This window comes from Macaca fascicularis, chromosome 1, assembly GCF_037993035.2.
Source record: "Macaca fascicularis isolate 582-1 chromosome 1, T2T-MFA8v1.1".
Taxonomy (NCBI): domain Eukaryota; kingdom Metazoa; phylum Chordata; class Mammalia; order Primates; family Cercopithecidae; genus Macaca; species Macaca fascicularis.
This window is the reverse complement of record NC_088375.1, coordinates 12,374,058-12,500,478: the sequence shown is the minus strand read 5'-3', so window position 1 is coordinate 12,500,478 and position 126,421 is coordinate 12,374,058. Positions and strand designations below refer to the sequence as shown.

Here is a 126,421-nt window from a genome sequence, read left to right as displayed (position 1 = left end):
ACACCTGTAGTCCCAGATATTCAGGAGGTTGAGGTAGGAGCTTAGCTTGAGCCCGGGAAGTCAAGGCTGCAGTGAGCTGTGATCATGCCACTGCACTCCAGGCTGGACAAAAGAGCAAGACTCTGTCTCCAAAAAAAAAAAAAAAAAAAAAAAATGTGTATAAGGAAACCAAAAACAAGCCAGTGTTTTAAAAACTGCTGGTGATTTTCTGTTTGGTAAGCCATGAAGAATTGCACATGCATAACTGTGGGGAAGACAGTTTCCTAGTTCTGAAACTAACTCTCAGATTGGACATTTAGTTATGAAATTAAAAGGGAAATCCCAAAATGGGAAACGGGGACCTGTGTGGCAGACATTCTTGGATGGCTTCCCAACAAAGGGTCTTATTACACTCCAGGAGGTCTCAAAGTGGTCCTGAGGCCTTTTAGGCGGTCTCCAAGGTCAGAACCACTTTTCTAATAATACTAAGACACTCTTTGCCTTTAACCCTCTCAGCCTGCCCTGAGTCTACAGTTAAGTGTTCCTCACGCTACCTGACATTCAGTAATAAAACAGATTGCAGGAGCAGATGGGAGAATCCAGGTGTCTTCCATTAAGACAGACAATGAACAGATGTGCAAAAATGTAAAACAATGCTATGGTACCACTAATGTCTTTGGAAAATAGAGTTAAGTTTCATAAAAATGCATTCTTTATATGAGATGTATGTTCACATGTCATGGGTTTGCTGTTCATTTCAAATTAGTATACTAGCTTTTAAATGCTCCAGTTTTAATTTCTAACATGGTAAATATTGATAGATATAATGCACATTTTTTAAAAAAGCTTTTTATATCTGAGTGCGGTGACTCATGCCTGTAATCCCAGCACTCTGGGAGGCTGAGATGGGTGGAAAACCTGAGGTCAGGGGTTCAAGACCGGCCTGGCCAACATGGTGAAACCCTGTCTTTGCTAAATATAAAAAAATTAGGCCAGGTATGGTGGCTCATCCTGTAATCCCAGCATTTTGGGAGGCCATGGTGGGCGGATCACCTGAGATCAAGAGTTTGAGACCAGCCTGGCCAACATGGTGAAACCCCATGTCTACTAAATTAACTGGGCTTGGTGGAGGGCGCCTGTAGTCCCAGCTGCATGGGAGGCTGAGGCAGAAGAATCGCTTGAACATGGGAGGTGGAGGCTGCAGTGAGCTGAGATCGCACCACTGCATTCCAGACAGAGTGGGACTCCATCGCAAAACAAAACAAAACAAAAAAACAAAAATTAGCTGGGCGTGGTGGTGGGCACCTGTAATCCCAGCTACTCAGGAGGTTGAGGCATAAGAATCACTTGAACCTGGGAGGTGGAGGTTACGGTGAACCAAGATCACGCCATTGCACTCCAGCCTGGGCAACAAGAGTGAAACTCTGTCTCAAAAAAAAAAAAAAAAATTAAGAAAAAAGAAAAACTCTTTATGGTTCTGCAACTTTTAAGAGTATAAAGGGGTCCCAAGAGCAAATTTTGAGCATAGCTGCTATAGTGAATGTCTGAGGCAGATTGAGGTAAACAGAAGATGAGCTCGAGGCCAGGAGCTACCAGCCAGAGGCTCCACTCAGTGGCCCGGAGGGGTCTTTATTTCTGTGCAGTAACCTGTGCCTTGGCACCCCTAGAGGGAAGCCATAGAACCCAGCAGCCATTCCCAATCACCTTTTTCTTTGCCTGCCTCCCACCAAAGAACCTGGGGAAAAAAAAATAAATTAACAAATAATTGTTTTCCTGGCCTACTTTGCAGTCTGCAGTGGCCAAGTGTCTCTATCCTCACCGAGGAGACATAAAGAGAAGTGGATTGTTTCCTTCTTTCTTTCTTTCTTTCTTTTTTTTTTTTTGTTTGTTTGAAATGGAGTCTCACTCTGTCACCCAGGCTGGAGTGCAGTGGTGCTAGCTCAGCTCCTCCGCCTCCTGGGTTCAAGTGATTGTCCTGCCTCAGCCTCCCACGTAGCTAGAATTGCTAGGTGTGCCTGGCTAATTTTTGTATTTTTGGTAGAGAGGGGGCTTTGCCATGTTGGCCAGGCTGGTCTCGAACTCCTGACCTCAGGTGATCCGCCCGCCTCAGCCTCCCGAAGGGCTGGGATTACAGGTGTGAGCCACCGTGCCTGGCAGTTTCTGAGAAAGATTGTGCTTTCTCACAAAAGCTACAGGTGAGAGAAAAGAACATGCCGGCACTTCCCCTCTCTCTTGCCTTAAATGCCTGGAGCTGAGGCAGCCATGCTGCAACTGTGAGGGGCCAAGCACACGGCCTTTGGGACGGTGGAATGGGAAAACTGACTTAGACAGCGCCAGGGTGCAGCCTCCATGCTCCTTTTGTCACGTCGGAAAAGTAAACCCCATTCGCGTAAGCTGCTCTGGTTCAATTTTCTGTGTTTAGCATCTAAAACCATGGCTCAGGGATACAGTTGGCTACGGAGTTGTGGTGCCAGGATGCTAACCTGCTCTGTGCAGCGCAGTGAAGAATTGTCTCTGTGGCTGGGGGAGTGCAGTGCAGATTTAGGTTGCCTTGAGAAAAAATGTTTTATTGTGCATTTTGTCTTAAGTGTACTGAGAGACTGCTCTGGGCTTAAAAAAACAGACAACATGGCCTAGCACAGTGGCTCACGCCTGTAATCCCAGCCCTCTGAGAGGAGTTACAGTGGTTGCCTTGAGCTGTGATTGTGCCACTGCACTCCAGTCTGAGTGACAGAGACTCCATCTCAAACAACAGCAACAAAAAACAACATGTCCCCTAAAATGTGTGCTTACGGAATGTGTTTTGCCTGAAAGTTGCTGAAAGCTGTTGCTGGGCTGAAAGTTGAAGGAGGTGTCCCAGGCTCTGGCAAGAGCAGCACTGTTTGGGCAGCAGAGACAGACTGTGGGACAGAGGAGGGAAAGGGGCTACACCCTTCCCCACACACCCAGCCAAATTTCACACCTAGCTCCTGGGAATGTGACCGTCCCATGCAGTGCCACCCACAGAGCCAAACCTCCAAGACAAGCAAGTGGAGGTGGTCATTCAAGTCAGCCTCTCCTTTGTTTGAGCCCCAGTTGCTTTTGCTGGAACTCATGACTCTGACTCTGGTCTCTGATCTCTGATTCTGGTCTCTATAGTTTGATGTTTGCCTCAGTGTGTGGCATTCAAAAGTCCTTTGCCCTCTCCGTTCCCTGCACCTCCCACCAACTTAGATGAAACTCTTGTGCTTGCTCCCGGTCCTTTTATCTGTCAGTATTTGCCATATTACAAATAAAAACTAAGACACTTAAAATATGATGTTACTTCTCACTTATTAAGTTAGGACATGCGGTATTTGGTTTTCTGTTCCTGTGTTGGTTTGCTAAGGATAATGGCCTCTAGCTCCATCCATGTCCCTGCAAAGACATGATCTCATTCTTTCTTATGGCTGCACAGTATTCCATGGTGTATATGTGCCACATTTTCTTTATCCAGTATGCCATTGATGGGAATTTGGGTTGATTCCATGTCTTTGCTATTGTGAATAGTGCTGCAATGATGACGGATGTGTGTAGGTCTTTAGAGTAGAATGATTTCTATTCCTTTGGGGACATATCCAGTAATGGGATTGCGGGTCAGATGGTATTTCTGTCTTGAGGTCTTTCAGGAATCGTCACACTATCTTTCCCAATGGTTGAACTAATTTACACTCCCACCAACAGTGTATATGAGAACACATGGACACATGGAGGGGAACAACACACACTGGGGCCTGTTGGAGAATGAAGGGTGGGAGGAGGGAAAGGATCAGGAAAAATAACTAATGAGTTAATTCATACTAGGCTTAATACCTGGGTGATGAACTAATCCGTACAACAACCCCCACATGATACAAGTTTACCTGTGTAAACCAAACCCACAATTACTTTTGCATCAACCTAATAACAAACCTAATAATGTACCCCTGAACTTAAACTGTTAAAAAATTATATTAATTCATTGAAAAATAACAAGTTATTACAGATGAACATAAATGTAACATACGATCCCCAAGGTTGTTGTCTGATCAAGCCAGCCCTGGCTTACCTGGCAACAGGAAGAGGAGGGACTATGGCCTCTTCTGAAGTGAGGCAATCATTCTGATGAAATAATGTGTGTAAAGATAATATTCAAGAGCAGGCCAGGTGCAGTGGTTCATGCCTGTAATCCTAGTGCTTTGAAAGGCCAAGGCAGGAGGATTACTTGAGGACCACAGTTTGAGACCAGCCTGGGCAACATAGTGGGACCTCCCGTCTCTATTAAAATTTGAAAAATTAGCTGGGTATAGTGGCGTGCACCTGTAGTCCCAGCTACTAGGGAGGCTGAGGCCGAAGGATTGCTTGAGTCCAGGCGTTCAAGGATGCAATGAACTATGATCTCACCACCGCACTCCAGCCTGGGTGATAGAGTGACACGCTGTCTCACAAAAACAAAACAAAACAAAACCCCCAAACCCAGAGGCATCCCATCCAGTCATCAGTCATTATTACTAAAGTTGCAAGTTCTGACCTTCAGTGTGTGTCTTGGGGTGCAGCAGGTGGCTGGTGATTCTTCATCCCCCACCCCCTTTCTTTTTTTTTTTTTTTTGAGACAGCGTCTCGCTCTGTCGCCAGGCTGGAGTGCAGTGGCGCGATCTCGACTCACTGCAAGCTCCACCTCCCGGGTTCACGCCATTCTCCTGCCTCAGCCTCCTGAGTAGCCAGGACTACAGGCGCCCGCCACCATGCCCGGCTAATTTTGTGTATTTTTAGTAGAGCCTGGGTTTCACCGTGTTAGCCAGGATGGTCTCCATCTCCTGAGCTTGTGATTTGCCCGCCTTGGGCTCCCAAAGTGCTGGGATTACAAGCGGGAGCCACTGTGCCCAGCCACCGCCCCACCTACCCCCTTTCACATCCCACTCACATTCCTCACACTGCACACTTCCCTGGTGCCTTATTTTTTCCTTATGATTACCCTTGTTTCACCAGTGTAAAGTACGTGTGTGTGAATGTGAAGGAGAAGGTGGGTATATGTGTGAGGGATGGGGTGGGCATCTGGCATGCACAGTGTGACTTTCCCCACACCCCATTCTCCTGGTGGTTAGAGACCTCCTTTAAGACCCAGGACAGAAACACTGCATGGGGAAGAGGGGGTGACAGATTGTATGGAATCTTTCTGAATCTTCCTTCAAACAACTTCTAATTACCTGGTCCTTTCCTTCATATATAATCTATGTAACAGCCAATCATGACCTTCCATTTATTTTCTAAAAACCTTAGTTCTGGCTTTTATTCCTAAACTTATCTGCATGGTGAGCAGCCAGGCTGGGCAGCCACACCTAGGATTCCCTTCCCAGACCAGGGGAATTTAGATAATGAAGTCACAAACACACTGTAATTAAGACCTCCTGCCCCCCACCCCCCACCCTCTCTCTTTCTTTGCTTCTCAGGAGCTTCTCTTGTACTGCAGCAGCATAGCCAAGGAGGGGCATAGGGGTCTACAGAGCCCGTCTAGGTACCCGGTCTCAAAGACCTTATTATTGCCAACTCCAGCGAGGCATCTGAGTGAAGAGAGCTGTGCTCCGCTGCCTCTACCCTGCTGTAGGAAGAGAAAAATTGGCCATACTAACTCCATTTTAAAATACACCTCTATCTGGCCGGGCGCAGTGGCTCACACCTGTAATTCCAGCACTTTGGGTGGTCGAGGCAGGCAGATCACCTGAGGTCAGGAGTTCGAGACCCACCTGGCCAACATGGTGAAACTCTGTCTCTACTAAAAATACAGAAATTAGCTGGGCATGGTGGTGCGCGCCTGTTTCACACCTACTTGGGAGGTTGAGGCAGGAGAATCGCTTGAACCCAGGAGGCAGAGGTTGCAGTGAGCTGAGACCGCACCACCGCACTCCAGCCTGGGCAACAAGAGCGAAACTCTGTCTAAAAATAATAATAATAAACCAAATAAAATATGCCTCCATCTGTAGGGGAGGTAAAGACACCTAAGGTGAAAAGGTAAACACCTTGTGTAAAATTTGGTGAAAAGCCCAGAAATTAACTCAAGTCCTGAAACGCGACCTGGGACGCTGCTCCCAGAACCATTGCTTCAGTGTTGCTTGCTCGGGAAGGGCCCTCCCCAGCAAACAACAGAGGATGTCCAAAGTAACAACTGCACTTAATAAAAGGAGCTTACACGAAGGAAGATTGAAGGTTGCTGCTGTCGTATGCTGGGGGATGCTCCGACTCTGACTGCAGGATCCAGGGCGTCCGTCTTCTGACTCCAGTGATGACTCTTCTGTGGTCTGGTGAGCTTTGGTTACATTTTGTCTTCTTTTTTGGGTTCTTTTATACCTACTTAAGGCGGATTTGCTGTGATATTTGCTTACACTAATAAAGTTTTAGTTTTCCCCTCCCCGCTACTACAGTGCTCGGCTTGTCCTTCCGACACCGTCTTGAAACACCTGCCTTCATTTAGTGGGCTGATCCCCTCAGCTCTCGCTCTTGCTTTCCTCTATATGCGTGCTGGGGAGAAGGCGGGTCAGGATTAGGGCACAGGAGTTAATGAAGCCGACTGACTTACATGGGAATCTAAGGTAGGATACCGGTCTTATCACCTCCGTGGCCCAACCCATAAAGCAATTGGTGATGAGGCCAGGCGTAGTAGCTCACGTCTGTAATCCCAGCGCTTTGGCAGGCCAACGCAGACAGATTGCCTGAACCCAGGAGTTCAAGACTAATCTGGGCAACATGGTAAAACCCCGCTTCTGCAAAAAATTAGCTGGGTGTGGTGACGCGCATCTGTAGTCCCAGCTACCCGGAAGGCTGAGGTGGGGGGAACCTCTGAGCCCTGGAGGTCAGGGATGCAGTGAACCATGATTGCACCACTGCACTCCAGCCTGGGGAACCAAGCGAGACCCCTGACTCAAAAAAAAAAAAAAAAAAAAAAAGAAAGAAAGAAAAGAAATTGGTAATGAGGGAGGATTGGTGGGAATCTACTGAATTTCAGGCCACTACAGAAGCAGCTTTCAATGTCCTTCAGTGCCCTCCCAAATTCAAGTCTGAGATTTAGCTGGACACCGGGTAGAACCGTGTTTTACATGTGACTTGGTATTGGTAAAAGGCAACATTATAGAGAGAGGAAAAAATCACTCGACAAAGAACGAATTAAAGGGTTTCTTTTAGGTTAATGTAAAAGAGACAGACTAAAAATGAATTTCCAAACCAAGAAAGTATTCTTTTATCTACAAGGACTACCATAAGTAATGGGAATCATGGAACTTGAATAATTAATTTATTTTTGTTAAAGAAAGCAATGCACAACAGAAAGACAAAGTGGGAGGAGAAGAAGGGAGGAGACAAGAAGAAGAAGAATAAGAGCAAAAAGAACAAGAACAAGAAGAAAAAGAGTCAGATGAAGCAAGAGCAACACCAGAAATGATGCATCCCATGTGCAGTAAAGTTATATTTGAAATGTAATTAGTAATATATGGTGATGTGTTATAAATATGCATTCACAATTAGTATGCAATAAATGTAATTTACTAGATTATTAGGCATCTTTGTTTAATTAGCAAGTAAATTATTATAGACATATAATTATATGTATTAAATTAGCAACAGTTTTCCTGTGTTTATGGAATCAGTAAAATGCAATTATGCAGAGATATCCTTTTAGTGTACTATTAGAATAGAATGAGCCAGTAAGCATGTTGAATATTTTCTCTTTCCAACCTGCTTTCCATTATTTGATTAAATGAAGTCATGTAAGCGAGCACTCTGCACTGTGCCAGCACATAGCATTTGCTCATAAATGATGCTCATTATTCCTGGAATTAATCAATCAATATATATTTCCTGAATGGCTCAACTACTATGTACAGTTCAGACTGGAGGAAAAAAAAAACAAATTTTTTTTTTTTTTTGAGACGGAGTCTCGCTCTGTTACCAGGCTGGAGTGCAGTCGCGCGATCTCAGCTCACTGCAACCTCTGCCTCCCGGGTTCAAGCAATTCTCCTGCCTCAGCCTCCCAAGTAGTTGAGACTACAGATGCGCACCACCACACCCAGCTAATTTTTGTATTTTTAGTAGAGACAGGGTTTCACCATGTTGGCTAGGATGGTCTCGATCTCTTGACCTCATGATCCACCCGCCTCGGCCTCCCAAAGTGCTAGGTTGTTTACAATCTACTTACTGCACTTAGAATTGATTCCTTCATCCTTTAGCATTTTGTATATATCTCTAGTGTAAGTTTTTATCTTTATTTTTTCTGTTTTGTTGTATGTGTATTTCCTCTTCTTGACTCTAAATTCCTTGAGGTCAAGCCTACAGCACCATTACCTGAGATTTGGACATAGAAATTATGTTCTTTGAGTGGAACATTTTGATTTACTGAGTCAAACTCTGTAAATGTCTAACGATATGCTGTTTTCACGCCAAATGTACCGTAACCTAGAAGAATATAATTACCAGATTACATGGTTTCCTCTGAAATTTATTTATAAGCCAAGGATGCACAAGTACAAGATTTTTATTTATAATTTTTGTTTGTTTGTTTTTTGCGGCCGGGCGCGGTGGCTCAAGCCTGTAATCCCAGCACTTTGGGAGGCCGAGGCGGGCGGATCACAAGGTCAGGAGATCGAGACCACAGTGAAACCCCGTCTCTACTAAAAATACAAAAAATTAGCCGGGCGCGGTGGCGGGCGCCTGTAGTCCCAGCTACTCAGGAGGCTGAGGCAGGAGAATGGCGGGAACCCGGGAGGCGGAGCTTGCAGTGAGCCGAGATCGCGCCACTGCACTCCAGCCTGGGCAACAGCGTGAGACTCCGTCTCAAAAAAAAAAAAAAATGCAATTATACAGCAACACCTCCGTGATGTATCCCTTCTTTCTGAATATCTTCTCTCCCCAACTAAATTTTAGCATTGTATGGAGGAAATGATGTTTCTGGCCATTTTGTATGTTCAGTCCGTAACACAGTCCCTGGATCTAAGTAGCACGTGATCAATAGGGAAGTCGTCCTCAACGTCACCATTAACAGCCTCCCTTTTCACTTACAGATGACGTATCCCAATTAGGACAATAAGTTCTCTGGTCACCCGATTAATAAATGACTGTGTCCTAGCTACTCAGGAGGCTAAGGCTGGAGGATCACCTGAGCTCAAAAGTTCAAGGTTACAGTGAGCCATGATCCCGCTGTGGAACTCCAGCCTGGGCCACAGAAGAAGACTCTGTCTCTAAAAAATAATAATACTGAATAAATAAATAAACGACTGTGGATAAGAATGATGGTAAAGAAGCATGCTTCATGCAGTGTTTTCTCCGCCTTCTTTTCTTTCACTCTCTTCCTTTCTTGATGCTACAGCCAGATTTTGGATGTTTGTTTTTGAAAACAAAACCATTCATTAGCCGTTCTTTCACATGGAAATATAGAATTGAAATTTTCATTTCAAGTACGGCCATATGTTAGGATGAAATAATCATCTCCTGAAAAGCTGTATGCAAAATATTGCTCTTCTGTTTTTGGCCTAGCTGATAGAGACAAGGGCAGAAGATGGCTGGTACAGAGATGACACGGTGGAATGGACTTGACATTCTCCAAGTAGCCTGGACTAACCCTCTGGGTCTGTAAGAGCAGCATAAAATCAGCAGGTGAGACATGAGATTACAATTTGGTTCCCTGGTATTTTAAAACATCATTATAATAAGCTACGTAGGAAGAAAGGTGTTATCAGATATCAATTATCATTACTGTCAAAGAGATTAAAAAATTAAATTTTTATTTAATCCCCAAGCAGCCAATGAAGACGTGACCCACCAAAGCAATGTGATTTCAGGGTTTAGATTCTTCTTTCAATTATTTTGAAAATAGCAGTTATCACCTTTATTTGAATCTGGCATGGACATCGTGGCCATAGGTAGAGTTTGTGAGAATTCTCATGGTGGCAGCGACACATGACATCTCGTCCTCTGGGTGCAGAGGCCTGACCTTGAGTTTGGCACCTTTGAGCATGAGCACCTTCGGGGAAGACACCGTGGCTGTCCTCTCACACAGAACACTTTTGTGACCAAAGGTGGTGGAGGGGGGTTCCCCCACACCAAGCAATTTTCCAATTCTCTGCACACATCAACTGGGTGCCCTACAATTCAGTTCTGTTCAGACACTAACCAGAGTTAGGAGGGATCCCATAGATTAAGAGTTCAGTCCCACAAGACTCCCTGACTCTCCACTTCAGATGCCAATCACCAGTCTCAAATCATGGCACACGTTTCTAACCTATTGGCTATAAATTAAGGGTTTCCATGATCCCTTCCTGGGTTTGATCACTTGCTAGCGTGCCTCACAGAACTCAGGAAAACAGTTTACTTAACTAAAGTACCAGTTTATTACAAAGGATACAGATCAGGTACAGCCAGACGAAAAAGATGCACAGGCAAGGTACAAGGTCCATGGCCTCTCCAGGTGTGCCAACCCCCCCGGCTCCTCCGTGTTCACCCACCCCATAGTTCAGGGATTTTCATAGAGGCTTCATCACATAGGCGTGATTGGGGCTGAAAGTTCAAATCTTCTAATCAATCATGGCTTGTCTTTCTGGTGACCAGCCCCCATCCAGGAACCCACCAAGAGTCACTTAATTAAAGCAAAAGATGCTTGTGTTACCTGGAACATTCCAAGGGATTAGGAGCTCTGTGTCATGAAACAGAGTCAAAGATCAAATATTAAAGCAAAAGATTCTCCTAGCACCCCTATTGCTCAGGAAATTAGAAGGGTTTTTGCAGCTGTGTGACAGGAACCAGGGAAAAAATATTAAAATATATATCCTTCCCTCCCTCCCATCCTCCCTCCCTCCCTCCCATCCTCTCTCCCTCCCTCCCATCCTCCCTCGCTCCCTCCCTTCCTCCCTCCCTCCCTTCCTCCCTCCCTCCTTTTCTCCCTCCCTCCTTTTCTCCCTCCCTCCCTGCCTTCCTGCCTTCCTGCCTTCCTTCTTTCCTGCCTTCCTGCCTTCCTTCTTTCCTGCCTTCCTGCCTTCCTTCTTTCCTGCCTTCCTGCCTTCCTTCTTTCCTGCCTTCCTGCCTTCCTTCTTTCCTGCCTTCCTTTTCTTTCTTCTTTTTGCTACTTGAGACAGGGTCTTGCTGTGTTGTCCGGGCTGGAGTGCAGAGATGTGATCATAGCTCACTGCAGCCTAGAACTCCTGGGCTCAAGTGATCCTTCCACCCCAGCCTCCCGAGTAGCTGGGACTACAGCTGCATGCCACCATGCTTGGCTATTTTTTCTATTTTTTATAGAGATGGCGTTTTGCCATGTTGCCCAGCTGGTCTTACATTTCTTGTTATAAATCACAATATCCCAGCGCCCTTAGTGTGAGACACGCAGTAAATTCTAAGTTGGAGGAGACAAAACATACAGGACAGGAATGTTCAAAAGTGATGCTTATGGCTGGATTTCCCCACCTAGAGGACAGACAACTTTGGTACAAGTGATGCTGCGTTAGGGTTCAGTATGCTTAGGGACGTTGCGGAAGGCAAAAAGTTTCAGAGATGAGTGGAGTGTTCAATTATCCCTGTGCTGTAGGATAAATGTCAACATCCTGGTGGAACCTAAGTAATACCTTGTTGGTTTGGATGCTAAATATCACCCCAAGTGCAGGCATACATATCAGCATATTTAAAATATATATTTTAACATATCCTATATTTTAATCCTCTTGTGATTTGACTGAATCTTGATTCTGCTTTCTATTTTTGGTCACCTTCTTCTGGAAAGTGTCTCATATGCACCACAAATATCAGGCAGGATCCACATTCTGAAGTGGTTTCTATGCTATGCTTTTACATAAACTCTGTAGCTCCGCGTGGTTAACTATAGGTGTTCTGCTCATAAATTCAAAGAAAAAAGATTGTTTCTTAATAGTCAGGAAATAATCATTTAATGGGTGGGGTTTACTCAAATCAAATTTTAACTATTTTTTCCATCATTTTCTTTATGCATTTGCAAACTTGAGTTGGCCTTAGACAAAATGAGTAAAAGTTTAGCAAATCAATAAAAACAAGAGGCCGGGCGTGGTGGCTCATGCCTGTAATCTCATCACTTTGGGAGGCTGAGGCAGGATGATTACTTGGGGCCAGGAGTTCAAGACCACCCTGGCCAACATAGTGAGACCCATCTCTTCAAAATGAGTAAATAATAAAAACAAGAAACTCGGCCGGGAACGGTGGCTCACGCCTGTAATCCCAGTACTTTGGGAGGCCCAGGCGTTGAATCACCTGAGATCAGGAGTTCAAGACCAGCCTGGCCAACATAGTGAAACCCTGTCTCTACTAAAAATACAAAAATGAGCCAGGTAGTGGTGGTGGATGCCAGTAATCCCAGCTACTTGGGAGGCTGAGGCAGGAGAATCACTTGAACCTGGGAGGTGGAGGTTGCAGAGAGCTGAGGTCGTGCCATTGCACTCCACCCTGGGCAACAAGAGTGAAACTCCGTCCAAAACACAAAAAACAAAACCCAAGAAACTCATGCTTTGACAGGTTTTCTGTTTGCTTTTTTGGTTTCTATTTATAGTTGTCATTTTGTATAGCATCTGTTAAATACAGTTATCCTTTTAGTCAAACTGTCTTGGTTTTCATGAGGGAATTGAATGCAAATGATGTGGCTGGAGCTGCTCCTTGGGAAAGTACAGTCTGTACGGGATGAATTCGATCCCCACGGGAAGCAGGTAGGATCCCACAACCATCCAGAGATGCAGTGATTAGCAGCAATTCTTCACTCTTTTGAGTCCTTACTCCACAGCCACACCACGGTAAACAGGCAGTCAGTATTAGTTCTTGACACTGATTTGTAGCTGCTACTCCCCAAGGAGGTAGTAGCCAATAGACAGATGTGCCTAACATCTCTCTCACCTTGGATCCAACGGGCAGGGTAAGTTGTGCTGGCACGACTCCAGGGAACACCACTCACTTCAGGGGCATCAGAAATGTATATGGAGGCTGGGGATGGTGGCTCATGCTAGTAATCCCAGCACTTTGGGAGGCCGAGGCAGGAGGATCTCTTGAGCCCAGGAGCTTGAGACCAGCCAGGGTGACATAGTGAGACTTCTTCTCTATTAAAAAAAAAAAAAAAAAAAAAAGCCAAGAACAAAAAGAAATTTATATGGAGATGATGACAATTTTCTGGTTTATGGCTTCAAAGTGTCCTGAGGAAGGGGATCTCCTTTGTAATTTGCACAAAGTCTCCTTTTATGCAAACAGTGAGGCTGGGGGGATATGACCCTTGAGAGGAAAGAGGGTTACATTTCTTGGTGTTTTTAGGGTGGTATTAGCTAACTAGTTCCCTCCATCTCCAGTCTGCTAACGTTGCATCATTCCACGCAATCCTTACAAGACTGGCATCCTAAACACTAGTGGAATCATGCCATCCTTATTAAGTACGTCCTTGTGAGCCCTAGCTACCATTTCCAGACCAAGAGAATCTTTCTTCATCAATACGATAAAATCTTAATTTTGGCAATGGCTCTTTCAATCTCTCATTCCTCATGTCCTCTTGGCAAAGCTTGTCTACCCCAGGGAAGCAAAAGAAATGGATTTTAGCTTTGTAATTCCCCATGCTGTTGACACTGACAACTACAGGGCTATATAAAACCCAAGTGCTATTATCAGCTCTGACCAAAAGGAAAACAAGTCCAAGAGGTGTGCCAGGGTAGGAATTCCCATCCTAAAAAAAGATATGGATGTCTTCATTTTGCTGGTGAGTAGCCTTAGCCTCGACTATGTGCAGTCAGCTTGGCCGTGTAGTTGGAACCTTGCTTGGGTGTGCTTTCAGGTTAGGCACCTAAAAGATCTCTCCTAATTTTTTTTTTTTTTTTTGATGGAGCCTTCCTTGGTTGCCCAGGCTGGAGTGCAGTGGTACGATCTTGGCACACTGCAACCTCTGCCTTTCGGGTTCAAGCAATTCTCCTGCCTTAGCCTCCCAAGTAGCTGGGATTACAGGTGCCTGCCACCACACCCAGGTGATTTTTGTATTTTCAGTAGAGACAGGGTTTCACCATGTTGACCAGGCTGGTCTCAAACTCATGACCTTCAGTGATCTGCCCGTCTCAGCCTCCAAAAGTACTGGGATTACGGGCGTAAGCCACCGTGCCCAGCCTCTCCTCTTAAGGGTAAGATTACGTAGCAGCCCAGTCTGAGAGACAGGCCAGGCAGACAATTCTGTGCACACTATGATTCAAACGGTGAAGTCCTCCATCCTCAAAAAATCATGTATATTTATACAACAAGATTGCGTTCTCCCTAGAGATATTCTTCTTTTGAAAAGCAGATGTTCCTGCTAGCCATCCTGGAGAGGCTCATGCCTGTGATCCCAGCACTTTGGGAAGCCAGGATGGGAGGATCGCTTGAGGGTAGGAGTTCAAGACCAGGCTGGGAAATGTAGCAAGATCCTGTCTCAACAAAAAAAAATTAATAATTAGCCAGGCATGGTGGTGCACACTTTACAGCCCTGCCTACTAGAGAGGCTGAGGCGGGAGGATCGGTTGAGCCCAGGAGTTCAAGGTTATAGTGAGCTCTGATTGCACCACTCACACTCCAGCCTGGGCAATGTCAGACACAAAATCAGCCGGCATCTTGGACTTCCCAGTCTCCACAACTGAGAGAAATACATTTCTGTTGTTTAAGCCATCCAGACTATGGTGATTTGTTAAAGCTGACTAAGACAGTATTTGCTATCAAGAAGGGGGGTGCTCCTGTAAGAATTCCTAGAAATGTGAAAGTGGCTTTGGAACTTTGAAAGAAGGCAAAAGATGGAGGAGAGGTTCTCAGAGAGGACAGATGAGACCAGACCTCACTCTGCCCTGTGTTGGCCTAGGGTTTGGCCACATGGGCACACCAGCCTCTTCTGGGTAGATCAGCAGGCTGGCAAGACGCCGGTAACCAAAACAACGATTTCTATGTAAATCTGTTTCTTTGGATGTAGAAGTAGCTTGAAGGTTTTTAGGAGTTTTTCAGGTGCCTTTCTAAAATGACCTTTGTGCATTTGAAAAACCAAAACCATGAATGGAATCCGCTACATAATTTAGAGGGCCCAGTGCAAAATGAAAATGTGGGGCATCCTGTTCAAACATTAAGAATTTCAGCTTGTTGGTAACAGCCGAGCACTAAATCAAGCACAGGACCCTTGAGGGTGAGGTCTGAGACTGTAGGACTACACAGGCTATGCACCCATGTAACAGCCATGAATAGGGTTTGTTCACTCTCTCTTTTGGCCAGAGTTTTTCTTTTCTTTTCTTTTCTTTTTTTTTTTTTTCTGAGTCAGGGTCTTGATATGTTGCCCAGACTGGAGTGCAGTGGTATGATCTCAGCTCACCTCAACCTCCACCTCCTGGGCTCAAGCCATCCTCCCACCTCAGCCTCCCAAGTAGCTAGGACTACACCTGTGCACCACCACACCAGGCTAATTTTTTTCCGTTTTTGTAGAGACTGGATTTCACCAGGTTGCCTAGGCTCTCTCGAACTCCTGAGCTCCACCTTGGCCTCCCAAGTGCTGGGATTATAGGCGTGAGCCAACACATCTGGCCATGGCAAGAGTTTTCTTACCTGCCATAAATTAGTGGTTCTTAGGCTGTGGTCCCCTGGAGAGGACCATCAGCACTGAGATGGTCTGAGAACTTGTTAGAAATGCCAAACCTTGAGCCCCAATCTGTGTTTTAACGAGATCACCTCCAGGTGATTCTGTCTCATGCCCAAGTTTGAGAGCCACTAACACAGGCGATGACTAGAATGATAGATTTTGGAATAGAAGCGATCTTTGCGATCATGTGGGCTACCCACATGAGGATTTCCTTATTATGAGGAAATTAGGGCAGGGTGAGGCAGAGTGAGGTCTACGATTTATGTTTGGTTCCCTATTCCTCCACTGAATAGATAGCGTCAAATGATCTATTTCACTAGTTAATTACTCATAGTCAGCTTTCCGGTGAAGACAGCTCATATCCCAATTTTAAAGATGAGGAAATCAAAATGCCATAAGTGTTCAATGACTCGACAAGTGGAGCTGAGGTTAAAACCCAGAGCTCCTAAATCCCCTGTCTGTGGCCCTCTCCCCAGCCTGCAGGTAATATGATACAGCCAGCAGGTGGGCTAAGCCACTTTCCACTCTGCAATAGCATCAGAACCCAAGAGGAACCAGCACAGCCCGATCAACCCAGGAAAAGTGCAGTTCAAAGTGCCTCCACCATGTGGTACAATGACAAGGACTTCAGGGGTGTTCTGTTGCTTTTGAGAAGTTAGTATTCATCAGACACACTGTATGGACACGTGGATCTCAGCACCCCCACAGACTGACGTCATGGAGTTTACTATTCTAAGTCTAAGCAGGGCCAGCATGAGGGTGGCATGTAGCCCAACCCTCTGCACTCGCAGGTTCTTTGGGAGGCCTGTAATTCACTATTCTGTATTCTCAGGTCTGCCCCTTGCATTCCTGCCATTAAGTCACTTTGAAAGCCTTGGCCCCGGCTTATCATTTTTTCCATTCTTAGGCCAAGGCTATTTGTAGTTTCTCCACCTGTCACCCTATGTGTTAGGCTGCAAAGGCCGAGTGCAGTTTCATTAATAGCATAATACAAGCTCAAGCTTATTTAGAACACTGTGCTTTCTTTGAATGTTCCATTTTCGAGTCCCTTTATGAGTCTTCACAGCTTTTTAGCTGTGAGATTTCACTTGGGTTGGGTAATACATATTGAGTTAGCTATTCAGTGAATGAGTTCCTTTTCAGGCCTGAGTTATTGCCATTCGTAAAGAAGGAATTTTTAATAACTTACTAATTTCATAACATGCTCATGATTAAAGAAGTTTCTGCATGTGTCCAAGCAATACAGATGTTATAAATGAACTGCTATAGAAGAAATGCCTATGGAAAAGAAACAGGAAAACATAGTGGGATAGAAAACAAGATGATTGGCCGGGTGCAGTGGCTCACGCTCTAATCCCAGCACTTTGGGAGGCCGAGGCAGGTGGATCACCTGAGGTCAGGAGTTCAAGACCAGCCTGGCCAACATGGTGAAACTCCATTTTTACTAAAAATACAAAATTTAACTAGGCATGGTGGTACGTGCCTGTAATCCCAGCTACTTGGGAGGCTGAGGCAGGAGAATCCCTTGAACCTGGGAGGCGGAGGTCACAGTGAACCAAGATTGCGCCACTGCACTCCAGCCTGGGCAGCAGAGCGAGACTCCATCTCAAAAAAAAAAAAAAAAGAAAGAAAGAAAGAAAAGAAAAGAAGAGGATAGCCTAATTTTCAGAGTGCAATTTATAGTGCAAAATAGGAAATATCACAATGCTGTGATCTTTTAATTCGATAGTTAAATTGGGGAATTATGGAGAGTATTAGCCAAAAAAGAAAAGGAAATGTATCATAGGCCTAATGTAAAACCCAAAACTATATAACTCGTAGATGATAACATGGAAAAAAAGCTAGGTGACCTTGGGATTCGTGTTCACTTCCTAAATACAACACCAAAAGTACAATCCATGAAAGAAAAAAATAATTTTGGACCTCATTAAAATTTAAAACGTTTGTTCTTCAAAAGACACTGTTAAGAGAATGAAAAGATGAACCCATAGACTCGAAGAGAATATTTGCAAAATGTATATCTCATAAAGGATTGGCATCCAAAATATACAAAGAATTCTTCAACAGTGAGAAAACAACTCAATTAAAAAATGAGCAAAAGAGCTGAACAGACACCTCAAGAAAGAAGATAATTGGTAGTAAATATGCATATGAAAAGAGGCTCATTATATGTAATTCAAGATTGAACACTTAAAAAACGAGATATCACTACACTACCCAGTTACTAGAGTGGCTAAAATCTAAGACACTGACAGCACCGAATGCTGGTGAGGATGAGGAGCAACAGGAACTTTTGTTTATTGCTGGTGGGAATGCAAAATGGTCCAGCCACTTTGGAAGACAGTTTGGCAGTTTTTAAAAAACTACACATCATCTTCCACATGATTCAGCAATAGTGATCCTTGGTATTTACCCAAACGAGCTTAAAACTTATGTACTTACAAAAACCGGTCCATGAATGTTTATAACAACTTTATTCATCGTTGCCAAAACTTGGGGTCAATTAAGATGCCACTTACTGAAGTAAGTGAATGAATAAACAAATTGTGGTACATCTGGAAAATGAAATACATTATTATTTATCACAAAAAAGGAAGGAACGAGTTATCAAGCCATGAAAAGACATGTCGGAAACCGGAATGTATATTACTAAGTGAAAGAAGCTAATCTGAAAAGGCTGCATACTATGTAATCCTGATTATACAAGTTTCTAGAAAAGGTAAAACCATGGAGACAGTAAAAAGATCCATGGTTGCCAGGGGGTTGTGGGAAGGGAGAAACGATAGGGAGTGCACAGGGAATTTTAGAACATTGAAACTATTCAGTATGATACTGTAATGGTGAATACATGTCACTATGCATTTTCCAAAACCAGCTGGGTGCAGGGGCTCACGCTTGTAATCCTAGCACTTTGGGAGGCCGAGGCGTGTGGATCGCTTGAGGTCAGGAGTTTGAGACCAGCCTGGCCAATATGGTGAAACATCGTCTCTACTAAAAATATAAAAATTAGCCCAGCGTGGTAGCATGTACCTGTAATCCCAACTGCTCCAGAGGCTGAGGCAGGAGAATTGCTTGAATCTGGGAGGTGGAGGTTGCAGTGAGCTGAGACTGTGCCGTTGCACTCCAGCCTGGGGGACAGAGTGAGACTCTGTCTCCAAAAAAAAAAAAAGAAACCATACAACATGAAGAGTGAACTCTAATGTAAATTATGGACTTCAGTTAGCAATAATATGTCAAGAATGGCTCATCAATTGTAATAAATGTCCTTCTTGGGTAAGGGATGTTGATAATAGAGGAAACTGTTGGGGAGGACATAGGTGAGAGTGTGTATAGGAGCTCTCTGTACTTTCTGTTCAATTTTTCTGTAAATCTAAAATTGCTCAAAAATAAGCATGAAATTTAGAATTATGTAAAATTATACTTCTTTTTTGAGACAGAGTCTTGTTCTGTCACTCAGGCTGGAGTGCAGTGGCACAATGTCGGCTCACTGCAACCTCCGCCTCCGAGTTTCAAGCGATTCTCTTGCCTCAGCCTCCTGAGTAGCTGGAATTAACAGGCACACGCCACCACACTCTGCTAATTTTGTGTGTGTGTGTGTGTGTGTGTGTGTTTTTAGTAGAGACGGGATTTCACCATGTTGGCCAGGTTGGTCTCAAACTCCTGATCTCAGGTGATCCACCTGCCTCGACTTCCCAAAATGCTAGGATTATAGGCATGAGTCACTACCACGGTCTAAAATCGTACTATCAAAATTTTTACATACAATATATTTATGTGTGTGCATTTCTCTAAGTTATCCAAAAATAACCGTAGGATACTTTGAAGGGGCCCAAGACCCTGCTATTATGCACACGAGGCCTACTGAGCCAGTCAATGTTAGGTTAAGAATGAAATCCTGTTTAATGGGTGCGGACTTTCAGTTTGGGAAAATGAAAACTTCCAGAGACGGATAGTGACAATGGTTATACAACAATATAAATGTACTTAATGCCACAGAACTGTGCACACCTAAAAATGGTTAAAATGATCAACTTTATGTTAAGTGTATTTTGCCACAGCAATTTTTTTTAAAAAGGGCCCGGCACAGTGGCTCATGCCTGCAATCCCAGCACTTTGGGAGGCTAAGGCAGGAGGATAGTTTGAGCCCAAAAGTTCCAGATTAGTTTGAGCAACATGGTGAAACCCTGTATCTACAAAAAGTACAAACATTAGCTGGGCATGGTGGTGCACGCCTGTAGTTGCAGCTACTTGGGAGGCTGAGGTGGGAGGATTGCTTGAGCCTGGGAGGTTGAGGCTGATCATGCCACTGCACTCCAGCCTGGGCAACAGAGCAAGACCCTGTCTCAAAGAATAAATAAGTGAAATGAATGAAATCCTGCAGAAATGCTAACTGCTAATCATCTAGTGCTACCACAGTGTTCTTTTCAAATAAAAGTAATAAAGCAGGGGTCTGGAGAAGAAAAACTGGATTAATATTTCTGGGACTTTCCCATCTGTAAAAATGATCTCCAAGCTCGAAGATATTAAGCTTCCATAATTCTGTGACTTGATTTCACAGGGATATTTGCAAAATGGAGAGGTTGGATGGCTCATGGAGCAAAAAATGAAAGGAAAGGTTTCAGTTTCCATTCTGTCGTTTCAAATCAGTCTCAGCTATATTTCTGCATGGTCCTACCATCTGGGAAGAGGCTTCTAGGAAACCAGGCACAATTGCGAAGGGGTGAGTTTGCCTCTCTTGCCATTTGTGGTATTTTCCATGCTTCCTGAGCAGGCAGAACTTCTCAGCTCCTCATACCTCCCCACCCTTTTTCTCTGGTACCCTCAGCAGATGCCCTTTCCTCCCTGGTGGCTCTAAAAGCCATCAAACATGAGCGTCTCATCTACCTGAGACCAAACTCCCAAGCCTCCTTGCACACATCTCCATCTTCCTTCCTCCCTCAGTGAGTCCCTGTCTGTCCCTTTCTCGTGCTCTCTAATCCCATTCCTTTCTTCCTTTCACAGAGACCTTGATACGTATCTCCCATTTCTCCCTCGGATCATTACTTCCTCCCTCTTTTCTGGATTCTTTCCCTCAACATTCACATTTGCTCTAATATGCTCCAATTTTCTGTTTTCCTCATTTCTTTCTTGTCTTTTTATAGATGAAGGAAGTGTTTTTTTCCTCAATCCAATTTTTTCCCCACTTCTACTTTGAAAGCTATACATTCTATTTCTATTCTTTTGGTAGTTAACGTGGGAATTTTAACATGACATGTAAGGTATCAACTTCTAAAGTCATAGACATCTTTATCCTCCTCCAGGACAATACAAGGACCTTAAGGCCACTGCAACACTGAGCACCTGTTCCTGACTTATGCTATTATTGTCATGGATTTTCAGATTGTTCATTGATGGTACTTTTTTTTTTTTTTTTTTTTTGAGACACAGTCTTACTCTGCCGCCCAGGTTGGAATGCAGTGGCATGATCATAGCCCATTGCAGCTTTGAACTTCTAGGCTCAAGTGATCCTCTTCGCTCAGCCTCCTAAGTACCTAGGACTACAGGTACACGCCACCAAACCTGGCTGATTTTTAAAAATTTTTGTACAGATGGGGCCTCACTATGTTACACAGGCTAGTCTTGAACTCCTGGCCTCAAGCAGTCCTCCCTTCTTGGTCTCCCAGTTTCAGGACTGCAGGTATGAGCCGCCATACCTGGCCTAGATTTCTGTACATCAATCTTGCATCTTGAAACTTTATAAAAGTCATTTATTAGTTTTAGCTGCTTTTTTGTTGGTTCCATCAGATTCTCTACACAATCAAGTCATTTTTATACAAAGACACTTTTACCTCTTCCTTTCCAATGTGGATGACTTTTTACTTATTTTTCTTACCTTTTTACGCTGGGTACATCCTCCAGTACAATGCTGAATAGAACCGATAACCATGAAATCCTTGTCTTTTTCCTGATCGTAGTTAACAGAAGGATTCAATGTGTCACCATTGAGTATGATGTTTTCTGTTTTATTCTCTAGCAGGTTGAAGAAGTTCCTCTATATTCCTAGCTCACAAAGACTTTTTTTTTTAAAAATAAGGAATGGATTTTGGATTGTCTTTTTTACAACTATCGAGATAAATATATTGTTCTCTTCTTCTTCTTTTTTTTGTTTTTGAGATGGAGTCTTACTGTCGTCACCTAGGCTGGAGTGTAGTGGCACGATCTCGGTTCACTGCAACCTCTGCCTCCTGGATTCAAGCGATTCTCTTGCCTTAGCCTCCTGAGCAACTGGGATTATAGGCACCCGCGACGGCGCTTGGCTAATTTTTGTATTTTTAGTAGAGAGAAGGTTTCACCATATTGGCCAGGCTGGTCTCGAACTCCCGACCTTAAGTGATCTGCCCGCCTCGGCCTCCCAAAGTGTTGGGATTACAGGCGTGAGCCACCACGCCTGGCCTATGGTTGTTCTTTATTAGCTTTTTGATATGGTGAATTATGTGATTGTTTTAGAACATCAAGTCAGCCTTGTATACTTGAATAAACCCCACTTGGTCATGATGTATTCTTCTTTTTATATATTACTGTATTTGATTTACATAATTTATTTTAGAATATTTTGCATCTAAGTTCATAAAAGATAATTTCTTATAGTTTTTGTTCTTGTAATGACTTTGTCTGATGTTGGTATGAGTTATGCTGGCCCTACTAGATGAATTAAGAAGCACTCTTTCTTCTACAACTTCTGGAAGATTATGTAGAAATGATGTCAGACGGGCATGGTGGCTCACGCCCGTAATCCCAAAACTTTGGGAGGCCAAGGCAGTGGATAACCTGAGGTTGGGAGTTTGAGCAGCCTGACCAACATGGAGAAACCCTATCTCTACTAAAAATATAAAATTATCTGGATGTAGTGGCACATGCCTGTAATCCCAGCTACTTGGGAGGCTGAGGCAGGAAAATCGCTTGAACCCGGGAAACAGAGGTTGCAGTGAGCTGAGATCACGCCATTGCACTCCAGCCTAGGCAACAAGAGCGAAACGCTGTCTCAAAAAAAAAAAGAAAAAGAAAAAGAAAATGATGTCTCTGGTATAATTAATCAGTTAAGCCATCTGAGTCTAGAGTTTTCTTTGTGGTAAGGTTTTAAACTGCACTTTCAATTTCCTCAATCAGGCTATTTAGAGTGTCTGTTCTTGAGTAAAATTCAGTAATTTATGACTTTCAAGGAATTTGCCCATTTTATCTAAGTCGTTCAAATTTTTTGACATACAGTTTTTTAAACATATTCCTTGATTATAATTCTAATATTCATAGAATCTCGCATTTGAAACTCAGGAAAGCAGTGCAAAAATGTTGATACTCAGGCTACTGCTATTGGTGTGAGTAATAAAATCCTTTGCCTCTGACCCAGGAGTCTCATGTCTTTTACCAGCATCCATGAAACTGGAGCGGTGTAGATTATTAACTTGCAAGTGGGGTAAAAATCTTATGTACTTTAGTTCTTGATATACTTTACTTTGAACTTTTTTTTAACTTTGTATATAAAGTGTATTTGCATAGGCAGCATACAGTTGGGTCTTACTTCTTTGTCCAGTCTGATAATCTGTTTTGTAAATGGGGAGTTTAGACCATTTATATCTAATGTGATTATTAACACGGTTAGGTTTAAGTCAATCATCTTCCAAATGTTCCCTCTTTGTTTCATCTATTCTTTTTCCCATTTTTTTCTGCCTTCTTTTGGATCATTTGAATATTTTTAATGATTTTACCTCCTTTGTTGGTGTTTTAGCTCTAACTCCTTGATTTGTTATCTTAATAATTGTTTTAGGGCTAGTAATATATATCTTTAACTTATCAGAGGTCTATGTTGAAATTGTCTTTTATTACTTCACATGCCATATACAAGCCTTACAATAATATACTTTAATTTCTCTTTTTCTGAATTCTATGCTAGTGCTGCCATTCATGTTACTTTTATACGTTATAAATCTCATACTACATTGTTATTAATTTTCTAAACTGTTCATCCATTTTAAGAGATATCAACAATACATTTTAAGAGATATCAACAATAAAAAAAATTATGTTCACCCATGTTATTACTATTTCTAACACTCTTCTTTCTTTTGGAGAGATCCCTATTTCGATGGCATATCATCTTCCTTCAACTCGAAGGACGTTAACATTTCTTTCTAGTGATGAGTTCTTTCAGCTTTTGTATGTCTGAAAAAGTATTTACCTTATTTTGAAAGACACTTTCACTCAGTATATGATTCCCAGTTTGCAATGTTCTTTTAGTACTTTAAGATGTTATTTCACTGCCTTTTGGCTTGTACTGTTTCTGATGAGAACTCTGTTATAATTCTTATCTGTTCATAACCTGCCTTTCTTCTCTGTGTATGACACATATTTTTTCCCCTGGCTACCTTGAGTAGCTTTGAGACCCTGTCTCACTTTGCCACCCAGGCTGGAGTGCAATGGCACGATCTCAGCTCACTGCAATCTCTGCCTCGCAAGCTCAAGTGATTCTCCTGCCTCAACCTCCCAAGTAGCTGGGATTACAGATGTGAGTCACCGCGCCCCACCCCTCAGCTGATTTTTGTGTTTTTAGTAGAGACGGGGTTTCACCATGTTGGCCAGGCTGGCCTTGAACTCCTGACCTCAAGTGATCTACCTGCCTCGGCCTCCCAAAGTGCTGGTGTTACAGGTGTGAGCCACCATGCCCGGCACGCCTTGGCTATTTTTAAGGTTTTTTTTCTTTGTCCCAAATTTTGAGCAATTTGATGTTGTTTTCTTCTTGTTTCTTCTGCTTCATCTTCACAGAATATATTCACTCTATGGGTCTTCAAAAAATTTGGGGAAATTTTGGCCACTATTTCTTCAAATTTTTTTCTGTGCTTTCCTCTAACTCTTTTTTCTCAGAGATTCCAGTTACTTGGGTTATTAGGCTGCTTACCATTCCACCATTCACCAATGTTCTGTTTTTGTTTTTTAATTCTCTTTTCTCTCTTTTAAAAATTTGTAATAATTTCTCTTGCTAAGTATTCAAATTCACTAATCTTTCTGATGACTATTTAAAGCTAAACTGTTGGGCCGTGCACAGTGGCTCAAGCCTGTAATCCCAGCACTTTGGGAGGCCGAGACGGGTGGATCACAAGGTCGGGAGATCGAGACCATTCTGGCTAACACAGTGAAACCCTGTCTCTACTAAGAAATACAAAAAAAAAACACTAGCCGGGTGAGGTGGCGGGTGCCTGTAGTCCCAGCTACTCAGGAGGCTGAGGCAGGAGAATGGCGTGAACCCGGGCGGCGGAGCTTGCAGTGAGCCGAGATCGCGCCACTGCACTCCAGCCTGGGCGACACAGCGAGACTCTGTCTCAAAAAAAAAAAATAAATAAATAAAATAAATAAATAAATAAAATAAAAAATAAAGTTAAACTGTTGGCTTGAGATTTTTGGAAATATGATTTTAGACTGTAAGTCCAAACAAATGTGAGGGCCAGCTTACATTTACAAACTCTTAGAGGAGGATTTTTTTGCCTTCCACTCAGTATCATGATTTAAGATGGTGCCTCTTTCTTTCTTTCTTTCTTTCTTTCTTTCTTTCTTTCTTTCTTTCTTTCTTTCTTTCTTTCTTTCTTTCTTTTTCTTTCTTTCTTTCTTTCTTTCTTTTATTTCTGAGACAGAGCCTTGCTCCATCACCCAGGCTGGAGTGCAGTGGTGTGATCTCAGCTCACTGCAATCTCCGCCTCCCGGGTTCAAGCGATTCTCCTGCCTCAGCCTCCTGAGTAGCTGGGATTACAGGAACACGCCACCATGCCTGACACATTTTTGTATTTTTAGTAGAGACAGGGTTTCACCATATTGGCCAGGCTGGTCTCAAACTCCTGACCTCAGGTGATCCTCCCGCCTCGGTCTCCCAAAGTGCTGGGATTACAGGTGTGAGCCACCTCACCTGGCTGAGTCTTTTTATTTATTTATTTTATTGAACTTTTAAAAATCTCAGCTCCCACTAGAAAAGTTTTAACATTACTCAGGTGATAGAATGAATGAAGGAGGATGGAAGATACCTTCCCATTATTTCATAGACCTCACTATGCAGGCAATTACCTCTCTCTATAAACAAAATCCATCCTATCAACTTCTCAAAGGCATTTTGTTCTATTATCAGTAGAGTCAGGACTATTCCCTTTCTTAAAAGTTGCTTCTCAGCCGGGCGCGGTGGCTCACGCCTGTAATCCCAGCACTTTGGGTGGCCGAGGCGGGCGGATCACAAGGTCAAGAGATCGAGACCATCCTGGCTAACACGGTGAAACCCCATCTCTACTAAAAAAAATACAAAAAAATTTAGCCGGGCGTGGTGGCGGGCGCCTGTAGTCCCAGCTACTCCAGAGGCTGAGGCAGGAGAATGGTGTGAACCCGGGAGGCGGAGCTTGCAGTGAGCTGAGATCACGCCACTGCACTCCAGCCTGGGCGACAGAGCGAGACTCCGTCTCAAAAAAAAAAAAAAGTTGCTTCTCTATGGTATTAAGCATTTACAATGTTATTTTGCATCATTAGTTTATTCATTCTTCATAACACCTCTGGTGAAGTGTGCAAAGCAAGAATTATTCACATTTTACAGCTGGGGAAACTGAAGCTTGAAGAATAATTTGTCCAGCATCACACTGGTAATAAGTGATAATGCCGAATTTTGAATATAAATTCTGAAGGCCTGCCAATGTGAGACGTGAGTTTGATCCTTACAGTAAATAGTTTGCTTATATATGCCTCCAATGTATATTTTTAAGCTTAAACACATTAGCTGTTTAATCTAGTTAAAAGTGTTATGATCAATACTATAGCACAGACTGTTTGAACACAGTACTTCTCAAACTTTAATGTACATACAAGCCAGTGATGATCTTGTTAAAATGCAGGTTCTGATTTGTGGGGTCTCAAGGCTCTGCTGTGTAAAGCTCCCAGGTGAGGCTGCAGGTCTGCAGACAGAAGCATTTGAAATTGCAAGGACTTAGCAGATTTTTGCCAAACAAACAATGACTTATAATGTGAGGGGGAGTAAAGTGTGATTTAAAATGTCCTGGACTAGGGATCAGGTTATGTTGGCTCTAATCTTAAGAAAACACTTGGCCGGGCGCGGTGGCTCAAGCCTGTAATCCCAGCACTTTGGGAGGCCGAGATGGGCGGATCACGAGGTCGGGAGATCGAGACCATCCTGGCTAACACGGTGAAACCCCGTCTCTACTAAAAAAAAAACTAGCCGGGCGAGGTGGCGGGCGCCTGTAGTCCCAGCTACTCGGGAGGCTGAGGCAGGAGAATGGCGTGAACCCGGGAGGCGGAGCTTGCAGTGAGCTGAGATCCGGCCACTGCACTCCAGCCTGGGTGACAGAGTGAGACTCCGTCTCAAAAAAAAAAAAAAAAAAAAAGAAAACACTTGCAGATGCTAGAACTTGGAGTGACGTTAGCAGTTTTCTAACCCAAGTTTTTCATTTTCTGCATGTATAGAAATCAAGCTTGGTCGGACGTGGTGGCTCACGCCAGTAATCCCAGCACTTTGGGAGGCTGAGGTGGGTGGATCACCTGATTTCAGTTCGAGACCAGCCTGGCTAACATAGCGAAATCCCTGTCTCCGCTAAAAATACAAAAACTTAGCTGGGCATGGTGGCGGGCACCTGTAATCCTAGCTACTTGGGAGGCTGAGACAGGAGAATCGCTTGAACCTGGGAGGCGGAGGTTGTAGTAAGCCAAGATCGTGCCACTGCACTCCAGCCTGGGCAACATGAGTGAAATTCCATCTCAAAAAAAAAAGAGGAAATCAAGCTCAGAGTGATAAGGAAGGTTGCCTGGGGTCACATAACTAGGGAACTAGAACCTGGGTCAAGCTGGCTCTAACATCAGTTCTTTTTCACGAAGCACACCGCCTCTCCAGACAGTCGTGATAATTAGAGCCGGGGCAGACTCCTTAATCTCTTAGCTTCAATATCCTTATCTTTAAAATGAGAGGCCTGGATATGAACACTAAGATTCCCCTATCGCTAATACTCGCTAGTAGTTAATCTCCTTTATTTCTCACATGGGAGAAGAGTAGAGGGAGACAAAAATGAATCTCTCTGCTGCTGTAGAACTTTAGACCAAAGACAATTAACCCAAGCACAAAGCAGTGTTTAAAATAAAATGTCAAGTGCAAAATGTACCCTGTCCATAGTTAGAAGAGAGTCCTCTGGTTCTCAGACTCTCATCAAGTGAGAAAATTGTATTGCCTTTTGCCTCATAACACTTGTATTATTTTCAGGTAAGTTGCCTTAAGGACTAAATTACCAGGGAAGACTTGGAACTTGGCTTACTTTCTGTGACTGAGACACAACAAAACTCATCATCAAATCCCTTAATCATTGCCAAGTCTTGCCGAAGGAACCTTTAGTAACTCTTCAGTGGTGGACTTTCTACACTTCCTCCACCATCTGACTGTTTTCTGTTTAGATCTTCAGGGTCCATTAAGAAGCACTAGAAAAGAGATGCTCATAGTGTAATTGACCTTTGAAAGATGTGCTTGGAGATTTCTCTTGGATAAAGAAAATGAAAGTTTCTAACAATTTTATGATTTTTCAGAGAGCAAGTACATTTGTATGAATGTTCAGACAAAGATAATGAAAGCACATGACTCAATAGAATGGACAAAATTAAGAAAAAGAAGATTAAAATAGAAAGGCAAAATTTCAGGCTTTCTGCCAAAATAAAACAAAACTAGCCTTTTGGTACATTCGGTAGATCCATACATCCTGATTACAATTTGAATAAACAAGGACTATTTCTTCTTTCTAGAAGTGGGATCTTGCTAAGTTGACCAGGCTGGACTCAAACCCAGCAATAATAACCATTTTAAATCTCCATTTAAATCTTGATGAAGGTTTGTTCTACCAATAGGCTTTGCCCCAAGCATAGAACGTTATCTATATAACATATCTTTATACCTATATAACCACATATATATATAAAATATACCTGAGTAGCAGATTCTCAAAAGGCAATCTCATCTATGCCAGGGCTGATGCTCTCCAAATCTCTCCTCCAATCAGATCACTCTCCCTGCCCTAGATCCACAAGTTGAGTCTGACTATTGAACCTGTCCCCAAACTGAATTCACCATCTTCCCTATGACTTCTGCATACGCCTATACCTGTTCCTTTCTCTCTATTGTCTCAAAGAGTGGTACATCCACCCACTGGCCAAGTCAGGAACCTAAGAGGAAACCTAGATTCCTTTCTCTACCTTCTTCTACCTCCATCAAATCAATTAAAATATTCTCTTCTGGCTGGGGATAGTGGCTCACTTTTGTAATTCCAGTACTTTGGGAAGCCAAGGCAGAAGGATCACTTGAGTCCGGGAGTTGGGGACCAGCCTGGACAACATGATGAAACCCTGTCTTTACAAAAAAATAAAAAAATTAACCAAGTGTGGTGGTGCACACCTGTGGTCCCAGCTACTTGGGAGACTGAGGCGGGAGGACAGCTTCAGCCCAGGAGTTCGAGCCTGCAGTAAGCTATGATCATACCACTGCACTCCAGCCTGGTGACAGGGTGAGACTCCATAATAATAATAATAATAATAATAATAATACAATAAAATATCCCCTTCTTTCACCTTCCAGATGTCTCTCGTGCCCATTTCCTTGACTCCATCCTCCTTGCCATTGTTCCAGCTCCCTCTTATCCTCTGCCACTGGAATGATCTTTCTAACACAGTAATCCAACCGTGTGTACCTGAGCGAATTCTCCAGTAGTTCCCCCTGACATATAGAACCAATGTTTACAGTACAGTGTGGCATATAAGGCCCCTTCTCATGGTTTGCACCAGCCCACGTGCCCATGTGTCGTTTTATTTCCTGCCATGCCCCATTGTGCCACCATTCAGGCTCAGGGTTGTAAAAGGGCTCCATGCCTTTGCACGTGTTGTTCTTTCTTTCTAAATACCAACCCCGGTTTACCAACACGGGAAACTCCTGCTTGTCTTTCACATCTCAGCTTAAATCCCACTTCCTCTGCAAAGCCTGTCTTGTCCCATTGAGTCAGACCTGATTCCAGTCTTCCTATACAACCTCACATTTGCACACACTCCCATTAATGCTCTTAAATTATTGCACTAGAGCTCTTCATGTGTGTGATTCTCTCCTCATTAGCTCATAAGCTCCTTGAAGGTGAGAACACTTTACTTTCTTCTTGGTATCACCAGCACCTACCATGGTGCTTGGTACTTAGAATAGGCACAAAAATATTTGCTGAATAGAGACATGAATGAATAATATTGATATATATCACTCATCACTGCTTTTTGACCTGCCTTATCCAAATTGCTTGGCTGAGCCAGAACTGATTAGGAGAAAATTCTAAAAATTCCACCTTTGTTACATGGGAATATTCCTAAATTGGAGTGGCCCAAGGAGGTGGGTCATTTGAAAACAAAAGTTGAAACTACTTTTCCCCAAGCATGTGTTTGGAAAATTATTTTGCTTTATGTTTCCTTATGGTCTCTTGGAGAGAATCATTAGACTAAATACAAGAGTTGCATCAGAGGAGATTTGAATACCTTGGATCAGAATCAACTAGCTAAAATGAGATAGACTGAGAATACTGCTTTAAGAAACAGTATTATAGTGACTCAGAAGTCTGAAATCAGATGGATCTATGTTTGAATCCTGATTGCAACATTTACCAGTTGTAGGCTGATTTGCTTATTGATGCCACAGTGATTTTTTTTTTAATGGCCTATTATGTGCCAGGCATAGTTCCAGATTCTGGGGACAGAGAAAGCTAACATTAGTGAAGCATTTAGCACACACTTGGCAAATATCATGCTCTTAACATGTGGTAGATATTATTATTACTAAATCCATACCAGTACAGACATCCAAAATTCAAACAGTGATGCTCCAAGAAACCATAAATATACCAGTGGCATTAAAGATGTTCTTAAGGAATTATTCGAGCTACCACCCGAGTCCCAGTCAAAATTAAAGTCTTTGCCCACCTCTCTCACTTCCTCATTCTCTTCTAGCACTGTGTCCTAGTCTTCATCGTCTAATATCCTACATCCTAACCACTCAAGCCTTTCCATTTTTCAAAAGTCTGAATTTCATCTCCCTACTCAGAACCCAAACTCAGATTCATCAAGTCTATCTCAGACATTGCCCGAATCAAACAATTGGCACAAATGAATATTCATGAATGGGTGAACTTAACCCTGCATGCCCTCCAGCCTCCCAATCCCCACTGGAATGTGAGAGTGTGCTCCTGGGGCACACTCTTAGCTTGAATGGATCCCGAAGGGCATGTCTGGCTGCGTCCCTAGAGATTCCAATTTATCAAAATGGAACAGAAGAAAGTCAGGTGGGAGACATTGCTAGAAAACGAGAGAATAACTGAGGGTGACATTAGGAGATAGAGTAAAAAACCAAGGAATGCAGGAACCAGGGAAATGGGACTGGACCCTGGGTGGACTGAGCAAATGGCAGGAGACTTCTGGGAAAGCCTGGGGTTCCCAGACGTTCAGGGTTGCTGCTGTCTAAGTGTTTACCGGACTGTGATACACAGGTAGCCTGTAGAATCATCTACACTCTCAATGAAGAACTTAGCCATCTAAACAGCTCTCCAGCTAGTGGAATGTTTGGAACACAGTTTTTGAGCTGATAAACTTCTGACACTCCTTGCCATCTGAAATTTCAAAAGGACCTATCTCCTTCCCCCTCTCTTTCCCTCCTTGCTGCCCCTTCACCCCAATCTCTCTAAAATACATGCAAAGGTGGATGGTAAAAAAAGTTCAGGCCGGGCACAGTGGCTCACATCTGTAATCTCAGCACTTTCGGAGGCAGAGGTGGGTGGATCACTTGAGGTCAGGAGTTCAAGACCAGCCTGGCCAACAGGGTGAAACCCCGTCTCTACTAAAAATACAAAAAAATTAGCTGAGCATGGTGGTGTGCACCTGTAATCCCAGCTACTTGGTAGGCTGAGGCAAAAGAATTGCTTGAACCTGGGAGGGGGAGGTTGCAGTGAGCCAAGATTGTGCCACTGCACTCCAGCCTGGGCAACAGAGCGAGACTGTCTCAAAAAAAAAAAAAAAAAAAAAAAAAAGTCAATCAACATTACTGAGACAACACCGCATTTAGGAATGAGGATCTCCATGCAGTGATATAGAAAGATATCCAAGATGCAGCGTTACATTAAAAAAGGAAGTTGTACCATAGTCGTATAGTTTAATCCTATTTAAGTTTTTAAAAAATAATAGTTATGAGTGAATATGCATAGAAAAATTCTGAAACGATCACAAGAATCTGTTCACATTGGTTGTATGGCTAGGAAAAAGCATTACATTTATAAATGCACACTTATAAAAAACAAATGACTGGCCGGGCGCGGTGGCTCAAGCCTGTAATCCCAGCACTTTGGGAGGCCGAGACGGGTGGATCACGAGGTCAGGAGATTGAGAACATCCTGGCTAACACGGTAAAACCCCGTCTCTACTAAAAAATACAAAAAACTAGCCGGGCGAGGTGGTGGGCGCCTGTAGTCCCAGCTACTCGGGAGGCTGAGGCAGGAGAATGGCGTGAACCCGGGAGGCAGAGCTTGCAGTGAGCCGAGATCTGGCCACTGCACTCCAGCCTGGGTGACAGAGTGAGACTCCATCTCAAAAAAAAAAAAACAAAAAAACCCCCAAATGATTAAGCACTATTGAACAGCAGCATTTGCATTAGATCAAGCATTACTGAACAGCTGCATTTGCACACCACCCACCTGCACTTTCTTCACTTTTTAAAGGGGCTCTGCACTTCATGGCAACGCAAGAGAATGGTAAACATCATCAACAGGAAAGAGAATGTGGGTTGGTGCAGGAATCAGTGCTGAAAATGCCAAGGATGTCTTGTTGTGTTAAGTCTGTTCTTAACAATAAGTAACAATTATTGGATTGAATTTTATCTTTTGTTATTTTACCTACACTGCCTTCGGGCTCTGTGGAAAAGACCTAGGTGTCTTAAGTGATGGCAAGTTCAATAGAAGCTTCTGTAGGCGGAAAAAAAATCAAATGCAAAGTTAAATTGCATTAATAGATGTGACGTTCAGTTGTTGATAATGTAGTATTCTTTGAGCTGGCCAGAACGCAGCTAGTAATAAAGGCTATCATTTATTATAAATGTAACATGTACTCATTGTACAAAGAAAAACAAATAGTACAAAATTGTATGAAATAAACACAACTTAGTTCCCCCATCTTTCCACCCCTCCTATTCCCCACAGTTCTCTGATAGGAACAGTTTGGGATGTTTTCTTCCAGATGCAAACATTTCATAGACATATAATTTTCTTACATCTTGCTATCATTCTTGCAATTTGCTTTTCATTTCTAAGTCACAAACATCAAAATTGAGAGGTGTTCGATAATCATTAATCAGTCCCCTACACATGGACATTTGTCTGGATCTGTACAGTAGATTCAAAAAGCAGAATTTCTGAGTCAAAGGGTACAATTACAATTTTTGATAAGTAGTAACAAATCCTTTCCAAATAGGTTGCATCAAAATCACCTTTTGGAAACAGTATGAAGTTTCATACTTCATACTGCATGTTTATGTCTGAAGCAAGTATAATCACCCCCCATTACACATGAGGAAACTGTGGTTTACAGAGATTAAATAACATACTGCATACATCTGCATGTTTCAGAAACATGCAGAAGTTTGTCCAGAAAAAAATTAAGAAGGCAATATGACATAGCTGTTGAATGTGTAGGTTTTGTAATAATAAATAATTCTTAATAGATGCTATTATGGTGAAGAACCCTCCCACCTCGGCCCCTGAGTCGGTAGGACCACAGGTGCTTAGACATCTTCTCTGGAGCTCCAGAAGAAAGGTGGAGCTACTAATGGGTAGAAGTTACATCACTTCTTCCAAAACTAAGATGAATTCGGGGGACCATGGATTGTTCAATCTGGTGAACTTTAAGAACAAAGGATACCAAATTATGACTCCTAAACTTGACACTGAGTCATGAAGGGGCCATGCAAGGGAGAGTCTCTAAAGTTTAAGCTTCAGTAAATCCACCTTCAGATGAGTCACTGTGAGACACTGAACTTCCTAGGACTGAAAAATTATATTCTGGGTCACAGCAGCTATGCCAGAGGTCTAGAAATAATGCAAGTAAGCAAGGTATTTATTTTTTTGTGTGTTTTTTGTTTTTTGTCTTTAATAGTGTTCTTTAGTTGACTTCTATACTGGGTGGGAGTTCAGACTAGATAACATTTACCAGCTCTTAAATGTCTCTGTCTCGTGAATCTGAAAGTTGTTGGTATACATCAAAATACCCTAAATCTATGTATCATGAAGGAGAAGAAAGAACAGGTAATTTACACGAGTCATTCTTCCTTAAATGATTAATAGTACCTAAAATTAAAGTTTCTTTTAGGAACAAGGACTGCACGATGATGTGGTACAGTGGAGAACTGGAAAGAAGACTGATAGGGTCTCGGGCAAGGTGAGAGGGGGGTTTGAAGATTAATACCGTGGAAGGAAGAAGGCAGCGGAGAAGCAGACAAACAAGGTGTGAGTATCCCTGGCAGGGAGTGGGATTCTTAAGCAAGTCAAGAACATTTCAGAGATTCTGATTCTGATTCTTGGGTCTCCTGGAATTTTTTATAACCTTGAGGTGAAGAAATGGCTGGGTGAGAGTTGACCTGAAACAAAGGCCTGAAGAGGAGCCTGTGGAAATGGAATTGTGACCCCTAACTGTGGCTCTGTCACTAACTAGTAGATCTCAACTAAGTCCCATAATCCCTTAGCAGTGGTTAGCAACAGCCCTGGGGTCAAGTTCTAGGTTTTACCATCTATGAGTTATCTGAGTTTGGGCAAGTTATTTAATCTCTGTAAACCACAGTTTCCGCATGTGTAATGGGGGGTGATTATACTTGCTTCAGACATAAACTTGCTGTGAGATTTAATTAGCTAGCATTCAAAGCATTCCCAGAGTTCCTTACAGAAAGTGTCCAATAAGTGTTAGCTATATTTGTTAGTTTTTTTTTTTTAAGTATGGACATCTATATACACTGTTTTTGTTTTTGTTTTTTTTGCTATCAGGTGTAATGAAAATTCAAACTGTACAAAGGAAGGTCCTTGCTTTCCAGGAGTGTGTAATCTTCTAAGGGAAATAACATGTAATTATTTATGATTCAAGGCAGTATTTGTTAGTTAAACATAACTGGCATTCGAAAGGTTTTTGAAATACAGAGGTGAGTCACTTCGGGCTAAAATTATCAGGAGGTGTTTTAGAGAAGGCATTTCAGATGGGCCTCTAAAGACAGGCAGAATTTTAAAAAATTGAAATTTGTGAGATATACTGAAAGAATCACGATCCAGTCCAAATTGTTAGGGCAACAGAGAAACACACAGTTCATTTTTAAACAGCTTTGTTGAGATATAGTTGGCATAAAATGAACTGTGCATATTTAAAATGTACAATTTGATATGTACATATATCCCTGCAAAACCATAACTGCAATCAAGATAATGAACATATCACCCAAAAGTTTTCTTATGCCACTTTGAAATCCTTCCTTCCCACCCACACCCAGGCCTTCCCAATTTCCAGGCAACGACCAATCTGTGCTGTCAGTGTAAATTTGCTTGCATTTTCTGGAATTTTATGTAAGTGTAATCATACGATATGAACTTTTTTATGTGTGCCTTATTACACTCCACATAATGATGTTGAGATAGTTCATTCCTTTTTATTGTTGAATAGTACTCTATTCATGAATTTACAATTGTTCTTCCATTTTTTCCATTGATGAAGATTCAGGCTGTTTCCAGTTTTTGGTTATTGCAAATAAAGCTGTTATGAACACTGATGTCCAAATGCTGGTATGGACACACACTTTTCTCCTGGATAAACACCTTGAGTGGAATGGCTAAATCATATAGCATATGTCTAACTGTTTAAGAAACTGTCAAACTGTTTTCCTAAGTAGTTCTACCATTTTACATTCCCACCGACAATGTATGGGAATTCCAGTTTCTCCATAACCTTCCCAACACTTGATATGTTCAGACTTTTAGAGTTTAGATGTTTTTATTGGTGGGTAGTTGTAGCTCATCGTGGTTTTAATTTGCATTTTTCTAACGACTAATAATGTTGACCATCTTTTCATATGCTTATTTTCCATTAGTGTGTGCTCTGATCTATCTTTTAAAGTCTTTTGCCAACCTTTTATTCAGATTGATTATTTTCTTATTGTTGCATTTAGAGAGTTCTTTATGTATTGTGGATGTAAGTCCATTGTTGGATATGTGATTTGAAAATATTTTTATTATTTTTACACATTGCTGTGTTCAATTTGCTAATATTTTGTTGTGGGTTTTTGCATCTGTGTTAATGAGGAAAATTGGTCTGTAGTTTTCTTTTTTTCTTTTTTTTTTTGCATTATCTTTGTCTGGTTTTGGTGCCAATGTAATGCTGGCCTCTTGAAATGAGCTGGGAAGTGTTCCTTCTATTTCTGTTTTCTGGAAGAGATTGTGCAGGACTAGAGTTATTTCTTTCAATATTTGGTAGATTTTGCCACTAAAGCCATCTGAACCAGGAGATTTCTTAGTAAAACTGATTTTTGTACATCTATCTTATATTCAACCTACAGCTTTGATAAGCCAACTTACTAGTTCTAGTAGCTTTTTTGAAGTTTCCATCATATTTTCTACATAGATGATTATGTCTATAAATAAACACATTTTTACTTCTTCTTTTTCAATCTGGCTATTTCTTTGCCTTGCCTGTTTCTTTCCATTTCTTTTTCAATACCAGTACAACATTGAATATAAGTTGTGAGAGCAGACATATGGTTTTGTTCCTGATTGTAGGGGAAAGGCATTCAGATTTTCAACATTAAGAACGGTGTTGGTTGAAGGTTTTTTCATAGATACCCTTTATCAGGCTCCCTTCTATTCTAGTTCGCTGAGAATTTTATCTGTAATGGATGTTAGATTTTGTTAAATGCTTTTTCGTATCTATTGAGATGATCATATGGTATTTCTCTTTTAGTCCACTAATATGATAAATTAAATTAATTGATTTTTGGATATTAAACCAATCCTGCATTTCTGGAATAAACCATTTGATCATCATGAAACCAATTTACTAAAATTTTGTTAAGAATTTTTGCAACTATTTTCATGAAGGATATTGATCTATAGTTTGTGTTGTGAAAGAGAGCTGTCTATTTCATCTAAGTTGTTGAATTTATTGTCATACAGTATAGATATGAAAGTATAATACAGATATAAAAGAATAAGTGAATATTAAAATATTCACATATTAAGAATGTTCTTAATAGTAATATTCACATATTATTCTTTTAATATCTATAAAAACTGCAGTAATATCACCTCATTCATTTCTGATATGTATAATTGGTGTCTTCTTTCTTTTTTCAGTGTAGTTTGAAGCATATCAATTTTATTGGTTTCCTCAAAGAACTAGCTTTGAGCTTATTGGTTTTCTCTCTTGAGTTTATGAATTTCAATGATTTCTACTTTGATCTTTATTATGCCTTTTCTTTTGCATACTTTACTTTGCCCCTTTTTTCTAGTTTATTAAGGTGGCAGCTGAGGTCACTGATATAAAATCCTTCTTTTCTAATATGAGCATTTAGTGCTATAAATTTCCTCCTAAGTCCTGCTTTACTGGTATCCTGCAAATTCTTTACTTTTCATGCAGTTAAAAATCACTTTCTAAAATTCTTTTAAATTTTTTTCTTCGATCCATGGGTTAACTAAAAATGTATTATTGAATTTGAAGTATCCAAGGAATTTTCAGAGATCTTTCTGTTACTGATTACTAACTTAATTCCATTGTTATCTGAGAACACTCACTTTAAGATTGAATTCTTTTACATTTACTGAGAGTTGTTTTACAGCCCTGAAAATGACCTGTCTTGATTTTCATGTGGGTTCCCCATAACCTCCAAGTCCCATTGAGGTGACCCCAAAGGGCTCATAATGAAAGCCTGCACACACAGTGAGTCTCATTATAGAAGAGGAACACTGAGCTTGCGCCGCAGGACTTTTATAGCAACCAAAAGCAAGACTTTTTTGCTTGGGAGTAGGTATCACTGCCTTTGTCAAGGCTGTACATTGCAAACACAACCCTGAGAAATGGGCGGGGTAAAGAGCTGTCAGGGTCCTATCATTTCTGGCAGACCAGGAAGAATGTGCAGGCATATTCAGGACAGATGGTGAATTGTTCTTTCAGCAAACTCACTGAAGCTCTTTTCATTCTTTTGGATTATTTTTTCTTTCTGTGTTTCATTTTGGGTTGTTTCTATTGCTACGCTTTCGAAGTTCACTGATCTCTTCTCCAGTGTCTAATCTTCCCTGAATACCATTCAGTGTATTCTTCTTCTTAGACATTTTAGTTTTCATCTCTGTAAGTTTTATTTGAGTCTTTTAAAATGTATCTTTCATATCTGTATTTAAGTTTTCGAACATATGGAATATAGTCATAGAAACTGTTTTAATGTCCTTATCTGCTAACTTTAACATCTGTCAGTCCTAAGTCAATTTCAATTGATTTATAGTCTCATTATTATGGGTGTGTTTTCCTGTCTCTTGGTATGTCTGGTAATCTTTTAATTTTAATTTTTTTTATTTTTTGAGACGGAGTCTTACTGTATCACCAGGCTGGAGTGCAGTGGCGCGCTCTTGGCTCACTGCAGCCTCCGCTTCCTGGGTTCAAGTGATTCTCCTGCCTCATCCTCCCAAGTAGCTGGGATTACAGGCACCCACCACCATGCCCAGCTAATTTTTGTGTTTTTAGTAGAGACAGGGTTTCACCATGTTGGTCAGGCTGGTCTCAAACTCCTGACCTCAGGTGATCCACCCACCTCGGCCCCCTACAGTGCTGGGATTACAGGTGTGAGTTACCACGCCCCGCCATACCTGGTAATCTTGTATTGAATGTCAGGTATTATGATGTTTTATCTTGTTGGGTACTGGATATTTTGTATGCTATAAATATTCTTGAGCTATGTTTTGTGATGCAGAAACTTGGAAATGGTTTTAATCTTTTGGGTCTTGTTTTTATGATTTGGTTAACCAGCTTAGAACAATGCTCTGTTTAGGAGTAATCATTCTGCCCTGCTGAGGCAAGACCTTCCTAAGTATTCTACTCAGTGCTCTGTGAATGATCCGTTTTTTCCAGTCTCGTGGTGGGAGGCAGTGTTTGTTTTAGGAAGAATTATCTCAGTTCACCATACTCCACCTTGGCCAGAAGTGGAAGTCCCCTTACTAATTTCTTGACTTTGTTACTTCTTCAAGTCCTTTTGTTTTTTCCTGTTCTCCTTCAGATACTCCAGTTACTTGGATACTAAACTGCTTGAAGACTTCTCACAACTCAGAGATCCTTCCTCCCTCCCTCCCTTCCTTCCTTCCTTTTTTTTGAGGCAGAGTCTCACTTTGTCGCCCAGATTAGAGGGCAGTGGTGCGATCTTGGCTCACTGCAACTTCACCTCCCAGTTCAAGCGATTCTTCTGCCTCAGTCTCCCGAGTAGCTGGGATTACAGGTGCCACCACCATGCCCGGCTATTTTTGTATTTTTAGTAGAGACAGGGTTTCACCTTGTTGGCCAGGCTGGTCTTGAACTCCTGCCTTCAGGTGATCTGCCTACCTTGGCCTCTCAAAGTGCTGGGATTACAGGCGTGAGCCACTGCGCCTGGCCGTGCTCATTTCTTAAGCCTGTACTCTTTCTGTGCGTTTCATATTGGATTTTTTCTATTGCTATGCCTTCAATTTCACTCATCGTTTTCAATGTAGTGTCTATAGGCAAACGCGCTTAGTGTATTTTAAAATTTCAGATGTAGTTTTCATCTCCAGATATTAAATTTTTTATATCTCCTCTGTCTCTTCTTGTCATGTTCAATCTCTCCTCTAGCTTCTTAAATATATGGAATATAGCAATAATCACTCTTCTAACGTTCCTTTCTACTAATTCTATAATCTGTGTCAATTCTAGGTCAGTTTTGATTGATGGATTGTTCTCATTATGGCTGATACGTGTCAGTTGCTTTGCACACCTGTGAAAAATTTGGTAACATTTCACAGGTGGCAGAAATTGCAAATTTTACGTTTGGGTAAAATTTGATTGTTGAATGTTTTCATATTCTTATAGATAAAATTTTTGAGCTTTGATCTGGGACATGGTTAAGTTACTTGGAAACTATTATTTTCAGGTCATGTTTCTCAGGTTTTGCAGGCAGGACCAGTACAACATTTAATCAAGAGCTAATTTCCCTCCAGGTCGGAGTACTCTGATGCTTTGTGGATTATAAGGTTTTCCACCCTGGCTGATGGAAACAGGAACTATTCCTGGCCCTTTATGAATTCAAGAATCATTCCTTCTATTCCTTTCAGTACCTTCTTTCCTTGGCCTCAGACAGTTTCCTCTCATGTATTCACTGATCAGATTCCAGGGGATAGCAAATCTCCAGCATTTTCTCTCTTTGCAGCTCTATTTTCTCCTGTAATTGGCCTTGCAAATTCTGATGTTTGGTCTCTCTGAACTCCCAGTTTACGGAGACCAGTAAGCTGTGCCTGGGTACCCCTCTATTGCATTGCATCTGGAAATTTTTCTCTAGGCTGTAAGCTGGGGCAATTGCAGTACTCACATTTATTTTCTGCCTCTGAGAGTTCATTGTCCCTCTTTGCCTGATGACTAATGTCTTGAAAACCGTTGTTTTATGTGTTTTTCCCCCCAGGCTTTAGTTGTTTCAGGCAGGATGGTAAATCTGGTGCTGTTTTTTCCATCTTATCTAGAACTTTAAGTCCCCACAGTTAATTTTTGAAAACTAAGTTGAACAACGTAGCACTTTTTGTAATTGTAGATCCAGTTTCTTTTCTTTTCTTTCTTTCTTTTTTCTTTCTTTTTTTCTTTTCTTTTCTTTCTTTTTTTTTTTTTTTTTGAGATGGAATTTTGCTCTTGTCGCCCAGGCTGGAGTGCAGTGGTGCGATTTCTGCTCACTGCAACCTCTGCCTCCTGGGTTCAAGCGATTCTCCTGCCTCAGCCTCCCAAGTAGCTGGGATTACAGATGCATGCCACCACAGCCAACTTTTTTTTTTTTTTTTTTAAGTTTCATCATATTGGCCAGGCTGGTCTTGAACTCCTGACCTCAGGTGATCCACCCACCTCGGCCTCCCAAAGTGCTGGGATAACAGGCATGAGCCACCGCGCCCAGCCCCAGTTTCTAATAGTTAAAGTTTATTGATCAACTTGTTTCAAGAGTATGATTTTAATCCAATATATAAACTCTAAATTTTATATTTAAATCCAAGTAAATTAGCTCAGTCACTATTTCCAGGGATATTACTTCTTTCAACAAATGTTTGAGCACCACTATGCGGTGGACACGCCTGTAGTTACTGGGGTCTACTACTGTGGACCAGACAAAAATCCCTGTGTTTGAGGAATTTACATCCCAGTGAGAAGGTTTTTGAAAATGTTAATGCGGCCGGGCACGGTGGCTCACACCTGTAATCCCCACTTTTGAAGGCCGAGGCGGGCAGATCACCTGAGGTCGGGAGTTCAAGACCAGCCTCACCAACATGGAGAAACCCCGTTTCTACTAAAAATACAAAATTAGCCGGGCATGGTGGCACATGCCTGTAGTCCCAGCTACTCGGGAGGCTGAGGCAGGAGAATAGCTTGAACCCGAGAGGTGGAGGTTGCAGTGAGCTGAGACCGTGCCCTTGCACTCCAGCCTGGGCAACAAGAGCAAAGCTCCGTCACCGGAAAAAAAAAAAAAAAAAAAAAAAGTGAATGCAATCTATTTGCTAATTGTTAGTCTTTCTGCAAAAAGCCCCAAACAGTAACGGAGAGTGATGTCAAAATTCTAAGGAACAATGATAAATCCAGACAAACTAAACTTGAAACATGCCCACAAATTAGTAGCCCTGAATCACAAAAAATTCTGTAGCATCTGTGGGCAACGTTTATTCAGTTGAGATATAAACTGAATTAGAGGTAGGCATCCTATCAGCTCATTTGGTGCCTAAGGCAACCTCTGGTTTACAGTAGTTGCTCAATACATTTTTGATTAAAAAATTTCAGCCTACTGATCCCAAGGGTCCTCATTTTGCTTCCTCTGGCGGCATAACTGATAGGGAACAGCTAGCCAGCACTAATGGGATGAAAAGGCGTTAAGTGCAACCCACAGGGCGACATGGAAATACAACACGAAGCTGGCCGCTTGCCCTTCATTGTCAGCTCTCTTAAATTTATGCCCGGCAGGTGAGAGCTGACACTTTCTGCCTTTGGTTTGGTTCCTGACATTTTAATAGATGGATCCAAATCCTGTGCCTTGATTTCCCCAGGTGAGGGTGGGGAGGAGAGAAGGAAGAGGGGATTCTGTAGCTTTTAAACTTTACTCCATGGGGGGCTGTATGTATGTATATGTGTGAGAGAGCCAGAGGAAGAGAAACGGGGCGGCGGGTGGGGGGGAGAGAGACAGAGATGAGAGAGGTATGAGAGACACAGGAGACAGATACAGATGAGCGAGAGAAAGAGAGACACGAGAGAGAGACAGATGAGAGAGAGAGACAGAGGAGAGGAGAGAGACAGACGAGAGACAGTGAGACACAAGAGACAGAGATGAGAGGAGAGAGAGACACGTGAGAGAGAGACACGTGAGAGGGAGAGACACGGGAAAGAGACAGAGATGAGAGAGATATATGAGAGAGACACGGGAGAAAGAGGGACAGAGATGAGAGAGAGACACGGGAGAGAGGGACAGATGAGCGGAGAGAGAGGCACGAGAGAGAGATGAGAGAGAGAAGAGAGATCTCCAATGAATATGTGGGAATATATGGAAAACGCGAATTCCGAATATTTGGAAAATCTGGCTGTGCTGGGGTGGTCAGGGACCCAGCCTCTCGGGTGGCCCTCCCCTGGCCCGCGATCATCCACCCGGGACACCGACGGACCCCGCGCGGCTAACCAGCCGCTCTCAGAGCGTGGGTGGCAGGCGTGGTTCTGCTCGGGCCCGGCCGCACCCCACGCGTTCCCGGAGGCCTCGGCGGAAGGCGTGCAGGCGGCGTCAGGGCGGCGGCTGCAGGGGAAACCGTGTAGGGGCCCGGCGCCCCGTCAGCCCGCACGTGCTCGGGGCGGGGCTGGCTGCGCCTCTATGGGTGGGGCTGGGGGCGGTGGCGGCGGGGGCGCGGCCGGGCGGCCACGTGACGGGCGGCGCGGCTATTAAGCCGCGCGGCAGCTGCTCGCAGCCGGAGCTGGTGCTTCGCCCGAGACCCAGCGCCCAGGCGTGCAGCCCCGAGAGGAGTCGCGCGAAGGTCACCCCGCGCCCGCCGCCCACCGCCCGCCACCCGCCACCTCCGTGGGTCCATTTGCCCGTCAGCCCGTGCGTCCGAGCTCCTCGCGCCCCGCCGCAGCCCAGGCCAACCGAGCGCCATGAACCAGATAGAGCCCGGCGTGCAGTACAACTACGTGTACGACGAGGATGAGTACATGATCCAGGAGGAGGAGTGGGACCGCGACCTGCTCCTGGACCCTGCCTGGGAGAAGCAGCAGAGGAAGGTCAGCAGGGGCCCGCGGGCCGCGCGCGCGTGGTGGGTCCGGGTCCCCCGCGGGGCTCCCGTGCGCGTGGCCGCGTGGCCTGGCGACTGGCGAGAGGGCGCTTTGTGGAGGTGCTGTGCTGTCCTGTGCCCTCGCAGCCCCGGGGGCCCCTTAGGAAAGAGGACACGTCTGGGGACAGGCAGGACACTGGGCGTCGTGTGTGTGCGCGCGCGTGTGTTAGCAGCATCGGAGCCACAGATGTGGTTCTGTTCCTCACACCAGCCCGCGTTAGACCAGGATCTGAAGGGGTCTCTGGTCTGCTCCTGACCCCTTGAGTCTGTGACCGAGTTACTCTCCTGGCCCGTTTATGTCCTTTTACCCTAGCCTCTCTCTTCCCCATTGAAAGAAGCAAAAGAACATCAGCTTCATTGCAGTTTCCACCGGGCAGCCTCTAGAGTCATGGAAAGTCATTTATTCAATCTTTTGGGTTCCTTGGAGAGGGATGTTGTATGAACACTAGACATTTACCGATAGTCACAATTATTTCACACTCTATTTATAGTTCATTGAGGTAAGCACACAGGGACGAAGGAGTCAGCCAGCTTCTGAAAGCTCCCTCCCCGTTTTGATTGGCGCTCTCTGGGGGCCCAGTGGAACATTCCACTATTTCAAGGTTTCCTCTTGATCCTCTTGGCTAGAATAAATAGGGAATGCTCACCAGGAGGCTTAATCCCGCCTCTTACTTGACTAGGCAGGGAGCCTGCTTGGGTCAGGCATGACAACAGAGACCTGGTAACCCAACCTTAAGATAAGAGGGTTATGGTAAAAGCCAAACGCTCTGAGCTTTTTTCCCCCTATTTTTCTGGGCGTGGGGCAAGATAGATTTCCCTTCTAAGGGCCTGCTTTAAGTGGATAGCCTGTGGTGACCATAGCGTGTATGGGAATCTCTGTATAATTGGCTCTGTAGTTGATTGTGCAATAGTATTTGGTGAATAGGAGTGTGATGGTGAACACACATCCCAAACTCCTCTCGCAGCAAACAGCGTTAGCTGGAAGGAGAGATAATTATCAAATAACCAAGCACTATTTTTATATCAGAATGTCTCTTGTCTACCCTCTCTCCTAAAATACCATTTACTATTATTATTTTAAAGCTCTAATTTAGCTACATTTCAGTCTCTCCCCGAGTTTCTTAAGGCTTTTACCATCCCTACCTTTTTTAGAAAATGGGAGTAATAAATAGAAACAACAAAACTTCAAGCCGTCTACCGTTGTTTAAAGTACTGATTGTGAAGGAAGCACATAGCTTGAGGATTCCTAATGTGCCATCTGGACCAGCTGATGCATCATCCATCAGCACGAAGTTAAAAAGTGACCTTAATTTTTGGGCAGTGAGTGTTTTTTTAAAAGAATTTCCCCAAATTTTGATTACTGCACTTTTCGTGGATTAAAAAAACGTAACTCCCTAACTCCCGGTCTTTGTTTTAAAAAATTGCTTTCTTATGAGGAACTGTAAAATAGCTAAGGAATTGGACAGGTAGTCTGCCCATCATTTTTGAAAGTGATCGTCTAATCACAATGCTTTCTGTTGCCTTTTTTTTTTTTTTTTTTTTAAGTACAGTACAATAGCAGGATAGAAGTAATGACAGTTTCTGGAGGCCACATTGACATCCCTTTGACCATATTTAATCTTTTAATATATTTGCAGTATTTTTTTGATATATGGCTTTTAATTATTTTAGGTTTGGGATTCCCATGTTGACTGTATTATTATAATTGCATAGCACTTGAAGTAAAGTTGATTTACTTCAAGTAAATTTACTCAAGTAAAGTTGAAGTAAAAATGACATACTTCCAGATCCCAGTCCAAAATAATGTTAAAAAGTTTAACATGATAATTTTTTTTTTCTTAAGATAATTTGAATGTTGCACATGCATGGGGGGAGTAAAAACTACATTAGGACAGATCTCGAAGATTCTCTATTTCTACTCTTGATTCTGTATTTCTACTTTTGGTATAGACCCTGCTCAAGTCAGTAAAATAATATGGAACTGTGAGCTCAGTGCAGCCAGAGCAGTGGTCTCTATTTATGTCCTATGAGACAAACTGCTGGAACCGGACGAGGCTAAAATGCCATTGTTTCTATTGTGGGCTACCTTCTCCACACTTGCCATTTCGGTGATATGCTGGGTATGAGATCTGTCAACAGATGCTGGTAGCACATGATGACGTCTGTGGTGTCATAATGGATGTGATGCCTAATTATATCTACAATTCAGAGAGTCTCATGGGCTATGGTAATCCTTGCTCTGTGGTGTGGAATGAAAGCCTTGCTGTAGAAGGACTTTATAAAGTGTGATGTGTTTTATAAGAGAAGGGAATCCAGAAGATAGTGGGTTTAGCATGAGTGCGAATAGGTGTTTGAAGCTGTCTACCTTCTCTTTCAAGAGTGTGTTAGGAAGAGTGTTACACACAAGAGTATGTAAATAGGGTTAGGAGTATTTATTTCTATAAAGAAGTATTTTGCTTCATACAACTCATGGGTAGAAGAAAATTGCCTGCAGTCTTACAGATATGATATATATATACACACACACACATATGTATATTGTATATATAATATATAATGTTTAGAGTTGGGATTTTGCTCTGTTGCCCAGGCTGGAGTGCAGTGGCATAATAATAGCTCACTGCAGCCTCGACCTCCTGGGGTCAAGTGACCTCCATGATGTTGAGGCATGCACCACCACACATGGCTAATTTTTTAATTTTAAAAACTTTTTTGTAGAGACAGGGTCTCACTGTGTTGCCCAGGCAGGTCTTGAACTCCTGGCCATTCTCCCACCTTGGCCTCCTAAAGCGCTGATACTAAGGATATTGAGCCACCATGCTCAGCCCCAGATACAATATTTTAAGACACTGAAATGCTGAGGCACACTCTTGGAGTGAGAATGTTTTACCATATAGAACACAGTTTAGGGATATCAATTTCTAAGTAAATTGGGACCTCTTCAGTGGACTGTTGAAACTTTCAGAGTGTTGGCGTCTAGAAGTAAACGTCTCCTGGAACCAAGGAACACATTGAGCTTGTACCTCAACTGAAGCCTATTTGGGAGGTGACTTGTCAGAGCAGCAATGCTGAATATGTTTGCTATCTTCACAAGCTCAGGGCGCTGTCCTTAACTGTACTGGGAGGCTAGAGCAGACCTTTTAAGGAAACGAAATATGTTTCGATACGTAAAGGATCCTTATGTCCGTAATCGGTACACAGCTTGATAATCGATAAACTTTTCTAAGTGTTCTGATTGTTTTTAATAGTCCCTAAAGAAATTCAGATTCTTCTGCACTCTTCACAGTTGAGATGGCTGGATTCACCTTGGAGCACCTCCTGTCAGTCTGGCATTTAGGCGAACGTGTTGCCATGTTGGGTCAGGCAGCCTGGCAGGATGCGTGTGCAGAGAGGCAGCCGCCCACGGGGTCCGGATTAAACGAGCCTGGGAGCCTTCGAGTTGCCCCTGCCCTTGTTCTGTGGGCAGCAGCTGCTGATTTAGAGCACAAGGTGAAGGCTCTTCCTGCCTAATGACACATACTCTTGCATGAATTTTTCCTAGGAGAAAAGACACTAATTGTTTGTTCCAACGATCAACAAAAAGCTTGTGACATTTCTCAGATTCATGAGACCCAGATGAGTCGAAGCTCTGCCTGGTACCCGACTACAGTTGAATCACTAAATGTTTCAAGTCTCAATTTCTTCACCTAGAAAATGAAGATAAATACCTGTCTTTCTTAATTCACAGGGTTTTTTGTCTGGATCAAACGGTTAAACTATTTTATGGTGAAGGGGCTTTATACATTGTAAAGCGATCTGTAAATGTTCAGGTATTATTATCCTTGTGCACCGAATATTTGTTAATCAGCACTGTGCTTAGACTTGTGAGGGATAATGGAGCATGAGATTTGGCCCTTGGTGACCTTGATATACTTTGAAAATTGTGGGGAAGTACACATAACAGAAAATTTACTATTTTAATCGTAAGTGTACAATTCAGTGGCTTTACGTCTATTCACATTATTGTGCAACCATCACCACTGTATGCCTCCAGAACTTTTCCATCATCCCACGCTCAAACTCTGTACCCATTAAAAACTAGCTTCCCATTCCCCCCTCCTCTGGTGTACTTTTTTTGTTTTGTTTTGTTTTGTTTTGAGACAGAGTCTTGCTCTGTGTTGCTCAGGCGGGAGTGCAGTGGTGCGATCTCAGCTCACTGCAATCTCCTCCTCCTGGGTTCAAGCAGTTCTCCTGCCTCAGCCTTATAGTAGCTGGGATTGCAGGCGCTGGGAAGCTGGGATTACAGGTGTATACCACCATGCCTGGCTAATTTTTTTTATTTTTAGTAGAGATGGGGTTTCACTGTTTTAGCCAGGATGGTCTCAATCTCCTGACCTTGTGATCTGCCCGCCTCGGCCTCCCAAAGTGCTGGGATTACAGGCGTGAGCCACTGCACCCAGCCTGGTGTACTTTTAAAGATAAGATTTATACCCTGGAACACTTGGAACCTAAGAAATTATTTAATAATAAGTGCATATTAAACAAAAAATTGTTTAATAATAAGTGCAAGAATAAAAGTTAGCCGGGTGCAGTGGCTCATGTCTATAATCCCAGCACTTTGAGAGGCCAAGATAGGAAGATTGCTTGAGCCCAGGAGTTTGAGACCAGCCTGGGCAACACAGCAAGACCCCGTCTCTGCAAAAAGATAAAAAATTTAGCCAGGTGTGGTGGTGCACAGCTGTAATCCTACCTACTTGGGAGGGTGAGGCCTGAGGATCATTTGAGCCCAGGAGTTTGAGGTTGCAGTGAGCTGTGATGGTGCCACTGCACTCCAGCCTGGGCAACAGAGCAAGTCCCCATCTCAAAAAATAGAAAATAATAAATGTAATACAATAAGTGTTTACCTTTGGCACTATCAAAGCACCCTGGCATCCCCGCTCTCACCCTCTCATCAAGAGATGGGAGAAGTTCAAAGGTAAGAGTACAGAAGGAGAAAGTAACCAAGGTGGCCAGACCAGGACTCAGGTCTCCCAAAGCCTAGCTCTGTATTGGATGTGTCTGTATATTGGATATGTCTGTGGCTTAGCTCTGTATTGGATATGTCTGTGTTTGTGTACGTGTGATAAGGAGATAATACCTGACGCTAAAGATGCATATTCAAACTTAGAAAGTTGGATCCATGGAAAAGGGCCAGGTTATAGAGGGCCTGGGATGCTAAGGTGAGTGCAGACTTTGTTCTCCAAACCATGCAGAGCTCCAGAGGTCTTTTGAGCTGGGGAGACCCATGCTTACAGAACTAGTGTTGTTGGCAGGATAAATCTGAGTGGACAAGGACCTGAGGCTGGAGGACCCAGGCAAAAGCCTGTTATGGGACCATACAGATAAAGTGGTGGGGATTAGAACAAGGGGGCTGTTAGAAGCAATGGTGAGGAAGGCATCAATTTGAGAGTGATCAGGAGGGATTATACGAAGTATTAAATAACCACATGTTGTTCCACAGTAGGCTGTGGTATAAATCCAATTAAGTAGATATGATCCTCACCATTAGAGCGCCTGGATTTTAATGTCAAGACAGTGGTATTGACAAGTAACAGCCAAACTAATGAGGAGAGTCTGTTTATCCACTGGGAGATTGCGTCTGGATAAGAAGTTAAGTATTTACAGGATGTGTCATTATTCCATGCAGGGAAAGGAGCCACCGTGCTGAGGTGGCAAGTCCGGTGTACATGTGGCCATTGCTGGGAGGGACAGGTGGAGTTGTAGATAGTCTTTGAGAGCCAGAGGAAGTTCTTAATGGGCAGAAGTGTCAAGGAAGAGGTTAAAGGCAGAGTCTTGTGTGTGCTCTAAGAAACCTCTGTACCCAGAGGGACTGTAATAAACATACATGTGGTTTGCTACGGAGAATCACAGGTGCAGGAGTTCTGAGGCACAAAAAACACTCTTTGCCTTTACATCCTATTTGGGACACCGTGATGTGTCCTGGGGTTGCCCTAGGCCTTCAGCCACATTCACCAGGTAAGAAACTTAAGCCCATAAGATTTTCCAGGAGTGTGGGAGGGGGAATATAACTCTTAGCGGGGAAACTTAATTAACGCAGCCTCGGAAAACTGTCAGAAAGCACCGCAGTCGGTTACTGCAGCTGGGAGACACCTACAGAAAAGGCGCAGTTCTGAAGTGGGTGAGGGCGCTACCATGCTGAGCAGAGGAGTTCACACGGAACGCGTTGGAGGACAGTCAGAATCCTACCGCCGTTTCCCTGGGAACGGCACTAAGTCTTCCAGAAAGAACAGAAAGCAAAGATTGGGGGAGAAGCTTGCAAACTACTATGCTAGACACATTTCAAAGGAAGGAAAATCTTAAGTGCAAGAATGTGGCCTTTCTGAAGAAGACTGAGGACAATTTTTGGTACAAACATATCTGAACACAGGCACACACACACGCGCACACACACCACTTCCCATCTCCACAGCTTTCTAGTTTGAAAACTAGAAGGTGTTTTTACCTGCAACCCTAGTGAGGAGCAAAATATGAATGGAACGCAAGCATGATTGTTCATTCTTTCATTCATTTGGCAAACATTTTTGTGGTCCTTCTAGGGACCAGCAGAGAGAGTTGATGACACCACCATGGCCCTTAAGGAGCTTACAGCCTGGTTCAAGAGACAGGAGTGGTCTGTGAGAAGCGCAGAGGAGGGCATCCGCTTCAGCCAGGCTGGTGTAAGGAAGGTGTTTTCAAAGCCAAAGGTGTTTCAAAACCCTCCTGCTTGGTTCTCCTTCGTGGTGAATGGAAATGTCTTTCTCCCAGGTGCCCAAAACAGAAACCTGGGTGTTACACTTGCCGCCTCCTTCTCTCCCACACCACAGACGTGGGGTCACCACCTCCCATGGAGTCCTCTGGAGCCTGCCTCTTCCTTTCCCTGTGTGCTCCAAGGCCTTCAGGCTTTCTGCCTTCCCTGTGGAGATGAGGGTGGTGGCCTCCCTTTTTGTCACCCTTCCAAGGGTCATGCTCGTCTGCTGGCTTCTCTCCAAGACGCTGCCAAGAATGATCTTAATGAGACACAAGCCTGGTTGTGATATTTTCCAGATTCAGGTGTCTCTATGGTTCTTCGTTGCCTTCAGGAGAGAGTTCAAGCCTCTTACGGTGGTTTGTGAGGCCAGACCTGAACTAGCCCTGTCGTCTGTTCGTTCACCACCCCAGCATCCCTGCTGCGGGTTTTTCAAGATCTCATATCCCTGATTGCTTGTCACAGTGTCTGACTTGAGTCCTTGTCTCTTCCAGAGACCCTCCCTCCTCCACCTATCTTGGTAGTACCTCCTTCTGCAGCTGCTTCGCTAGAAGGCCTGCGTGCTAGGGCAGGGGTCACGTGATGTTCTCTTTGTCTCCCCAACAAGGGCTGTGAGCAGTAGCTCTTCTCTGTAGGTCCCTGTGCCTCAATGGGCTCACACAGAGTCTGCACTTTGATTTTTTTTTTTCTTTTTTTCTTCTTTTTTTTTGAGACGGGATTTCAGTCTTGTTGCCCAGGCTGGAGTGCAATGGCACAATCTCGGCTCACCGCAATCTCCGCCTACTGGTTTCAAGTGATTCTCTTGCCTCAGCCTCCTGAGTAGCTGGGATTACAGGCATGTGCCACCACGCCCGGCTAATTTTTTATATTTTTAGTAGAGATGGGGTGTCTCCATGTTGGTCAGGCTGGTCTTGAACTCGTGACCTCTGGTCATCCACCTGTCTTGGCCTCCCAGAGTCCTGGGATTACAGGTGTGAGCCACTGTGCCTGGCCTTTTTTTTTTTTTTTTTTTTTTTTTTGAGGCAAAGTCTTGCTCTGTTTCTTAGGCTGGCATGAAATGGCATGATCTTGGCTCACTGCAACCTCTGCCTTCTGGGTTCAAGCGATTCTCCTTTCTCAGCCTCCCGAGTAGCTGGGGTTACAAGCATATGCCACCGTGCCTGGCTAATTTTTTGTACTTTCATTAGAGATGGGGTTTCACCATGTTGGCCAGGCTGGTCTCGAACTCCAGACCTCAAGTGATCCGCCCGCCTTGACCTCACAAAGTGCTGGGATTACAGGTGTGAGCCACTACGCCCGGCCCACACTGACATTTATTGAATGAAGAAACTACGAATCATTTCTAAAAAACGTTTAGTACAATTACTTTTTTAATTTAAAATCTTTCATTTTAACAATTAAAAGCTTTTTGACAGTCGTTATGATTTTTTGAACTCTAAATATGTTAACTCCCAACTCATACTCATTTAATGTTTTTAAAAAATGTTCTCTTGAAGTATTTTCTCAAGTCTCCAAAAAGAGTTCCCTGACTTGATTTTTGTTGTAAGTCTGAGCTGTCGAGGCCCGGCGTGGTGGCTCATGTCTGTATTCCCAGCACTTTGGGAAGCTGAGGCAGACTGTCTCTTGAGGCTAGGAGTTAAAGACTGGCCTGGGCAACATAGAAAGACCTTGTCTCTATAAAAAATTTAAAAATTAGTGAGTGTGGTGGTGTGTGCTTGTAGTTCTAGCTGCTTGGGAGGCTGAAGTGAGAGGATCGCTTGAGCTCAGAAGTTGGAGGCTGCAGTGAGCTATCATGGCACCACTGCATTCAGCTCTGGGTGACAGAGTGAGGAATAAGCTTTTCATTAAAAAATATTCAGGCTGGGCACAGTGTCTCATGCCTGTAATCCTGGCCCTTTGGGAGGCTGAGGCAGGTGGATCACATGAGGCCAGGAGTTTGAGACCAGCCTGGCCAACACGGCAAAACCCAGTCTATACTAAAAATACAAAAAAAAAAAAAAAAAAATTGGCTGGGTGTGGTGATGCTCACCCGTAATCTCAGGTACTTGGGTGGCTGAGGCATGAGAATCGCTTGAATCCGGGAGGCGGAGGCTGCAGTGAGCCAATATCATGCCACTGTACCCCAGCCTGGGAGACAGAGTGAGACTGTCTCAAAAAAAAAAAAAAAGTTAAGAGATGGGCTATGTCTAAAAAAAAAAAGAAAAGAAAAGAAAAGAAAAAACGTAAATAATTGGAATTTAGAGCTTTTGGAATTGAAAAAATAATTATACAGATTTATGTATATCATAATAAAATTTGTCACCATACTTATGAGAAAAAGTTCTGGTAATCTGAATTTGACTTGAAATGAGTTTTTTTTCCCCCCAGATTGAAAACCTTTACCCACTTAATAAAGAAAATTCCAAGTTCATTTATGATTCAGACAAGTATAAATTTAAATTTGTTTTTGTATAGAAAACATGGGGGAAAATTTTTTTGAAGGTGCAGTGTGTTTCACAGTGGCGGAATTGGAAAATGGAGACAAGATTGCAAGTGATTCTGTGGTCCTGGGAAAAAACTGGCATATGCAGTCTTCATACATGCCAAGTTCTAGTCCAAGAAGTTGGCATAACTTTGATCTGTCTTATTTGTTTTTGCTAGGGGGTAAATGGGTTGGTCATAGTCTTTAGAAATTACTATACACGGAAAATAAATTCTTACTAGTATCTATTACAACCTTCTCATAAAAAGGCATGCTATCTTAGAAAAGACCTATATTTTATTAGTGATTATGAGAACCAAATGTACAAATAGGTGAATATGAGATTGTTTTGGGGCCGGGCACAGTGGCTTAAGCCTGTAATCCCAGCGCTTTGGGAGGCCGAGGCAGGTGGATCACCTGAGGTCAGGAATTCGAGACCAGCCTGATCAACGTGTAAAACCTCATCTCTACTGAAAATACAAAAATTAGCAGGGTGTGGTGGTGTGTGCCTGTAATCCCAGCTACTCGGGAGGCTGAGACAGGAGACTCACTGGAACTGGAGTGAGTGAGCTGCGCTAACAGCTGGAGTGCAGTGAGATCATGCCACCGCACTCCAGCTTGAGTGACAGAGCAAGACTGTCTCAAAAAAAAAAAAAAAAAAAAAAAAGGTTGTTTTGGGGGAATGGGAGCAGTATTTAATATGAAGCTATGATTGCGTTTTGCACAGGTAGTTATAATTGAGATTGCAAAGACAAATCAAGAAATCCTATCTTCTAAAGTCATGTAGAGTCTTTATTTTGTTATAGTCAAACAAGATGTGAAGATGACAATTACTTTTAGAAGGTAGGTAATCTCATTGCTGTTTATGAGGATTTTAAGATAATTTATATGTGAGATAGAACCATATGAAATACTTGATGCTGACCATTTTACCTCCAAAAATTACAGTCTCTTTGTTTCAACTCTTAACAACTTGACTGCTATTGTCCCACTATTTTTTTTTTTTTTTTTTAAAGATGGAGTCTTGCTCTGTCGCCAGGCTGGAGTGCAGTGGTACGATCTCAGCTCATTGTGACCTCCGCCTCCTGGGTTCAAGCGATTCTCCTGCCTCAGCCTCCCAAGTAGCTGGGACTACAGGCGTGCACCACCATGCCCAGCTGATTTTTGTATTTTTAGTAGAGACGGGGTTTCACCGTGTTGGCCAGGATGGTCTCGATCTTGACCTTGTGATCTGCCTGCCCTGGCCTCCCAAAGTGCTGGGATTACAGGCATGAGCCACCGTGCCCGGCCATTGTTGTCCCACTATATTTGAGGCCCTTGACCAATACTACAAAATAGCCAGGCTGTAAAACTGAATTCTAATCATTTCTAGCCTTATCTCCAATGTCTCTGATGTTCATTTGTAAAAGTAAAGGGGCTCTTGAGTTGTGTAGAAGTTAAAAATGTGGGATTTGAAGCCAGGTACAGCAACCTGGTGAAACCCTGTCTCTACAAAAATACAAAATCAGCCAGGTGTGTTGGTGTGTGCCTGTATGCCCAGTTACTCAGGAGGCTGAGGCAGGAGGATGGCTTGAGCCGGGGGGGTTGAGGCTGCAGTGAGCCATGGATTACATCATTGTACTCCAGCCTGGGCAACAGAGCAAGACCCCTGTCTTGAGAAAAAAGAAATGGGGAATTTGGATTCAGGGCTTGATATCCAATGAATAAAAGGAGAAAAGGCTGGAGATTTAGGTGTGGAAGTTATCTACATACAGCAATGGGTGTAACTCTAGGGGGTAAGTGGAAGGGGATCTACCCAAATGGCACTAAGGTGAGCTAAGAATAGAGGACTCCTAGAGGAAGTGGTGATGGGAACTGAACGTGGAAGTCTTGCTTTTCTGGATGAAAACATCGTGTATTAGACAACTTGGAACCACTTCAGCTATCAAGATGTCTTTGATTTTCTTTCTGGAGAAATCTCACCTTGGTATTCTATTGGAACTTTGCCAGTCAGCCCTGAATCTGGCATTTAAGTTTGTTTAGTTACTGGAACAGAAACCAGCACTTTGTTGCTGCGGAATGCAGTATCTTTTAGCTCGTGAAACGAGTTCGTTCTTTTTTTTTTTTTTTTTTTTTGAGACAGAGTCTTGCTCTGTCACCGAGGCTGGAGTGCAATGGCGCGATCTTGGCTCAATGCAACCTTCACCTCCCAGGTTCAAGCGATTCTCCTGCCTCAGCTTTCCGAGTAGCTGGGACACCATGCCCGGCTGATTTTTTTTTTTTTTTAGTAGAGACGGGGTTTCACCATGTTGGTCAGGCTGGTCTTGAGCTCCTGACCTCAGGTGATCCACCCACCGTGGCCTTCCAAAGTGCTGGGATTACAGGCGTGAGCTGCCACACCCGGCCCAGACAAGTTATATTTTCAAAGGAAGCAAAAAACTGTATGAACGTACTTATGGTGGTGTGCTCAAGTCTGTGACATAAAATTCTTCTGCACTCAGAATGGTCAGTGATAGGCTTTGCTAAAGAAGACTTTATTGAACATTTGTAAGATGCCTGAAAAAAAAAATAACATAATGTAGAATTTAACTCCAAGATAGGACTTCCTTTTTCAGTTGTATCATTTATAGAATTAAGAAAATGAATTATTGTTCTCATTTAGATGTTTTGTTTTAAGGTTTTAAAACATATTATAGATGTTTTGGGTATCAGAGAAGAACAGTCATGAAAATAGTAAAAGATGTATAGAAAACTGTAATCCACTTAGAGATTATGCATAGACGGTGATATTTTTCTGTTTTGAAACAAACACATTTTTGAGGGGAGGCAGGTATTCAGGTGATCAGATTAGAAAAATACAAACCATGTGTTTTGTGTTTTATAGACTGTAATATTTCTATTCTGTTATTGTAATTTTATGTAATATGAAGTGGCTGATTATTTCATTGCATACTTTGGTCTTTCATGTTAGAATTTGGAGCAGAGGATGTTGTAATTTTTTTCAGTCTAACACTAAAACCAAAAAATACTGCAGTCAGACAGTAAAAGTGATAATATACGGATTTTTACCAGTGAATTAAAAAATGAGAGATTTTCACATATTATTCCTAGTATCCCAAATGATTTGCTGAATAAGACAGAGAAACAGCTATTATTGAGAAATTCTAGGCACTGTTTTAACCTTATATGTGATTTTACTGGATCTTCACAACGATCTTGAAAGGTGAATATTATCTTCATTATTTTAGCTAAGCAAGTTAAGTGAGTTGCCCAGCAGTGGCTGAGGGTGGGGAAGTGGTAGCTGGAAAATGTACACAGAATTTTGTCTAATTTATGTAGAAATAGTTCTCTCTTATAATTGAAATTTTATAAATATGGAGATACTCATTATTTTATTGCATGTTTTTGGTCTGCAAGTGGTAGAGCTGGATTTCAGATCCAGGCTGCTTAACTGTAAGGGTCTTGATTTTTATCACTAAACTTTATCTGTTTTTGTTGCTTTCTGCTCGGATTCGTAACCAACCCAGAGCAGAAGCCTGGGATTCAGTATTTCTGATTTTCCACTTACAAACCTCCTGTCTTTGTGGACGGGCATGTGTGTGTGTGATTTTTTAAATTTCTAAACTGGTACAACTGGGACTGTCTGATAACTGTGAGAAAACGGAATTTTGAGGCATGGTCCATATTGTCATTCCAAGATTTTCCCCAAGTCAATCTTTAGGAGTTGCATTGTCCAACAGAAATACCAAAATAGGAGAGAAGGGGCCACAGGAGAATCAGCTAAACCTCTCAAGAGTTTTAGGGGCCATGCCGTGAAGGGCACATTATCAGAGTGAATGCTGGTATGTCTGACGCACTTCCAAAAGAAGCCAGAGTTCAGGATGACTGAGATACTGAGTCAACTCCCTTTTGGAACTAGAAAATGAGACTTTCAGAGGTAGGAGCATAGATTAGAGTTATCCTCCTGTGGGTGCCGTGTCTTTATCTACAGGAATGCCCTCTCAGATCAGAGCTCCACAGGGACTGAGCCTAGCACGTTTTGAAATGGCAGTACTGAGAACTCACTTTACATTTTAAAAAATCCTGTTTATTTATTTAATGTTTTATTATGGGAAATTTTAAACACACCCCAAAGCAGAGAGAATATAATGAATCTCTCTGTATCCAATAGGCCAAGGAAAAACCAAGCTTCATGAATAGGTGATGACTAAAAGGAAAATAAGTTTGAATGGTTAATAAGTACTTTACTATGAAAGAAACTGGCATGAAGTAAAACTGTGAAGTAGGCTGATGAGTACCTGCTTGTTGCTTTACCATGTTTCAAAATCCTCTTTCCCGAGGCCCCCTACTTCCTGCCGCTGCCTCTGGCCACCTAGGCCTGCTCCACCTGCACACCACCCGCAGACCCCACATTCTCCTTGTGGTTTTTCATGCACTTAACTGTCATCATTGTCTATGCCTAAAAATGAAAGATTCCCAAGACCTGCCTTTCTAGGGATCACTGATATTTTTATTTTATTATTTTATTTATTTTATTTTTGAGACGGAGTCTCTCTCTATAGCCCAGACTGAAGTGCAGTGGCACCATCTTGGCTCACTGCAACTTCCGCCTCCCGGATTCAAGCCATTCTCCTGCCTCAGCCTCCCGAGTCACTGGGATTACAGGCGTGCACCACCACACCCGGCTCATTGTCACTGATATTTTTAAAGGCGACTTTTCTGAGACAATAACCCTGTTGTCTAATTCCAGTGAATTTCAGGCTCAGCGGAAGATGGGGAGGCCTGTATATGTGGGTGGCTCTCCACAGTGCCCAGGTGTGAAGTCAGTACTGGTAGGGTATTTACTGTGTGTGAGGCATGCCCCTCTCCTCGTACTGCACCTGATCTTATAAACTGACCCTCATCCCCATCAGGTTTATTGAGACGAGTCCTGTCTTCGCTCCACTGACCATTGCTGTTACTGCTTCGAGTGATAAGCCTGACTTTGAGACAGGAGGTGGGAACAATGTCTGAGGATGCTGAGTTTGATACCTCTGCATCTGCATTTCCTCCACCTCCCCCGGAGTACAGCCAGAGGAAGGAGCACAACAGACATTGCAAAGGTTCTTTGGCAAAGGTTATTTTTAGGGGCCGTCTTGCCAAGATTGCTTCCGGGGAATTTATTTAGACACAGCAGGCCCCTGCCCTGTTAGAGATGTGAATTCCCACATACCTGGGAATGTTCTGGGTAGCCCCAGAAAAGTGCTGGAGGGATTTCATTTTAACCCTGAAAGATGAGAGATGGTCTGAGGAGCAGCACGATAGCCGGTGACCTTGGGCGAGTCACTTCATCTCTCAGGACCTTTGTTCCTTATGAAATGAACAGACCACGGTGGTTGGAGTAATTTCAGAGGTAGGGTGACCCTACCTCCAGGTTTGTCCAGGACAATCCCAGTTTGTGGCTTTTGTCCCAGAGGAATTATAAATAGCACCTCCTTTGCCTCTCAGAAGTGGCCCAGTTTAGACTACAAACTTGGGTCACCCTGTTCTGAGGATATACACAGGCAGCCTCATGGAAGGTTAAAATCACGTTGACACCCGAGTGATTTTTTTTTCCCCAAGTAATTTATACATCGGGTAGTAATGCCTTTTCTGAAAGTGCTGGCCTATTTCTGGAACTTTAGAAATGTAAACATTGGTGAAGTGAGATTTTTAATACTTTGAGATATATGTATATATATCTCATACATAATCTAGTAATTCTGAATCTTTTAATTCATAAATCTTATAGAAGACCAAGCTTTGTAGAACACCGTGAGAGTGAGCCCTGTGACTGGAGGGCTGTGGGGCCACCAGCCCGGCTGAGTCCTTCTGTGGGCCAGGTTGCCCTCTGAAACGGGGGTTGCTGTTACACTTTTGGTTTTGTATTTTGTATATACATATGCTATGTATATGGTTTTATAAATATCATATATACTTACACTTTAGACAATTTGATATTAATATGGGCCAGGCATTAATGACTTTTATTTTATACATCTGCAAAACTAAGAGCTAAACCTTATTTAAAGATCTGAACCAGTTACTAAAGTCCTGTCTGTAGATTTGTTCTTCTGACCGTATGTCTTTTCTGAAAATTATAAGAATTTATTTCCGTGTTTACGCACTTGAAAATCTAGCCATGAAATGGTGACAAATGTATTTACTGTGTGACAAATCATGTTGAATAGAACTTGTTCCCTCATTTCTATAATGAGACACAGGTAGGGCTGTCACCCTGAGGGGCCTTTAAGGACTTGGTAGGGAAGCAGGAAAAATCGTGTCAGAAATGCCTGATGTGTGACGGTGAGTTCTATTGCTGTAACTGCTATCGGGGTAACTGGATATTAAGGACTTTAAAGGATTTCTATTCTGCAGTCCTAGGATTGGGCAGTGTGTACCCTTTCCAGTAGGATTTTAAAATGTGATGTCAAAATAGGGATTTGAATGTGAAGCTGTAAAAAAGTCTTGAAGTAGCACTTCATTGAGCAATTAACATCAGAACTCTCGGATTGCTGGATTGGATCCAGTTACGTAGTTTTCGTCCCCCTCCGTTAGGAATGTGGAGGATTAGTGAAGTAAAGCTAGCCAGCATCGTTACAGACAACTAGGGAAAGGCAAAGAAAATAACTTACAAATCTAGGCTAATGAATGTTTATGCTCTCCTAAACTATTGTTTAAAGATATGTATTTAATAATCGCATAAGAAATACCTGTTTATTGTAGCATATTTAGGAAATACTACATTTTTAAATTAGAAATTTTTAAATATTAAAAAAGTTACAACCTGGAGAAAACAAGTGTGTGCATTTTGCCAAGTGCCTACTAGCTCATTTTATGCTGTAGTCTAGAAGCATCTGTTTATGTATTTTATACTTTAATGTGCTATGGTCTGAAATGGTTCCGGATGTCCAGTCTTTATTACCCATTTTCCTGAATGCCAGTCAGCAGGAGCCCTGGGGAGGAACTCTTGGTGGAGGAAATCCCAGCTTGGTTCCCTCCGGTGTGGAGTTGGCAGGAACGTTGGAAATGCCCAGCTTCTCTGTTTTTGTTGCTTATGTTAATCAGAGTTTTCCCCATATGTAGGGGAAAGCTATAGATGTACCTGACTGTGGGCTGTTCCTTACTTAGAATTGTTCTCTGGTCTGGGACAGCGATGCAGAGAATAGGGTGTATTACAGAGAGCTGTTTCATTCTAAATGAATGCTTGCATCTCTGTGTGTAGGCAGCCATTTATTTGGGTCCCTGAAAATAGTAGCAGTATGGTGAACTTAAATTAAAGAATATTTATTTTGCTGTCTGTGTAGTACAAGCTGCTTCCCCAGTTGCCGGATGGGTTGAGGGCAGAATCATCAGTGTGCTTTTCTTTTGGCTTGAATTCATCCTTAAGAAGAGAATGAGAAAAGTACAATAAATGCTGCTGCTGCTGCCTAAAACTGAGCAACAGTTGGGTCTGCCCTGTCACAGAGCCACATCTTGCACATAATTACCCAGGCTCCAAGGGAACAAGTTATTTTGAGAAGCATAGCTCAGGATCAATCAGATGTAAGGCTGTTTGTTGGGAGCCTTAATATGGTTACTTACCGGAAAGTCCTCAAAGGAATTCTCCACGTAGTTTGTGCCAGCCTGGGGGAGGCAGGTGTGACCCCACACAACATTGAGCTAGTGGCTAAGTCAGGCTCCTGGCTTAGAAAATCTTGAAGCTCAGATGACCAGGCACCAATAGCTTTCATGTGGTCCTTTGGGCCTACTAGTTTTTGTTTTTTTTTTTTCTGCCTTTTAGAGCAAACATAACTTAGACTTTGATTCTAAAGATAATTTGATTTGGTTGGTTTAACATATGCTTCCAGCCCTAAAATAGTTTGGGAAGAATCTTCATATTTCTAGTCTTAACTCTTGAATTTAACAGTTAAAAGATGGGGGGAGGGTTTCATCAGGATCATTTGCTAACCCTCATTTAGGAGAGAGGATGCTCTTTTTTTTTTTTTTTAAATAATTAAAATCTTGTTTCAAGAATTTTAAAAGATCCCTTGGAATTAACGTAGAGCTAGATTGAATTGCAGACTAGCTTCGGGAATCCACAGCTCCAAATGTTTGGTGACCTTGTTAGGTTGCTTCAGTCTGATTTGAGGATTAAAGAGAAGTAGAGATAAGTAATTGCAGCTGAAAAATCAGAATTAGGAGACTGAGTATTAAGGACTCCTGCAAATGGTAATCAAATGTAGGAAATTCTCTTAAGCAGGAAGGAAATTAACAGATGGAAATACTTTAGCTTCTTGATAAATGTAAGATCTTTATGAAACAGAAAAAATGCTAAATAATTCAACCCAAATTTAGTATTATTTATGGTGATCAGGATAAGAGGGAACATGAGGACACATACGGAGTTTTAAATGTAGAATTTGATGTGGAAAGGGAACGTATAAGCTTCAACTTAAGACAGACGTTAGTTTCACAGGCCAAGGGAAGCATACTGTAATTTGAGATCAGCATATGAGGGACTTCAGTTCTGTGCATCATTCTTGTGTATTAATCACTCTTTGTCTTCATGGAAGTTGAGTGTGGAAAAAACTCAACTGTTTTTTCTCTTCTCACACCACAACAGTCAACCCAGAAGAATTCTGTGACCAAATGTCTGTGGTCTTCTCCCGCTTTCCACGACCCTGTGCACCAGGCAGGCAATCCGTTCACCAGCTGGGTGTCCTCCAGTGTATTTGATTCTGACTCTGTCGGTTTGGTGATAGCATCAGATCCCACAGGTTGAGGGCTCAGTCCCACAAGGCTGCCCCCCTTCAGACACCATCTCAAGTCCAAGCCTCTAGAATAATGACCAATCAACTTAAAATTGGGGTTGTCATGCCTCTTTGGGTTTGATCAGTTTGCTAGAGCAGCTCACAGAACTCAAGGAAACAGGTACTTATATTTACTGGCTTATGATAAAGGAGATTTAAAAGGATACTGATGAGGAGAAGCATAGGGTGAGGTATGGGGGAAGGGGTGCAGAGCTTTTATGCCCTCCCCAGCAGGTCACCCTCCAGGAACCTCTACCTGTTCAGTTACCTGGAAGCTCTCCAAACTCCATCCTCTTGGGCTTTTGAAGGAGACCTCATTGGATAGGCATAATTGAAGCTTGGACAACCATGGAGGAATGTGACTGGACAAAAAGGCTGTGATCTAATACTAATAGGCTGAGTGGGAAAACCCAGCAAAGCCTGTCTGTTTAGACTCTTCTTAGCCTCTCTGTGCAGCCTTCCTTTCTCTCAGGTTTGTGGCAGGACTCCTTCTGAAATGAGGGTCTTATGACCTACAGTTAGATAAGGTAGGTCAGATCATTTCTTTACGGGCTCCAAGCCAGAAAGGCAAGGGAAAATTGGAGTCCCTCCAGGGAAAGCCTGCTCCTGAGGCCGGAGCCACCCTAGCATGACAGCAAAGACTGTAACTATGAGAGTTATGAGCCAGGAACAATAGATAAAACATATATATATATTTTTTATGGTGTATATATATATAATATACACCATATATATACACACACACCATATATATACACCCGTTTGTATAAATATATATATATATCACAGAAGCCAATAAAATTTATATCAGAAAAATGAATATTTTAGCTTATTGGAATGTTGGACTCTTCTTAGAAGAAAGACCCAAAAGGTATTAAAATACAATTCTCAAATAAAAGTAGAGTCATGACTCTCATACAGATATAAAGATGAATATTTAAAGATGTTCTTTAACTCATTAGTGAGAAAACTGGTAAGCCATTACAGCCAGTCCAAAAGAGCATCCAAAGAATAAGACACATTTGTGGAGCGGGAATGAAATGAATGTGTACATGGAGGGGCTCTACTTTCTGTGGGAGGAGGAGGAGTGCTCCTCTGATTTATTTGAATGTCTGTAGACAGAATTATTTTGCATTGCTGTCAGTTATCTGTGACCTATAGATTTGTAGAAAAGCCTAGAAGGGCTGCTTATGGACAATGCACAAGTTTCCCATTGGAGCATAGATTTTTCCCTGTATAAAGCAGCCTTGTCAGGCATTTCACCTTTCCAAATTCCGTAGTTTCCATCCTTTCTGGAAGTTACAGGGGTGATTCCATACATCGGAGAGGTCATTCCTCAAACCAGTATTAGTCGGGGCTAGTTTGGCTTTGTCGAAAACCCTGAAAAGAGTGTTACCTGTTACACAGTCTCAGAGCTTAGTGCCTTTCTTTCTGTGTTTTGAACAGCCCATGGACTAAATGGAAATCAGTCTTGTGAGCCTGGTGGTGGAAGCCTGAAATTTGCGGTGCAGAATTTGATTAAAACCAGAGCTGGATAAGACAGTCTTTTCAAGTGCTGGGAGAACCATCTTTAACCTCTCCACTTAAAGTGTCATCCATTAGCCTGGTTCTATTTTTAGATACCCTCAGCTGTGAGGTTGCCTGTTATTTTTGCAAGGTATTTTCTTTTTCTTTTTTTTTCTTGGCAAGATTATAGAATCTTTCTTAACATTTAAGGATTCTGTAGTTAAGTTTGACATGATAATAACAAATGTTAAAAACCTGGAACTTGAGCAGATACACATTTTTAGCTTCTCAGGTTTCTTTTTATTAAAAAAGAAAAATTGACTTTTATCCTCTTTGATTGATTCCAGAAAGTCTGACAAATGAGATCTTATTCAACCAATAGTTATTGAATGCCACTGTGTTCTAGGCACTGTCCAGAGCACAAAACAAAGATTCCTGCTTCTCTGTGTGTCACTTTCACCAGCATTTCTTAGAATGTTCAAATGGTGGTGGTCACGGTACCTTGGAAAATGCTGGAGTTGTTTGTGAGCTTTCCTACCCTTTAATTTGAGATCATTAGATATACAACGGCATTGGGTAGAAAGAGACTCTGAATCATGCATACAGGCAGAGTTTGTCGGGGAGAATCAACAGAACAAAAGGCTGCCCCTCTGTCTTTCTCTTACCTTGTCTTTGGGTGTATGTCAGTGTCTATATCAGTGTACCTAGAACTCAAGCTATTATTTTACTCACTACTTTTGACGGTAAAAACTGCAATTACTTTTGCACCAACCTAATAAAAGCAGCCTTTTCATACTGTTGAAGTTCCACTTTATTTATAACTGAGATCATCACAGTTTAAACTTGGAAGTATTGAAACTTTAACAGGTACAAGCTCTGTGTGCGCGAATGCAGGTGCACCTGCTGGGTGCTGGGTTTTCTGAGTGATGACAGAGGTGAATAAGGCAGGATTAGGGACTACCTTGTGTTGAGTTTTTTGATTAGTAATATGTATGCATACAGACATGTAACAGCTTGGGAAACCAGCTGTGGGTCTTCCTTTTGCAGTGGAAAGAAACGGATTTTGCCTTTTTACAAGAGTTAATGTTAAGGCTCTTTGGACCTGGTGTATTATGAACCAAATCGTGATTCAAATGTCACCCAATATTTTAATTGTCCCTTAATAATAAGTTTATTTCAATTACATGGGCAATATTTTTGCCCCCTATAGGTAAAAACGGATGTTCTGAACACTTTCTAACCAGAGGAAATGAAGATATGTTAATGATGCTCTTTGTTCTCCAGCAGGAGTATGAATACTTGTGATGAATCTGGAAAAGATGAAGAATTGGCAGGGTTCTGGATTCTTAGATCACAGACCTTCTTGCACCCCTTTTCTGTCTGTAACAACATGCTATGAATTGTGCTAAGCAACAGCATGATTCTCCTTAGCTGTTGGAGGCGGAATATCTCCTGTGTTCAAGTAGGAATAAATCGTGACTATAGGCTGTCTTTATTTTTCTGAGCAATCTCACCCTACCTGAGTAAGATTTTAGAATGATTTAATTCTCTTTCAGTTTAAACCCCTCAGCACCGCCCAAGTTTCTTGGAATTGCCGTCACTGATTGCTCTTCTTTTGTATTTCTAGTCTCTTTTATATTTCCTAGTCTCTTATAATCCATCATACCTCACAGCAAACTAGTTGAGTTAGATTCATAGTGCATTTCTTTTTTTTTCTTTTTGAGACGGAGTCTCACTCTGTCACCCAGGCTGGAGTGCAGTGGCGCCATCTCGGCTCACTGCAACCTCAGCTTCCTGGGTTCAAGCAGTTCTTCTGCCTCAGCCTCCCGAGTAGCTGGGACTACAGGTGGGAACCACCACACTCGGCTAATTTTTGTATTTTTAGTAGAGACGGGGTGTCACCATGTTAGCCAGGCTGGTCTCAAACTCCTAGACCTCGTGATCCGCCTGCCTCGGCCTCCCAAAGTACTGGGATTACAGGCGTGAGCCACCGCGCCCAGCCATCATAGTGCATTTCTTGGAGGAGGGAACTAGCCGCAGAGAGACGAGCCGACTTGCCCACACTAGACAGTAAGCTGGTCACGAAGCCAGGGTTCAGATTTAAGGGCTGTGTTTTTTAGGGATTGCTGAACTGAGCTGTTGCATACCATGTTATCTAACAGGACCTTGGAGACCAAGCAGAGATTCGTGGGCAGAGAATAAATGGGCTGCTGCGTAGTTAGATGCCTAGTTATATAAGTTATGAGAACATTAAGGCCCCAAATGGACTTCTAGGACATCCTGATAATTGATTGTAGCACAAGCAAAATCCTTGGGATTAACACATTCATTTACATAATCCTTACTTTGATTAAATTTTTAAAATTTCGTGTAGATGGTTGAAAGATGTATCTGAGTACTTGGCAACGTTGAAGATTTGGAGGAATATTTTCAAAGTCATGATTATTCAGTTTTGGTTATGCGGAATGGCTGGTCACCACTGTGAGTGGCTTCTGGATCTAGAGAGCTTCCTTGGTGTTAGCGCAGACTTTCTTGATTTTAGTGTAGATGCCAACACTCTCTAAATGTTTTTCAGGACGGTTGAGTGACTGAACATTTAAATGTGAGGTTGCTGCTGGTGATTCTGGGACAGCTCGTTGGTTGAGATGTTACTGCATCCGGTGCGGTTTGTGTGATGTGTGGACTTTTTGGGCCTGGCTGGCCGGCGGATTGAGACGCCCTGTAGTGAAGCGGTTTGTTCTGCTCTGCGCAGACTGCAGGACTTTTTGCCGTCACAGACGGTTAGGCCACCTACTCTTTATGAGGGCAGAGCCTCCTTTCTTAAGGGTAAAGCTGAAATTGCATTTACTTCGGAGAGACGATTTTGACCTTCCTCTTCCACTTCAGTCGGTGATTTTTACAACATATGCAGCTTTCTAGAGCCTCCTTACTTTTCTAATATTTAAAAAGAACCAGGAAACCGATTAGAGGTAATCTTGGCAAATTGGGAATTTGTGAAGTAGAAAAGAGCACTATTAAAGTGATTGCTGTAAATAGAAAAATGAATGGACCGTTTTTTAGAACAGCAGTTTAATAGAGCTGTGGCTTCCAGTGGTTTCCAGTAGTTTCACAGGAGAGGGTGTTCCGAACCATCGTGACACAGGTCGTGTTGGCCGGCCTCTTTCTTCTCCTTGCAGTAATCTTTTGAACTATTTCATAAAGCTGATCATGACAGTGACTGTCCATGTGTATATGTATAGCTGAGAAAGCATCAGGATGTGAAGGACAAATAATTGCATGGTTTCAGAGTCAGAAATACAATTCGAGTTCTGAGCCATGACTGCAGGCTGGAACGGACTCGGCCTGTCCTCTGTGCCCCGTCTCGGGGACCACTGCCACTGTGGCTGGGGCTTGATTGTCCTACCCCACAGGATGCAGGTCGTGATGAGTGTTGGGGGAGGCTTGGAATTGACCGAGTAGACCTCTTGATGTCTCAGCTCCCTGAGGAGAGTAAATGATATGCAACTTCAACATAGAACACTCAGCAGCACCCCAGACCGTTTTTCACCTGACAGACAATGCTGTCTTATGATTGGTAGGTTTAAAAGCTACATGTTCTTTAGACTTGCTGACCCCTGAGTTTTCTGCTGTGCCTGGATATCCCAGTCCTCAGCAGATTCTCGTTCATTTCATTCAGAAAACTCTACATCTGGGATGAGTTTCCATTTTAGGAAATGGGATCTGAAATGATTATTTTGTGTAATTATTATTAAAGAAAAAGGTGGTTAAAGAAGTATAAAGGAAATGGATAGATATGTTGCCAAAACTTTTGTTTGGAGAAAATGGAATGATGAAGATTGAACACGTAGTTTTACAGAAGCCAGCCCAGGCTTAGAACCGTATTGCTAAAAGAATTAATAATTCACTGAAAAGTGAAATGAACTGATATTCAGGGAACCATGTCAGACTCATGATTGATTTTTCAGGTCCCCGTCTGTGTACCTAGGTAATAATCTCTTCTAGGTAAAATTGTGCACATGTATAGTCAAAGAGGATGATGTAAACAGTCACATTTTTCACTCATTTTGATTAAAAGACTTTTCCTGCCTTTACCCTAGAGAATGTAGGTTGATGTGACTGTAGGCTTCGTCAACTTAAAAAGAAATCAAATACAAATGCATAGCGATTGAATAACACTGGTTTGTCTCAACAATTCAGTAAGGACATGCACATTTTCTTTTTGCCGTTAAGCACATTGTGCTGATTGCCCTGTTATATAATTTAGCTTTGAGAAAGGCAGTACTCTTGTAGTTCCCATGGATTAGGGACTTTGCTAGCAAGTCCTCCAAGAAAGATGCAATAGCGTCTTCCACCAGTGAATGGGAGTGACAATTGTAGCTAGCAAATGCTCCCGGAAAACCCCTTCAACTGATATTTACTCAACCACCATGTTTTGGAGGTTGAGGAACATCCTCTGGGTCTCCAGATCAGGGGCTCCCAACCTCCGGACTGTGGACTGGCACTGGTTTGTGACCTGTTAGGAACCAGGCTGCACAGCAGGAGTTAAGCAACGGATGAGCAAGTGAGCAGAAGCTTCATCGGTATTTACAGCTGTTCCCCATGGCCCACATTACCACCTGAGCTCTGCCTCCTGTCAGATCAGCGGCGGCATCAGATTCTCATAGGAGTTCAAACCCTACTGTGAACTGTGCGTGCCAGAAATCTAGGTTGTGCACTCCTTATGAGAATGGAATGCCTGATGATCGGAGGTGGAACAGTTTCAGCCTGAAACCATCCCCCTTCCCTACCCCAACATCCGTGGAAAAACTGTCTTCCACGAAACTGGTCCCTGGTGCCAAAAAAGGTTGGGGACCGCTGTTCTAAATCATGTTCAGGAATATAATGGAGGCAGAGACTGCTGATCATTTGAGAATCCTTCAGTCCTTACACATGAAAGCATCCGTACGACTCCAAGGCACAGGAACACGGTGTACAGGAGAGTTTCCATGTGCATCCAGGGAGGGCCTGTATAGCCAGTAGAGAGCATCTGCACCCACAGACTGCCCACCCTGGCCAGGGACTCACTGGTTACAATTCTTTGTGTTTAGGAAAGAGATCCTAATATTTGTTCCAGCTGTCTAAGGAATATACATAGTGAGACTGTCTTCCACCGCATTTCCATCTATAGAACACTGTTGAACATTGTTTCCCTTAGCTTTGTCTTAACTTCTGTGGTGGGTGGTAAGGACTAGAAACATGTCTTTTTATTTTTTTGAGACAGAGGCTCACTCTGTTGCCTAAGCTGGAGTGCAGTGGCACCATCTTGGCTCACTGCAACCTCTGCCTCCCGGGTTCAAGAGATTCTTGCCTCAGTCTCCTGAGTAGCTGAGATTACAGGCATGCACCACCATGCCAGGCTAAGTTTTTATATTTTTAGTAGAGATGAGGTTTCACCATGTTGGTCAGGCTGGTCTTGAACAACTGACCTCAAGTGATCCACCCTGCCTCGGCCTCCCAAAATGCTGGAATTACAGGTGTGAGCCTCTGTACCCGGCCAGGACTAGAAACATCTGTCTTGTCTTTCTGGGGATAGATGGTTTTATGGTTTCCCATCTCGGTCTTCTTTTTTGTGGCTCTAAAACTTTTTATGTGCCTACTTTTGGGATGCTGGAAGTGTTTATATTTATGGCTAGGTGCAGAGAAACAGGGAATAAGCTGTTGGTTCAGGAGGGAGGTAGAGGAGGGTTTGAGTTGAAAACAGGAGAGGAGGTTGGAGGAATCTGCATGTGCCAGGGCAGCTTCTGGATTGAGCTACAAGTTGGGGAGACACTGGCTTCTTTCCTCGATGGTCTGTGTCTGATTGAATAAAGCACCATTTCCCTTAAGAAAGGACATACGGCTTGGTAATCTTTTTTAAACCGAGGAGCCTGCCTCCAGAATGGTGTGGAGCCACTTTCATTCCCACTTGAGTTCTCCAAAGTTTAGTTTTCAAGAACCCTAAAGATGCATGTTGCAATACAAACAACAAGAAAGTTCACACAGAAGTCTTCGGGTCAAATGTGTGGGGTTTTGTTGCTACTGTTGTTTTTATCTTCTCCATGATTAACAGACTTTTCACAGAAACAGGGGTGATAGGCGGTTCATAGGAACAGTCTCCCTAGGCATTGGTAATTAAAACAGGAAATACAATACAAATTCAACATTCTAATAAAGCTTAAAATTCCTTTTCAGAGGCACTGGCCTCTTTTTAAGCTATTACCACAGAACAGCTGGAGTCTTTTTTCTGCATTTAAGTTACTCACCACCTTTCTTGGCTCTTATGAGAAGATAGGGAAACTTCATTAGGCTTAACTCAACTAAATAAATGGACCTTCTCTGGATTTGTACAAGTGGATAATTACCTATGGCAAATTACCTTCTTTGTATGTATAGCTATAAAAAGGTAGTATCACCTCGGGAGGCTGAGGTGGGGGATCGCTGAGCCCAGGAGTTCAAAGCTGCAGTGATCTGTGATTGCACCACTGCACTCCAGCCTGGGTGACAGAGCGAGACCTTCTTATCTCTTTACAGAAACAAACAAACAAACAATCAAACAAACAAAGCAGGTAGTTTCAAACGACTTCCTGCGGTGTGGGGTCAGGAAGCTTGGGATTTTGTGAGCAGCTTTTAGGGATATATCCAGAAGTGCTTCTGATACCTGTATTATGAAGACACTTAAATAACAGACAAGGTATGATGACGTGCACCAGCAATATTTGCCCACTTTTAAGTAGAATTTAAATTTTTAAAACTTTATAAATGTTTATATCATTATATGTTCTCTCCATCAGTTGCTTTTTTTTTTTTTTAACAACCTACTATTCTTTTGTGCCTTTCCCAAAAACTCTGGTATATGAGTAGTCTTAATATTATCAGTTTTAAAAATTGTTTTAAAGTAATTGTACTTGCTGAAGATAGGGCCTGGGGTGTATTTTACTGTAATAACTTAATTGTCTGGAAACAACCCAAATGTTCATTCATAGGGAGCTAGTTACATAAAATATGGTTTATACACTACAGTGGAATACTATACAGCCATAAAAACAAATAACTTATACTGATATGGAATGATCTCTGGGTTATATATATTGTTTGTTTGCTTGTTTTTGTTTTTTTTTTTTTCCTTTGAGATGGAGCTTCACTCTTGTTTCCCTGGCTGGAGTGCAATGGTGTGATCTCGGCTCACTGCAACCTCCACCTCCCGGGTTCAAGCAGTTCTTCTGCCTCAACCTCCCAAGTAGCTGAGATTACAGGTGTGCGACACCATGTCCAGCTAATTTTGTATTTTTAGGAGAGACAGGGTTTCACCATGTTGGTCAGGCCGGTCTCGCAGTCCTGATCTCAAGTGATCCACCCACTTTGGCCTCCCAAAGTGCTGGGATTACAGGCGTGAGCCATTGTGCCAAGCAAAGTATAGAACAATGTATATCCTATGGTGTGTGTTAAAGGGACCAAAGGAAAAACAAGACATGTATGTCTGTGTGTTTATGTAAACACAGATACCACTGAAGGAATATACAAGAGACTGATAGCTCCATTCTTTATGGGGTAGGGCATTGGGTAGCCAGGGAACAAAGGTGAGAGAATGGATTTTTTTTTGAAAACCATTTGTACCACTTGACTTTTGAACCAAGGAAATGTATTACTCACTCAAAAAGTAAATACATAAAATTAATATGTTAAAAAATAAGTAATGAATTTTTATCATAATCTTACCTTCAAAAAACAAAACTTAATTATCTATAGTGTTGTCCAATAGAATTTTCTGTGATGATAGGAATGTTGTATATTTGCACCATCCAATACTACTAGCCACATGTGGCTTCTGATCACTTAAAAGATGACCTGTGCAACTGAGGAGCTAATTTTTAAATTTGATTTTCATTAGTCTAAGTTTAAGTGGCTACTTGTGGCTAGGAGCTACCACATTGATTGGGTATAGATCTAATGTACATGACTTAAGACTGGGCGTGGTGGCTCACGCCTGTAATCCCAGCACTTTGAGAGGCCAAGGCAGGCGGATCACCTGAAGTCAGGAGTTCAAGACCAGTCTGGCCAACATGGCAAAACCCCATCTCTACTAAAAATACAAAAATTAGCTAGGTGTGGTGGCAGACACCTGTATTCCTAGCTACTAGGGTGGTTGAGGCAGGAGAATCACTTGAACCTGGGAGGCAGAGGTTGCAGTGAGCCAAGATCACGCCACTGTACTCCAGCCTGGGAGATAAGCAAGACTCCATCTCAATAAATAAATAAATAAAAATAGAGTGTATGGCTTAGAGTATCTTTTCTGTTTAGATCTGACTAAAACTTAGAAAGAATTGTTAGTTTAGGCTCTCAGGGTAAAATTTATTACTGTAAATCCAAAAAATCCCTTTTTTTTTTTTTTTTTTTGTCCTTGAATTAAATGCTGTCACCTCCTTCTTGAAAGGAGGGACTATTAGTCAGATTTGAAAATCCTCTTTATTACCCAGGAAAATCATTTTTATGGACACTTGGTCTTTCTGTATCTGGCTTGGAAGCAGTCTGTTTTTGATAGGTTGACTTTTTCATCTTGAACACAAACCCTGTTTGTGTGTCCCCTACTCCCCAGTTTGATGTGCCAGGCACTTTGTTCTCAAGCCCAGCAGCTGTTGTGGGACGAGGGGACAGTTTGCATGCTTAGCCAGCAGCTGCCAGAAACATTTCTAATCTGGTTTTGGCAGGAAATAGGGCACAAGTGGAAGCCAAGTTAAAAGAAGCTGGAAAAATAAACAGAATGACTTTGGATGTCACTTCATATGTGGTCCATTTTCAGCTGAAGATTTGCCCCAGTAATTTGCTAATATGACTGGACTGTGATCCCTTCCAAAGGCAGGGTTGAATATAGTCACCTTTGAGATCCAGGATCTAGTCCAGTGCTTGGAACATGCTTGTAGGAGGTTATTGTTATTATTTTTTCAATGATTGACTACACTGCAAATTTGTTTAATTGGTTTAATTAGTAGCTTAAAACTGTTGTTCACCCAAGATAAACTAGTTGTAGGCTATTATTGGTTATGGGTTCCTTCTCTCTTCTTTCTGCTATACAATATCACCCACCGTCTCCTCTAAAGCAAGACATTTTGAACATTTTTTTTTTTTTTTTTTTTTGAGACAGAGTTTCACTCTGTCACCCAGGCTGGAGTGCAGTGGTATGATCTTGGCTCACTGCAGCCTCAGCCTCCTGAGTAGCTGGGACTATAGGCACATGCTACCACACCCAGCTAATTTTTGTATTTTTAGTAGAGACGGGGTTTTACCATGTTGGCCAGGTTGGTCTCAAACTCCTGACCTCAACTGATCTGCCTGCCTCAGCCTCCCAAAGTGCTGGGATTACAGGTGTGAGTCACCACGCCTGGCCTTTGAACTTTCTGTAAACATTATTTAGACTGGGCACGGTGGCTCATGCCTGTAATCCCAGCACTTTGGGAGGCTGAGGCAAGAGGATTGCTTGAGTCTAGGAGTTTGAGACCAGCCTGGGCAACATAGCAAGACCTCATCTCTAAAAAAAAAAAAATTAGCTGGGTGTAGTGGTGCATGCCTATAGTCCCAGCTACTTAGGGGACTGAGGCAGGAGGATCAATTGAGCCTGGGAGGTCGAGGCTGCAGTGAGCCGTGATCATACCATTATACTCCAAACTGGGTGACAGAGCTGGATGACCCTGTCTCCAAAACAAAACACTGTTATTCATCTATTCTGCTGCAAGCAAGCGTATTTTGCATTTGTGAGCAAAAAATAAGCACATCTTAATTTAATCTATCTTTTCTACAAAGTAAAAGGTTTTCAAAAGGTGAAGATACAGGTATAAATGTGGTGTCTTTTTAAATGGAAGGCAAAAATTCTTCAGGTTGGAATATCCATTAAGAGACTTTTTGTCTCTAAAGTGGAAAATTTACTAAAATCGTTCTTTTGGGTTTCCAGTTCTTTCCATCAAATTCTCCATCCTCTAGAAGCCCAAGCAGCCCCAGCCTTGTAGATTCCCAAGAACGCGTAAGGTGTGAAGTGTTGTCTGTGAGGAAGGGATCTGAAATCCGATGGGCTTGCGCTAAATCGTGTTTGGTTTTCTTTGCAGACCTTCACTGCCTGGTGTAACTCCCACTTAAGGAAAGCCGGCACCCAAATTGAGAACATTGAAGAAGACTTCAGGAATGGCCTTAAGCTCATGCTGCTTTTGGAAGTCATCTCAGGTTGGTGTTATATATCCCAATCCTATGCTTTCATGTGTTATCAGTAGGTAAGCAACTATTTAGAGATGATTACATCAGAAGTTCACTTTGAACTTGGCGGGGCAAGAACATGGTATTATTGCCAAAGAAAACCTTTCCAAAGAACAATCTGCCTGGAGTTATTTTTGTGTTCTAAAAAAGGAGTGAATTCTCTTTAAAAATGACTTATTAAAATAATGTTTATACCACCAAGCTTGAAACAAAATAAGAGAAGAAAAAATGACTTCACATGACTCCCTCCATGCTGCCCTCTCTACTCTTCGTCCAGCTAGAGCATATTCCAGAAATCATCTTGTATCCAAAAATCTCCATGTTGTAGATGTTGGCAGAACTCTGAACATATAAGCTAAAATCCCAGGGGGGCTTTGATTTGTCCTGAATTTCAGTTGGGCGATTTAGACTTTGGACTAGAGAATGGATCACCTTTGGAGAAGTGTGACTGGGAAGGATTATGGCAGATCTGCCCTGATCCATATATCTTCATAATCAGGTGTCGAACGAACCCTGGCAGCCACCTCTGTGATTTTAACTAGGCCATCCTGACTTCCTCTAACAGTTAGCCAGCAACTCTGAATACTCCAGGGACTCTAACCAGCTTCTCTTTTTACTCATTTGTAAGTTGGATCATGGGCCAAACCAGACTCTCCCTGCAGATCTGAAAAGCATATGTCCTTCATAGTATGGCTGCCTGCTGGTCCACTTGATCCTGAAAACCTTTTGGTTACCGTTCCCTCATTGCTGTGATTTAGAGAGACCAGGCACACATCAGAAATAGTCGTGTAACCATTTGTTTTTAAGGAAAAAATGGATTCTGAGGTTTGGCATCTTGATTCCGCATCAAGAGGTCACTGTCTCCATGTCTGCATGATTCTCTTTTCATCCAACAGGGGAAAGGCTGCCCAAACCTGACCGAGGAAAAATGCGGTTCCACAAAATCGCTAACGTCAACAAAGCTTTGGATTACATAGCCAGCAAAGGGGTGAAACTGGTGTCCATCGGGGCTGAAGGTGAGAGGTGTGGCGGGGTGGCCCTCTCTGCCACACTGACCTTATAGCACAGGTGTGGGCTGCTACTTGAATTCTCTTCTTCCCTCCCTTTCACCATTTACTGTACCTGCCTTGTATCAGGCTCTCCCCTAGGGCGCTGAGTGCACAGAGATAAGAACAAATGGTACCCTGAGTGGGAGACCAAGCTCTAGGTTCTTTGTAAAGCATAGAATTAAATATAATGCTGTCATCTTCAGAACACTCACAGGACTGAGAAAGAACTTACACATCCCACTGACTCTTAATAAGAACTAATAGGAAGGAAATGGTCTCTTTGTTCTCTATGGGAGACTGGGAATTTGGCGAGGTCAGCAGGAGTTGAGATTACCACCATATGTACAACTGAGTCCTGCTACTTGTCAGCTGCGGAATGCCGGAAGAAGGGTCAGGGTAAAGATGAGACTGCGTTCTCTTTATTTGATTATTTAAAACCTTAGTTCATGGCTGGGCACAGTGGCTCATGCTCATCCCAGCACTTTGGGAGGCCGAGGCGGGTAGATCACCTGAGGTTAGGAGTTCAAGACCAGCCTGGCCAACGTGGTGAAATCCCCGTCTCTACTAAATTTACAGAAAATTAGCTGGGTGTGGTGGCGCATGCCTGTAGTCTTTGTAGTCCCAGCTACTCAGGAGGCTGAGGCAGGAGAATTGCTTGATCCCCGGAGGCGGAGGTTGCAGTGAGCCAAGGTTGTGTCACTGCACTCCAGCCTGGGTGACAGAGTGAGACTCATCTCAAAAAAAAAAAAAAAAAAAAAAAAACCACCTTAGCTCATTGCATGTTAAAACTTTGGAGATTCCTGGGTGGTTTTCAGTGATAATACATAATGCAAGATTTGTGCTTATTATTAACTCAGAATTTATTTAAACTAGAGACATTTGGTTATGAATACCGTATTTATAACCAGACATACTGCGATACTTTTAAAAACATAAACCGGTCTTTCCATATGCACATTTTCCAATAGCTCTGAAGTCAAAATTTATATATAGGAAAAAAGTTATGTACTGACTATGTTATCTTTACATTAATTGGTTGTTTTCTTACCTGCAGAAATTGTTGATGGTAACGTGAAAATGACCCTGGGCATGATCTGGACCATCATCCTTCGCTTTGCTATTCAGGATATTTCAGTTGAAGGTAAAAGACATGGTTAAAAGTGTAATTGTATAATCTGTAAGTTGAGCTTATGAATTAAAATTTGAACAAGATATTTGAAAGTCCAACAGTCACTTACATGATTGAATGAGAGACATGTAAGTGGGTTCTTCTACATTTGGTATGTGTGTAAGAAAAGACCCCAGCAGCACTGTTTCATTCATGGAGGCTGGAATCGGTTTGCACAAGATGAGCACATGTTCAGAACAGAAGTTGCTTTTTCAAATGAGCATTTATTGAGCTTCTTGATTGCTTATTATGCTAGTAAATTTAGAGCTATGGCAGAGTTCTGTAGTCTTACAACTGAAACACTCTTTATACCCCAGGTATAAAAACAGAATCTGTTGTAATCCACGTTCATTTGTTATTTTCTTTACGTTCTTCCTCCTTACCTCTCTCCCTTTTTCTTTTTTCTTCTTTTCCTTTTTAAACAAGACCTTTATGGTCACTGTATCTTTTGGCCTAACTACTGTTCCATCATTATCATAGAATCTTAATCCTTGGCACTGCCACTGAAGATAAAAATCTTTAGTCTTTTACACTAACTATACTCCCAAATATTTTGATGAATTCAGCACTGTTGAAAAGTGTCAAATTGGCATTCTTAAAATTAGAACTTTGCCTGTTTGGCCCTCAAATCACAAAGTGTATAACTGCAGAATGTGTTTCAGGGCTGTCTGCATTGTCCAACGATTTAGCTCCCCCGACTCTGTAATCTAGTAGGTAACCAAGTACCTGAGTGGTAAGGGGTGGAGACGTTATTTATAATTCTGCGCAGGCCAGAGTAGCTTCTGACTCTGATTTTTTTGTTTGTTTGTTTGTTTTTTGAGATGGAGATTTGCTCTGTCGCCCAGGGTGGAGTACAGTGGCGTGATCTTGGCTCACTGCAAGCTCCGCCTCCCGGGTTCACGCCATTCTCCTGCCTCAGCCTCCTGAGTAGTTGGGACTACAGGCACCCACCACCATGCGGGCTAATTTTTTATATTTTTAGTAGAGACAGAGTTTCACCGTGTTAGCCAGGATGGTCTCGATCTCCAGGCCTCGTGATCTGCCCACCTCAGCCTCCCAAGGTGCTGGGATTACAGGCGTGAGACTCTGGTCTTTTTAAGTGATTTTAGGTACTCATCAACCAGCAAACATTAAGAAAGAACACTTTGCCTACTCGTACCAGCTGACATGAAGCCTGCAGTACTTGCCCTTACGGACCTTCAAATTCACTTCAATTATTCCCTTCTGGCACCGGAGACCCACTTATGTCATCTAAAAATCAAACTAAAATCTAATGGCATTAACACCTCAACAATTCAGGCTCAGGAATGACAGCCAGCTTGAATTAATACATAGTCTGACTTTGAAAACTTTTGCACAATATAGTTCTATTATAGTACCTTCCTTTATGCTAATGTAAGAAACAAGAGGCTTCCTAAAATTCCTGCTTTATTTAAAAATTGTAAGTTATAATTATCAGTTTTTATATACTTCTAAATTTAAATATTTAAACTGTTGAACCCACTTTAAATAAATACCACTTTTAGAAATCTTGTTCACACTGTTGCTGGTCTAGCAAATCCTTTTTCCACAAATATTGCAGAGGTGAAGTTGACTAGAAATTGTTTCTGATTGGTTACAAATTTTACATTAGTTATAATAGGAATTTAAAACTTAATTATATTTCAAGTGTAGGTATGAATGGTATTATCCATTAGAGTTTTCCCCAAAGTTGTTATTAACATGCCCAAAGCAAGATAGCTAAATCACAATATTTTGTAAAATTTTGCAATAAAAAGCTATACTAATCTGCTCTTCACAAGACTAAGAAACTAAGCATTAAAAAATTATAATTTTATTAACAAAGTACCTAAATCTCTTCAAGCAGATGGTTCTGTAGTGTCCAACACAGTAGATAATTAGTTTGCTAATTTATATTTTTATTTGCTTAATAACCTCATTTAATTTCTGTAAGTCTACAGAAAAATCATCTTTATTTGTTTTAATGATACATAGTATGTTGAAAAAGTCATTATTATTAGAAACAAATTCTTTGAGGAGTGAGTTTCTTTCAACAAAACGATGGGCCTCTTCCAAGAAGGAAAATGAGAGATTAGGCCGGGCGCGGTGGCTCACGCCTGTAATCCCAGCACTTTGGGAGGCCAAGGCAGGTGGATCATGAGGTCAGCAGTTCGAGACTAGCCTGGTCAACATATGGTGAAACCCCGTCTCTACTAAAAATACAAAAATTAGCTGGGCATGGTGGCGGGCACCTGTAATCTCAGCTCCTCAGGAGGCTGAGGCTGGAAAATTGCTTGAACCTGGGAGGCGGAGCTTGCAGTGAGCCGAGATCACGCCACTGTACTCCAGCCTGGGTGACAGAGCAAGACTCTGTCTCAAAAAAAAAAAAAGAAAAGAAAAGAAAATGAGAGATTAATACATGTGTTGATGAAAGCAGTCCAGATGTAAGTGGATGATGGAGCTCCTCGGGGTGTCATTCAGTGTTTCGTGATGCAATGACAGATAGCACTGCCAATCCATAACATGCTTTTTACACCCATGATGAGGGTTTTGTGTGTGGACCTGTTTGTGCCAAATGGCCGCATTTCCACTTTCCCATATACCTTTCGGGAGTAGGCTTTCCAGTAATGTACATAATTCACACAAGCTTGTTAACCTTTTGCTGAAAGCCTGAAAATGGATTTGGGGTTGGAGGAGGGTCAGCTTTGATTGTAGTAACCAATTAAATAAGGAAAAAGCCTTGTTTGACCTTCATGGCCCGAGAGTGTTCACACATATTCAGACAGAAATTAAGTGAAACTCTGTGACTTGTAAATCTAAACTTCAGTAACAATATTAAGATGTTGTAACAATATTAAGATGTATTAATGTAACAATATTAAGATGTACCTTTGTTTGCTTTTCTAACCTGTTAAGTTTTATTTAAACTCTGTTAAATACATCCCATTATTTCTTCCTGATGTACCTTTTCTTATTAATTATGTTGGTCAGGACTGCAATGACAGGCAGAATAATTGGCTGTGGAGTTCCGAATTTCAACATCCATATCAATTCACATTTTAATTAAGTCTTAACAGTTTCAGTTTATTTTCCCTTAACTAGCACTTGCTAGTTAAGAGACATGAACAGGAGTCATTCAAGTTATAGCACATGGAACTTTAGGGGTGTGTGTACTTTATCTGGGTTATGGGTCCGAGAAAATGTGAACTAAAACAGACAGTTTTTTTTGTTTGTTTGTTTGTTGTTTTTTTGAGACAGAGTCTCACTCTGTCGCCCAGGCTGGAGTGTAGTGGCACAATCTTGGCTCACTGTAACCTCCGTCTCCTGGGCTCAAGCAATTCTCCTGCCTCAGCCTCCCAAGTAGCTGGGATTACAAGCGCCCACCACCGTGCCTGGCTACTTTCTGTATTTTTAGTAGAGACGGGATTCACCGTCTTGGCCAGGCTGGTCTTGAACTCCTGACCTCAGGTGATCTGCTGGCCTCAGCCTCCCAAAGTGCTGGGATTACAGGTGTGAGCCACCGTGCCCAGCCTAAAATGGACAATTTAGGTAAATAATTACAGAATTATTTTGATTTGAAAAAATCAACTTCAATCCCTTCCTAAGATAGAAGAGGCCCCATGTTAGTTATGAGTCCACATGCTTTAGGGAATTTCTAAACCGTTAGCATTTAAATATGGGCATAATCCTAAGTTATATAAGTGGCTTTGAGGAGCTGTTTAGATGTGTGTTGGTTTGGCTCCTCCAGGAAGCAAGTGCCAAGACTAACTAGAAATTGTTGTAGTCTTTCCAGGCCTTTGTGAAAACATACCATAGCATGGGTGGCTTAAATAGCAGACCTTTGTTTTCTCGCAGTTCTTGAGGCTGGAAGTCCAAAATCAGAGTATCATCATGGTCTGATTCTGTGAGGACCCTCTTCTTGGCTAGCAGTTGGCTGCTGCCGTGCCGTGCCTCAGTGCCACACATGGTGGGTGGGGTGGGGTAGAACCTGCCAGTGAGCAGGCTTCCTGGTGTCTCTTATGAGGGCACTAATCCGATCATGAGGGCCCCACCCTCATGACCTCATCTAACCCTAAGCACCTCCCAAAGGCCCCATCTCCAAATATAGGTACATTAGGGTCTAGGGCTTCAACATATGAATCTGGTGATGGGCGGGAAGACACCAACATTCAGGCCATCCCAGAAATGCAAGAGATTTTTTGGGGAAAATGCCTATGCAGGATGAAGGGGAGGGAGCAGGAGATTCCTGAGGAGCCTTCAGACCAGAGCTCCTGGCTGACACCTGGGCTGAGAAGAGGAAGGGAGGAGGCTTGGGGAAGAAGGTCTCGGACTGCAGTGCAGTTCTGAGGTTAATTTCGCAAGGCTGATGGAGTCTTTAATCCTACACTGCCCTGAGAGGAGTCTCACATCGCATAGGGATGTCTCAGCTCTGCTGCTCACCCCCCCAGTCTTTGTCTGGAGCAGCCCTGGGGAATGTGGCCTCAGTGGGAATGCAGGGGGTGTGGTGCATTCAGGGGGCTGCAGCTGGCACGTCAGTTGCCTGCCCTGTGCTCCCAGCTGCAGCCGTGGGATGTCTGAGCAGCACATTTTTATGGTCATCACAGATGGTACTGGGTTTTTCTTTTGGTCAGAAGTCAATTGGCCAAACTTGAAATTTACCAATGAAACCCTTTAAGTGTTACAAAATCAGTGGGTAAAGGAGTACATTTGAGATGTGGTAGCATCTGTGAATTCCATTTACCTAGGAGTACGAATTATAAACCAGACGAATGACAGATTAGTTGTCATCAACTACACACATTTTATTTTTTCATTTGAGTTGCATTGTAGACTATTTATGTTTGCATGTTTTTCAGGATTGTGTACAGTAAGCACTAAGTGAACACAAAGGATCCGATTGTCCTGTAACACTCACTTCAATTACAGATTGTGCTCAGCATTAAGCTTTGCTAGTCCTTTAAGGATACAGTCAATCAAGAGGCAGGGAAAGGTCTGTCAGCATCCACAGCCTCCTTTTCAAATTGGACACTTAGTCTCTGATCCTGAATAATAGGTGCCCCCAGTGTCACCTCACACAATGAGGTACACACAGTTTTTAAACATTTATTTTCAGCCGGGCACAGTGGCTCACGCCTGTAATCCCAGCACTTTGAGAGGCCAAGGTGGGTAGATCACCTGAGGTCAGGAGTTTGAGACCAGCCTGGCCAACATGGTGAAATCCTGTCTCCACTAAAAATACAAAAATTAGCCGGGCATGGTGGTGGCACCTGTAGTCCCAGCTACTCGGGAGGCTGAGGCAGGAGAATCTCTTGAACCCGGGAGGCGGAGGTTGCAGTGAGCCAAGATCCCACCACTGCATGCCAGCCTGGGTGACAGAGTGAGACTGTGCCTCAAAAAAAAAAAAAAAAAAAATTATTTTCATTTAAAAAGGGGTAAGTCACCAACCACCCTGAAGTCTGGTTTTAGTATCTTTTTATGTTGGAGCTTGTGATTGCTCCTGCATTGTCCTTTTGAAGTCCCTAAGTGTCATCAGAAGTTACTCACCAAGATCAGCGTTCTGGCTCCTATGCCTTGCAGAGGCTGTAAGAAGAGATGAGGCATTTGGTGATCGACCCCCTGGGAGGTCTGTTTTGAAAGTGACTAGGAGCTAAGTGAACTAAGCGGCATTTCCCTGGGGCCACTTTTTCTTGGCTGTCATTACAGAAACATCTGCCAAAGAAGGTCTGCTGCTTTGGTGTCAGAGGAAAACCGCTCCTTATAGAAATGTAAACATTCAGAACTTCCATACTAGGTGAGCACCGAGGGCCCCTGGTCCTTGTATTGTCAGTGGAATCTGGGGGTAGCATGGGGAACAGTGTTTGTGTGCACCTGTGTTTTCTCCTGCCTGAGAAACCTTTTATGTACGGAGGAGAACTCAGGCTGTAGAATTCTTGATGCTTAAAGTCTCCCAAAGGAAAACGTTGGAGTAAGCCTTAGCATGCTGGTAAAACAGCACTGTGTTTGTAAGTGAATGGTGTTGCAGTGCCAGAAGGATTCTACTGAGTTTGGGGGTATAAGCATGCATCTTACTTTAGTCTTCACCTTGGTATTGGGAAAAGGCAGCAGGAATGGCTGTTGTTTCTCAGGGATGAGGGGGACCCTGGCAGAGTCTGCGTACCCCCTACTAGCAACTAGCGACTCTTCAGCCCTCAGCCCTGTAGGAAATAGAACGATCCTTCATCCATCAGTTTTGCTCTGCTGAAATTCAAAAGAGGTAGAAAAATTATGTTTGAAAAATTGTGGGAAATGAGATGAATGAAATCTTGACATAAGGGGAGAGAGCATGATTCTGTCACTTGCTTCAGTCTTTCTCATGTAGATTGATCGTTATTACGTTGAAGTGAAAGAGTTGGTTATATTTTCGCCTTTGGATGCTAGGTTACCCATGAATGCAAAGAGGCCCACCACTGGCCACTGATCATCAGAAAGATAAGGATGAACTGCGGTGAAAAACTGGGGAGGTTCTTCTAGTTAAACAACTATTCTCAGAATGTCTGCCAAGTGTCAGGCACTGAGCCAGGCCTTGGGAGGATAAAGGGGAAGAGAATCCTTCTTTGTCCCTACAATGTGCTATTTGGCAGATGAGAGAAGCTATCAAGGGCTGGGACTTTCTGCAGGTATCAAAAGTTGGAGTGCCCAGACCTGCGTCCACTCATCTTGCTTTTCTTTTTCTGACTCCCAGTTGGCCCCAATACTTCAGCATTGTAGCACTGATAACTCTCACGGAGGTCTCCTACCCCAGACCCTTTGAGGAACAGAACTCCCACACTCTGCTCTCACTGAACCCGCCGTCACCAGCAAGCTCTGGCCTGCCCTTGTCTATGGGGCATTTAGAGCTGGTGTCTATGGGGGAAAAGGACCAGAAATAAACATCTGCCCTGCTTGTCGCATGTCCTCCCTCACCTACATGACTTTGCCTTAAAAGAAAAAGAAAAGAACTTTATAAAGAAAGACAAAGGAGTATCTGGGAGCTAACGGAGGCTTTTGAAGCATCCTAAGAACTTTTAGAGGAAGCGTGTTCTGGACATTTGCGGGGTAGACGTCCTTGTGTATATCTATTGGGTAGACTCAGGGGTAAGGGCCAGAATGGATACTTGGAGAAGAGAGAGGAAACCTGGGACTGGCTGGGCAGGGACAGCAGTAGAGGCATCTCCCTTCCTGTCACTGCCTGTGCCAGCACGGACCAGACCGGGGCAGGAGACACAGCAAGTCTCAGGAGAGGAAGTCTCAGGAGAGGAGTACAGCGGACCCTGGGAAGAAGTTGAGTGTTCAGGCTCACTGGGTGGGATAAAGAGGAAGCTACCTGGGGTTTTCGATGCATTAAGTCAGACAGAAGGAAGGCCAACATCTGACTGAGTGCAGACGCTGGCTGCTGCTTTCTCTCCACTAACACGTGTTCCTGTTCTTCTCGACGGTTGTGAAGCTGGAAAGATGGCCTTGGACTCTGTGCCCTCATCCACCGACACCGGCCTGACCTCATTGACTACTCAAAGCTTAACAAGGTTATTCTTGTTTATACAGCATGCAGTGTCCCCAGCCACGCATCTCAGCATGTCCTGCAAATGAGCACATCAGCACTGGCCTAGCACAAACCCCAGGGCCACCTGCAGAAATGGCCACCAGGAAAAAGTACATTCTCCCAGCTAGCCTTTCCCATGATCCAAATATGAAGGGTAGCCAGGAAAACACTTACCTCTTAAAATCAGGGAAAACAAGACCCAAAGCTAAGTCCCTTTTTGCCCATATCAAGATCTGTTTGTTGATTTGGCTTGATTTACTATGAAGGCTTTCTATATGTTCTTTAGAGATTTTACATTCCTGGATTCTAAATATGAGAAGTGAAGCCTATATTTTTGCGGAGAAGAAAGGCTCAAATAGTCCAAGCCTCTTTTTTTTTTTTTGAAGTGGAGTCTCGCTTTGTTGCCCAGGCTGGAGTGCAGTGGTGTGATCTGAGCTCACTGCAATCTCCGCCTCCCAGGTTCATGCCATTCTCCTGCCTCAGCCTCCCGAGTAGCTGGGTTTACAGGCGCCTGCCACCATGCCTGGCTAAATTTTTTAATTTTTATTTTTAGTAGAGACAGGGTTTTACCATGTTGACCAGGATGGTCTCTATCTCCTGACCTCGTGATCCGCCCACCTCAACCTCCCAAAGGTGCTGGGATTACAGGTGTGAGCCACTGTGCCCAGCCCGTCTAAGCCTTTTTAAAGTCAAATTCCGTTGACTTTCTCTGGAGGATTTAGTTGTAGACATATTTATTCAGAATTGATTAACTCATCTGTCACACAAGGTCTACTTCATAACTATCTTGTTATTGATAGAAAATATCATCATTTGTAGCCTTGCAAAAGAAGTTTTTGGGGCAGGCTTTTTTTTTTTTTTTTTGAGTTTTGCTTTTTTTCCAGAAAATTTAACTTGGAAAACTGCAATTTTCCCTTTAAGGTAAAGGTTTAGTGTGTTTAAGTCTCAGATTGGTATTCAAATTCTTTCTTTAAAAGTAGTTTTAAGGCCGGGTGTGGTGGCTCACACCTGTAGTTCCAGCACTTTGGGAAGTCGAGGCAGGAGGCTCACTTGAGCCCAGGAGTTTGAGGCTGCAGTGGACTGTGATCACACCACTGCCCTCCAGCCTGGACCACAGAGTGACACACCAACTCCCAAACAAAAACTTAGTTTTAAAATGTAACCCATGATGGAGAAAGAAATCAAGGTCCCTTCTGAATCTTGTGGATGCTCTGTGCTGCCTTAGAGATAATGGTGCGTAAGGCAGCACAGAGAAGCCACAAGATTCACTAAGGCAGCACAGGGTGGTGAAACCCTGTCTCTTCTAAAAATACAAAAATTAGCTGGGCGTGGTGGCAGGCACCTGTAATCCCAGCTACTCAGGAGGCTGAGGCAGGAGAATGGCTTGAACCCGGGAGACGGAGGTTGCCGTGAGCTGAGATGGCACCACTGCACTCCAGCCTGGGCGACAGAGTGAGACTCAGTCTCAAAAACAAAAAAGAAAAGAAGAATGGTGTGTAAAGACTTAAGGGTAAAAGCAAGGCCCACCCTTACTACACATTTCTGCAGTAGCCTCTACACATTTCCTGCTGGGTGCTGGTGTGCCGAGCTCGCCGTTCACGTGCTGTTGCTGTGTTTGGGCGTGGACTCCAGCCCTGTTGCATGCTGACCTCACTCGTGTGGCATGGATGGTCGTAAGAAGAGTGTCCTGGCTTCCACCACCTTTTTAGTTATCCACTGCTTGCCTCCTGCCCCCAGCCTGCCTCCATGGCATACAGGGTAGCATGTGAAGAGTTTACTGGCATCCTAAAGGTTGAGAATGAAATATTTTAAGGTAGCCCTTGAAAATGGAACTTTTTCCCAGCTTTTCAATGGATGTATTTTCTTACCCCTGAATTACTTTGAAATGATCCAAGCATATAGACAGTGTACATTTCTTTTCAATTAATCTTAATCTCATTTGCAAAATGAGGGGATTGTACTGCATAGACCCAGTTTCATTAGCAGTTTATTATGGTCAGTTTGTATTACAAAATGTCAGTAGATCTGTAGTTATTGGTCATCTAAGAAAGTAGAAAAATACTTACATAATACAATAGCAACTAATACTTCTATAGCACCAGGGCAGGCACTGTTATAAACAAATAAACATACATGTATATTCACACATGCATATATGCATATATATGAAATCCCACATACACATTTAATCTTCACAACGCACAGTAACCCTATAAAGTAGGTACTACTATTATCCTAGTTTTACAGATGAAGAAAGTGGGAAGTCAGTAATCTACCAGAGGTCACGTGGCCAATAGCTGAGGTAGGAAATAAATACTTAATTGGCACATTTTATCATTTAAATTTACACTCTAAATGAGATAGCTTTCACAAAGTCTCAGGTGATAAGCTTTGTTAAAACAACCTTTAGTTAAAAACTTTTTTTTTTTTTAACTGAATTCGCTGTATACTCTGTGAGGCCAGAAAGCTGTCTTTGGTTTCTTCATTGAGCACTGTGAATATGTTTGAAACCTGCACTTTTTCAGTGTTTCGCTGTAAAAAATAATAGTGCTCGTTGGAAAACATTGTGGTTTCTAAAATATTGAAATGACTTTGTTATTAAAATTCATTAAAGTCATCCGCAGACTAGCACTACATTTCATTTTGATTTTTCTATCTTACCTCCATCTCTTTTGAAATTCTTAATGGTTAATTTCTCTAGTGGATCAAAATAAGAAATGTTGCATCTTCTTTGTTTTCACTATTTTAGTTATATACTCTGGTTCAGTTTATTTTGCTATGTTACATATATTTAACTAGTTTTTACGGTGGAAGGTAAATGTAATCTTAAGAACAAAATTTTTTTCATGAATTCACTTAATGATTTTAAAGTTTTGTCATTTCTTCTTGCTTTAACATGAGTTTTGCCCTTTGTAACACTAGTAACACTCTTGAGCCAGCTAAAAGTTTTAGCTAGCAATGTTTTTCTTTCATCTCTTTACCCCTCAGGTTTCCAATATTTAAAATCATGGTGTTGGTTCTCCGAGATCCCTTTCCAAGTCTGGAAAATGCATGTTTCATGATTTAGAATGATTTAAATGTTATTTCTAGGCATGAAGATCAGTGCTGATGGATTCAGTGTGTCCTTTCTTGTCAAGGCATTTGTTCTCTTAAACCCTTTGTTTACACTTTATGATTGAAGCATGCATGGATTTTGCGGTTTCTGTCATTTTCGATGTTTCTCTAAATGTTTGAAGTAATTGGGAAAAGATGAAAAAGCAAGTTATACTATTGCGATTGTGTGCGGGTGGGAAGGTGTCCGTCCTAAAGTGAGGTATGTAAAAAACATTCTTCATAAGTCCTGTTTCAAAATACATTTTAAAAATCTCATTGTCTTGGTTTTCCTGCAGGATGACCCCATAGGAAATATTAACCTGGCCATGGAAATTGCTGAGAAGCACCTGGATATTCCTAAAATGCTGGATGCTGAAGGTGAGATGAAAACTGTGTTTGCTGAGTTAGAGAAAATTTGAAGGCTACAAATGTTATGGCTACACATTGGGACCTTACAAAATTTCGTAGCTAAGTTACATCCTAAGTGCTTTGGATTCCTAACAAGTTTCTGTCACTGGCCACATGAGTAGTAGAGATTTTCATGTGTAGCCTGTTCATAAATTTTTTTTTTTTAATTGTATCCTCCAACAAGCCAGCAACATTACAGCAAAAGGATTTGGTAAAAAGTTCAGCTTTGGCTAAGAAACAAGATGCTTTTATTTATAATTAAAACATTTCCTGTATTTTTTTTTCAACATCATAATGTTTTCTCCCTAACCACGTAGAGACAAGTGTAGCAAATAAATCCCTTTGTGACATACTTAAGAGAAAAAAATTCCTTCCAGCCAGAAGTTAGAGAATTGAAATGTAGAATATGGAGCATTCAGCCATCAGTGTGCCATCCAAACCTTCACATATTGTTTTTAATTCATCTAAATTTAATTTATTTAGAGCTGAAATAATTTCCACGTATTTTGCACTTCAGTATCACTCATTCCGGGGACTTGCTTCAAATACTTTTTTGCCCCTTTTATATGGTGAATTTGTGTGAGCTGTACCGACAGCAGACCATTGAAAGCACAGATCTGTGGACACCATTCATTCATTTTATTTATTCATGATTCATTTACTACTCAACAGACATTTACTGAGCACTTACCATGAACAGGACCCTCGGCTGGGTACTGCAGGAGCTGATGAGATGTATAAGATATATACCCTGCCCTCAAGAAACTTATATTCATTTATTACTTTGTTATTATAAATATTATTATTCCCTAATGGTCTGTTACTTCCACTAATTAGCGATGTTGGGGAAAACTAAGGAAATTGATTACAGTCAGTTGTCAAGCTTCCATTCCTCCTTGCTTTTGGTAATTGTATTATGGCCTTTGTAACAAATTACTGCAAAGTGGGCAGCCTAAACAGCAGAAATTTCTCTCACAGCTCTGGAGGCTGTGTCTGAAATCAGGGAGTAGGCAGCACCCTAAGCCTCTAGGGGAGGATTCTTCCTTGCCTCTTCCAGCTTCTAGAAGCCCCAGACATTCTTTGGAGTGTGGCAGCATCAGTCCAATCCCTGCCTCTGTCTTCACACGGCCTTTTCCCCTCTGTGAATGTTTTCTTTTCTTTTTTTTTTTTTTTTTTTTTTTTTTTTTGAGACAGAGTCTCACTCTCACCCGGGCTGGAGTGCAGTAGTGGGGATCTCGGCTCACTGCAGCCTCTGTCTCCCAGGTTCAGGAGATTCTCCTGCCTCAGCCTCCTAAGTAGCTGGGATTACAGGCATGCGCCACCATGCCCAGCTCATTTTTGTTTTTTTTAGTAGAGACAGGGTTTCACCGTGTTGGCCAGGCTGGTCTCAAACTCCTGACCTCAGGTGATCCACCTGCTTCGGCCTCCCAAAGTGCACGGATTACAGGCGTGAACCACCATGCCTGACCTGTGAATATTTTCTTACAAGCATATCAGTCATATTGCATTAAGGGCCCATCCTACTCCAGCATGACCACATCCTCACTTGATGATATCTGCAAATATCTAACTTCCAAATAAGCTTACCTTCACAGGGGTGCTGGAAGTTAAGACTTCAGTGTATCTTTTTGGGAAATGCAGTTCAACCCAAAACAGCAATCTTTCAATTAGAACTCTGATTTTGCTCATTAATTAATCATTTTAATCAAACATCTGTATTATCGGGTATGGTTTCTCTAAAAGTCTTTAGAGGGACAAAGTCTATAAAACACTGAAGTAGAAACATAGGAAATTTCCTTTCCTCTTTTTCCATCTGTCCTAAGCTTAGTTCGTATTTGTATCGTCTTTCTTTTGACCTTTTCATACGATAAATAACTATCTTGAGTTTTCCCACTTGGGTTAATAGCCAGGGTACTAAAGACAGGAGAAAACACACAACGCTTAGTAAATTTTCCAGTGTATTCATGCTTCCCTAATATCCTAGGCTGGAGGTGAGTTTCCTGTTCAAACACTCTTGTAGAATTATTGGCAGGATCATCATCGATGTTACTCTGGCGCTGCTAATATTCTCTTCTCAGTTCTTTGGTTTTTCCTTAGTCTCTGAGTCCTGGTCTGGGCAGATGTCCATTCTGCTCATCCTTCCAGGCAGATGGGGTGTGTGAGCACTGTGTTCATTTCCTCCTCCTAATCTTCCATACGTTTCTTCATCTTTCCCTTTAAATGGTTCAGAAGAATGCTCACACACTGTTTTATTATCTTTGCAGAATAATTGCTCAAAAGAATCTTCCGGCAAACAGTTCTGAACTTGGTCACCTTGCGTGTAGAGCGTGCGTTGGCATCACTGCCTAACAGATTTAGCCACGCATTCCCTGTTGTACGTTTGCAGCCTGCATTTGGACTTCCCATCACCACAGCATTCTATCAGCAGTTTAAAATTTCTGCTGCTCTTTGATGGGAATGTCAGGTCCAGGTCCCCTCAGATCATGAGTGCCTTTTGGTAAATCCTTGCCTTCCCGCCTGCTGCCATGGACCTTAATTCCTGTCATTCGTGTTGGTCTCTGAACCCAAGTGGGGATTTTAAAGTGGCTCATTGGCCCACTCACCCATGAACTGTTACTTGTAGCAAAAACTGGTGAAACTCTTCCTAAACGTATCTACTGTGCTTTTAAAAGGTTGTAAAAATTGTTGATTTCCCTCCACAAATCTTTGTGTGAGGTGCAGACTAGGTTTAGATCTGTGGGTACATTTGTTCCGTGAGAACCTGCAGAAGGGATCTTGTGGACCCCTGGGCCCTCCGTGTGTAGTAATAGGAAGTCCTGGTGAGTGTGCTGGTGTGTGCGCTCTGTTCAGTTCCAAGGGCCTAATTCTGTCCATGGATGTGCCTTTCTTGCTAGGTTAGGGCTCTTCTGGGTTAGCCTTGCCGTTCTGTTTGGCAATTCCTTTATTTCCCTTGACTATTCTCAAAAGTACACAGAGAGTAATCACTTCGCAGGTGTGACTTCTTTGATTTCAGCCAAAATTTTAACAACATAAGTGTATGGGGGCGAGGAGGGAGATTCCTGATTCCAGCACCTCTGAGGAAGCGCTTAACAGAAGCCTGCTGGTATTAGAACATCCACGCAGTTAACCTTCTTTTCTCCACACAGATTTAGTATACACTGCCAGACCTGATGAAAGAGCCATAATGACTTATGTTTCCTGTTACTATCATGCTTTTGCTGGTGCACAGAAGGTGAGGATGTAAACCATGAGTCACTGCTCACCCTTCACCTTCTGTGTCGTAATTTTTTTTCAATTGTTTTCCTCTTTTTCCCCCGCCCTCTCCTCAGAGTAAGGAGACTGTCTGGTTCTGAGGAGGCAGTTGTTTGTCTTTTTTAGTCTAGCTTTCTTTGAAACTTACTTTCTGTTCATGCAGTGGTATGCCGTTCATGTTTGTTTTCTGGAAGATTCCATAGTTACACAACCCCACATCCTTTCTGTTCATAGTCTCTGCGAACCCAATGACTAGGTTTCACCATAGGGAATTATCAGGTATCTTTTTAACTTCACTCTGACCCATTGACTGACCCAAGTTCATGAACAAGTTTAAAAAGCAGCTTACCAAAAAATGGTGTTGCCAAGATGGAGGAAGAAAGGATGTAGGTTTTCATGGTTCTGTTTTCTGTCTTCCTTTTGGCTGTTTCAGCAACTAGTAGAAATAGTAGTGAGTCATAATAAGGACAAGCCATGTAGACCCTTCTCTTTAGATATTTTGTTATTCTTGGTGATTTCTATAAGCGGTATGGTAAGTATGTATAGAAGTTATTAAAAGAGCTGCCCTCTCTAGTGAATTTCATCCTCACGCAAGGCACTTTACAGAGTAGAAATCCCCCACAGTTGTTTGGGTGGGGAAGGGGAAGTGGGAAGACAGCCCAGTGCAGCGCTGTGAATATTCCCCACATCTTGCAAAGTGACTTGCGTTCCCCAGAGCAGACGGGCCAGGTGCCCTGATGTGGTTGGAGGCCCAGAGTCACAAGAAAGGGGTAACAAGTTCTGATCTGCAACGGACCAGGTTTCCACGTGAAACCATTGAATCCACCTTTAAAAGCCCATCAAGGGGTGGGGGAGAAAACAAGCCCTCAGTTTGATCCTTGAAAAACATGCTGGCTCAAACCATCCTGTTCACAAATCATTTCGATACAATACGGCCTTCCTGAGGTTCAGGACCACGGGCCGCAAAACACAGAAAATTGGTCAGTGTAAACCAATTTGTTCTTCCCTCTGTTCTCCCTGGTTTCTCTCCTTCGTCTGTGTGTGTGTGTGTGTGTGTGTGTGTGTGCGCGCGTCCTGTGTTATTTTCTCCCCCTTCAGACATCGTGAACACCCCTAAACCCGATGAAAGAGCCATCATGACGTACGTCTCTTGCTTCTACCACGCTTTTGCGGGCGCGGAGCAGGTACTCAACACTTGTCCGTCCGGGCTATTGTGTTACTCTCTGTTGGTTTTAGTTGTGTGTGCATACTTGAGTGTGTGTTTGTGCGCTTCACATCTTACCTTGGAATCTTTCTGAGTGTTTTCTAATAACCTCATATGGCAAGTTCTAAACTGTGAAAACTTTTTTTTTAACAGCTTTAACTTTAGACAGTTCCTGAAATGTTTTTATGTGTTTTACTTTTAATATATTTCCTTTATTTCATTAGTAAGTTGTGGAAAGTATTTGTGCTTTAGAAAAAAAAAAAAGCCATGAAAATTGAGCCACATGCATTGGTTGGTAAAAGGGAAATGTGACAAGGAGAAATGAATGCCGTTCCAACCCAGCCTTGTTCTCTGCTTAGAAATTGCCTTCACAGTTCCATGATTTGGTCTAACATCCTTCAAGACTAATCTTATTTTAAGTGAAGTAGTGGAAGGGATAACAGAGTTGGAACCTCAAAAAGTTTTACATTTCTCAAGACAAATAGCCCAAGGGACCTTGAGGAAGAATGGCCCTCAGCTTTCTGCATATTCACCTGTTTCTGTTTCTGTTCCTCTCCTTGGAGGATCTTGATAGACTGCAGTGGGCGGAGTATGCATTATTTCAGTGACGGCTTGTGAAACCCATCACTGGGAAAGGATGCTAACAGGCTGGTGAGGGCTTTAGGGGAAAGGCCTGGGGACAGACTGTGGACCCAGAAGCCGGATAGGCAAGTTTCTCTTGTTCCATCAGACAATTATGGTTCAAGGCACTTTGCCACTCCTGCCCCAAGTTCCTTTCCAGGAAAGATGATAGAGAATTGTGTATTACCTCAATGACTTCTCATCTAGGTTAGACAAAGTCTTAAAGCACACTCAGCTCTGTGGAAGGATCCCCTCCAGAAAGTTCTGCATATTCATATCAGGAGATGAGGAGGTCTTCAGTGCATTCAAGTGCAATGGTATATCTGGATTTTCCTGACCCAGTTATTTTTTTGCCTTGATTTCCAAAGGCTAATGTTATTCAGGGAGTCTCCATCCCATCGTCATGAGATCAGTGGAGAGTTCAGGTGGACATTCAGGGACCCAAGATCTTGGTTTCCTGGACCCAAATATTTCTGTGACTAACTTGCTGGATGTTTACCGAGTTTGTGTTTTAGACTAATGCTCTCTCCCTGTTATTCCCTACAGTCTAATCAGCCTGCCGTGTAAGTCTGTGTGAAAACTGTAACAAAGGTGTGAAATGATTCATAGTACACAAAAGCCATGCCTTCAGTCTGACCGCACCCTAACCTAGATTCTGCACCATCTACAGCACGCCACCCGCCTTGTCCCCTCTCATCACCCCCCTCGTTCCATGCTGTGTGTGCACATTCCCGTCCACAGAGCCGTCCTGTTTACCTATTGTGTTTTACAGGCTGAGACAGCGGCTAACAGGATATGTAAGGTTCTTGCTGTGAATCAAGAGAATGAGAGGCTGATGGAAGAATATGAGAGGCTAGCGAGTGAGGTAAAGGAAACTGGTGACCTGCAGTTCTGTCCATCCTCACGCAGGGGCTGAGGCACAGAGGGTGAAAACAGAGGGTGAAAAAATACTCCGTGGGGGTGTATATATATATATATATATATATTTTTTTTTTTTTTTTTTGCATTTTTCATCTCAGATAGGGCGATAGCTGGAAAAATACACCTGATGTCTGAGGTTGTTCCTATTGTCGTAACCTAACTTTTGGCAAAAACATAATCCCCAATGGTCTTTCCAACGATCCCAAAGCAGAAAGGTGTAGTTTGCATGTCTGAAGATAGGAGAATGCCATTCTCTGCTCAGCTCTGCACCCCCGGGGTTGGACACCCCTAGACGACCTTGCGTTACTTGTTTTGTTTTTTTTTTTCCTGTTCACTGGCTACCAACGTCACGTAGGATGCACTCCATCTGCAAAAGCCTCACTCCATACACGGACCGAGTGTCAAAGGAACTGTGCCAGCCTGGTGTGCGGAGCTGGCTCGGGCTTGTGTGTCTGTGTAAATATCCAGAGGAAATCTGGGGAAGACACAATTCTCCCTGCAGGATATTTGAGCATGAGTTTCTGTGGTGCCTTTCCAGAGCTCTTCAGCCAGACTCTTGGTTAGGACAGCACTTTCCAGGTTGTTTTTCTTTGTGTTCTTGTTATAGCATACGTAGCAACTACACAGTGGCCTCTCTGCATCTGCACTGTTTCCCCAAATACAAGCATGGGCTGCGTGAGGCCCCCAGCCGTCTCCTCTCTAAATTGGACTCAAGTACAGTGACACATACTTGAGACCAAACAATTTTTGCCCTGCCTTGTTTTTTGTTTTTCGTTTTTTTCTGAGACAGAGTCTTGCTTTCTGGCCCAGGCTGGAGTGCAGTGGGGCAATCCTGGCTCACTGCAAACTCCACCTTCCCGGGTTCAAGCAATTGTCCTGCCTCAGCCTCCCAAGTAGCTGGGATTACAGGCGTGCACCACCACCCCCAGCTAATTTTGTATTTTTAGTAGAGACGGGGTTTCATCATGTTAGCCAGGCTGGTCTCGAACTCCTGACCTCAGGTGATCTGCCCGCCTTGGCCTCCCAAAGTGCTGGGATTATAGGCATGAGCCACTGTACCCGGCCTGCTTTTTAATTTAGCTGATATTTGGTCTTTATTGGTAAAAGCATCAGGACACTTAGAATAAATCTTCCAATAAATAGTAGTGTAACTTAATGATACTGAGTTCATATTTTCATACTGCTGCTGTAGAAAAATTCAACTTGATGGCATTGTTGAATGGCAGTGACAGGGTTGCCAGACATGAAGCATGGCCAGTACTGAAGGCCAGAGGATCCTTAGGAATTCAGTCCTCCCTTTTCTTACTGGGTCCTTCATTTATCCTCCTAAAACCCTTCGACTCTAGGTATATCACCATTTAAACTATGTTTCATTCTAATCTGCTGTCATTTTCCAAGTGCTCAGTGGGCATAGGTGTAAATAATGGAGTTTTCAGCAAGTCATTTCTAAGGCCTAGGTAGTAATTCAGGAGGTACGTGCATATTTTGTCCTTAGGAATTCACTACCACGTTCACTTCTATCATGCAGATTTACTTAAAAGCTAGACGTTAAAATACGCTTTGGCATTGAGTTAGACACAGCCTTACAATACCATTGTGTAGTAAGTAAGCTAATTAGATTTCAGCTGACTTTTTAAAAACACATTTTAAGTGAAATCCAGTTCTTTGCTGAATTTATTACACTACAATTCTGCCATGTCAAGTATTTTGGGGTTGTTTGGTTTTGTTTTTTTTTTTTTTAATTTGAAAGCTCCATCCAGCATTTGTCTGCTAATGTCTGGTCCCTGAGTTTCTTGTAAACGTCACATTCTTGTAAGACACGACTTGACGTGCTCACTTTAAGTTTTCGACCTGTGTTTGATATCGTTGGGGTGATCAGTAGTGGCCGTGGGTGGACACTGAACATTTCATTCATGCCTCTGTGCATAGAGGTACCACATTTCAGTGATTTTAGGAACATTAGATTCATCCATTACAATTATTGGATGCCTCATTTTTTTTTTTAACTGGGGAAGGGGGTTTGCTGGTGTCTTCAGCAGTATTTTTGTGTTTGGGGAGCAGCTTTTGGAATGGATTCGTCGCACGATCCCCTGGCTGGAGAACCGGACTCCTGAGAAGACGATGCAGGCCATGCAGAAGAAGCTGGAGGACTTCCGGGATTACCGCCGGAAGCACAAACCGCCCAAGGTGCAGGAGAAATGCCAGCTGGAGATCAATTTCAACACATTGCAGACCAAGCTGCGGATCAGCAACCGGCCTGCTTTCATGCCCTCCGAGGGCAAGATGGTGTCGGTGAGTAGCGAGCCTCCCAAAGTGCTGGGGTGACAGGCGTGAGCCACTGCGCCCCGCCCTCACTCACTCACTTCTTTTACCCTTTGACGTGCACTCAGCTGGCTTCTGTCCCTGCTTCCACCAAGAAGGTTCTTGTCAAAGTCAATGGCATTCGTGTTGTCAAAGCAAGTTGTTTTTATTTTTATATTTTTGAGACAGTCTTACTTTGTTGCCCAGGCTGGAGTGCAGTGGCGCGATCTCAGCTTACTGCAACCTCTGCCTCCCAAGTTCAAGCAATTCTCCTGCCTCAGCCTCCCAAGTAGCTGGGATAACTGGCGCCCACCACCACGGCTGGCTAATTTTTGTATTTTTAGTAGAGATGGGGTTTCACCATATGGGCCAGGCTGGTCTCGAACTCCTGACCTTGTGATCTGCCCACCTCGGCCTCCCAAAGTGCTGGGATCATTTGTATTTTTATATTCTCAGTTTCTTTGACCCAGCTGCCCATTTCCCCTTTCTTGAAGTTCTTTCCACTTTGGTCCTCCTGTTTCTTCCTCCTTCACCAGCGAGGCCTTCTCCATCTCTGCTCAAGGCCTTGCCTCCTCCCTCTGCCTGTAGATGCTAGTGATTCTCAGGCTTGGTGCTGAGCCATCTTCATCTTTATACCCTCCAGGTGATCTCATCCAGGCCCATGGCTTGTTTTTTCTTTTTCCTTTTTTTTTTTTTTTAAAAAAAAACATGGTTATGCTCCGTCACCCAGATTGGAGTGCAGTGGTACAATCACAGCTCACTGCAACCTTATTCTCTTGGGCTCAAGCGATCCTCCCACCCTAACATCCTGAGTAGCTGGGACTACACGCGCATACCACCAGGCCTGGCTAATTATTTCATTGCAGAGATGGGGTCTCGCTGTGCTGCCAGGGCTGGCCTCAAACTCCTGGGCTCAAGCGATCCTCCCACCTCAGCCTCCCAAAGTGCTGGGATTATAGGCATGAGCAAGCATGCCTGGGCAGGCCCATGGTTTTCATTGCCACCTAAATGCCAATACTCTCAAATTTTACATTTCCAGCTCTGACTTTTCCCCAAGTTCCTGACCAGTATATCCACCTGGATATATTATAGCATATTAAATCAAACATATCCAAAAGAGTTCCTCCCAGTTTCCTCGATCCTAGTAAATTCTATCACTGTCCTCTAAGTTGCTAACCCCCAACCCAGGGTTCATCCTTGATTCTTCCCTTTCTGTCACTTTCTTACATCCAGTTCTTCAGCCAGTCCCATTGGCTCTTCTTCCAGACTACATCTTAAGTAAACGCTCTTAATCCCCTTCTCTTTACCTCCACAGCCACTGGTGTATGCTAAGCCACCATTCTCTCTCCTTGGACCCTGCAAGTAACTCCTGACTGGTTCTTTTTCTTTTGCCTCTTAAAATTCATCCCCCATACGTCAGCCTCTGTCATCTTTTAACAATATGAATCAGATCTCATCTCCTTTCTTCTCAAAACCCTCCAGTGACTCCCCAAAGTATTTAGAGTAAAATCCAGGTTCATTATCCTGGCCTATAAGAGTCTGCATGGGCCGGGCGCGGTGGCTCAAGCCTGTAATCCCAGCACTTTGGGAGGCCAAGACGGGCGGATCACGAGGTCAGGAGATCGAGACCATCCTGGTTAACACGGTGAAACCCCGTCTCTACTAAAAAATACAAAAAATTAGCCGGGCGCGGTGGTGGGCGCCTGTAGTCCCAGCTACTCGGGAGGCTGAGGCAGGAGAATGGCGTGAACCCGGGAGGCGGAGCTTGCAGTGAGCTGAGATCCGGCCACTGCACTCCAGCCCGGGCGACAGAGCGAGACTCTGTCTCAAAAAAAAAAAAAAACAAAACAAAAGAGTCTGCATGATTGCCAAACGCATCTCTCACTCTCCCTGACTCACTCCACCGCTGCCACACCACCCTGCCTGCCATCTTTCCCGCACGCAGAGCACATGCCCTCTTGGGCATTCGAGTTTTTCCCTTGCCCAGGAGCCCTCGTTTCCTACTTCGTCACATCACTGGCTTTTTCTGTCATTGAGGACTCAGTTCAGATGCCCCCTTCTCAGAGGGGTCTTCTCTAAGTAACCTGCCACAGGGACCACCCTGACAAGCAGGGCTGGCAGTATCCCTTGACCGTGCTTTTTTTTCCCTTACAGCATTTCGTTTATCACTTTCCGAAATGAAATTGCTTAAGTACTTAATGATTGTCCCTCTCCCCACCCCACCATGGAAGCTGCATGGGAATGGGGAACTTTAGAGGTGGTGTTTACCCTTACAGAGTTTCTCACTAGTGCCTGCTACATGCTAGATGCCCAGAAATTAGTGGTTGATGGCTGGGTGGCTGGACAGTTCACCCTAGTCACTGAATAAGAGTTGTTTTGGAAGCCGGGTGTAGTGGCACATGCCTGTAATCCTGGCTGTGGGGGAGGCCGAGGTGGAAGGATTGCCAGAGCCTAAGACTTAAAGAGCAGCAACATAGCGAGACTCCACCTCTTAAAAAATAAAAATAATCATAATAAAAGAGTTTTGAATTGAGCCATCCTGAGGCTTTATCTTCTTGTAGCCAGAAATTGTCAGCCCTCTGCGTCTTTGTCCCCATCTGGAGAAGTGTCAAGATAACTGATAACAACTATGTTCATCTTAAAAGATCCCAGTGAATTAGAATTAAGACATTTGGAAGCCAAATAATTGAATGGTTATTGGGGTGAGGGGTAAGGAAGGAAAAGAAAACAGAAGGAAAACACCATCAGTCATGTAGTGGAGGAGATTTATAGAAGAAGCCTTAGAGTTCAGAATGTAACGAAGGTGCTTGTTACACATTCACTTCCCTTGGCTTCCAACCATCCCAGGATATTGCTGGTGCCTGGCAGAGGCTGGAGCAGGCTGAGAAGGGTTACGAGGAGTGGTTGCTCAATGAGATTCGGAGACTGGAGCGCTTGGAACACCTGGCTGAGAAGTTCAGGCAAAAGGCCTCAACCCACGAGACTTGGGCTTATGGTAAGTAGACAGGAGTCAGATTGGATTTTGAAAAACCAGAGTTGAGCCATGCTCAACACATCAGAGCCATGATGTGCCCTTACTAACTATGCCTAATGTCTGTGACACTAAAGGTAGGTGTCGTCACCTTTCTCTGCTCCTGTCTCAGTGCCAAATTTAAGAGGTAGGCATGAAAATTTAGTTTCTAATCAAGCAGATAATCTATTTCTTTCCAAAATGGCACCTAAAATGTGTTCTTTACAAACCTACCTGCATAAGGCCTGGCCTCCTTCTGTGTTTTCTATTTGATTCCACAAGTATCCATTCATTCCCTAACTGGTGGTCAGATAGCCCTGGGCCAACCACTAGCTTCTGCCAGTAGAATGTATATTAAATGCCATAGAGCAACATAATATCTTATGTAGAAAATCTGGGAGGAAGGATGCAAGATATCGTCTATAGTCTAACTTGCTTATTTCACTTGCATTCATCTACTTTTTTCAGGCCTTACACACATGCCGGTCTCCATAGCCATAAGAATATGGCCCTAACATTTTTTTTTTTTTAACTGTCTCCTGGACTAAATAGTCCTTGCCAAGGCAGAAGAATAAAGCATTTTCCCCATCACATAATAATCTGTTTTGAGATTTGGGAGATTTTTTGTCATTATATGGTTTTTGCTTTTATTGTTGCTTGATTTTTAATATTTCATAGACAGGTAGTTACAAGCAAGGAAGCTGGAGCAAGGTGGGTTGGAGGCATGGCTCTGATGCATAGCAGCTCTGTGCCCCGGATGACTTCTTAATCTCGCAGGGCCTCAATGTCCTCTTCAAAATGGGAATCACAGTAATACCTCCCTCATAGGGTTTCTATGAAGATTTAATGAGTTCGTATTTAGAAAGCATTTAGAGTAGCGTCTAGTACACAGTAAGCAGTACATCATCATCATTAAATATATGAACATTTGCTTTCCACTTCCGATTTCATAGAGTTCTTAAAGGTTGTTAGCCAGGGGATAAATGTGGATCCAGTTGTGATCACAGCAGTTGCTGGATTTGAGAAATATTTATATGGGAAAATATTAGTGGAGGGTCAGGGAGGAAAATTTCTAATATTTATTATCAGGAAAAGAAAGCACAGACTCCATTTAAGCACACACAGTATAGCTTTCAAATGAAAGGAACTAGGGTGGGGTGGAACTCATGGGTAGACAAGTTGAGCACAGGGGTTTTATCTAAGCATCCCCAGTAGCTCTTGGGAGTGAATAATGACTAACTTAACTGAGGATCATGCAGGAAAATCAGATACTTGTGACTTAGAATGATGACTACAAATTTGCTTTTTTTCTTAAAATGCACTCAGCACGCTCTCCTTCCCCCTATATTTGGAGACACTAGCTTTCAAAACTGAGAGGGACTGGGGCATCCTTAGCAGGTAGCAGCCTGAATTCCATCACAACCCTGGCCTGCGTCTTCAGTCCTGCCCCCTCTCTGTCCCCTTCTCTTGGTTCTTTGGAATCTCGGCGCTCCCTGAGAACGTGGCTGGCCCGAGGAAGCCGCTGTGCCCTCAGCATATTCATACTTTCTTGCTACCACCTTTGCAGGCAAAGAGCAGATCTTGCTGCAGAAGGATTACGAGTCGGCATCGCTGACAGAGGTGCGGGCTCTGCTGCGGAAGCACGAGGCGTTCGAGAGCGACCTGGCAGCGCACCAGGACCGCGTGGAGCAGATCGCAGCCATCGCGCAGGAGCTCAAGTACGTGCAGATGCCGTCGGTCCTCCCGGGAGCCCCGGGGATTCCACAGAGAGGGGAGAGGAAGGCCTGCCTTGCCTTTCCTGACTAAACGCAGAGGGAACCCGGCTGGAGGCACTCTGTGCAGGGATTCTCCTTGTTTAAATGTAGAAACAGATTTTGGTTCTTAGCTTGTGGTAGAATCCTATGTCCTCCCATCCAGCGGCACCCCTGCCCCCAGCACAAGCAGCTCCGCTTCCAGGAAGATGAGAAATAAGTCTGGAACGTGGGGCCCGGAAAGCTATGGGAAGGCGGCCTCACCCAGGCCAGGTGCAAGAGGCGGAATACAGCCTGTCCTGAAATCAACATAAAACGAACACAAAACAGAGGGCACTGGCCGGGCGCGGTGGCTCACGCCTGTAATCCCAGCACTTTGGGAGGCCGAGGCGGGCGGGTCACGAGGTCAGGAGATCAAACCATCCTGGCTAACACGGTGAAACCCCATCTCTACTAAAAATACAAAAAAATTAGCCAGGCGCGGTGGTGGGCGCCTGTAGTCCCAGCTACTCGGGAGGCTGAGGCAGGAGAATGGCGGGAACCCGGGAGGCAGAGCTTGCAGTGAGCCGAGATCGCGCCGCTGCACTCCAGCCTGGGTGACAGAGCGAGACTCGTCTCAAAAAAAACAAAAAACAAAAAACAAAACCGAGGGCACTGCCGCACATGTGGAGAAGAGACGTCAGGGCCCCACTTTGCTTTATCATCCCATAAGTGCTGTTTCACTTTCATGCGTTTGGTTTTATGAGAAGAACTAACACGACAATTGAGCCTAGGCTGGATTTAGCACGGAGTGAGTGTTCTCAGTTCCCACTTTGTGTAGTGTGAGCCTTGGGGCGCCGCTGCCCTCGGGGAGAGGAGCCTCCATGCCATGTTTCTGAGCTTTCTTCAGGTCCTTTTCCCTTGTAATAAAGACGACATTTTATTCCCTACTACTTTCCCCACCATTATGATCACTGATACATCTGTAGAGTGTTTAGAGCCAGTCACATAATGGTAACTTCAAAAATTAAATAATAAAAATTTATTTCAGTATATTACGTTTTAAAACTGCAATGTTCCTCACTTTTGACTGGAGAAAATTAGCAGATGGGGCCTTTTAAAAGAGATCCTGTGTTTCAGTCTTGCCCATATAAACTCTTTTTTGTGATCTTTATATCCACTTCGTGCACTATATTCATAGCCTGTAGATGGTCTTATTTCCCATGCTTCTTGAACATTGGCTTTTTCATTGCTCAGTAACAGGTACAAGTGAAATAAAGGGATGAAAAGGAACTCAAGCTCTTTAGTGCTCCATAATAGCTTCCATGAGCAATTTGGAATGGCTTTAAGTGTTGCCCATAAAATTTAAGTAATAATTGTATATTATTATTATTCCTGCCATCCCCAGTGCCTTTGTCTTCACACAGGTTAGAGATTAACCACACATAGAACTCAAGTATGTGCTCATCTTATTGTTATTAACATCCTTTTCCATTTTGACCTGTCCTTCAATAATAAATCAAACTTTTTGTGCTGTTCTCAAAGTACACAAACAATAGTTATGCATAGTTATGCAAACCCTAACTCCTTGAAAGCATGTATGTATAGAACCATTGCTTACGAATTAGAGGAAGAGAGAGAGACTCTGCCCTAAAAGTATCCCTGGATGGGTGAGCATTGTTGTCTCCGTCATGAAACAAGAGAAGGATTCCTACGTTTTTGTTTCTGGAGAAGTCTTTCTTCTCTTTAATGTCTGAAAATCCATAGCCTTCTCATTTTATATTCAGGGTTGTGCAAACTGCTGGTGTGTTTTGGTTGGTTTTGTTTTTTTGGTTATAACAAGTAAGACAAGAATCTTAGTCGACCTTGGTCTAGTGAGGAGTATTTGTATGTAGAAAGCTGCTGTTTGCTCTTGAGAACTGGACAAGCTTTAATCAGGTGATAGGGAGCTTCTTATCCACTGGAAAAATACTCAGATAGTAACCATGTGCATCCCCTTTATTCAGTAACAGAAACAAGAACATTCAGTAAGCACAAATTAGTGTTATTCAAAGGATGAAAAGCAGCGAACAACCACTGCCTTAATTTAAGGTTAAAAAAGAAGTAAACGAACTTAAGCTTTAAGGAAATGGATTTGGTAGGGTAGAAGGGGACTTTTCAAAAGTTGTCTAATCCTGGACTGTTTTTGAAGAAGCCTCCCAAAGATGTCTTTAAACTTCCATAGTTCTTGATTTATATCTGAATGAAAAAGATGATTAAGTTTTGTACAGGATTCAAACTTGTTATCTCTGGAGGTACTGGGTTAAGCTTCTAGTTAAGAATTTGCTTTAGGTTGAATGCAGTAGCTCATACCCATAATCCCTGTACTTTGGGAGGCTGAGGAGGGAGGACTGCTTGAGGCCAGGAGTTTGAGGCCAGGAGTTCGAGACCAGCCTGGAAACACAGCAAGACTCCATCTCTAAAATTTTTTTTAAAAGAGCCGGGTGTACTGGCACATGCCTGTAGTCCCAGCTACTTGGGAGGCTAAGACAGGAGGATCACTTGAGCCTAAGAGTCTGAGGCTGTAGTAATATATGATCATCCCGCTGCACTCCAGCTTGGGTGACAAAGCAAGACGCTGTCTCTTAAAAAAAAAAAAAAAAAAAATTGCTTCAATAGTGTGTGCACAGAAAGATCCCAGGTAGAATGCATAGATGGATCTGGCAAGGAAAAGTAAGGATTTAGTGAGAAATCATTTTGCTCTTGCTTGTCACACTAGTGGCATTAGATAAGTCAGAACCTCTCTGTCTCTAAGTGGAAGAGCTCAGTTCGGCCCCATTTCAGAAATCCCTCTATGTTAGAGAAAGTCATGGTGCAATTCTGGACCTGATACTCTACCCAGTGGTGAGACCAAGTGCCCTTTTAGCGAAGCCAAGGACACAATGTGGCGCAGGCTGACTCCTCCCTCACAAGTCACTGTGGCTGCATCCTGGCCTACAGGACTGTCTTCCAGGTCAGACAGTGATATCCAACCTTCACCCACAGGGATGTTGCCACTTAGAAATAATGCTGTCTGGGGGCCTCTCCAAGAAAAGGAAGGGAAAATAAATGGAGCCTGCGGGATTAAGAAGACAGCGGTTCTCTCTGTTTAGAAATCTGTTGGCCAGCAAAAGTTTTATGAATTCTTCTTGTAATTTATCTGAGAAGAGTGATGTTTACAGTGATGACAGTTAACAGAACCCTGAAATACCATCCCAGTTCTCTATGAGATTTTTATATTTTATTATTTTTTTATTTGTATAAATGTTGGGGGGGATAGAAGTGCAGTTTTGCTACATGTGGCCAAGTCAGGGTTTTTAGGGTAGCCATCACCCAAATAACATACATCGTATGAAATTACCCTAAGTCATTTTTCATCATCCACCTACCCTCCCAGCCCCTCACCCTTCTGAGCCTCCACTGTCTATCAGCCCGCACTCTATGTCCATGTGGATACATTTCAGATGGTTTTGTTTGTTTTTAAACTTCCCTGTTTTTCTTTTTTAGCCCATGTTCATTTTCTCTCATCAGCTGGAAAAGTTAATCTTTATTTATTTTCACTTTTAATAGTGAACTGGACTATCACGACGCTGTCAATGTCAACGATCGGTGCCAGAAAATTTGTGACCAGTGGGACCGACTGGGAACACTTACTCAGAAGAGGAGAGAAGCCCTAGAGGTGAAGTCTTGAAGCCACTTGTTGACACGAAATCTTTTAATAGAAGCTCTTTAATGAAATCACTGGTATTCGTCGTCCGTTTCTCTATGGCATGAAACAGGTTGTCTAGTGAAAGGAACCTCTAAAGAAAACATGGAAAGGGAAGAAAGAGGGAAATGGGAAGTTGGGAGCTTTGTGCTGTAATTTGTCCAGACAGCAGCGAAGTATATTTTTCAGTTTAAAAAAATCCAGGGGCGATGAGATTACTGCATAAATCTACTTGGTATCGGGCAGTGACAGTACATTTCCAAAAGTCCTTCTGCCTGAGTAAATTGAGCTGTGAGTGAGTCAGGAAATCAGAGATGTGCAAAGGGAAGATGGAACCAAATGTTGAAGTGAGTAAATTGATGGGAAACAGAATTGGGATGAATTTGGCCTCATCTAAGTGTAAGACACAGTGGGTAGCTGGTGTCGAACTGCCCCTTATTGTCTTTAACCATGGAAGACATCTCCTGCGTGAAGGAAATAAGCAGTTTATCAGTTCCCCGAGTCTTTTCTCCTTGACTCTGATGACACTTTTGAGATAACGCAATATTAAGCTCCCCAAATGCCAAATGGCTGTGACATATCTGCTTAAAGAAAGAGATGTCGAGAGAGAGAAAAGACCAGACCTGTAACAGAGACGGCGCAAAATGTTTTAGAACAGGAGGGGAAAAATGAACCTCATTATGGAAGGCTGAAAGCTATGGAGATGCGTTCCCCTTCTGCCCCCGCTTGTCTGCCGTGGGAACAAATGCAGGATCATCCTGCTGCTTGAGACCTTGTGCCTTCATATGCCCAGAAAGGCAAGAGTTGATCTGTGTTAAATCCTGACTGAGGATTTGAGAACATGAATTCTCAAATTCCCTTCTGTAGTCCCTTCTCTCTCCACTAGGCAGGTGACTTTGGGAAAGGCACACTTTTCTGCACGTGTTGACTCTAAAACGTGGAAGATGCCCTTGCATTTCCTGCTAATCTGGCACAGTTAGGGAATCAGGTCCTCTTACAAAGTCCTTTTTTAGCTGAAAGCAAGTTAGAGTAGGCCGTATGTGGAGTCTCAGTTTTCAGAAAAGTAGCATGTAGTGAAATACTTTAGACACTTTACAAATGAGGCTGCTCTGGATGTTATTAAATCCTTCTTTGATTCAGAAGGCACCTCAGAGACCTGCAGGCCTCAGCCTAATCGTTTGAGCATCAGGTAATCTTGTGTAGACACATGCTAATATGCTTAACAGAATGTCAGAGAATAGTCTGTTGTTAGGGAATGCATACTTACACTTTCAGTGAATTTATTCATTAGTCTATGATAATGCTTGCTTCTCTTTATTCTTCAGAGAATGGAGAAATTGCTAGAAACCATTGATCAGCTTCACCTGGAGTTTGCCAAGCGGGCTGCTCCTTTCAACAATTGGATGGAGGGCGCTATGGAGGATCTGCAAGATATGTTCATTGTCCACAGCATTGAGGAGATCCAGGTAATGGAACCCCAGCTGTGTATGCCCTGTGCATTAGAAGTGAGTTGTCATTTAAACTTAGAGTTCTGTTATTTGGTTTCTCATTTTCTTTCTTTAAAAAAAAAAATTAACAAATGTGGCTAGAAAGCCCAAATTACCCTTGAACCTTAGCTTAAAAATGTGTTTACTACTCTGTGTTGCAAACCCGTTAACATCAATCAAGTAATGGTGAATATGTCTCAAAAGCTGTGTTCTTTAAAAAAGAATACTGAGGCTGGGCACAGTGGCTCATGCTTGTAATTCCAGCACTTGGGGAGGCCAAGGCGGGTGGATTGCTTGAGCTCAGGAGTTCGAGACCAGCTTGGCCAATGTGGCAAAACCCCGTCTCTACAAAAAATACAAAAAAATTAGCCAGGTGTGGTGGCGCACGCCTGGAGTCCCAGCTACCGGGGAGGCCGAGGTGGGAGGATCGCTTGAACCTGGGAGGCAGAAGTTGCAGTGAGCCGAGATCGCGCCACTAGATTCCAGCCTGGGTGACAGAGTGAGACCCTGTCTCAACAACAACAACAAATGCTGAATCATTGAGCAAAATAAACATGTGTACTTGGAGTTACTCATGAAAAAGTTCTAAGTGTACTAGCTGCTGAGTTAACTACTTTGCAGATGTGTGCATATTACTGTTTATTTAGATCTTCAGAGTGGGTGGCAGATCGTAAACCATAAGAAGCCACAAATCAGCACCTACCTTTTGCCTACCACCAATCCAAAATGTTCTGCGTATAGTTTTTTCTGGAACTTCAGAACCATAAACAAAGCTTCTAAGTGGTGATGTTAGGGAGGAAAGTTAATCTCAATTAGCCAGGACATAATTTATTTAGAGAATTTGTACAGTGAATTTGATGTATAATAGAATAAAAAGAGAAAATACTTTTTTTACTTTTTTTTTTTCTATAAAATAGATATGTCATCAGAAAGAATCCAAGTAGAAGGGAAATCCTGAAGGTTGGCATTTGAAACCACACCTCCTACCAGGAGCCGTCTAGAAGGGTTTACGCGTGCATGTCAGGGGAAAGAGAGTGCTTCCATGAACATTGGAGTTGCCTTTTGAAAGAGGCTCTGATGGTGTTTCCTGCATGCACTCTTAAGCACAGGCCGACAGTCTAAAATCGTTTATTTGTGGAATAAGTGAGACCTCTAAGCACGCCTTGGAAGTCACACTCTTTGTCAAAACTCTGTTGGCAACTGATCTGTTGCTGCACCTAAAGAGAACAGTAGCTTCACACTCAAAGGTGCTCCAGGAGGCAGTGAGGTCTTTGAGCAGCTGAATTTGCAGGGCTGCTCATGTTCGGGTCAAAGAATAGGTTTGATAAATGGCTCTTTAGAGCGGTTTCTGGGAAGAGTTAGTTTCTGTGGCCTTTTCTTTTTGAGGAGTAGGGATGTACTTTCTGGTTTTCTTTAGGGATAACAGTAGCAAATGTCAGATGCTTTTGTAGGACTACAAAGGTAACACTGGCCATTAGAAAGGGCATCTAAGGGCTGAGCGTGGTGGCTCACACCTGTAATCCCAACACTTTGGGAGGCCCAGGCGGGGAGGATCACTTGAGACCAGGAGTTTGAGACCAACCTGGGCAACATAATGAGACCCTGTCTCCACAAAAAATAAAAAGAAAAAAATTAGCCAGGCATGGTGATGTATATCCTATAGTCCCAGCTACTCAGGAGACTGAGGCAGGAGGATTACTTGAGCCCAAGTGTTCAAGGCTACAGTGAGCCATGATTGCGCCACGGCACTCCAGCCTGAGTGACCTAGCGAGACCCTGTCTCGAAAAAAAAAAAAAAAGGAAGTGCCACTAAGTTAAGTTCTGCTCGTCAGCAGAAAATAAGAAAGACCTAAACAATAGCTGGTGATCGAAAACAGTGAAAGGAAAACTGATTAAAAAAAAAAAAAGATTTTTAAAAGACTCTGGGTGAGTAGCCATCAATCAAATTAATAGTCATCGTGATATCCTTTTTCCATTTTCCAGGAACTTGACTTCTGTGTACCTAAAGAGTTTTTTCTAAAGCATTCAGAATGTGTTTTTCTCCAGAGGTTCTTGCAATTAACAAGGCATTTACTTGTGTGCAGAAAGGAATATGGAAGCCTATGAAATTAACACTCAAGCCACACTGTTTTTCTCCTCTTGTGTCTCGGGTGTAGAGTTTGATCACTGCACATGAGCAGTTCAAGGCCACGCTGCCCGAGGCGGACGGAGAGCGGCAGTCCATCATGGCCATCCAGAACGAGGTGGAGAAGGTGATTCAGAGCTACAGTATCAGAATCAGCTCCAGCAACCCGTACAGCACTGTCACCATGGATGAGCTCCGGACCAAGTGGGACAAGGTGGGTGGCTGAGGGCCTGGTGTGGGACCAGGGGGCATTCTCGAAGCTGAAGTTGAAGGAGGAAGTTAACGCCTCGGGGACTTAGGGTGACAGCCTCATTTTGCGTCACGATCAGGATTTTCCTTTATCCCAGATTTCACAGGCCAAATGTGATAAACTCTTAAGGACCCTGCAGCAGCTTCTGCAGTTTGTGGGGAAAGAAAGCAGAGATTATTTTACTTAAGGAACATCTTACAAATGTTGACGCAGCCGCTATAGGTTATGACCCTAATGCCATAAAGGAAATGGTTTTTAAAGCCCCAACTGGAAATTTGGTTCAAAACTTGCTTACAAGTACTTATAGTACTTTTTAAAAGAATTTTTAGAATATGATATAGACATGTCCCAGATGTGTGTGAATTTTAAATGCAGAAAAATTGCTTAGAAAATTACATCTTGGCAATGAAAGTATTCATACTAACTTGCTGCCTTTTAAATTTGGGGCAGCTATCGACAAATGTAATTATGGTCCAAATGGGATAATTTGAGCCCTTTTGCCTCATTTTTAAGATTGAGACATTTCTTTTCATGGTTGAAATTATAGCACAGTCAGTCATCTCAGTATGCCAATCATAGTTTTTGAGGAATAAGTCCACCACATTGGTCTGAAGTGGCTTTTACTATAAAAACACACATGCAGCAAGATAGTTACAAACAGTGCAAAAGACAAAAACAGGTATGAGGAAGAGGAGAGTATTCATCTGAGAGACAGTGGTTAATTAGCGCATCTGAGCTTTAAATTTAGCTCTGGTCTTCCTAACAAACACCCAAAAACAGAAAGGAAGCAAACTGAGTTAAGTAGTTTTCGTAGGGGGGAAAAAAAGGAAATATATCATTTTTTAGTTTTCATTTTTATTATGTTCATTTTTTTGAGACAGAGTCTCACTCTGTCGCCCAGGCTAGAATGCAGAGGTACAATCTCAGCTCATCGCTGAGTTCTGCCTCCTGGGTTCAAGCGATTTTCCTGTCTCAGCCTCTCTAGTAACTGGGATTACAGGCACCCGCCACCACGCCTGGCTAATTTTTTATATTTTTCGTAGAGATGGGGTTTCACTATGCTGGCCAGGCTGGTCTCAAACTCCTGACCTCAGGTGATCCACCTGCCTTGGCCTCCCAAAGTGCTGGGATTACGGATGTGAGCCACCACGCCTGGGTAGAAATATATCATTTTTTAAAGTGAGACAAACTTTTCTCCCATCAGTAAGTTATAAAGCAAATGGATTTTTGTTTAAAAAAAAAAGACAATAATAATGCTTTTAGTAGCAGTTTTGCAGATGACACAAAGAAAGATTTTTGAAGTAGCTTTTTTCTTTTCCATTTATTGAAAGATAATGGAGGCATAGTATTAAAATGTAACTCACAAATGGAACAGAAAGGAAGCAGACCAGGTGTATACTCTTCTGTGGGCCAGCATGGTATAAGAATCGAACTCATGAACCCAGCGCGGGCTCTTCACATTTTGGTGTCATGAACTCCTCTGGCAGTCTGGGGAAGCCTGTGGATTCCTCTGATAATAATGTTTGTAAATTTATGAAAATATTTAATATTACAAAGGAAACAAATTATATTGAAATGTAGTTATTCAAATATCTCTAAAGTTATTGTAATGTATGTGCTTCTTTATGAACACATTTAAAACCAAGATCTAACAGCAGGTCTAATAATTTTGGAGTAGTGCAGAGTGTACGTGATATTTATTGCAAGAGGCAGGCATAACTGTAACGTTAGTATAGAATGTCTGTGATTTCTGTTGTGATAAGATCACAGGGACTGCTAAATACTGCTGCAGATTTGCTGTCCACATCATTCATAAACAAAGAGAGTGCTAAAGTTTAATCTGTGATGGTGAATATAGACATGTCAGTGTTCCCTTCATCCAAGTTCACAAATCCTCTGTACTCTGGACCTGGCCCTGACTTGGTTGGGCAGCAGGCCGAGAGCCTCTGGCTGGAGGGGAATGGTCGCTGCTCCTATTGCAGGCTGTTAAATACCCTCCACCTCATCCTGTCTTTCAGCAGGCACTTGGTGGCACTAGATGGCAGTCAAAGCTAAATCAAGCTCATCCTCTAGTCCTTAGAGTAGGGACTCCTCCTCCCTATCCTCCCTCTTCCTTCCCCCCACACCCTCCTCTGTTCCTTTCTCCTTCTCCATTCCCACCCCCACCCCTTGAACTAGTCCCACATTCTGTGGTCATTCCTGTGAGACCACAGCTGGCCTCTAACCCTTGTTGTCCTTGGGCCCTGACAGGTGAAGCAACTCGTGCCCATCCGCGATCAGTCCCTGCAGGAGGAGCTGGCTCGCCAGCATGCTAACGAGCGTCTGAGGCGCCAGTTTGCTGCACAAGCCAATGCCATTGGGCCCTGGATCCAGAACAAGATGGAGGTAAGCCATGCCCTCCCAGGCGCTGTTCACAAGCCCTGCGATAAGTCCCTTAGCCACGCAGCAGTGACACCGCACATGCTGTGGTTTCCAGCCACCCACTCAATCAGGTGGGAGCACCGTTCTGTTATCACCCCAGGTTTATCTTTCAGCCCCTGGCTGTTGGGGACAGTGTGCAGACCGGGGCACAATACCAAATGCAGGAAGCGGGCACTCAAGGAAGGAGAGTGGGGTCTTGCTAGGTTCTGTTTATTCTCTCACTAAAAACGGTGACAGGGCTTTTTCTCAGTTTTTGGCCTTTGCAGGGCCTAGACTTCAAACCGTCTATCCCTACAAGGAGGACACGTGAAGGCCCACAAATGCTTTGCATTTTCAGAACATTTGAGGGACAGTGGTCTTTAAATAACACTGTTGTCCTTTGATCATCAAGAACAGCCAGGAGACATTTATTGACCCACGTATTTCTTGCCCCACCACCCTTTTGGTGTTAAAATATTGACTTTTTTCTTTAAGGGGAGACCATCTAAAAATATAAGAAATTCTGATGGAGGAAGCATCTTGTAGGTCTTAAATCTGTCCGGCAGCTCCACCCATGACGCCCACCCCCAGCCTCCTCCAGAGCAGGGCGGCTCTGCCCCACGGCATTTCCGCCCCGTGGCAAGAAGCCGACAGGACTCAGCTCTAACCCCTCTTGCCTCTCTGTTTTGGTTCTTGGTTGACTTTTTTCCCATTCTCTAGACAGACTAGAACTAGACCTTGTTTTGTTCTATGATGCTCACTGAGAAAAGTGAGCCGCGTGACACCGGCCACTGCCTGACGCTGGCCCAGCACCCGATGCAGGGTCTGGAACGGCGCCTCGCACCGAGCTCCCTTAGAGGGCACTTCACTTTGTTTCTGTCTGCTCGCTCACTCGCCTCCCTCAGGAGATTGCCCGGAGCTCCATCCAGATCACAGGAGCCCTGGAGGACCAGATGAATCAGCTGAAGCAGTACGAGCACAACATCATCAACTACAAGAACAACATCGACAAGCTGGAGGGAGACCATCAGCTCATCCAGGAGGCCCTTGTCTTTGACAACAAGCACACGAACTACACGATGGAGGTACGGCAGCCAGGCACGCGTGCGCCGCTCGCTTCTCACGGGGACCACGCCACCTCCACAGGGTCCTTTCTTCATGCACGTGTCCTTCTTTGTTCCTGCTAAGACCTACAAGTATGAAAGTTAGGGATCTTTAAGCCTTTCCAGTCACTATTTGTGGAAATGCTTCGTGAGCTATATCGAGAACTATATGATATTCCCGACAGTGACGTTATCATTATTATTATCACCACCATAAATTCGCTACACTTCTTCAAGGTGAGTGCCAGAAGCTGGACTGTTGCATTTCCACCAGTTAGGCCCAAACTGATCTCTCTGGGAGCCCGGAGGTATAACTCAGGGCTCATCCTGCTACTTGGTAAATGGGAAAATATTTTTAGTGACAAGAGTATATCCTACAGAGTGTCTTCTGTCACCGTTAGAACCCTGGTGATAAGAGTATATCCTACAGAGTGTCCGCTGCCACCGTTAGAACCCTGGTGACAGAGCATATACTACAGAGTGCCCGCTGCCACCTTTAGAACCCTGGTGATAGAGCATATCCTACAGAGTGTCCGCTGCCACTGTTAGAAAGCTGTAAGTACTTGTAAGTACTTCTCACTGCAGAATCTTGCAACAGATGACAAAGTAGAATTTTTTTTCTAGTGCAGGGAAGGCGATCCTGAGCCTTGCTTAGGAAGCCCTTTGAGTCGGCTGTGCAGTTATGAAAGTAAGAGGCAGCGTTGACATGCTGGAAAGACCTGGAACTGATCTTTCCCCATTTCCCTCAATAGCACATACGTGTTGGATGGGAGCTGCTGCTGACAACCATCGCCAGAACCATCAATGAGGTGGAGACTCAGATCCTGACGAGAGATGCGAAGGGCATCACCCAGGAGCAGATGAATGAGTTCAGAGCCTCCTTCAACCACTTTGACAGGGTACCACTCTCTACTTACTTGAAGGGCAATACTGGGGACATTAAACAATGCATCTGAAATAATATGCGTGCTCTCGGGTTAAGTCTTAAGGCTCCCCAACATTTACAGGGAAACAGGATTGTTTATGACAAAAGAAAATCGCCACCAAAACTAAGTGTCCTAAGCTCTGATGCTCAAGGTGATACAAAGTCCAGGTTTGTGTGCTGTTTCATGCAGATCGCTTAATAAGAATGCATTTCTAGTTGACATCAAAGCTCATTTGTTCTAAGTCAAAGTGTATTTTTCACAAAATCTGACTGTTGGCTTTAGGTCATCTTGTAAAGACTTAAATACAAAACTCTGATACGCTTTTCCTAAGCAACTGTTTAGGAAAAGCGTCTGGTCATAATTTAACCTGTTCTTTCAACATACACAACTCAGTTTTCTTTTTTAATTAACAAAATTGACACATGATCTCTTTTAAGGACATGCACCAACAAAATGGTGATAATTTTCATAGTAAAGGCATATAAAAAGATAAGTGCTGCTTTTAAAATATTATCTTGTGTTTTGATTTGAATAATATCGAGTAAAACCAATTCTTTATGAGAAAATACTATTTACTAATCCTGTGGCTGAAAGTGAGTGACTATTAAGGCTACACTCTAATTCTTTTTTTTTTTTTTTTTTTTAATGAGATGGAGTCTCGCTCTGTCACCAGGCTGGAGTGCAGTGGCACGATCTTGGGTCACTGCAACCTCCTCCCCCTGGGTTCAAGCGATTCTCCTGCCTCAGCCTCCTGAGTAGCTGGGACTACAGGCACCCGCCACCATGCCAGCTAATTTTTGTATTTTTTTTAGTAGGGACAGGGTTTCACCATGTTAGGCAGGGTGGTCTCGATCTCCTGACCTCATGATCCACCCACCTCGGCCTCCCAAAGTGCTAGGATTACAGGCATGAGCCACCACACCTGGCCTTCTTTTTTTTGAGACGGAGTTGTGCTTTTGGTGCCCAGGCTACAGTGCAATGGTGCGATCTCAGCTTACTGCAGCCTCCACCTCCCGGGTTCAAGCGATTCTCCTGCCTCAGTCTCCCAAGTAGGTATGCACCACCATGCCAAGCTACTTTTTGTATTTTTAGTAGAAACAGGGTTTTACTATGTTGGCAAGGCTGGTCTCGAATTCCTGACCTCAGGTGATCCGCCTGCCTCAGCCTCCCAAAGTGCTGGGATTACAGGCGTGAGCCACCGCGCCTAGCTACGTTCCAATTCTTAAAGATCACTAAAAGGGATGTACCATTACTTTGTATGGAGCCCTGTTATGATTTGCAAATGTCCTTCAGTGGTTCCTAAAATGCCTCTGGGCTAGATAGACCAGTCAGATTTGGGCCTGTTAGAGGGTTCAGAGCCAGGCATTAGTGAAAAATTATACACAGAGATGGATACTGACGTTCTTACAGTTTCAGCACACCCTCCTTGCGCAGAAACGTGCTTTGGTTTGACCTAACTGCATTCAGTAAAGCCCAAGTCATTTTTCTTCCAAGGAGGGAAATGATGGCTCTTTTTCCCGGCACACAACCATCTCTTATTGAAAGACACTCTCATTCACTGGGGCTGCGTTAGAGGAAGAAAGCACATTGATTTGAATCCAACAGTCTTTTGCAACAAAAGTCCAAGGAGTACGGTGCAGAACATGCCATGTTTAGAAGTTTGTTCAAATTAAACATGATTCTTTGTCTTCTGGGGAAAATAGTTCGCTTACTGTATAGTGGGAAGGGGTGTCGTGTCAGGGATACGGATCCACTTGGCTTCGTCTTTTCATTAAATGGTAAAGATAGGCATGGCAGGGGGCACAGAGGCTGTGAATGGAGGGATTCTTCATGGGCATCAGAGAATTAGAGAAGGTGTTACAGCACAGGTGTAACACGACCAGAGCTGTGCTGCAAAAAAAAAAAAAAAATGTGCCAGACAGCACATTTAAGATGAAGGATAGACAGAAGGGAAGGAGAAAAGATGAGAAAGTTAGCAGAGGGTCAGACCCGAGTCTGTTTGGAAAAGTGAGAGAGAAGGAACATGAACTTCAGGGCTGAGGGATAGGAGCGGTGGGAATGAAGAAAAGAAAAGAGGTAGATCTGAGATTGAGACAAATCTGACAGAGGCGAACAACAGGATTTGGGGGCTAAGGGAGAGGGTGAGATGGAAAGTTCAAACCGTGAAGACATGGGAGAAGTGGGACTCAGCTATTGCAAAAGCAGGAGGAGTCCAGGTTTAGAGTTTTGGGCTGAAGCCTGCAGGAGTCACCGTATAATGGCCCTGTCCAGCAAGAGTCTGGAGAGTAAGAAGAGAGAAGGCCCAGATCTTAGGGAACTACTACATTTATGGGAGGCAGATGAGCCAGAGGAGGAGCATTAGAGAAAGTGGAGGAGAATCGGGTCAAGGTGGGAAGCATCACTTCAGAGAATGCTGCTGAGGAATCTGGCAGTGACTGAGGGCAGAGTACATGGGTGTGAGGACAGACACATAAAGTCTCTTATTCATAGGAAAAAAGAACTTCTGACATTAGCTTTTGGGACTGGCTGTTTCATGGGCAAGCGCAAACAACAGAAAATAGCCTTCTATTTAATAATTCATATGGCCAATAACCAGTGTTTTCTTCTCTAAGTGTGTACTGATGCTGAAACATTAGCCATCCCTTCAAAACCCTCCAGGGAATCTTCAGCACAGCTGTGTGCTTCACATCACATGCAGGGCTTTGCATTGACACCCCTGTTTCTGTAGAGTTGGGTCGCAGTTTGTCCTGACCTGGCCTTTCTCAGCTGGGAAACTTGTCCCTGTGGATCCCTTCTTGCACACTACTCTGTGTAGACTCTCATTGGATTTTTGGGAGCAGCTGACCTTGCCACACATAGGGGCCACTGTGTCCTGGCCCAAGGGCCTAAGAGTAGTTGCTTTTTAGGTGTTGGAGCTCTAGGAATGTGCTCATCTCTGCAGGAATTTTACAAACGATGACAACCTGGGATCATTGAGAGCATCATTTCTTAGAACATTTACAATATGTTCTGTCATCAGTAGGTGGCAGTAGTGAGCTCTCAACTGGTTCCTTTTGCTATTTTCTTGAGTGTGTGGTCTCCTTTCGTTTTTGTCTGGTCTTTACCCTCCTCTCCCCTCTTTTTGATTTTTAAGACACTAGTTTGTAACATCCTTGTGCTGGCTCCATCCTTCTTGCAAGTCAGTGGTGACATTTATGACCTTGGCAGAGCTCGAAGCGCTTCTCTTACCAGATCTTTGTTCAGTTGGTCAAGTAGTGTTGCCCGTCTTGCTCTGTGCTCACCTGCTCTGTCCTTTGTTTTTGCCAACAGAGGAAGAATGGCCTGATGGATCATGAGGATTTCAGAGCCTGCCTGATTTCCATGGGTTATGACCTGGTAAGACAGAAGTTGAAATTGTATACTAAGATTTGATATTTTATTGAGTTTGGATTTCTATTATAGAAGATTATAAGCTCAAACCAAGGTAGTGCATTTGGGATTGGTTCATTTTCATTATATAGGATAAGATTTTTTGAAGGTCTCACTGTTGCTATATAAAAATAAAGTCACGGGGCCTGGCACAGTGGCTCACGCTTGTAATCCCAGCACTTTGGGAGGCCGAGGCGGGTGGATCACCTGAGGTCAGGGATTTGAGACCAGCCTGACCAACATGGTGAAACCTCATCTCTACTAAAAATACAAAAATTAGCCAGCCATGGTGTTGGGTGCCTGTAATCCCAGCTACTCAAGAGGTTGAGGCAGGAGAATGACTTGAACCTGGGAGGCGGAGGTTGCAGTGAGCTGAGATTGCACCACTGCACTCCAGCCTGGGCGACAAGAGTGAAACTCTGTCAAAAAAAAAAAAAAAAAAAAAAAAAGTCACAGAACCAAAGCATTTATTTTTATTCAATAATTGGTCAGATGATTTTTTCTAGTGAAGGAGATGAGAACATAGGCTTTTTGATTTTTTTAAACAGCTTTACTGAGATATAACTCACGTACTGTGGTTTACCCATTTAAAGTGTACACTTCAGTGGCTTTTAGTAGCATCCTGATGATTTTTGAAGTGCCTTTTCCTCTAATATGTTGAAAGGTAAAAAAAGTTTAGTCATAAATCAGCCAAGATAAACTTACATTTCCTCTGGGCTGGAATAGTCCTAGAATATCCAGTGCTTCTCTGTTACCCATTAATGGGTACTTTTAACCTGGCCTGCCTCGATTCTCTTCGGGACTGTAACCTACAGTCGTGACAGCCGTGTTCTGAGCTGCCTTCAATTTGGCAGCATCGCTTTCCTAGTTCTAATCTGAGAAAAGGGTTCAGCTCTGGCTTTGACCTACTCTTCCATAATTACATTCTGTGACCCATGAAGGCTAGCAGTGGGGCCCAGAGAGGAAAGAATTCTGACATTTACAAGCTTCTGGTTTGAAGCTCCAGCAACTTTTAAAATTATTTGGTAGCAGTAAACCTAAGTCACCCTGAAGGGGAGTCTCGTCCAAAGACTGAAGGGAAACACAGGTCAAACTTCAATTTTCAGACATAAAAGAATTGGCGTGTCACTAGGGAAAGAATGAGAACGGCTCTGTTGAGAGCTGCGTACCGTTCGAGTACATGTTTCTTTGCACTTTGCCCCAGGGTGAAGCCGAATTTGCCCGCATCATGACCCTGGTAGATCCCAATGGGCAAGGTACTGTCACCTTCCAATCCTTCATCGACTTCATGACTAGAGAGACGGCCGACACGGATACCGCCGAGCAGGTCATCGCCTCCTTCCGGATCCTGGCTTCTGATAAGGTCTGCATTCACAGATTTGCTTCTGCTTTAGCAGGAGTCCATTACGTCATTCTAACAGAAAAGGCAACAGTGTTGTAAATAAAAACCATTTTTATACCAGTGTATTTTATACAACACTGGCACTGATTTCAGAAAGCAGCAGGTAGATACACAACAATGGGGCGCTCAGCACAGAGGGAACAGACACGCCATTGCTGGCATTCGTGCTTGGCCTTTTATAGAAGGGACAGTAGTGTGTTTGTACTTTTATGTTTGTGTGTGTGTGTGTGTGTGTGTGTGTTACTGGTTCAACCCCCATTTTACATTCTAGTTTGGTGACTGTGACTCAGATAGAAGAAACCATGCAATTTAGATGTTATAAAACTGGGTACGTTCTCCCAAGGATCAATAACCCTGACTTTGTGCCCAGCAAAATCATGGAGCAAAGTTAAATATAGCTGTTCAGTCAGTAAAAAATTGGCAAACTTTTCATTACATGTAGCCTAGACCTTCAGGAGGAGTTTAATTGCCAGTTCAGAATTTTCATATTTTACCCCCCAAACAATAAAAACATCTCTATGTCTAAATTCAATTTGGGACAGGATTATTTTACCCTGTTTTCTGGCTGAGAAGATAATGAACATTACCACAAGGAGGTTAGCATGTTAAACACATTGACAGAGCCATATTTGTTACCTTAAAAATCGGATAAGACCAACTATTTTTAAAATAATGTTTTCTTTAAAATGAATCATTTACCTATGGGGTGAGGGTGGATGGGAAAGAGCCCAGCTGACTTAGAAGGTAATAAACCGTGGCTCCTCCAACCCCACTAAGAAACTTCTACTATAAATTATATAATATACAAACTATAATTATATAAATTATAATGTGATATTTGTGATTTACTTTGACTTTCACCAACCAGTCTATTTGGCTGGAATTGTCCTATTTCCCACTGAACATTTTTTTGCAAAGCTTCATCTTTTCTGGTATGAAATGCAGATCACAGTATGTATCCTTGCATTGTGGCTCAGTTTGAGAAGTACTAGTAATGCTCCATTTGCCTTTATGAAGCATGTCACCCTTCCTGCTGGCCAGGCCAGCTTCTAGATACACTCCTACAAGTACAACTTGGCTTTCTGGTAGTTGTCTGGTACTACTATGCCAATAGACTCCTTATTCTTTAGTCCTTTTGAAAAATTAAACAGATGCAAGAAATATGTCAGTATTAAGACTATTTATGTTGTGGTGTTTTCTACAACTGACTGCAAACACGTGTGTATTTTTTTTCCAGCCATATATCCTGGCGGAGGAGCTGCGTCGGGAGCTGCCCCCGGATCAGGCCCAGTACTGCATCAAGAGGATGCCCGCCTACTCGGGCCCAGGCAGTGTGCCTGGCGCCCTGGATTACACCGCGTTCTCCTCCGCGCTCTATGGAGAGAGCGATCTGTGACGCTGAGGTTCTGTAATCACTGATCCCATCAGAACGCAATAAAAGCAGCAGTCACAGTTGGTTTCCTGGAAACTTTGACAGGCTTTATTAAGTTGGGAGAGAGAGGGGGGAAAAAAAAGCCTCTTGTAGTTCAGTAATTGCCAGCAATATAACACGGCTAAAATGAAGTTTCTACAGTATATGACATAGTGCGCTTCATAAATAGGTTTATTTCTGAGTTTTTAGCTAAATGTAATGAAATATCAGGTTGATTTCTTTGATTAAACGGAACAAATTACTTGAGTAGTAGGAAATTAGGAGGATCTAGGGACAGAAGGAAAGTGAAAAATGTGAAAATACAAAATACCCAAGATTTAAGACGGGGTGGGGGGAATCCACAAATTGGTAAATAAAGGTTTGCTATTTGTAAAAAATTTCATTTATCTCTAATATGCTTATGTGATTGCCCCTAGGGGAGTATATTTGGGATTCTAATGTTTTATTTTCATGCTTATCCAAAGATTACTATTGTGTCTTCAAATGAATTTAATTAATTGTGAGATGGAACTGCCAGGGATTAAAAAGACTATCAAAAAGATTTTTTGGCACTTACCATTTTTAAAATAGAGTTTATGGTCATCTCTTCATTATTTAGGGCTGGATGGTCAACTCAGTCAGTGATTTTTGCTGCTTCTCTTATCCTCCAGAGTAGAGACCTAAGGAAACATGGAAGTCAGTTTAATTGCCAGAGGGAAGGATGCAGTCACTAGGTTAAATGAGGTTTTTAGGATTATTTATTGATTCCAGGTTCCCATGCTTTTTGTTGGAGCTTATTAGTACAGGTTCTCAAGAGATGACCATATGAACGTGCTCTGTTTTTAAATAAGCAGGTTTCTGTAGTAGTGGTTCATCACAAGGCAAGTCAGATACCAGTATCCTTCTAGCTCTCCAATCAGGACTTCATTATGCCTCTCGTTTTATGACCTGGTAAGGAGAAGCCAGAGTTATCGTAGGAAAGGACTGATTCTCAGCAGCAGTGGAGGTGAGTTCTTTCTCTGCGGAAGCTTTACGTATGTTTTGGGTAGTAGGAATAACTAGATGTTTTAGCTAGTGTGCAGTGTGTGTTCAGCCCTGGGATTCGAGAGTGTATCCTAACAAGTCCCATGTCTGGTTCTGTGTCTAAAGGCCTGCTCCATGACACAGGATGCTACATGCACTCCCGCTCGCACATCTTGATCCACTGAATGTTCATTCTTCCTTTTTGCTCATACTGCTGTAGGCTATAATTCCCCCCTCTGTTTTTCCATCCTGTTGACAGCTTGTAGAGAATAAAGCAGGAATTATTTTTATATCTGAGTCCTTAATGATTAGGAAATGGATTACAAACAAACAAAAACAGTTGCAAACAGCAATTAAAGCATTACTAGAGAAGCAGTAACATGCCTGTTACCTACAGTCTGTTGCTCAGATTTTTATAGATTTCCACCAGCAGCTGGAAATGTGATATTTCCATTCCAAGCTGTCTGACAGCTTGACTCTTTTTCCTACACTGGGCCATTTAGAACCTTCAACCTTTATGAATTTCACTTAATTTGCTTCATTATTAAGTAGTTGGTAGTTTCCAGATTCCTGAAATATTTGAATCCTTGAGTTTAATGCCAAACACTTTTGGGGTGGTTTAGATGAACTCTGACTCTATTTTATTTCAAGCAGGTGCTATATCCCAGCCATAAACTCTATAGAAAAGCCGGAAAGTTGTGCTTCCTTTGAGGCTATTAGGGGGATCTGTGATGTTTTAGGATGGGTGTGGGTAACTCATCTACCTAAACTTTTAATTTCTTTACAACCTTCAGCAAGAGAGCAGATCAGTACTTTCTATCTGCTAATAAATGAAGAAAGGAAGTAAACTCTGAGAAACAATAAACATGTTTATACTCTCATTTTAGGCATTCTTATTTTTATTTCTGAAGCTGGATGCCCAAAAATTAAAAAGTTTATAAGTTTCTAAATTAAACTTAATTTATAAAAGAAAAAAGAATCCCTATTTTTGTTATTTCAAAAAATAACCATTACTTTGGTTAACTACAAACAAAATTCCTCACTTAAAGGTTCCATGAGAATTAAAAACAGTCATTGGATTAGCATTTGCCTCCCTTAAAGAATTAGAGACTGGCTTATTGGGTGGAGGGTGAACATAAGATGGAGAATTAACAATGAACCATTTAGAAGTGAATGATGGATGGCCCGGGCATGGTGACACATGTCTGTAATCCCAGTACTTTGGGAGGCCAAGGTGGGTGGATCACCTGAGGTCAGGAGTTCAAGACCAGCCTGGCCAACATGGCGAAAACCCATCTCTACTAAAAATACAAAAATTAACTGGGTTTGGTCACGTGCCTGTAATCCCAGCTACTTGGCAGCTGAGGCAGGAGAATCACTTGAACCCAAGAGGTGGAGATTGCAGTGAGCTGAGATGGAGCCATTGCACTATCAGCCTGGGCGACAAGCATGAAACTCTATCTCAAAAAAAAAAAAAAAATTCAGTGGTGAATAGATTAGGAAGGAATTTTTAACCAAGAGATCACTTCAGAATCCTCAGTAAATATTTACTAAAATGTATGCATACTCAGCCCTAATCCTAGAGTGTCAAGCTGTGAAGGTCTAGGTTAAGACTTGGACATCTGTAGTTTTTTAAAACTCCATGGAAGTTCTAATAACCCCCCACTGAGAACCCGTGGATTAGAGGCAAAGAAAAGGTCATTAGGAATCAGGAAGTCTAAAACGGCCGGGCGCGGTGGCTCACACCTGTAATCCCAGCACATTGGGAGGACAAGGCGGGCGGATCACGAGGGCAAGAGATCGAGAACATCCTGGCCAACATGGTGAAACCCCGTCTCTACTAAAAATACAAAAATTAGCCCTACATGGTGGCGGGCGCCTGTAGTCCCAGCTACTCAGGAGGCTGAGGCAGGAGAATCACTTGAACCCAGGAGGTGGAGGTTTGTGGTGAGCCGAGATCGCGCCACTGCACTCCAGCCTGGGCGACAGAGCAAGACTCCATCTCAAAAAAAAAAAAAAAAAAAAGAAAAAAGTCTAAAACGGTTAGAGAAGACCTTACTGGCAGGGTTAATAGTTGAGCAATACAAATGGCCAGGCAAACCCTTGTGCCATCTGGTTGATAAGAAACGCTTGCCATACTGAGTTTTAAATTAGAGCATTTGACTTGGTATTCTTTCCTGCTGTATACCAGATTCTTCTATGTTCATGGAGATAAGCTGGAAATGAGCTCTTTCCAGCCTTCATATGAAAGGAAATAAAGCTAAGTGATACGGAGTCAGAAACATGTATTTTCAGAAGTTGCAGAGATTCACCCACAGCTTCCCTGGATTATTTGACAAGAAGACAGAGTGTTCCCGCTGTGTCCTTGAGCTCTTTCAGGTTCCCTGGAGCCTACACAATAATTATACTGCTCTGAGGCATTTTCATCTTTCAGGTGGAGTCAGCAGAGAAGACAGCATTGTTTTTCCTTTTTAGATTCCTTCATTAATAACTCAATCCTTAAGCAACTGACAGACTGTTATTCTTTCTTTTTAAGGTGCTGGGAGTTGCGATTTGTCAGTGACCCCTGGCCATGAATGCCCCCGTGGGATTTAAGTCTTTTAGGAGTTAGCTCCCTAGCAGTGCAGACCTCCCTGTTGTAAAATGGATGGAGTGCCTGGGAGTGCACCAAGGCGTACTCGCAAATCCTTTTGCATGGCTGGGAACTTACAAGAAACCACAGTGGCAGATATAAAAATACCAATATGAGATATCTTATATAAGATATATATCTTATAAAATATATAAGATTTTATATATATCTTACATATGTCTTTTAAGATATATCTTTTATAAGATACTTACATCTTGGATGTATATCAGATAGAGGAAAACCAGTCGCCATGGTCTTGTTAAAAGAACAACTTCAGACACATTTAACAGAGTTGAGTTGAACAAAGAACAGTTTGTGGCTTGGGCAGCCCCTGAATCAGAACAGGTACAGAGCAGCTCTGGTGCCGCCGCATGAGAGGACTTGGGGACTGAGGGAGGAAAGTGAGGCACAGAAACGGCTGGATTGGTTACAGCTTGGTGTCTGCCTTATGTAAACAGAGTTTGAACAGTTGGCTGCCTTTCATTTGTGATGGGTACAAAAGTAGGTTACAATCTGTTTACATATCCAGTGAGGTTACAGTTCACTGTGTATGGAGAAACCTTTAGGTTGAACTTAAAATATGTCAGGAGGCAGATTTAGGCTAACCTTTGTTTAACAGTCTTTGCAAGACAAGCTACCAGAGGAGAAAGATTCTGTAAATAGTTGTAGAGGGAAGGAAAAGGAGACTATATGCATACTTAGTATGAACGACGAAATGGTATTATGGTTCTGAAATCAGATATATGTATTATACAGGATTAGGAGTGGCCGTGATACCAGGTTTTGCTTGCTTCATCTTTTCTATCCCTCAGTTACTGTCACAAGCATGAATTGCTCATGGGGGAAATTAGTAACAGAAAATCCCAGAACATCAGCAGGAAATATTAACCATCAAAATGGCTTTTAAAAAATGTATTTAAACATAGGCAGTTCTTTTCAGCTATTCGATTAGAAGATCACCATTGGACAACCAAACAGCACAGGCTAGTGTGCCTCTGAGACCACCATAGTGTTCTGGTTTTTATAGATAAAACCTGCAGTGGCCAGGTACAGTGGCTCACACCTGTAATCCCAGCACTTTGGGAGGCCAAGTTGGGTGGATTGCTTGGGTTCAGGAGTTCGAGACCCGCCTGGGCAACATGGTGAAACTTCATCTGTACAAAAAATGCAAAAAGATTAGCTGGGCATGGTAGCATATGCCTGTAGTCCCAGCTACTCGGGAGGCTGGGGTGGGAGGATTGCTTGAGCCCAGGGAGATCAAGGTGGCAGTGAGCCGTGACCACGCCACTGCACTCCAACCTACCTGGGTGACGGAGTGAAAGCCTGTCTCAAAAAACAAACAAAACCTGCGGTAATTTTTTACATGATTTATTTTAGATTTGGCATGTCTTATACAAGAAATTTCTCAAAACATATTTATCAAAGCACATAAAATATTCCAATTACAATCTTGAATTTATTTCATCTTTTAAAGTACTATCTTCTAATTCATATTAGCCAAAAATAAAGCTTTTACCACATACCAGGCCAATTAATTTTTAGCAGTCTACACTCAAATAGACTGGAAAAAGTTTCTATCAGTATGTCCAACAAAACTAATGGAATTATTTCTGAATTTGATACAAGATTTTTAATTATTCCTAAACACCAGCATTCAGTACACATATGCGTGCATGTGTTCCAAAAGAATACCATTCTTTTTAGCGTCCTCCTTCCTTCATGAATAACTTAAAATTGTAGCTACATATATTTCCTTTTGTTGTTGTTGTTAAAGTGGAATCTCTCTCTGTTGGCCAGGTTGGAGTGCGGTGGTGCAATCTCGTCTCAATGCAACCTTCGTCTCCTGGGTTCAAGTGATTCTCATGCCTCAGCCTCCCAAGGAGGTGGGATTACAGGCACGCACCACCCGACGTGGCTAATTTTTGTATTTTCAGTAGAGATGGGGTTTCATCGTGAGGCTGGTCTTGAATTCCTGACCTCAAATGATCTGCCTGCCTTGGCCTCCCAAAGTGCTGGGATTAGCTACATATATTTCATGAATAAATGAGAAAGACTTACATAATGAAAAGTTTAATAATATTAGCACAACATCATTTTAATCTGGACTTGACTGCTTTTATAAAAGTTGTTGCATTATTTATTTTTCAGTGGTTTTAATACTATTCCTCAAAATGTGTTAGCTGCTTATTTCAACCATAAAATGAAGTCAGTTTTTTTTGTTTTTTTTTGTTTTGTTTTTTTTTTTTAACTGACAGAAAGTAAGGCTAATCTAGCTAATCGTTTAGACAGACTGGTAATTAGGCTACATGGGGGACATTTTCCATTTTTTCAGTTATCTACATCTGCAGCTCCAATGTTTTGATGAAAATATAATTAAACCACATGATAATATAAAGCATTTTATTTATTTTTTTTAAGTATCAGCAAAGATGTATTGAAATGAACAATTTCCCACAACTCTTCCTGATTATATTGGATTAAACAAGGAGTCCTTAAGAGAAAAACAGCAGGTGTAATTAGTGGTCACTTGATAGGTCTGAGGAGATGGCACCACTACAGCTCAGAAGAAACAAAAGTTCCTATTGGACTGCAAGGAGTAGCTGGCCCCTGCCGCCTCGCCCCAACACTGCCATGTGGAAAGAGAAACCAACTTTTACGTTCTTTAAGCCACTCTACTCAGGGTCTCTGTCACAGTAGCTCAGCTGTACCCTAAATAATACAGAATTAACCTCAACAGCTTCCTGACCTGGCTATGTACTTAGCATAGCCTGTCTAGCTACATTAATGATATTTTAGATTTTATTAACATTTTCACATTTTTTTCCCCTCTCAATGGATATTTATGTGCATTTTCATCATGGAAGATAATGACATTTTGTACTAAATTCAACTCATTCATTCATTTTACATGCACTGCAGATTTTAAACACAATTTTAAGACACTCTGTGTTTTCTCTTCACATGCTTTATTCCTCTCTCTCCTAGACAGTTTTCCTTCAGTACCCATCTGACTCTTCCATCAAAGCAAAGTGAGCAGTTTTGCTGTTGAAGAGTGTCTGTGTCTCTGGGGTCAAGATTCTTTCCCTTTCCCCACCTACACCCTTTTGTTCTCTTTAACATAGTTTATGAACTTTTTTTTGTTTAATGAAAGAGACAACACATGGTATGGGTCTTAAAGACCAAGTATGCCAAATGTCTTATCCCCCACTTGTACCTTCCATTGCAATGCTTTCTTTTCTTTCTTTTTCCTTTTTCCTTTTTTTTTTTTTTTTTTTTTGAGATGGAATCTCACTCTGTCACCCAGGCTAGTGTGATCTCAGCTCACTGCAACCTCCGTTTCCCAGGTTCAGGCGATTCTCCTGCCTCAGCCTCCTGAGTAGCTGGATTACAGGCATGCACCACCACACCTGACTACTTTTTGTATTTTTAGTAGAGATGGGGTTTCACCATGTTGGCCAGGCTGGTCTCGAACTCCTGACCTCAGGCAATCCACCCGCCTTGGCCTCCCAAAGTGCTGGGATTACAGGCATGAGCCACCATGCCCGTCCTGCAATGCTTTCTTATGAGATTTACAGATAACATCAACGGGGAGGGTCCTGGCCAACACTGCCTCGCATCTTGTCATTTTAGTTTTTGATTCCCAGGAACCCAGTGTGTCGGAGATGCTGGTTATACTGGCATGTTGTGACAAATGTACTGCAGCCTGGTAACTCTCGCCTGCATGTTAGCCTAAGGAATTGCGATTGCAGAGCCCTGGTGAATCAAACTATCCTTATCCTCCATGGAAAATGCCCTTGGAGGCACCCTGCACTCTGGACCTTAGGCTGGAAAAGTAAAACTGGCAGCTTACAAAGACTGAGACCTGTTCTCATAGCTTGGTGGAGATACAAGAACATGTGTCAATTCCTTTCTACTAAAGGGAGCATTAGAGAGAATGCCATTTTAGAGTATGGAGTGTGTTAGGGGCTTAAGGGCTGTTCTAATGGGGATTTTCTCATGTTTCATAAATTTTCCTCAGCTTAACAGTAGTAATTTTTTTTTGTTTTCAATTACACACACACAAAAATGGCTTCACATTTCACAGTTTCATTGTTTTCTTGCCTGTTCCGTCATTCTCAGATAACACCCAGACTCTCTTCCCCCCAGGTCCCCTAGCTCAATCAGCCCTCCTCTTGCTGGATGTCAGTATCTGGGCAGCCTCAAGGCTTGCTGCCCCAGGTTCCTGAGTTACTTGGTTCTTCACAGTGTGAAAAAGCTGCCTTTGATTTTCCCTTTGACCTCTCACTTTCTGCTTCTTTCTGTGGTCACAGATTCGTTTTCTCCTGCATTCCTCCTCCTTGGCTTTGTGTTCCATAAACTAGACTACTTGCCCTGTTTGTTGTTTTTGCCCGTTCTCCCATCTCCAGAATTTGCCTGAAGATCCTTTCCTCTTCAATAGATTTGCCAAGTAATATTCAATCCAATCAGACAATGTGTCAGTGTTTCCCAAACTCCAATCATTCTGGTAAACTACCACAATTTTTTACCCAGTATTCTTAATATTTTTATTTTAAATTAACTTCTTATATCAAAACAGAAAATCTGGCTGGGTGCAATGACTCACACCTGTAATCCCAGCACATTGGGAGGCCGAGGCAGGTGGATCACTTGAGGCCAGGAGTTTGAGAACAGCCTGGCCAGGATGGTGCCGCTGCGTTCCAGCCTAGGCAACAGAGTGAGACTCTGTCTCAAAAAAAGAAGAAAAGAAAATGTATCATTGTTGTAAGTTGGAAAGCAAAGTTACTTTTCCATAAATAGAAGGTAACTATAATAAAAATAAATACATAGGTGTCTCCTACCTGTGTGGTATCCTTTCCCCATTGTTTGCTGCAGTGCTTTTGCTGCTGCATAATATTCTTGGTCTCAGACTGCATAGCTTTAACCTACCAAGGAACAGCCCCTGAGCCTGAGAAACTGACCACAAGGGTTAAGGCTACTGTCTCTTCCTTCCTTGCTGCAGTGGGTGTCACAGTGGGAGCAGGAGGTGTACACAGTGGTACCAGAACACAGCTCTCTTCTGTTAAGAGGTCTACTTCAGCATTCTCATGGAAGCTCATGTGCTGAGTGAGTCTCATGTCTGAATTCCAGTGGGGAGCTGTGGGGGCTCTAAGTAGTTGCCATGCAATTCAACCTTTATTGCCTTTTCCTAAATCTGACAGCCCCCAAATAGTTGTCATAAAATTGTTCAT

General features: G+C 42.8%; 1 protein-coding gene across 2 annotated transcripts; it reads left to right on the top strand.

The window, feature by feature from the left end:
• The first annotated feature begins 42,854 nt into the window (after positions 1–42,854).
• ACTN2 (actinin alpha 2) lies at positions 42,855–117,936 on the top strand. Of its 2 annotated transcripts, none has more exons than XM_005539706.5 (21): positions 42,855–43,162; positions 72,844–72,958; positions 73,885–74,004; positions 75,092–75,178; positions 80,909–80,996; positions 82,668–82,746; positions 86,153–86,234; positions 90,615–90,700; positions 92,114–92,206; positions 94,324–94,554; positions 97,411–97,558; positions 99,141–99,291; positions 102,892–103,000; positions 104,353–104,493; positions 106,670–106,852; positions 109,139–109,273; positions 110,194–110,373; positions 111,144–111,290; positions 114,627–114,692; positions 115,930–116,088; positions 117,365–117,936. In XM_005539706.5, the coding sequence occupies exons 1-21, from the start codon at positions 43,037–43,039 to the stop codon at positions 117,521–117,523; spliced, it is 2,685 nt and encodes an 894-aa protein (XP_005539763.1). In that variant the 5' UTR covers positions 42,855–43,036; the 3' UTR covers positions 117,524–117,936. The 2 variants fall into 2 exon arrangements, with proteins under 2 accessions (XP_005539763.1, XP_005539764.1); XM_005539707.5 differs by lacking the exon at positions 90,615–90,700 and adding an exon at positions 89,411–89,496.
• The last annotated feature ends 8,485 nt before the right edge of the window (positions 117,937–126,421 follow it).

Bases quoted from the DNA above. Each gene is read 5' to 3' on its own strand.
- ACTN2 (XM_005539706.5), top strand. From the start codon at position 43,037: ATGAACCAGATAGAGCCCGGCGTGCAGTACAACTACGTGTACGACGAG. The intron at 92,207-94,323 runs GTAAAGGAAACT...TTTGGGGAGCAG, and splicing joins ATGAGAGGCTAGCGAGTGAG to CTTTTGGAATGGATTCGTCG. The intron at 111,291-114,626 runs GTACCACTCTCT...TTTTGCCAACAG, and splicing joins CCTTCAACCACTTTGACAGG to AGGAAGAATGGCCTGATGGA.